At 38.7% G+C, this 144,179-nt stretch overlaps 4 protein-coding genes across 6 annotated transcripts; 1 reads left to right on the top strand and 3 right to left on the bottom strand.

Annotated features, from left to right (window-relative positions):
• Positions 1-1,845: 1,845 nt before the first annotated feature.
• On the top strand, positions 1,846-65,959 carry SMG7 (SMG7 nonsense mediated mRNA decay factor). Of its 3 annotated transcripts, XM_070940951.1 has the most exons (23): positions 1,846-2,004; positions 21,085-21,116; positions 22,186-22,303; positions 24,255-24,387; positions 26,408-26,579; positions 27,275-27,346; positions 28,571-28,721; positions 29,395-29,530; positions 31,049-31,211; positions 32,770-32,926; positions 37,775-37,845; positions 40,000-40,060; positions 40,818-40,937; positions 43,706-44,138; positions 46,041-46,185; positions 46,983-47,374; positions 48,288-48,662; positions 54,554-54,703; positions 58,199-58,279; positions 61,566-61,722; positions 62,192-62,362; positions 62,442-62,590; positions 63,666-65,959. In XM_070940951.1, exons 1-23 carry the CDS (start codon positions 1,976-1,978, stop codon positions 63,777-63,779), a joined length of 3,582 nt encoding a protein of 1,193 aa, XP_070797052.1. In that variant the 5' UTR covers positions 1,846-1,975; the 3' UTR covers positions 63,780-65,959. The 3 variants fall into 3 exon arrangements, with proteins under 3 accessions (XP_070797052.1, XP_070797053.1, XP_070797054.1); XM_070940952.1 differs by lacking the exon at positions 54,554-54,703; XM_070940953.1 differs by lacking the exons at positions 54,554-54,703; positions 58,199-58,279.
• Positions 65,960-67,012: 1,053 nt separating this feature from the next.
• On the bottom strand, positions 67,013-83,725 carry NCF2 (neutrophil cytosolic factor 2). Its single transcript, XM_070939276.1, has 15 exons — positions 83,552-83,725; positions 82,872-82,954; positions 80,835-80,943; positions 79,307-79,441; positions 77,888-77,995; positions 76,832-76,891; positions 75,615-75,658; positions 74,645-74,786; positions 71,331-71,393; positions 70,480-70,555; positions 70,101-70,120; positions 69,274-69,419; positions 69,082-69,190; positions 68,424-68,586; positions 67,013-67,146 (listed from the first exon to the last, which is right to left on the bottom strand). The coding sequence occupies exons 1-15, from the start codon at positions 83,723-83,725 to the stop codon at positions 67,043-67,045; spliced, it is 1,536 nt and encodes a 511-aa protein (XP_070795377.1). The 3' UTR covers positions 67,013-67,042.
• A 24,624-nt stretch (positions 83,726-108,349) lies between these two features.
• ARPC5 (actin related protein 2/3 complex subunit 5) lies at positions 108,350-114,704 on the bottom strand. The gene is made up of 4 exons (XM_070939277.1): positions 114,516-114,704; positions 112,064-112,135; positions 110,112-110,288; positions 108,350-108,805 (listed from the first exon to the last, which is right to left on the bottom strand). The coding sequence occupies exons 1-4, from the start codon at positions 114,657-114,659 to the stop codon at positions 108,743-108,745; spliced, it is 456 nt and encodes a 151-aa protein (XP_070795378.1). The 5' UTR covers positions 114,660-114,704; the 3' UTR covers positions 108,350-108,742.
• Positions 114,705-122,017: 7,313 nt separating this feature from the next.
• On the bottom strand, positions 122,018-123,099 carry APOBEC4 (apolipoprotein B mRNA editing enzyme catalytic polypeptide like 4). The gene is given in 2 exon segments (XM_070939278.1): positions 122,018-122,217; positions 122,220-123,099. Coding segments are annotated over 2 exon segments (1,080 nt in total).
• Between the last annotated feature and the right edge of the window lie 21,080 nt (positions 123,100-144,179).

Here is a 144,179-nt window from a genome sequence, read left to right on the forward strand (position 1 = left end):
TTGGAATTTAACAACTGGACAATGTAAATAGCTTCTCAGCTTTATTATGCCAAATATGCCAATATTGCAGCATTGGAAAGATAAATCCCTTTCACACAATGGATTGAAGACCAGATTGGACTTGCCAGTTATGAGAGGATTGCCTGAAGACATAGGCTTTATATAGACATAGTGAATATATTGAAAAATGAGAGTTGTACAAAATAGGCTAAAAAAAAAAACCAACCCACACCTCTGAAATGTTGTTTTTTAAAATAGAAACCACTGATGACAATTGAAGTAATGGAGGAAATGTCTATAGAGGAAAGATAAGAAACATTCCAAAACAAATATTTCCATTCTGAAGGATTGTTTATAAGTATCAATAACACCTGCCACAGACCAATGATTGGGAAAAAAACATTCTATGTCTTAGAGGATAAAAATCTTGTTCTTCATCGTTGTCACAGTCGTTTCTGGCTTTCTTGTTTTATATAAAAAAAGTTATATTAAAAATATTTTTACATTTAAAGCAATCTAGTTTCCCTTCAGAATTTGCTCTTGCAAATTGGGCATGTATACCACAGAGGAGGAGGGAGGGAGGGAGGAAGGAAGGAAATGCCCACCACCTTTACAATTCTCAATATATCTTTTATTACTCCCTGAATATATTTCTCTCCTTTTTTTCTTTTGTGGTGGTGGTGTGTGTGTGTGGGGGGGAGGGAGAGATAAAGGGTGCACAAAAGGACTGGGCCAGTCATCTTCTACTTTACTTTCCAAAAAAAAAAAAAAAAACCCTCATGGCACTGCTTAAGGTCTAGAGAAGCACTCTTGCCCTTGATGCAAAAGGTTGGCAATTTCTTCTGCAGCATGCCTCCTTCCACTCCCTTCATTAAAGACTTTCTTTTAAAAATAGGCAGGGGTTTTGGCAGGGATCCAAGAACCCCAAGTTTAAACAATGCAGTGTTCTACTTTTATTTCATCGGTTATTCCTGGCACTCCCAAGGAGCAACTGCCACGTGCAGGAGAAGAAAAATTCGGGTGCCAGCTGGAAAGCGACTCCAGCAAGAGTCGAGAGAAGCCGCCACGGTAATCCCGTGGCTCGAAGGTTAGTCCCACCTCTCGTCAAACGTTAACTAAATCTCGGCTCTTCCGATCGGCACCCTCAGCCTTCGGACGGGTGCGACGAGCGTCACGGCAGACTTCGAGTAGTTTTACTAAAACGAATCCCACTTATTCTGGGCGGGGTGTGCGTGTCAAAAGATGTCTCCGTGGATGTCTTCGCACAGGTTAAGACGGGCGTCAGGAGAGTGAGGGAAGGAGGGAGCTGGTGACTTTCCCGGCGGGAGTTGGGGAAGGAGCGCGCGCTAGAGGAGTCGCGACGGTTACCATGGCGATAACACACACCACACCACTGTTCATCCCCCCTCCTCCACTCGCACGCAACTCCCCGTTGCTATGACAGCAGCACCGCCAATGGAAAGTCGCATTAGAAGGCCGCCTTGCGGGCCCACGAGCTGACAAGGGAAGGGTTTCCCTGTGCACTAGAGACGGAAGTGGGTCCCTTTGAGCTTGGGCCGCGCCCGGAAGTGAGGGTGGGAAGGTAGAAAAAGGAGGCATTGACTTGAGAGGCTCGCCGGCTAGTAGTCAAGCACCTGCCCGCCTGGCTCCGCGCGAATCAGGGGAGGCGACAGCCGCCTTCAACGTGGAGGCGGGGCAGTTTGAGCGGCTCTCGCGAGAATTCCTTTCCCCCAGTCAGGAGGCGGAGAGCGGAACTGTTCCTCCTCCCCTCGCTGCTACCTCTTCCCCCTCTTCCCGCCTCCCGCCTCCTCCCTCTCCAGGAAGAGCCTGGGCCCGACACGGGAAGATGGCGGCGGCCGGAGGCGGCAGCAGCAGCGGCGGCTGCGGCTCCCAGGCTGCGGAAGGGCCCGAGCTGTAGACCCCGACGCGGGGCCGGCGTGGACTGGCGGGCAGCGAGCGGCGGCGGCGGCGGAGGATGAGCCTGCTTTGCGCTCAGTATCTCCGGTGAGGAGGATGGGGAAATCCTATTGAGGATGGGAAGCACGTTAAAGAGAGAAAGAGAGAGGGAGAAAGAGTGTGTGTGTGTGTGTGTGTGTGTGTGTGTGTGTGTGTGTGTGTTGGGGATGGGGGTGCGGAAAGATTAAACACCATTTGGGAAAGCTGGACTGGAGGAGCCGCTAACCCAGCAAAAAACCAGGAATAATCAAAACTCAGCTTTACAAGATCTGGAAGAGACTCCAGTGTGTGAGTGGGATGCTGTGCTGCTCTTTGGAAAGGAAGGTCTCCTGGTGAAGAAGATGGAGAGAGTGACAGGAGGAAGAGAAACATATGTTCTCCTATAGGCTTTTTTTTTTTAAAAAAAAAAACATCCCTCAATTCTAGCATTCATAGTATTAGTTACCTGACGCTTATTCAGCAACTGTGTGCCTGAGCATGTGTGTGTGTGTGAAAAATCTACCTTCTCCCCCCCCACCCCCAATTGGTATTTTATTTAACCTAAAGACATTACAATAATATCGGTCTGGGATTTGTCTGGTGTGTGTTCATGATTGGTTTATTTTGAGCAGCACGATTGTACCTGGAAAAGTAAGTGAATAGACTAAGGGGGTAAAATGGAACATGGATTCCTCACCATCTCATCAGCCTTTCTGTGCTCCGTACACACCTTCTGAAATAGAGTAACATTGCAAGCGATTTTAAGGCTGGGTGTAGGTGATACAAATAAAATGACATGTGTGTGCACATGCAGGAGATGATAAAGGAGGCAAAATTAGAGGGTTGTTCTACAGAGGAGGGATTGCTCTAGCGCTGTACCGAGAGGGAGATATAGTGGAAAATGTGCAGAAGGGCAGTGACGTTTCATGGCTGATGGGTGAGACAATGGTTGGCTGAGCAAATGAGAAGACTGCATGGCAGAGAGGAACAGGCTATTAGGGAACTGAAGTGAGGAGCTCTTGTTCATTTAAAGATGCAAGTGCTGCCCTAGATATACGTATGTTAATTCACTTATCTCTCAGCCTGAATTGTAGTTGCAGTAATTGAAAGCAGTCCTATAAATTCAGTTACACAGTTATGCTTTACGTTGTTAAATGGTACAAGAATTTACGTCCGGTGTAAAGTTAATCAGTAACTCCCATAAAATATTTCTGGGAGTTCTATCTTTAAGGTGCTTTATAATTAATTTCCAAATTATGATAACTTGATTATCAGTCCTCTGCAAGTCTCTTCTTCTAAGCTTGCAGTGTCAACTAATTCTAAATCAAATTATTTGTCTGGAAAGAAAAGAGATAATTCAAGTGGTTAAAGCACCAGGCTAGAAAGTGGGAGACTCTTGAGTTCTACTCCCTCCTTAGCCATGGAAGCCAGCTGGATGACCTTGGGCCAGTAAATTGTTCTCAACCCAACTTGCCTCACAGAGTTGTTGTTCTGGGGAAAATAGGCAAGTGTGTTGATATGTTTGCCACTTTGAATTATTTGTAATGGGATAGAAAATGGGATAGAAGAATACAAATAAAAAGATCCTTGTTGTTGGATGATGCCTATACTGCACATAATTTTTGGCCATAGAATATAATATGAATAAAGAAAAAACACTTCTCAATTTTAGTATGTTATATCCCAGATATTTCTATGCATTATTCTATCCTTTTAAATAAGACTAGCATAAACTATGTTTCTAGAATATTTCAATGCTATACAGTTGTATACACGTCATTGTTATTATTTACCCAGTTCATAGAATAATATAGATAGCATAGCCATGGACTTATTTTTGTTTTATCAACATACATTTAAGTTTTGCAAAAATGATTTTTAAAATTTTTTCGATGTATGGCCCAGAAGTTCATACTGACAACTGTAAACTATTAAGCTGTATGAAAATGCAAAAAAAAAAGAATAATAATTCCTATGTGTTTTAAAGCAGTGTGTCCAAATAAGGATTTAGCCAGTTTTAGGCTTTCTCAGTGAAAAACCTCCATGTGTTCTTGGATAATGGATCTTCTCCATTTTGTAAATGTATGTATGTATGTATGTATGTATGCTTGGAAGCTCTAAAGACTTGTAATTGGAGATAAATTTGGGAAACACAACACCTGATTATTTTGCGGAGGCTGTCTTACACCTCAATGATTATTCTGTATCACCTTTAGGTTCTTTAGGCTTGCTCTTTGGTGCCTTCATTTCTTTCTGCCAAAGCATAAATTTAGCTTCATGGGAGCTAAAATGTTCTACCATACTTTTACTGTATATTTTATTCTATATTTCCTTCTGCAGCTTTGAATTTGGGTATCATCACTACACCAAAGATGTTCAATTCTGTATCTCATGTTCTCCTTTTTCTATTTTCAAATGAGAGCAGGGTTTGGAAGGATAAAGTTAAATAAAACGATCCTGTAATGCCTTAAATTCAGGGTAGAGTCGGGGGGATTGGATGAAGCTGAGCGTTTACTGGCCAGATACTCTTCCTGATGCCACAGGAGTTCACAGCAGATATTTTTTCTTTGCACCCTAAGAGAGAACTATCTGCTGCTACCTAGGATTGAACTCTCAACCTTTGGAGTAGGAGGGAGAAGGTCTTCAACACTAGACCACCACTCTTGGAAGAATAAAGTTAAATAAATGTATTAAATGTAGATAAAGAAAGGTGATGCTGGTGACAAATATTTATGCTTTACCGGCATTCAATAGTTTGGCAGTTGATGGGGTGTGGTTACAATGTTAATACAAGTTTCCCACATTGAGCTAGACTGACTTCTGAATTTAAGACACTAACTGTAATTTGAAAAGTTACAGTTTTGAACTAACTTTCATTAGGATCATACTTTGTTTTTGGATCAACTCTCCCACCATCTTTATCAAATCAGGCCTTACTTAGGTTTTACCTATTCCACTAAAATGAATAACACTTGCTGGTAGCAGTGCCTCTGTAGTTGTAGACCTAGCTTCTATTTCTTCATCGAAGGTAGCAGTTTCTTTTCTTCATTTTTGTCCCAGAGAAGCTGTGACTTTTTTATCAGTTATCTTGGAGATACATCTTTAAAGATCTTTTTTGATTTTACCATTTAACTTAAAACTGTAGTTTCTTAGTTTTTTCTGATAAGTTTTTAAAATCAAAAACATCACATATAGTAGACATTATCTGCTTTTTTTCTCTCTCCAAGATTTGCTGTGAAATTGCAGAAGACTCTTCAAAACAATGTTTGAAAATATTTTGAAGGCCATGGCAATAGTTTTAGGGTAGATTCTGAAAGTATCTCTCAAAATGCCTTTGCAGTCCTACTCATGGTATCACTTTGGTTACTTTTATTGGGCATCATGGTACGTGAGATGAAAGCAGACTTTCTATAGAAAACTAGTGCCTTTTGAATTGAAATTAGAAGTGAGGAAAGAAAATGTGGATATGCGAATTCAGCTTATTATGCTCTTACACTATTAGAAAATGAAATAAATAGTTCTATATCTGTAAACGTTCTGAACAGTAATTAATGGTAGAGTGTAATGAAATTATAATTTTTTTCTCATTAACAATCCATATTTTCTGTCTTTATATTTTGCTTTACATTCTCTTTTATCAGAATAATTATGTATTTTGATTGCTCTAGATATAATAATTCTATTGTGACCATACTGATCCTCTGTAGCAGTTTCAGGTTATCTTGGATTTGTTTGTATAATCCTTTCTCAAAGCTTTGGTGTTATAACTAACTAGACAACTTGTGTTCTGTTGGGTCATTGTTTCAGTGATATTTCTTACAATATTCTTCAAAATCTTCAACTTCTAATGCGGGTGTTGGCAACGTGTGGCTCCCGAGCCCTATGTGGCTCTTTTGTCCCCCTGCTGTAGCTCCCTGTGGGCTAGCTGGCCCCGCCTCTCGCCTTTCCCTCCCAGTCACTCCTCTCATGGCCTGAGAAGGTAAGGGGGATAGCGGGGATGGAGACTCGCTCCATATTCTTGCCTCTCATCTTGCGGGCATTTCTTCAGTCTCTTCTTGGTGCTGCGCGCACCTCGGTTCCTCGAGGAGACAAGTGACTTGTTCTCTGCCCCAAGACACTGACTTGGCTCGGCCTGGCTGCAGCCAATGCTCTGCATCATAATGGGCTCCAGGAGGAGGAGGGAACGCCGTCTCCCCCATTGTGAAGCATGCTAAATTTAAGTGTGTTGTGCAAGGTGCTGCGAGAGCAGTGAGCAAGCCATAGAGGCGGCGAGAGCAGCAGCATGTGCTGCGGCTGGGCCGGGCCAGTGCTTCCAACTTGCAACTTGCTCTCGCTGCCTCCATGGCCTGCTCGCTGCTTGCAGCACACTTAAATTTAGCGCGCTTCACAATGGGAGAGAAGGCAGCTGCAGCCAGGCCGAGCCAGTGTCTTGGGGCGAAGAGCAAGTTGTGCGTCTCCCCAAGCGACTGAGGTGCATGTAGCACCAAGAAGCTCCAGAAGAAGCACCCACAAGATGAAAGGCAAGTACAGGGGTGCTTCCCTCCTGCTCTGGAATATGGAGCGAGTCTCCATCCCTGCCATCGCCCTTACTTTCTCAGGCCACATGAGAAGGGACTGGGAGGGGAGGGCAAGGGGCAGAGCCAGCCAGCCCACAAGGAGCCATAGCAGGGGGACAAAACAGTTTCATTTATCTGGGAACCTGAAATGACTCTTGATTTAAATCATATGTTAAAAAGCACCCAAAGAAGAAGAAAGAACATCAGCAAACAAAAAACAAAAAAACCCCCAATCCTCACCTGTTTTTGGAAATGGTTCAAGAGGGAACACACACACACACACACACACACACACACACACACACGGGGGGGCAAAGAGAAACAAATGAGAGAAGAGAGAGAGAGGGACACAAATGAGAGCTGGAGGGCGAGAATGAGAGGGAAAAGAGGGAAATGAGAGAGAGAAGAGAGAAAGAAAGGAAAGAAAAAGCAAGGGGGAGAGGGAGCGAGTGAAAGGGAGAGGAAAAAGAGAAAAATGAGAGGGAGGGAGAGAGAGAGAGAGAGAGAGAGACCCATTTCCCACAGAAAACACCCGGAGCCACAAAACCCGGGTGGGCGTGGCTGGGGGTGTCATGTGACTGGGTGGGAGTGATGTTGAGATGGCCACGCCCACCCAGGTTTTGTGGCTCCCAGTGCTTGCTTTTCTGTGGGAAATGGGTCCAAATGGCTCTTTGAGTGTTAAAGGTTGCAGACCCAGTAAAGGCAATGCTCTAATGCATTGCCTTTACTGGAAATGTTGGGATCCATTCTGAAACATATCTGCCTTGAAAATAGACTATACTGAACTGTATAGCACAGGCAAACATCAGCATAGGAAATGTTTTATGACATTTGTATTATATCATAGACTGTTTCATGATAAAGTTTATGTCATAAAATGTTTTATAACATTCGTGACAATTCTATAGGAGTCATGGGTCCTTGTTTTTAAATGCTTTCTGTAAATTAGCCTATTTGAGATACCTTAGTTCAAAAATTCTTGCCCTATGATGCACTACTTTGTCCAGTTAAAGATAACAGGAACAAGACTTTTAGTAATATATAGATTCTTGTAATAATAATTCCATTGTGGTCTGTTCCAGTAGAGATGTGTTATTTTTTACATATTTCCTTACTGTTCTTGTCTGAACAGTATTTGCCTTTGAAATTGATCCCACAATAAAATTTTTCTAGAGAAATACAGCTCCTGTATGGTCACAGTATTATATTGTGGGGCAAATCTATTTATAAATATTGTGATGAAAAGTAAAGGACCACTATTTTGTAATTGTAAAATCAGGGTAACCAATAATTATTGTGACCCTTAAATATTTTTCACCTCTAAGTGATAGTCCATGAAGTTGGGCAGCCAATAAATTTAAATTAATTAAACATAATAAGTGAAGTATATAAAAGATGATAAGTTATTATAGGCTGTAAAACTGATAACTAAATTATGAACCTTACTGAGTGAAGTCATGCTGATGTCTGAGTAAACATGCATAGGCTTATGATTTAGAATTGATCCCAAACTCACTTATTCTCTATATAAATTCATAATACATAAGCCACATCATATTCATATAAAGCCTAGGGTATACTTGTGATATTTCAAAATCATGAGATAAATTCTAATCTGACTAAAGTGACCTCTGATAAATAAAATGTTATCACATATTAGAGAGGTAGAAAATATATATATTTTAAATATGTGGAATGTGGGTGCAGTCATGAAATTTCAGTGTAACCTATTTCAGAGAGTTGTGATGTAAATAATTATGTTGTAGGATTATATATGTTGCCTTAAACTCCAAAGAGAAAAGGTGGGATATAAATATAATACAGTTCTTATATTTGACTTTGAAGATATGGTAGTGCAATTAGGTGTAACTTTCAATTTACTATTATGTTGATTGTGGATTGCCTTTGAGCCTGTTTGAGGGTAAAATACACAATGAATTCAGAATCTCTAATGTTTATTTAAAGTCTAGTGAATGAGATCAAAATCTTATTTAGAACAGATATTCAACATGATTTTCAAAGATTCTATTAATAGCCTGTTGGTAATTCAGATTTAAAAACTCCAGTTTATATCAAAATAGTATACTTTTTTTCCTCAACACATTTGTGGCCTCCAATGTGTTGAGTTTAGTCTCCTTCCTTCCTCCCTTCCTTCCTCCCTTCCTCCCTTCCTTCCTTCCATCCCTCCCTATCTATCTATCTATCTATCTATCTATCTATCTATCTATGAAATTTGTTTACTGCGATCTCACCATAAGGTGACCCTGGGTGGTTAATGATATTAAAAAGTATAAAACAATGCAACAGCCTTTTTTCAATAAGAATAAAACATTATAAAAATACATATTATCATCTGTAAATAAAAGATAGGGAGGAAAGGCATAGGATAAGTCGGGGGTGGGGGGGGATCTGTTATTAATCTGTCAACCACTTCCAGCATGATATTCCCCCATTGGAGCCCCACCCCAACTGGCAGACCTACGTCTTTATCCTAGTATGGAAGGTCAGGAGGGTGGGAGCCAACCACACTCTGGGGGGCAAGATATTTCAAAGGGCAAGAGTCTGATGGGACCCACTACATGGTACCTCTGATGGGACCCACTACATGGTACCTCTGCTGGTATGCCAATCCTAGTAGGATGAGACAGGGTGGATTTGATTTAAATCGAGTTGATTTAAATCACAATTTAAATCATGATTTAAATCATGATTTAAATCACTAGTAAAAAGGCTTGATTTAAATCAACTCGATTTAAATCATAATTTTTAAAGAGCAACTGTCATCTCTGCTACTCCTTTGACCCACTGTTGACTCACCGATAGTCCCAGTGTTGCAGAATATACAGCCTCATGCTACATAACTAAGCTCCATTTCATGCTGAATAAACTAAATTATTTATGTATCTTAAATAGAAAACTATCTTACGATAGATTTTTACCCCAAAAGTTTTTTATTAAAATAAATTCGATAAAAATCAAAAAAATCCGATTTAAATTAAAAAAATCCGATTTAAATAAAAAAAAATCTGATTTTTTTTATTTTTTTAAAAAAAAAATCATTGATTTTTATCCACCCTGGGATGAGATGTTCCTCAATAACACATCCATTAGATTATGAGAATTAGGCCAACCATCTTCTGAACACTAGAATTTGGAAAATTGGTACCCATAGAGGGAAAAATCATCCTGAGTTTTTCTCTTGCTGTGGTTAATCATAGCTACCATACACTGTACAGCAAACTTGGGGAGGGGGGAATCCTTAAAGTATTAATTATGCTGTGCTTAGCACAAAATTGTGGGAGGGTTTTTTAGTGATTTTTGAGATGGAAAAAAGAGCATAGGTTTGACATATTCTTAAACCAAATCCTTGCAGACACATTGTGTTTACAGTTATTCATAAACTTATTATTACATTAGGGAGGGTGTGTGTATTAGTATTTTAGCAAACAGATTTTTAAATTAATTCATTTTGACTGTATTCCACCAGTGTTTTTTTCTGGTATATCCACTATTTACTTTTACATCACAAATTGGAGATAAGCACACACTTATAGACAGCCCTTTCATGTATTGTGATAAATATTAATTCTTTGCCACGTATCATGTATCACCTACCATCCTTTACCATATACAACCAGTATGTGCAGTCATTCACTCGCTCTATTTTTTTGCCGTTTATATAAAACTTGCAGTCTTCTTTCTTATAACTATCTGGATTTTTGCAACATTAAGATCCATACTTCTTGATGCACCCTAGAATCTATCCAGATTTCTCAGCAAACTGTTCTCAACCAATAATGCGGCATTATATGCATAGAATAATACACATATATCCTTATTTTTCATCAATATAGCTTTTGGTGTGCGCAGCTTGACTCATGCGAGTGGCAGTCTGGTGCTCACACACATGCACACACAGTTCAACTGCAAGTGAAGCTGTGTACATGTGCATGTGTGCCAGCCTGCTGCTCATGTGTGTGTGCGCGCACCAGCTCACGCAAGCTGGCCCATGGCCTGGTGGCGAATAAGTCATGGCCTGGTAGTGGACCATAGCCTTGGGGTTGAGAACCCCTGGTATAGAGGCTTATTCTGAGTCACTAATAATCTGAACTATTGAGGTGTGATGGACTTCACAATTTCCTGTACAAACTGAAAGAACATTTAGAATTTTAGTGTTCCATAAGTAATATTTTGAATGTTTTATATGCTGTAATGAAAAAGTCGCTTATAGTTTGTGTGTGTGTGTGTGTGTGTGTGTGTGTTTATTAAGTTTTTAATATAAATCATCTTGAGTTTAATTTTTCCAATCTGGCAAACCATTTGAGTTGTATTATATGTAGGTAATCTACAATTAAATTCAGTCTAAGACTGATGGAAACTTAACAATTCAAGTCCTAACCAAGCACCTAAGAATTATTAAGGTAGCATCTAAGAATACAGGCAATTCTATGTAGGATGGGATATTTGTTTGATAAAGTTAGATATTAAAGACTGATAAATATTTCCAGATATTGAGGAACTCTTTTAATATCATTCAAGGGCCTCAAACACATTGGTATAACAACAAATTCCTTCTTCTATAAGCATTCAACTTCAATCTTCAAGTCCCAGTTTTTTGTAATGTTTTCAATTGTTTTTCCTCAATCCTAGCATCATGGATGCTATAGCAACATCCATGAAGCAGACTTTTACCCCCAATAACTGTTATATCAGGTGAATTATGAACAAGATGTTATGAACATCTGTAATATCAGGCATGTTATGCTTGTCCATTTGATTTTCCAAAATCTTCTCAATTTGATGATCAATTTTCTTGCATTCAAATCCAAACCTCTCAAAATTTCCAGTGAATAATTCTGGCATTCCTAGCACTTCTTGTAGTCAGTTTGTAAAATTTTGCTTTAGCCACTGGTCAATTATTTCATCCTTTTACTACAGAGGCAACATCTGCTTTTGTTTGTTACATGTTGAATTTTTGCCTTCATGCTTGTTCTTGAGCCACTAAAATAAAGCCTTCAATTTCTTTAACTCTCCTGATATTAATCAACTTCATGTGGGTTTTTAAATAAGCTTTTTCTTCTATAATCTTCAAGTATCGACCATACATTGCCATGCTTGTTCTTCCAATTAGCAAATCATTTTCAATTGTCTATTTAGCATTTACCGTATTTTTTGGACTATAAGACACACCTAACTATAAGACACACCTAAATTTAGAAGAGGAAATCAACAAAAAAAAAATTTGGGGGGCCTCTGCGCGCCCCATTTTCGGGCCTTTTTTCAGGCCGTTTTCAAGGCTTTTTTCGGACTGTTTTCGAGGCTTTTTTTGGCCCATTTTTGAGGTTTTTTTTCAGGCTGGTTTTTTTTTTTTTTTAATTTAGCCAAAAAAATCTCAAAAACGGGCTGAAAAAGCCTCAAAAACAGGGCAAAAAAAGCCTTGTTGAGTTCCTTCAGGATTTTCCTTATTGCTTTTTAAAAATGTAATCATTCAGGCCATGCTTTTCTTCCTTCATAATTTGTTTCATCTGTAAGAGTCCTCCAACACTTTCTGCTCTTCGCAAATATAGCCAATCAGTATCATTTTTGAGTGCAAAACATGGTACATTATCGTTCTTCTGATCCAAGTTATCAAGGTCTATCCAGTCAATTGTTTCTGCTGTACATCAAATAATAGGGACTACCCAGGTATATGGTATTTCCATCACTTAGCTTTGATTTCAAAATTTTACAAATTCATTTGATATGCTTAGTAGAAGTATTAGAGTATGATTCTGTAATAAATCAGAAGTATCCAAATTTCCCACATATTTGTAGCCTTTTTCTGGTGCTACTGCCTTTATTAAATCTTCATTGTTAAGCTGTATCCATCAGATTCAACTGTTTTGTCTGTCTTTATGCCAACGATATACACTTGTCAATGCCAAATCGTATTCCAATATATTTATTAATTCTTTTGTATTTTTTAAGTAAGGAATCTAGTTTGGCTTTTTTTCAAATAATCCAAATGGAGTAAATGCAAAAATTTTATTCCTTTTTGGTCAGTTCATATTCAATAATTTGTCTTGTTCAAAATGTTGTTAGTGGGGCCATAAATAACTAGGTGATACTGAGTCACCTTGGAAAATTCTACGTTTAATTTGGACTTTTTCCCAATTAGCCATTGGCTTTATTCACCCAAACTTCATCAAAGTATTCATAAATTGCTGAATGTTTCTCCCGATTCCAAAATCTATTAATCTATTTCTATGAAATAGAAGCAAATGCCCTTTATAGTCTATCTTAAGCCATAAGACCATTTCTTCTTCTTTTTTTTTTCAAATTCGTTGAAACCAATTTTGTCAATAATTGGTCCTTTATTCCTCTTGAATTCTATATTCTCAAATAGCTGTAGATTTAATTTACATTTATAAGTACTTGTATGTTATTGGCAAACAGGTTACAGGCCTGTAGTTTCGAGGCTCATTTCCCTTCTCCTTCATCTTCTGAGTTAGGAATGTCCTTTCAGCTGTTAGCCATTTTTAATTTTCTGGTGCTTCCAAACCCTATTCATCTGGTCTGCCAACCTCAAGTGTGGATTTGTCAGTTATTTTAGCCAGAATGCATGGAGCTCATCTGATATAGGAGCACTCAAGTTTTTATCCTTCTCTGATTGCTTTTGTATTATTTCCTTAGTTAATCTAATTTCTTCCACACCAAGTACTTTCACTATATTTTCAATTTGCTTGATTCATGTTGCATGCCTATTGTGACTCCAATTATTTTCCCACAAACTTTTCCAAAATTTTAGGGTCCTTCTTTGCCAGGCTTTACATTATTTGTGACCGGTCATTCCATATTTTCAAGCGTTTTGTAGAATTGATGCTGATTTGCTCTCGAGTACAAGTTCTGCTGAAATTGAATTATTTGATTGGCATATCGTTTGATTTTCTCTGCAATAGCCATGATACTTTGTTTCAATTGTTCTAGAGTCTCTGCAATTCCTTTACTGTCCAGTTTGTACTTCACAGATAGATTAGTTTTGATTTACTTATTTTTCAAGTTTTCTTGCCTCAAATTCTTTAAATTGCTCAGATCTGTGCAAATTTTCTTTATCTTCAGTTCCAATTGCATTTTTATTTAGATTTTCTTTTCTTAATAACTTCATTCCTTTGTATTTTAAATTCCAATTCTTAATGGAAATGTCCTATTACAACAAAAACAATTTTAGTTAGAAAGTGTGCTGCCACTACTCCTCTTTTACACTTATATGGGTGTTCTGCCTCAACAATGGGTTACCAGTTGATCCATCCAAACACACAAAAAACATGTTGATGATATAGGCCAGGGGTGTCAAACTCGTGGCGTCACGTTGCCGTCACGTGACGTATCATGACATTTTTTTTCTTCGTGGGGCTGGGGTGGGCGTGACCTGGGTGTGACGCATCCAACCCACGGTCCTCCAGTTTGATACCCCTGATACAGGCATAAAAATTTAAACAAGTTTATCCAGATACTAACTAGAAAAAGCGACTGCCTGCTATATTGTCTTGCATTTTTGTGGTTAAAATAAAAACCTTGAATTAAACACTAGCTGTAATGTCTCATTGTTGAATCTTAATTAAAAACAGAAATACTTTTTGTCATTCTGGTTGTTTAAAGCAAATAAATTATACATTCTCGCCCAAACAGCTCTTATAAACACCTGAAAAAGCCTGGTCGGTTAGAATGAGAGAAAACAACAATAGGAGTGTTATACATCCTCTTATTGTTTCGTGTTGTTTAGATTGAGGTGTTTTTTTTCAGATTGCCTTGAATTTGCTCTGCTCAGATTTTGGAAAGTATTGTTTGGACCTTTCACTATGTAGGCCACTTTTCTTCATATTAATATAAGGAAGATGTTCTGGCATTAGACATATATTCATAGCACTTTAATCTGTGCTTTTGTATTTTGTCAGTTGTAGGTTATTCATTGCATCTCAGTCTGATGAAGTCATTATTCAGATGGTTGTGTAGAGAGATTAGCAGAATATACAATAGGTCATGTTAAAAGAACATCAGACTTATTGAGGTTGGCTTTTAATAGGGTTCATGTCTCAAATCTGTATAGTGAGATTGGCAGAACTAGTGTCTTGAAGATTTTTATCCCTTTTCACTGAAGTGTTTTGTTTCTTCCTGAAGCACTAGTTGAAAGATCAAAGGACAGCAATTGGCCTGGCCAATTCGATTAGCTAGTTCTGTTTTTTAATGGTGTTTATGTTCTTCTACCAGCAACCCAAGATATTTGAATTAGTTAACTTGCTCTTAACTACCTAAACTTAACTACCTACCACAATTTTTGTTGAGGTAGATTGAGATCCATCAACTGTCAAAATCTTTGTTCTACCGTCAATTTTCCTACTGTATAATCAACTGTGTTGATGATATATAAGATATTAGCAATTTCTATGATATTGTACACAAATGCAGATAGTCTTTGACATACAACCAGTTGTTTAACAACCACTCAGTATTGCAGCAGCCTTGGACAGGGTGCTGTATGGCCCATAATGTACTGTAAAATGTTGTGCTGTAGTAGTCTACCATATCATTCCTTGCGGAGTCACAGGACAACATTTCAGGTACTTGGAAATCATTTTGCATTTATGACCAGTTGCAGTGTTCCATAGTCACAAGACCTTGATTTCCGATATTTTTTGCTGGTTGCCAGCAAAAAGCTTCACCCACTCGGAGAATGGATTTACTTAACAACCACCTTATTCGCTTAATGATTGCATGGTTCAGACGTACAACTGTGTGATTCATTTAACGACTGCCATAAAAAGAGTGGTAAAATCAGGTTCAATCATGTGGGTGCCTTGACATGACTGTAACAACTAATGATAGAAATTCCAGCCCCAATTGAAGATAATGGGTTTCATTGCAGTGCCTTCCAAACCTTTCTCCATAATAGCATCCGTATGACTTTGAACAGAAGGGTTGAGATCACACAGCCATACCTAATGCCAGTTCGAATCAAGAACTGAACATTAATTTTGGATATGTACACAGTTATTGGAATTGTTGTAGAATTTGTGGGTTTTCAGTTCTCTCCATAAAACTGACTAGTGTACATTGTCAAAGTTGCTTCAAAGTCAATGAGCAAGTGATTATTTATATTATTGAATTCTCTCATCCATTAGTTGTCTGATGATGAAAACCTGGTCACGTAACCTTGATTTGAGTGGAAACTAGACTACTTTCCTCTAATTAATTTTCCTATTGTTTCTGGAAATGTAGTTATTTGATTCTTATGAAGACCTTTCCAAGGACTAACAATAATTGAGGGGTCCTTGGTGCTCTCTGAGCTTGGTGATTTTCTTGTAGATGTTTCATTACCCAAATTAGATAACATCATCAGTGTTAGTTTGGGGTAATGAAATGTCTGCAAGAAAACAACCAATTCAGAGAGCACAAAGGACCCTCATTTATTTTTTTATTTTTTTTTAATTTGATTTATATGCCGCCCTTCTCCGGAGACTCAGGGCGGCTTACAATGCATTAAGCAATAGCCTTCATACTTTTGTATATTTTATACAAAGTCAGCTTATTGCCCCCATAAACTGGGTCCTCATTTCACCTACCTTAGAAAGGATGGAAGGCTGAGTCAACCTTGAGCCTTGGAGAGATTCGAACCAGCAGTAATTGCAGGCAGCTGTGTTAATAACAGAGTACTTAGACCACTGTACCATTTCAACTCTGAGCTATAAATATTCTCCTTTATTGATACTGACAATAAAACTTATGGTCCAGTTGCTTTTGAATTGCTGTCATCTTTTTTCAAAATAGATTATAATATTTCATTTCATTTTTGTGAATACCAAATTAACTATAAATGTAATCACTTAATGAAATGGTCACTAGCTCTGGGTGCCGCAGTTGTAGCTCCATCCATCTGTTCTCCCATTTTTTATTTATTTTTTTTGTTACCTTTATGCTTCTATTGTGGGCACAATGTTTCACTCCTGATTTTTTGGGGGCATTTGGATAAATAGAGTAGTGGTGACACCTGTGGCTCTTCATGGTTGTAGAGTTTTTGGAAAATTTCCTTCTATCTCTGAAGCGGTTCATTTGAAGATGAGACAAATGTTCCATCAGTTTTGTAGGCATTACTATTTGTCAATTTAATCCTTATGAAGTGCCTGAGATTGGTTAAAAAAAAAGTGTGATACTTGTATTTTGCACAGCCTCTTCCAGTTTCAGGACCATGGTATTCCAGTGGGTCTCATTTTCCACTTTGCAGAGGAATTGTCAATTGTGGCTTTAAAAAAACCCTCGCTAATGACTGGGGTAATAATGCAAGTAAATAGTTCCTATTGGAACAGAAAAGTATACCTTCCCCTTCCTGTTTTCCTATAAGAACAATCCTGTGAGGTGGGTTGGGCTGAGAGAGAGTGACAGGTGTACTGTTCTTGTTATAGTGCTAAATAAAAGTGATTGATTTCGTATGGCAAATGTGATTAAATAGGTTAGGCTTTAACTCTGGTCAGTTTCTTGTTTCAGCTTGTATTTTGGATATTCTAAAATCAGGGTGGATTTGATTTAAATCGAGTTGATTTAAATCACAATTTAAATCATGATTTAAATCACTAGTAAAAAGGCTTGATTTAAATCAACTCGATTTAAATCATAATTTTTAAAGAGCAGCTGTCATCTCTGCTACTCCTTTGACCCACTGTTGACTCACCGATAGTCCCAGCGTTGCAGAATATACAGCCTCATGCTACATAACTAAGCTCCATTTCATGCTGAATAAACTAAATTATTTATGTATCTTAAATAGAAAAGTATCTTATGATAGATTTTTACCCCAAGTTTTTTATTAAAATAAATTCGATAAAAATCAAAAAAATCCTATTTAAATCAAAAAAAAATTCTATTTAAATCAAAAAAATCTGATTTTTTTGATTTTTTTAAAAAAATCATTGATTTTTATCCACCCTGTCTAAAATAGATATTAATGAAAACAGAGACAGACAATATTACTTCTATTGAATTTCTGCTTATATATATATATATATATATATATATATATATATATATATATATATATATATATATATATATATGTTTATTTATCGATTAGCCTATAGGCCATATTAACGTACAGGTTCAAACACATATTACCAATAAAATTCTAAACAAACAATTTAAAATGAGAGAGTTATAGGATAAAATACAATAATTTGATACATAAATATATAAAATAGAATAAAATGACATAAAATTATATTTCTTTATCACCTCTTTTTTATTATATACCAGCAGAATGCCAATGTTTATGTGTGTGAATGACAGACCTCTGGGAAAGGGAATAATGTGCCTTTACTACAACTGTATTGCATCATGGAATCATGAGGATATATTCTTTTCGATCCTGTGTGTCTTATTCTTTTGGGAAATATTGGTAGTTCTTTCAAAATAATATTAATGTGGAAATAAAAGAGCTAAATAAAACAGCAGGATTTGGAAGATGTATTTTGAGACTGAAAATAGCAGCTGACAGGAAATTGGTGTGGAACTTTGATAGCAGGCCTTTAAGTTTCAGGGTTAAGTCTGTTTTTAGAGGAAAATGAACAAACATAGCATGGCGTGTGTGTGTGTTGTATTTGCACAAGGCATAGGCAGAGGAAATACAGCATATATTGAAACATTTTTTTCATAATTCTTCCAGCTAAATTATTCATGTTCTCATAAATAATTAGAAAAAATGATTATATTTGAATAAAATTACTCTTCAACATAAGCAATTAGGACTTCAGTATTTAGGATTTCTCCAATTCAAATTGCTTTATTTTTAACATTTTGGAAAGAAGTTTTTAATTTTTTAGCTGTTGAAGTAAACATGAAAAATCAAGTTTTGTATCTTAAGATTGCTTTTCTTTAAAAACAAATTATTAATATTTCTAAAGAGGATGTGGGTAGATGATTAAATTGAAAGAAACTGAAATAGGAAACAAGACAAACTCTGCACCAAGTGGAAGATCAAACAAGTTCCTGACAAACCTAGCAGGCAACTTTGTTTCCCAAAAAGTAAAGAAGGGAACAAGGGAATCAGCCATATTGGACTTAATTCTCACTAACAGAGATGAAATGATAGAAGGTGTTGAAGCTGCAGGAACCTTGGGGGGAGTGATCATGCAATATTGGAATGCAACATTATGCAAGCACAAGCAATAGAACAAAGTCAAACTAGAGTCTTGGACTTTAAGAGAGCTAATTTCAATAAACTTAGAGTTTGGGAAGGATTCAATGGATAAGAATCCTCAAGGCGAAAACAACTTGAGAAGCTTGGGAAATTTTGAAAAGTGCGATTATAAAAGCCCAGTGTAGCACAATACCAATGAAGAAGAAAAATAACAGCTCTCAAAAGAAACCAGCATGGCTGCATAAAGAAATCTCTGACGAAATTGAATGACAAAAAGGACAAGTATAAAAAATGGAAAGAGGGGCACATAACTAAGGCAGAATATCAGTCTGCAAAGATGAAGTGAGGAAAGCTAAGGCTCACAGCGATTAAAGGCTTGCTACAAAAGTAAAAAATAACCAAAAAAAGCTTCTTCCAATATCTTAAAAACAAGAAAAAAGTCAAGGAAACAATTGGTCCATTGCTGGGAGAAAGTGGCAAGAAGGTGACAAGAACAGGGAAAAAGCAGAACTACTTAACTCGTTTTTTGCATCTGCCTTTACCCAAAGGGAAAAAACAGTCCAACCTATCAAAAAGAGCACCACAAAAAAACAGATTAGGAACACAAGTTAAAATAGATATTTGTATTATCCTGTCCAGTTATGCGGAAAAAACCAACTCTCATTTTCTTAGGTTTTTGACTTTATGCAGAAGTGTAATAAGACTTTAGGTAGGAAGAGCTATTAGTTTGGCAAGTGGCTTAATGTGAAAAAACTCCACTTAATATATTGCTGATTATATATATGTGGGTAACAGATGTTCCCTAAATGAGATTTTAATGTAGGAAACTAATCCAGTAATTATTGTACTTAAATATCTTGCTACACATGTAAGTTTTAACTGGTGTATGTGTGTGTATTTTAAAGATTGCCTATTATTTGCTGTTCATACACATCATCACCATTGGCATGCTGGCTAAGTGTCAGCCCTGGAGGCCATCTTTATCTTTGGCACTTCAGGGCTTCTACACTTGGTGGATGGGCATGCTGTGGGAACTGGGAGGGGGGGTTGGATGGTGATGGGGTGAGATGTATAGCCATAACAACATTCTTTCACTGGGAGTCAAAGACATGCAGCCTGCACCTGGAGAGGCGTGGCTGGGAAACAACTCCAGTTAGGATGGTGACCTGATTGGACCATGTATTGGACATGTGGGTGCAGGGGAAGGACTTTGATTTTCCTTTGGGTGGAGAAAACTCGGGAGACTTCAGATTCAGGTTTTCCCAGATGTGCCAATATGACATCTCTAATAAAATGGAACTTTGAGGAAATGCCTGCTTCGGAGTCTTAATTTGTTGGGGGTGTTATTTGGAAACTTGACACTAAGATTTATAAATAAGCTATAGTACTCCTTCCTATAAATGCTGTTGAATTCCCCTTGTGGTAATTGTCTTCTATATAACAACTGTTTAGTACATAAATTTAAATTTTGAATTCCTAAAAATCCCAGTGTTGGACATATTCCAAATAGGTTTTAAGATAGCTTGAATATGAAAAATGATCTTGTAAAAACCAGTGAGTTGTACATAAAACTGCTACAAGTGTGCATATTTATAAATAACTTACTCCATCAGAGCTGCGCTATAGCAATTTTTTTCTTTGAACAAAGTTTTATGAAACAGTTGTCTTAGGAGTTGCATCTAAATTTACTCTCTTCTATTCTTAATAATTAGTTAAGTAAAGGAGTAAGTTGGGATGGTAGAAAGCATTTTTGAATTGGAACTGAAAAGATACTTCAAAAGAGTAATTTCAAACAATGTCAGGATCTGGACACTTAGGTTCCTCAAGAAAATGAATATTTTATGATGTTGCAGCCGTTCTGTGCAATAGCCAATTCCAATCATTTCAACAATGGCTCTAAAATGACCTAAACACATGCATGGAATAGTTTTGTCAATGTGTTATATAACAGCTACAATAAATATAAAACTTAAAGTACCAATTGAAGATGCTGAGAAGGATGGCATTTATGTGAAATAACAGTAAAATGTGTTAGTAGCTATACCTTAGAGAGATTGAAAACAAAAATATCTGCTAATCTAATGGCTTGGGTACGAATTCATATATGAATACTTAAGCTTGATTCAATCCCCAGGATCCCACTTTTTTATTCCTTTCTTCCACTGTGTGAAAAAAATATAATTTAGCAATCTGTTGTTGCTTTATATTTTGGCAGCACATCTATATATATTGCGAACTGGGTAAAAATATTATTCTTAATATATTATAATGAAGGTTAAAGCTTAGAACATGAGCTGAGATTCTATTTCAGATTGCATTTTAGATAAATTGCACAAATCCATAAGACCTGAATATTCTTGCATTTTTAATTTATTTAAAATATTGATATTTATTGATTATTTTAACGTATTGTATCTATTTTATATACAGGCAGGCAGAAGTCCTGAAGGCTGACATGACAGGTAATGTTTTCACCATCTAAATCTGCCAAATTTAGGTAATCAGGTTTCATTGAAAGTTGTTATTGTAATTCACAAACAGGTTTTAATTAATTTTCTGGTCTAGTGAGTTACTAAAATCAATAGATGTGGTTGAGGAGCCATCCTTCCTATTAGCTTTGGAGTAAGAAGATACAAAGGTATCAACCTCAAATACAGGGTGGCAGCAGGAATGAGGACAAAGGGAGGACTAGCACTACTACTCAAAGATTTTAGATACTTTGGGGTCAACTGGATCACAACTGGTCTTCAGTAGTCTTGCAGATCAGATGAAAATCTTGTTATTTCCACTAACTTCCATGTGCCACTGTTCCAAATTTCTTATTTTGAATTCTGCAAAAACAAAAGAGAAATTAACTGTGTGCAAGCTAGTTCAGAGCTAAGACAATGCTTTATTGGTCTAGAATCAATAAAACCAAGACTGTTTGTTGGAAACCCAGGGTTCCTTAAGAATTATCTTGGGGGTCCACATGACTGTTTACACTTATGCTTATAGTGAAATTGTAAAATGTTCATGCCTTTGTTTTGTTTAAAGGAGAGAAATCTATGACAAGGTATTATATAAAACTTTTATTAAAGTTTGTACCCATACAATTTTTCACATTGAGAAAGATTTTCAAGATAACAAAGTTTGAGGACCATTGGTCTAGGGCAGTAATAGCGAACCTTTTAGACATTGCATGCCCAAGCTGACATGTGCAAGCATGCATGCGCAGCAGAGACCTAAAGACCAGCTAGCCAGCAGGAGGCAGGGCATCCCAACACCGGCAGCGTGGCAAGAGGTAAGATCTTTTTCTTTTGTGAGCTTCTGTTTTGTCGCTTACAGGGAAACAGAAGCTCACGAAAGAAATGTCACGGAGATCTGACCAGGGGAGACGGCATGCGTGCCAGCAGAGAGGGCTCCGCGTGTCACCTGTGGCACGCGTGCCATAGATTTGCAATCACGGATGTAGGGGAAGTGTACATAGAGACAGATACATAAATACATACACAAACACATACACACACACAAATATATGTATGTATTTTTCAGATTCGAAGCTGGGACCAGCCGAAGCCTGGACATCTCGACAAGCTTTACAGGACTTATACCAGAAAATGTTAGTAACAGATTTGGAGTATGCATTGGATAAAAAAGTGGAACAGGATCTGTAAGTATAACTAAGTTTGGCTTATATTATTTTTTAAAAGACGCTAGTAGTCCTCACTTAACAAAGTTATGATGGCCTGGGATTTATAATCTCTACTATCACACCAACCCCACAGTCCTATGGTCGCAATTTAGGCGCCTGGCAGCTGGCTTACATTTATGACCGGTTGTAGCATCCTGTACTCATGTAAACACAATTTGTAATCTTTTTTGCCTAGTTTCTGGCAAAAAAAAAAAAAAAAAGTCCATTGAAGAACTGTGATTCACTTAATTATTACCATAAAAATTCTCATTAAATCAGGGGTAAAATGCTCCCGGTTCGGACTGGATCGCCCAATCCAGTAGCGATGGAGGCGGGTGGTTCGGAGAACCGGTAGCAAAAATCCCTGCCCCCCCCACCATTGCCCAGCTGAGCCGCGCAATCATCAGAGGCTTTTTTTAAAAAAAATTAAAAGCATTTTTTCTACCACCTCTTTGGCCGAAAAAAAAGCCTCTGATGATCGTGTGGCTCAGCTGGGATCATCAGAGGCTTAAAAAAAAAAAAGAAAGCCTCTGCCGATCAGGCAAGTCAGCTGGGATCGTCAGAGGCTTTAAAAGCATTTTTTTTACTCAGCTGAAGAGGTTATAGAAAAAATGGTTTTAAAAGTAAAAAAAAAAAAAGGTTGGCCATGCCCACTCAGTCATATTACCCCCACCACCACCAAGTCACGCCCACAGAACCGGTAGTAACAAATTTTACATTTCACCACTGCATTAAATCCAGTCCAACTTGATTTATGACTGCAATAATTTACAATCAAAATTCTGGTTCCAATTGTGGTGATAAGTCAAGGACTATATGTACAATCTCTTTTTTAACTGAACAAGTACTTGAATAAAATGGTTTGTTTAAGATCGGCATATGTGGGTCTGATTGGGGTAGATTATATGGGTTATACTGAAATATAATTTTATCTTATGTTGAACAACATCTATATATTGTATTTTACTCCAATTTCATTTTAAATTTTTTAAATAGAATTTTACTAATAATTTGTGTTAGGAATTCTGTATTTTGATATGGCCTATAAGCCAATCAATAAACTAAATTGAACTGAACTGAACAAGATGTGTGCAGACTGGAAAATTATTTTGAAAAATTGGATTTTAAATGAAACTTCTTTCCCCCACCCCTACACTGCAAGTAGTTGGTGGTAATATAGGAGAGATAATATAATAGCTATTTGGCTGATTTCAAGCACATATTGACTCCCAATTAAAAAAGAGTAAGTTTTGTCATTGAGCTTACAAACTTAAAAAAAAAAAAAAGACATTCAAGGAAAGAGGAGAAGAAAAAAAGAAAGCTGGGAAAACATTCATTCAAGCCAAAGCCTTGGGTGAATTTATATCCAATTCAACCTTGGCTGATTGGCATTTTCTGTGGGTACTAAGTATTAGCTGGCAGTTCTTGATATCCCTGTCCAGTACCTGTGTCCAGAATGCATAGCCTTTCAGTTCCAAGCATTTGCTGCATCACAAACATAGTGTTCTACTTTGCAGAGAAGAAACTCCCTGCAGCTGCTCTATCACTGAATGTTGTAGACAGCCAGGTTCATTTTCCTCCTTCCACTGGACCTTTTTCTACTGAGCAATCTGAGGTTTCTTTGGTCCAGACTGTAAAGAGAAAAAAGGGTAATACTCACTCCCAGTTCTTATTACTAGGCAGGCTTTCTGACAATCCTCATTGCCATGAATCTTTTTGGTCAGTACTGATGTTTGACATAAGTGTCAACAAGTGAAGAGAAGGGTTAGGTAGATATATGGTCATAACATGAAGATAATATTTGTGGTACTCTAGAAGCTTCATTGAAACAGCACTCCCCCTATATTCCCTTCTCCTTCAAGCAGATATCATTCAGTATATCAGCTTTTTTGTGTAAAATAGAACAATGAAAGCTGCTCCTTTTTTTTAGGTGGAATCATGCCTTTAAGAATCAGATCACAACTCTACAGGGTCAAGCAAAAAACCGAGCAAATCCAAACCGGAGTGAAGTTCAAGCAAACCTCTCTCTATTTCTAGAAGCAGCTAGTGGCTTCTATACGCAGGTGAGTCAAGGGATAGCATTATGACCATGGTATGGAAATCGTATTGTTGCTGAACAATATGAAATTTTATTTATTTAAATGTATTGGCTGCTCAATTACTGTGCACAAAACTAAAAAAGAGATAAAAACAGCTAAAGATGTTAAATCAACAGGCAGCCTGAATTAAAAGAGAGAGTTTTCATAATATATCTCTTATATTTTCTTGTTTGCTTGCACCTATGCTAATATTTATGAAATTATCTTCCCAAAAAACACCAACAATTGTCGGGATTCTGAAATAACAAAGAATTGCAAATCAATTAAAGATATACTTAGCTTTGATTTAAAAAAACATATAAGATATCAGTTATAACATTATAGAACCATTTTCTTAAGGTCACATAATAGACTCCATTATTCTTTAGTCTGAAGGAATCTGATTTTACATATTATGTTTTTACAGCTTCATACAAGAGGCTTAAATAGAGTAATAAACAATGCAGTCATTAGGCTGGTTCAAGTAATGTAGTAAACCACAATGTAATCTGTTTGAGTTGTGTAGAACCCAGCTATACATTTCAAGCTCATCTATAAAATTCTTATCTCTCTCTATTCATATTTTCAAACAGATGCAAAAAGGTTAGATAGTTTTATGAAGAAGTTCTATATATAGCAGCATGTAGGAAATCTGCCATATGTCAATCTCATAGTTCCAAGCTTGAATGTCTCCCCATGTTTTAAGTTATCAGATTTTGAGTTGTGCTTTCCTTGGTCTCAGAGTACTTTGCTATATTTTTATGATAGCTTTTTCTGTATGAGAATCAGGCTGTCACTCATCCACTCTTAAAATGTGATGTGTAAGCCATGAATGGTTTTTCTTCTTAGTGTTCCATGCTAACCAGGCCTTTATGGTTTAATTTAAAAAATTATTAAAATAAGAATGGCCAGAAATGATAAATAGATAGATAGATAGATAGATAGATAGATAGATAGATAGATAGATAGATAGATAGATAGCAAACATGATGGCTATATGTCAAGATTAGATTATGTGTCTGAAAAAAGAGTATGTATGTCTGAAATACTAATTATTAGAAAATTATAAAAAGGAGATACGAATCCTGTTTTGAAATTTTTCTTTGGTATTAATTTTGACTGATTTGGAAAAAGGAATGCTGAACTAGAATTATCTATCTATCTATTTATCTACCAAAACTAGTTTGGTATACCTGTTTCCTCGAAAATAAGACATCCTCTGATAATAAGCCCAATCGGGCTTTTGAGCGCATGGGCTAGAATAAGCTCCCCCCTGAGAATAAGCCTTCCCTGAAAATATTTAAACGCATGAGCAGCCAGTCCCCACCATTTCCTCTGGTTTCCTCCAGGTGCCCCAAAATAATAAGACCTCCCCAAAAATAGGGCCAGGCACTTTGGGGTTCAAAAAACTATAAGTCAGGGTCTTATTTTCGGGAAAACACGGTAGTATTTTTGGAAACCAATTTAGAAACCTAGGGGATCATGAATCCTGGTCCTGCTTTTGTCCTGAAGCCAACTTGGACCAATCACTCTCACCCTCGTCCCAAAGAGGAATGACAGTGGCAAACTACTTCTAAAAATCTTGTTAAGAAAATTCCAGGGATTGGTCTAAAAATCTTGCTAAGAAAATTCCAGGTAGTTGCCAGGAATCAAGATTGATACTTATTTATAGTAAAACAAATCAGACCATGGGTCTCTATTTTACCTCTTTCAGTTAATAAGAGCTCTTCAGGATCTCAAGTCTTTTATCATCCCTGTGTTATAATTTTTTTTGACCACTGAAAGCGTGAGGAAAAAAACTCACATTTTTTTTAACCAATGAGCTCAAAACTTCCAATCTTAAGAAGAAATAAAACAAGAATGGTAAAAAGATTTATTGTTCTATTAAATCTTCTTGAATAACTTCAAGACAAAGTGATTATGATGGAGAATAACAAAGAAATGTTTAACCAAGCTTCAATAGAGAATCCGAGATTTAGATATAACTGATAATTTCTAATTTCAGCTACTGCAGGAGCTGTGCACGGTATTTAATGTGGATTTGCCCTGCCGTGTGAAGTCCTCTCAGTTGGGAATTATCAGCAATAAACAGACGCACACCAGCGCCATAGTGAAGCCACAATCTAGCTCCTGCTCATATATATGCCAGCACTGCCTTGTCCACCTTGGAGACATTGGTAAGTATCAGAAGTAGGAAAAGTTCTTTTTAAAGTTTAACTTCAGAGAGCAATATATATACAAATGGTAGCATTCCAAGGAGGGATTGAAAAAGTAGACAAATCAATTTATGAAGACAGTACAAGACTGCATATTCAATAGTGTCTTGAAGATGCCACATTTAAGTGACATTGTGGCCTTGTGAAATTGCAGTACAGACAGGACATTTGGATTGTAGATTGTAGAAATCTTTAAAGTGATGGACTTGATCACCTGTGCAGTTTTGTAACTCCGGTTACTAATTAGTTTTTCAATCTCTCTTAGAAAACAAAATATTTAGACTTCCCCTCCAGCATCTAATAGAGGGACATGTCAAAGGGTAACTATGCCATGAGGATAAAGAGTGAGAACATGAACAAAAGAGTAAGAGCAGACCAAAGACAGCATTGTGTTCCTTACCGTAACCAGCCAGATTCCTTTTGCTACTCTCAAGCAGGGGAAAGTAATAATAATTCAGGTTTGGCCATGATCAATATTTGTCCTATTTTACCAATTTTGTCACAGTCAATTTGACTATGTAAAACTCAAAAACCATATATTTAGAAGGTCACAAATCTTACATGAACCGCTATGTATTATGGACAAAACAAGTTATTTTAGAAATTGGGTGTATGTAAACTAGTATTCTGTTTAAAATAAAATCATCTCTTCCCAGCTCGCTACAGAAATCAGACCAGCCAGGCTGAATCCTATTATAGGCATGCAGCTCAGCTTGTCCCCTCCAATGGTGAGTTTTGAAAGTGTAATACACATGGTTGAATAACTTCTGATAAGGCTTATTTGTATTTAGGATACCAATTTTAAGTACTTCTATTTCACAGTTATTGCAAGGAAAGAAGGAAGACAGGGCAGTCTTTTTAAGACCAATCCAATCCCTGGGCCATAGCCTGTTTGGAAACAGGCTGTGTGTGCACCTCAACTTGTGTGAGCTGTAGGCCAGCACATGTGTACATGTGCACGCAGATCAACTTGCACAAATTTAGCCGTATGTGTGCGCGCGCTGGCCCGCCACTTTGGAAATCAAGCTGTGCACACATGCGTATGCATGCCAGCCTGCTGCTTATGTGGCCAGTTCCCCTCCCCCCCCCCCAGCCAGGCCGCCAAGCCACAAAGGTTGGGGACCACTGCCTTACAGGATGCTTACTAAGCATCACACTGAAATGTTTTTTTCTATTGCAGATCTGATTGGAACAACTTTTTCATACTTACCTTGTATTTTTTAAATGTACATACCGTATTTTTCGGACTATAAGACACACTCCCCCCCCCAAAAAAAGTGGGTGGAAATGTCTGTGCGTCTTATAGAGCAAATGTTGCTGAAGCCCCACCCATCCGTTGGCCCCCACTCTTCTGCCTCTGCCTCCCAGCAATTTGCAATCAGCTGTTCCAGGCTGCGGCGATCGCTGCCTCCACACACCTCATTTTTGGCCTCCGTGCGTCCCATTTTCCTTGTGTCCCGTTCTGTGGTAATAGGTGGTGACAGCAATCCCTGCAGCCTGGAACAGCTGATCATTGGTATTTTGGAGGCCCATCCAACCACTAGTCAGCTGCTCGTGCTAAATCAGGCTGGGCTGAAGCTGACCAGGCTGTTTGCTGTTTGCTGCAAGGAGGCAAATTGCTGGGAGGCAGAGGCAGATTTTTTTTTTCTTGTTTTCCTCCCGAAAAGCTAGGTGCATCTTATAGTTTGGGGCGTCTTATAGTCTGAAAAATATGGTACTTTTTTACTTACAAAAGGAGTTATGTAAATGAATCGTTTTGCTGTAAATTGAAGTCATTCATATTTTTCAGCATTTAATTCAGAAAGTTCTTCATGTTCCCATTAGGCCGCATATCGATAGTGGTCCACAGACTGGGGATTTGGATCCTTGGTTTAGAATATAACAAGGACCTTGATTGTGTTTATAAAATAAAACTGGAACTCAGTAACAAACCTTTTATTTATCCTATTTAGGTCAGCCTTATAATCAGCTGGCTATTTTAGCATCCTCCAAAGGAGATCACCTGACCACAATTTTCTACTACTGCAGAAGCATTGCTGTGAAATTCCCTTTCCCAGCTGCTTCTACTAACCTACAAAAAGCACTTTCTAAAGCACTGGAAAGGTAAGGCTGATTGGATGTATTTCAGAAGGGAAATTATTGATGTATCATTGGATGTCTCTGTACAAATACCATTTTAGTTCAGTAACATCTGGGGATCATAAGTTCATGTGTTCAAAGTATTAACCATGTATAAGGTTTAAAGTGTGTATAGTCACATTATAGATTGTTTGTCCAAACTGCAGCATCAATATGTTCCCAAAAAAGTTGCAAGCAAATAATTTCCTTTCCCATGTCTTTTTATCCAGTATTGGTCTGATTGTAAATGAATTCCTAATTGTAAATACTGCATATAAATTAGATTATAATTTTATTTATGAGATGGAGCAGTCCTTGAATTAGTGGCTGGATGGATAAATTGATTTTCCTAACAGCTGGCTATATCAAAACTATACACGAATGCAGTCTTAAGCTTCTATTATTAACATGGGTCTTTAGTTTGTTTTGGTTAATTGGTTTTTAGTGGACGATGTGGTTTCCAAAGCAATTCTGTCTAGCTTCTGACTCTCTTACTAAACAATATTTCTCCAGATCAACCCATAATAATTCCCTTAAATAAGGTCCAGTAATAAATATGTATTTTATGCAGTAAATGTTTACAAAGTGCATATATAATATAAAAGTTTAATACGTGTGCTTCCAAGACTGAAATACAATTTTTGTCTTATAATTGCAGTCGTGATGAGGTGAAAATTCAGTGGGGAATATCTGATTTCATTAAGGCATTTATAAAATTCCATGGCCATGTATATCTGAGTAAGAATTTGGAGAAATTGAATCCTCTTCGTGAGAAATTAGAAGAGCAATTCAAGGTTAGTTTATGGAATACTCCCAGATTTTCCTGCTGAACTAACATCTATATAAAATTGATTTAATTGATTTATGGATGCAACAATTCTTGGAAGCTGCTTCTAATCCATTTAAACATGTACAGGAAGTCCTCGACTTAAAACAGTTCATTTAATGATCATTTGAAGTTACAGCGGCACTGAAAAAAGTGACTTATCACCATTTTTCACGCTTATAACCCCATGGTCACATGATTTACATTTGGATACTTGACCACTGGTTCATATTGATGATGGTTGCAGTTCCCATCACTGGGGTCATGTGGTCATCTTTTGCAACCTTCTGACAAGCAAAGTCAGTGGGGAAGCTAGATTCACTTAACAACCATGTTATTAATTTAACAACTGCAGTGATTTAACCGCAGTGATAACAAGTTCACTTAATAAATGTGGCAAGAAAAGTTAATATGGGGGCAAAACTCACTTAACAAATTTCTCACTTAGCAACATAAATTCTGGGTTCAATTGTGGTCATGAGGACTACCTTTAGTAGGAATGCTGTTTTTCTTTTCTTTATTGGCTTAAGAAAGAAGACAAGTATTATGATACCATGCATCTTACAAAAAGACAATAATAATGTGCTGTAATACCTCCAACCTTACACATCTGGCAATAAAATCATTATGTTTCCATTTGTAACTCCTACTTGAATTCCTGGGTCTTAAGCATTCATTTTGCTACTTTGTGTTTTCTGCTCTTTATACTTCAAGCAACAGGCTAATAACATGGTGACCTTAATATGGAGGAAGAGATTAAATGTATATAGATCGAGGGCGGGGGGAGAGGGACAGATAGACAGAATTGTTTTTGCAAAGAAATTTTGTTGAAAGGTTGTTTGAGTCTATCATTTGATTCTCTACCTAGACTGCTTTGTTAATTCCTATCAGTGATTCTGTGTATTCCTATCCAGCAGCAATTGATAGACAGAAGGCATTAATGCACTGGTCTTTCCAGCGATAGCATTTTCACCTACATACGTGAATTGTCATTCAGCAATAAAATAAAGAATTAAAAGAATTGAAGACCATGAAGGGGACTTAACTAAATCTGAGACAATAGCTATTTGTATATGCACAGTTTCACATGGTTCTATATACATTGCTATGCTGGAGGTAATTGAGTGTTAAATGGTCTACAGCAGTATATTAGATGCTCTGTAATAGCTGCCAGTCAGATTTTTTTTAAAAAAAATTGATTTATATGCCGCCCTTCTCCGGAGACTCAGGGCGGCTTACAATGCGTTAAGCAATAGCCTTCATACTTTTGTATATATTTATACAAAGTCAGCTTATTGCCCCCACAAACTGGGTCCTCAATTTACCTACCTTAGAAAGGATGGAAGGCTGAGTCAACCTTAAGCCTGGTGAGAGTCGAACTTACAGTAATTGCAGACAGCTGGTGTTAATCACAATGCTAATTGATTGAATAGTTTGACATAATATATTTTTGAAAGGTTGGATTATGTGTTTTTTATTATTGCAGAGGTTGCTGTTCCAAAAGACCTTCAATTCTCAACAGCTTGTCCATATTACTGTCATCAACCTGTTTCAGTTGCACCATTTACGGGACTTTAGCAATGAGACTGAACAGCATAGTTACAGTCAGGATGAACAGCTATGCTGGACACAATTACTGGCACTCTTCAGTAAGTTATACAGTTGGCAGAGTATTTTTGCACAGCTATTCACTAGATTGCTTTCTAACCAAGTGTCTTGGATTCTGGAATGAGATTATACATCTGGAGTGGGTTTACCATTGCACAGGCTGATTGTGCAGTGAGAAGAAACAGTTACTTGTGATGCTAATGCTGTTCTTGAATTGCATTACCATGCCGTGATCATATAGCTAGATGTCATAGTTACTGCTTCTAGAGGAGAAATTGTGACTCAATTGAGTTCTTATAGATTGTGAATAAATTAAGTTTTCTAAACCTTATGAGTCCTTCTTTCTGTTTAATTGTTGATTTACTCCCTGCTTTCCTGTTATACCCACATACTTCTTTTGGTATGTTGAAAGGGGAATATCTACACTTGGGAATCTGTTTTAATGTATAGGCTGTCTGTACCACATATAATCCTGACATTAAAAGTTCCCAACCTATATAATTGCCTCCTTTTTCTTTTAGCACATAGAAAGATTATAAGGCTATGGTGGAGCCACAGTTACCGTATTCACATATTACTATTTCATATTTTGCATAGATTTAAATACTAAAACAGAGATAATACAGATAGTCCTTGACTTAGAATTGGTTGCTTAATGACCATTTAAAGTTACGTTGCACTCAAAGTCATGACCTGTCTTCAAAGTTATTACTACTGTACTGCACTATCATTATTACATTTTGGGCAGTTGGCAACTACCTCACATTTACAACTGGTTGCAGCATCTTGTGGTCACTTGGAGGCACATTATGATTTTTTTGCTGTTTGCCAACAAAAAAAACACCCTTTGGATTAGCTGGATTCAGACTTATGACCAAGAGATTTGCTTAACAACAATGGTGGCTTGCTTAATGACCATCATAAAATGGTCATAAAATTGAGTCTGGTCACTTGGTGACTTGACTTAAAAACCCAATGACATACATACAATTCTGGGCTCAGTTGTGGTCTATTACCCATATATCACAGTTTGCTCTGTTGATAAGATCCTGGCTCAACTTTTGCAATCATATGATCAACTTTAGCATTTTTAAAGACTCAGTAGAGAACAAACTTTGTGAAACAAATCATTTCTTATGTTTTGTAGCAATAGCAATAACACTTAGATTAATATACCGCTTTACAGTGCTTTACAGCCCTCTCTAAGTGGTTTTCAGAGTCAGCATATTGCCCCCAACAGTTTGGGTCCTCATTTTACTCACCTCGGAAGGATGGAAGGCTAAATTTATATTAATAGTTTTATTTAAAAAATATTAGATATTATGAATATCTGTTATATACACTTTTTTCTTTTTTTCCTTTTATCCAGGTGGTGTTAATTTTTTCCTGCCTTGTTTGTAGTTTTTGTTACTTTTTGTTCCTGTTTTTTAATTTGCATTTTGTATTTTATCTTTTGAAATGAATTACAATTTCAAAAAAATATTAACAGCAATGATCAGCAAGAAATAATTATTTCTTGAATTGATAACCATTTTTATATCAGTATAGTGCTCAAAGTAATTAACCAAAAAACACACAGTATACTTTTGTTTTTCTCAGTGTCTTTTCTTGGAATTTTGTGCAAGTGCCCACTTCAGAATGATTACCAAGAAGAATCTTGGGGTTCTTATCCCCTTCCTGCACTCAAAGTCTCAATGGACTGGCTGAAACTGAGACCCAGTATTTTTCAGGAGACTGTGGTTGATGAAAGGCAATAGTAAGTCTTGTCTGCCTATATTTTACCATTCAATGAAGTAAATTTGTAATGAATAATCTAAATTTCTCCTGATACAAAAATAATGAACTTGGTTGTGGTTCAAATTTTTATTAGTTTATCAGAATATAAAATACAAGGGAAAATAAAAATAATGGGAAATTAGAGGAGGCAAAAGGGATAAAGAGAAAGGATGGGGTTGAAGAGGGAAAATAAAAAATAGCTTCCAACTCTTTTTAGCACAGTAGAAGGTAAGAACATTACAGACTAAACTGTTTTTACGTTTACACAGTAGCAGCAGGTATTGTAACATACCCATTTTTATAACAACAAATCAGCAAAACAAAATCAAATTTCATTTTTTCCCATCATAAGCACAAAATTCAGAAGGTATTTCCAAATAGGAACAAAATTAGAATATATTCTTTTCTTTAAATAAAGCAATCAATTTAAACATCTCTTCTTCTTTTTTCTTTCCTACAATGACTTTGAACTGAAAATCCCTAAACTTAATCTTGTTTTTGTTATGAATTCTCTAGTAGATAGTCAATCAAGTAAATAAAATGTGTCCTATTTGCACTCCATCTTCAGTTGCCACGTGTTTCTTCTCTAACTTTGATCACAATTTGAAAAGGAAGAAACTTTCTGAAAGTCCTACTAGCAATTCCTTGATTTGATCTCAGGTTGGAGAATGCTTCAAACTAAATTCACATAATTCTTACTCACAAATGTGTAATGATTTAATGAAAGAAATATTTTGTCACTTTTGCGCAAAAGTTTATTTTCTTTCATTTATATCCCAGTTTTCCATGTTAACAGGATTCCAAGTTTTATAAATGGAATTTCCTAGCAGTCTTCTATTCTTCTAAGGGCACTTAGCACTTAGTGCTTGAAATCTAAACTCTTCTGTCATTTGAGCTAACTGCATTTCCCCAGAGAACAAACTCCATAGTCAGAATTCCATCATTTAAAAAATTGTGGATAGTTATGCTGTCAGCTATTTCCACTTGTGAAATCAGTTATATCCATAGCTTATCTTTAAAGCATGTAGCAGTCTTAAGTATGCCTGTTTGTGTGGTAATAATGTCATCATAGCTAGATTTCAATTACCGGTATGTAGCCTCTCAAAGATATCTAGGCTGGCTGTACCTCATTACCTATTGCCAGATACTGAAATAGATAAAAATAAAGCAAATTAATAAAGATCAGGTGATAGTACTCAGTCATAGTTAGTTACCAGTTAATTCTAAAACTTGAGCTGAAGATGATGCATCCCTCTAAGTGGCATTTTGCAGTGGAGTTAAGTTTGAGATCTACATACAGCACAAATTCCATGCTTTGATTATTCAGTGAATGTTTCCTAATACATGACTCAACAATTGTAATGTTGACAGCTGGAAGCTATAATTACTTCTAAAGTAACCTCCCCTTTCCTTTGAATAAATATACTTTCTAAGTATTTAGTCTGTCAATGCTAAATGTTACAGAGAACTGGATTTGTGGAGAAAAATAACTTCAAACTAAAATAGAGAGATAATGGACGGATGGTACTGCTTTTCAAGTATAGGTTGGTTGTTTATGCCACTTCAGACACTACATTTAAAGTACTGGGATATTATATTATATTATATTATATTATATTATATTATATTATATTATATTATATTATATTATATTATATTATACTACACTACACTACACTACACTACACTACACTACACTACACTACACTACACTACACTACACTATATTATATTATTATTATATTTATTATATTATTATATTATATTTATTATATCATTTTTACTGATTTTTAATCAGTATATCATTTTGACTCTTGTTCATTTGGGTTCTCTATCTAGTTTGAAGAACTGTATGGAGAACTGATCTCATTTTAGCTCATATTTATGCAAAAATAGTCAAAATTCAAATGAGTTCACAAATGTTAAGGTACCACTGTAGATTTTCCTCAGATAAAACAAGAATGAATTCCCTTGTTGACCCATAGAAAAGTTATTTTAATTTCAAGGTCAAGAATTGACCTATTATGTATAGGAGGTCCTTGATCTCCTATACATAATCTCCTTCATCGCTTTCCTGTACGTGGAAGGAAATTCCTGGAGCCAAACCTCTTGATACTGAAACTGCTTTCAATACTAATTAAGGTTTCATTTGCAAACAGGTATCTTTTGATATAAAAATTCAATTACCTTCCAGAAGAGTCAGAAAATCTTTCTATTTTAAGATTCTTTGCTACCTACTTATGCAAGTTGGCAGTAATTGCTGTCAACTCTGTGGGAGTCTGCTTGAGACTAGAAGTAATGGTATTTCTTTTCAATTTCAGAAAAGTAGCATTTCCCCTACTCCAGATTGCGCACAAGGGCGTTTTTAGGTTTTTGACAGTGTTTCCACTTCAGTGTTACCTTTAAATGCATGAGGTTTTGTTTTTAGAACAGCTGAATAAAACAAGAGAGACAGAAATTTGCATAAGGCATTCCTTGTGTCCACTAACTAAATCCCTGATTTTTCACCAGTCACTCAGTTGCACTGCTCTGCTTTTGAATTCCCTGATATTTGGATCTTATAGTTTGAATAAGCAAGGTTTTTAAATTAGAAACTGGCTGCTTAATGTGACTTCTTGTTAACAGATATTATATTATGTTATATATTTATTATATATTTATATTTTATTATTATATTATTATATTACTATATTATATTATATTATATTATATTATATTATATTATATTATATTATATTATATTATATTATATTATATTATTTATTATATTATATTATAATTTTCCACTCAATAGTTGTTCAAATTGTTTTGCAATAGAGGAATGTAAAGCAAATATTATTATTATTATTATTATTATTATTATTATTATTATTATTATTATTATTTATATGCCGCCCTTCTCCGGAGACTCAGGGCGGCTTACAATGCGTTAAGCAATAGCCTTCATACTTTTGTATATTTTATACAAAGTCAGCTTATTGCCCCCACAAACCGGGTCCTCATTTTACCCACCTTAGAAAGGATGGAAGGCTGAGTCGACCTTGAGCCTGGTGAGAATTGAACTCTTGAACTCGCAGTAATTGCAGGCAGCTGGATGTTAAATGCTGCCTTAGTAGGAGGCATTAGCCTCCTATGCCACTCAGGCTCCCTGAGTCTGTATATATAGTCTGTAAATCCGGGAAATCTGGAATCAAAGAAGGTTATCAACAGTATGTGTTAATAGTGCATGTCTGATTGTAAATGGTAAAATAAAGACATTGGAGCATGTTTTTTTATTTTCCTGTCATGTAACAAGTTACCGCATTATTCTTTCTCCTTTCTGGGCAGACTTAAAGAGGAAAATCAAATAAGGTTTGACAGTTAAGGCATAAGTCAGAAACAAACTCTATTGTGTGACTTTTAAAAATGGCCATTTTTTATTAAGCCTGGAAGAATCCTTTGCCATTAAAAATCTAGACATATACATAGTTTTTGAATTATTTATTTTTATGTATACATCAGTTTATGCAGTCTCCACTTTCAAGGTACACCTGACATAGAACCACATATTTTAAAACAAAATCCCATGTAAACGATTATGAATATACTTAAAACAAATATCTAGCCAACAGCAAAATCTGTCAAAATGGTGGCCCAGCATTGTCCTTATCTGTCAAACATTTGCTGGAATAAAATGGCCTTCATAGCCTTCCAGAAACTAAAGGGTTGGGGACTCTGTATACCTTGGAGCATATTCTTCTTCAGAATGGGGCAGCCGCCAAGAAGTTTTACCTTTTTGTTCCACTCTCTTCACTTAACATGGAATGGGGACTCATAGCATCCACATTTGAAAAAATGCACAAGACTGGTTGAATCCAAGCAAGAGAAAAAATGGGAGCTAAAGCCATGTAAGACTAGCCTAGCCATGTTAGGTTAGTTAAAGCTAATGGAAAAAATGACATGAAAGGTAAAAGCCTCTCTGGATCATAAATGTACTACAGCACTCTGTTCCCACAAAGATGGACCAAATATTTGTGAGAAGGCTTTGGGTTAGACATGAAGTCAAGAGCTATGGATCTGAGTTTTCTAGGTCTGAATGATTGTGCCCAGTAGTGGAAAAGTCAGAGCTTCTGTCAGTATATCTTAGAAACTGACTTAAAAGAGTCTACAGAAAAGAACAACTAAGAAATTTCCCCAAATGGGATACATAGGCATCCTCCAATTCTTCATCCATTTGTGTTGTATAGAGGAAAAACCTAGTAGCTACTTCAGGATTGAAATAAAATACGATTATAAGGCATTGTTTTACGGTGGCATTAAGTAATGCCTATGTCAGGGGTCGGCAACCTTAAAGACTCAGAGAGCCACAAAGATCCTAACCGGAAGCCTCTGTTCAATTCTGGAGCCGACCAGAAGTCCGTTCCCCCACCATAGAGTCTCCTCCTAGCGCGGCATCCTTTTTCCTCTACCTGCCCTAACTGAAAGCCCTATCAATTGTGGAGCTGACCAGCAACAGGGAGCCGCAGCATAGGGATGAAAGAGCCACATGCAGCTCCAGAGCCACGGGTTGCTGACCCCTGGCCTTTGTGTTTGAACTAATGGGATAAAGTGTGACTGTGTTATTTAAATGATACTGTAGACATACCAGTTGAAAATTGTTCTGACATACAGCAAGATAGTTACTGGATTTTTCAGAAAAGGATGGGATAGAAATAATTTTTATAGATTATGTCAGAAGAGATCTGATAAGAAATGGGGCATTTGATGCAGTAAGGACAAGGTATGCAATGGAAGAGGCAATAGTGAGTGTGGAGTGTGTTATGTAAGTAAAACTCTTTTTGCTTTGCAGTGTTTGGCCTTGGCTGATTTCTCTTCTAAACAGTTTTCAGCCTCATGAAGAAGACCTCTCCTGCCCTAATGGTAAGAACATTCCCTTATGACATAGTTCAAGGAAGATAAGAGCAGAGTTAAGTCAAGAAAAATGTAGTAAGACACTGATGAACTTGTGTATAAGTTTAAGTTGAATCAAAACTATTTAGCTCATATTGACTTCATTGATTCTGAGAAGTACCTTCTAAGTACCCATGTAGATTCTATTCTATGCCCTTAGCCTGCATCATTTTATTTGCTCAAGCTGCTCTTTGGCGTCATTAATGGTACAGTTTGTTTACAGTTTTATATTTGTCCTTCAATACTATCATGACTTGTAAAAAATCATATGGATTCCAACAATCAGTCAAATGATTGGTAAGTGCAGAGAAATAAGTCCACAAGAAGGGGTCCAAATAAGACCAAAAAAAAAAAAAAAGTCAAAATCCACAGATGAAAAATAAATGATAATAGGAATATTCAGAGATGTGACAAATATAGACTTTCTCAGAATGGTTACTGAAGCTAAAGAATATTCTGTGCAATCTTAATTATGAATTTTCTTATTAATTTTGCTTTCAGGAAGAATTGCATCTGTTCTCTTTTGGATTAAAATTTTAATACATTCTAACTACAAATGGTTCTTGATTTATTACTGGCCATTTTACACCATTCAAAATTAAGATGGCCTTGGGGCAGGTGCTATACAGGCACCGTATAATGTCAGTTCGGTTCTTGGCAACTGGCTCGTCTTTACAACTGACTGCAACCTCCTGCAGGCACAAGATTGTAATTTGCAATGTTTTTTGCCAGTTTCTAGCAAAACCTGCCCTTTGGAAGAAAGGTTTTGCTTAACAATTTCGTGATTTTCTTTAACAGCTATGGTGATTAATTTAATGATCGCAGCAAAAAAATTTTTTAAAAAAATGGGCCCTGTCATATGGGTTCCTTGACTTACAACCACACCAAATTATGATATGGATCTCTGATTCCAATTGTACTTGTAAGCTGAGGACTACTTTACGACCACAACTGGGATAGGAGTATCTAGTGCTAAGTTATTTGGTTGTAAAAGTCAAGGTGATATGACTGCTTCAGTTAGCAAGGGCACTCCCCATTGTCATCATTAAACAAATTCCACCAGTTGTTAGCTAAAGGCCCACCCTAAACTATGCCATTCCAGGCTTGGTTCCTCCCAGCCCAGAGCAGTAAGGGACTCTGCTTCTTCTTCAATTTCCCCTCCCTTCCTATAATCCCCCCCCCTTCCAATCTCTGCTCTTTTGCCAGTACTGCACCCTGGCTGGCGAGGTGATAAGCAACTCTACATGGCTCTGGAACTGCTTGCCCTGTGAGAAGTCCTTGAGCCACAGGAAAAATCCCCAGGATGTCCCATCAGCATAGTGTGCAGCCTCAGTGTGGCACAAAGCCACAACTGTCCTGGGAAGCTCCAGCTGCCCATGGAAGCCCTAAAAGCATGGCATTGCAGTCGAGTAGAATGGCGTGAAGCCACAGCCCAGTTGCATGGTGCAAAGCCAGCAGTGTAGGGCAAAGCCTTAGTAACCCCATGAAGCTCCATCTGCCTCAGCCCAGCCACATTCACTGCCCTGCACTCCTAGATCTAGGTTGCCATCAACCATCCCAGTTGACCTTCACTGCCATCTAGCTCCCACTGCTGTGAGGTGTGCCCATCCTGGCCTTTGCAAGGCAGTTGCTGACCTCCTGAGGCCATCTTTCCCAGGTCTTTTGATGAATCTTCTGTGTGCAATCTGGGGGGAGGGGGAATGTTTTACGTAGCCATCATCTGCCTCACAAGGGCCATGCTAGGCATGTTTGGTCAGCACCGGGAGCAAGAAGATGGCAGTCAACTAAGGCCACAGGAACCACAGAGTACAGGGTGTATAAAAGGCGTATAAGGGGGAAATAAATAAAGGGAGAGTTGAAACATCCCTACAGTCATAAGTGTAGGCAGACTGCCAAGTACCTGAATTTTGATCATGAGAGCACTGCAATGGCTGTAACTTCAGGGACAAGTCGTCAGCCCATTCAGTACTGCTGTAACTTCACATGGTCACTGAGCATATGAATATAAATTGAGGACTACCTGTAACTTAAAAAGCACTTGATATTTATTGGATCAGATCCTTGCTTACTAATGAGAAGTAGACATGAATACAGATGTGCATATTCCTTTGTTTCATTCACTAGCCACCCCTCTTCCAGAAGAGTTTGAGCTGCAGGGATTCTTGGCTCTGAGGCCCTCATTCAGGTGAGTTATTATTATAGATAGATGAAACTCACCAGTGTTATTCAAACAGTGCTAATATCCCCTATTTTCTAAGCTCTTTGTAATTATTGCCACGCTACAAAATTCTGCACATCTTCATTATTTTCTGTAATATATTGTTAAAGAATCATTGGGATTAAAATTCGTTAAATTTCAGTTTAATTTTTCTGTATTTAAAGTTTAATCTCTTTGGAAACCTTTAGGGAAAGTGGTGTAAGGGGAAAAATGGATAATCTATTCTTGTTTTTCACTGAATAGGATTTCTGCTTTTTAATCTGATAGATCTTTTGGTCTAATACTATACAAGATAACTGTTACTGTTATAAATTAATTTCCCTGGGTAACTCTAGAGGTGTGTGGGGTGGGGGAAGCTTGGCAGATCAGAGCCTGTAAACATATGCACAGTACTTTTCTACTCTGAAATTGATTCTGCTGCTATTCACTTTTATATATGAGTGTTAAGGTGGAAAATTACTTGAAGAACAATTGCAGCAAGGATGATAAAGCTTGATACAAAATACATAAATATTGTGCAAGTATTTATCTGAAACAGAATAGTAAAACTACCTTAAAATAGGACTCTTTCTTTCCCTGTCACCTGCAAATTCTGTGTAATTTCTTTCTCGCTTAAAGGGAAACTTTAATAACTAACCAGACCACTACATGTCAGACCTGCATGTACCCCTCTTGTTCTGATTCATAATCCAAACATCCCATTTTTATTTTTGTCAACAATCAGGAACTTGGATTTCTCTAAAGGCCATCAGGGGATTACTGGAGACAAAGAAGGACAGCATCGCCGTATACGGCAACAACGCCTGATCTTCACAGGAAAGTGGATTGCTGACAATCAGCCAAGGTATCTGTATAGCTGCTAGTATCATCCTATACCTTCACCCATGATGGTTCTTTTTACCACTCAATATTGCTGTTTCATGTTTCTAATGACAGGTGTTAAAACTTGAAACGAAGGTATAATTGTGGACACTAATAATTTCATTTAACACTAAAACAAGGCAGTAATACGGGAATGGTAGATAGATACTTAAAATGTGCATAATAAGTATGGTTTTTTTCAGGGCTTGGAGAGCTTGTTTAGTAACTTAAAGCCATATATTAGTTTGATATAACAGGTAGTCATTTAATTAATGTCCCTAATTCCCATAATAATGACCAACAACTTCATTCCTAATCAAAGTAATGTCTGATAACTGCCCCACAGTAGTTTTGGCAGTTCCTTTGGCTACGAATCCTGCTTGGTCATTACATAAGGACCCAACTCGATCCGAGCTGTTCCTGGCACCGTCCCTCCCATTCCTGAGCCTTGGTCCTTCTAAGGTAGGGAACTATTTCAGTTCCCCCCTCCCCCCATCTTCCTATCTCCCTCTCATTTCTGCACTTTTGACCACCTGCTACCCACTGCCACTTCTGTCCACCATGCAGCACTGCCAGCTAGGATAGCCCTTCATGCTGCGCCTGACTGCATGCCCCTTCTGGCTGGGACAACCCTTAGTATGAAGGATCAACAAAGAAGGATCACTGAGAGACAATCCATAGTTTGAAGGCTCATCCCCACTGACGAGGGCATCCAGCAAGGCACACATTTTCCCACCTGCATACCCTAGCTCTCACCTGCAGCACTTGCTTGCCTGCCCCTGCTTCCTGGCACCTGCCTGGAGCACCTGCTGCCTCCAACTAACCTTTATTGTCATTTTGCCTCCCTCTTTTCTACTGGGCACATTATCCTGGCCACACAGGAATGTACTGTGGGAAGGTGGATATGTGCCGCTACCCTGCTGACCAAGCCAAACTTTCATGTTACACCTTTTGGCCAGACCAGAATTCCTTTCCAGCACAATTTGAGAACTATGGAACTTAAAATCCTATGCATAACTGTTTTAAGAATGACATATTGTAATTCATTGGGGAGAAACCCAGATTTAAAATCCTTCTTCAGACATGAAACTGGGTAAACATGAGCAGACAACTTTCTTTCTTATTATAATCTAATCCTTCCAGGATTCATCAGAATAAATTGGTGTGTGAGTGTAGAAGCCCAGTGAATTGAGCTTTGCAGAGGAAGTCTATAATTTTAAAAGAAGCATCCAGCCTTTTGCTTGGACAAGCACCCCTTTTTAAAAAGAAGCCGAAAATCACAGTTGTAAGTTGAGAACTGGTTGCAACTCCATTTTTTCAGCACTGTTGTAACTTTGAACAATTGCATAACAAATGGACGTTAAGTGCAGACTATCTGAAGCAACATAATTTGCAGGGCTACACACCTCTTCAGATTCGGTGGTACAAAAGTGTTTCAGTGTATGTGGAGGGGAGGAGCAAATAAATGCTTCACCTGCAACCCTAGAAAAAGGAGCCAGCTGCTTTAAGAAGTTGCAGACAGGCGCCACATTTGCATCTCCTATACGTCAAAGCATCTTTTTGACTTTGACTTTGAAACACGGCCTAACCCTAATGGTAGACTGGCTAAACAGATTGAAAGAAATTAATTGTCTTTTGGTAAATCTGATCACTGACCTAGTTTGATTGCAGCTTTGTAATAATTCAGGCTCCCAGCCCGACCACTTCACAGCTTTAAACAGGAGCTGCTGGAGACTGAATTGGAATCTTGTACACCCAAAGCATATGAATTAATGTAGTGGGGTTTACTCCTGATTGCTTTATATCAAAAATGTTTTTCTGCAATGTTTCAGTTACCTCAGCATCTAAAAGTTGTGTTGCATGCAATGCTTGGGGCCAGAGCTAGGAATAAGTAGGACTGCCCATTCTCTGTCCCCTTTCTTCCTTTTACTTTCTTAAGCTCTTTTTCTTCCAAAACAGCAGAAAGATATTTTGCTAAAGATCTGAGCTGATCACTTGCATAGGCCTTTTGAAATTAGATTGGAGATCTTGGGTATCAAAAGCTGCAAGTAGTCATTCCCTACTTAGATTAATCTCTTGGAGTTGGCGGGAGGGGCGAATGAAGTCCTTGCAGAGGGAGAATGAAAAACAATTGCTTTAGTAAATGCAAGATTATTTCTTGCATTTTAGTACTCTCATTATCTCTGTAATCAAATTCTCAAACATTAATCCCAGGTTTTAGTCAAAGTAACATAAAGGATGGTGGTGGTGTTTATTCTTAGTGAGATATTATGGCAAAGGGGGCTTTACTGTCTGTTGTAATGGCCTGCAATATACCAGTAAGCAGTAGCATTGTGCAGCATGTTCCAGTCAACTGAGCTATGATAGTGTTGTGCGATTTTCTTAGTTATACTGAACTTCAGCTGCTGGTTTGAAAGAAGCATGGTGAGTTTTTGGCTCAAATGCTACCACCCAACCAAAGAAGTTACAGAAATATATCTCAAAAAGCCTTTTAAAACGTCAGAGGAGATCAGATGATAATCCCTAACTGCTTTAAAACTTCATCAAGATTACCCATTCTCAATTGGCATAAGTAAAGGTTGCTTTCCCTTTGATCCCTTCGATGTCTATTTTACTTTGCTTTCAATTTTGTGGGCTTAAAATAAAATAAAAAACCAGAGTATTTTTTCCCCACTCAAGGTTTGTGACTTTGATTATCCTTGAAAATTTATCAGTAACATACAGTTAATTGTTTTTATTTTTTTGTTAAAGGTTGATCCAATGTGAAAATGAGGTTGGCAAACTCATGTTTTTGACAGAGATCCCAGAACTGTTATTGGAGGAACATAATGAATCCAAACAGAGTCATGTTCTGCAGGAAGCATCAGAGCCACAGTTTGTAGATGGGAGCCCAGGACTTAAGTCCGTGCTATCTACAAGTCGAAACCTGAGCAGCAGCTCTGATACAGGAGATAAGCCAATGGTGACATTCAAAGAAAACATTAAACCACGAGAAATAAACAGAGAGCAAGGCCGAAACTATCTGACCAAGGAAGTAGGAAGAGAAAGAAGAGATTATAACAAAGGAATAACAGCCAATAAAAATGATGGAAAGAAGGACATCAACAATAAAAGGAAGAATGAGATTAAGAAATGTGGCATGGACAAGAGTCAAGAAACGGGGAAGCAGAATGTAGCAGTACAGGTATGATTCTTTATATGTTATCATACTTCTGAATGTTTTCATGCTGCCACCTAATTTAGTTGCAATGTTATAAAGTTGCCTGAAGCTGCCTTTAAGCTTTTGGATGATGTAGCATAGAGAGAGACAGCTATGAGAGACAGATGCAGCTGGAGCTTCCATACCTTCACTTCACTCCCTCTTCCATACCTTCATTTTCCTTACTAGAGGATCTAATGGAATAGTGGTTTATGTTTCTCTTTTTCATTGCATATCTATGGTCTTATTTTCCTTTCCTTTCCCTCCTTTACTCTGTTAGTTCTCTTCTTGGTACCTCTCTTCCTAATTAGAGTATGTCCAGTTTACTCTTTACTTGGTAGAGTGGGACTCACTCACTTACTCATTCATTCATTCAATTGATTTGTGGCTGCCTTCTCATTCAGGAGTCCATGATGCCATACATAGCACTCCCCCTCTTAGCAACAGCCCTGTGATGTAGATAGGCTGAGAGAGAGTGACTTGCCCTAGGTCACACTTTGGAGCTTCAGACTGGACTTGAACCTCAAAACTCCCCAATGCTAGTACAACCTCTTAATGACTACATGACACTGTCATTTAATCATAGGGTTTAAATAAGCTTAATAATGCCATTATGTTTTCTGAAATTAAGCATTCTAATATTTTTCAAAGTGCAAGAGTTATTTGCTAACATTCAATGTAATATGATAACAAATGTTTACCAGTTTCTGGTAATTGAGAACTGCTCTAAGTGAATACAGGTTGGGATACAGGTTGTTCTAGCATTTTATAAAATAAATTCAGTACAAAGATCTTGATTAGATTCTTTAGTTGAATGTTCTGTATTTATATACAATTCGGTGGGGACAGATTGTACCTTTCTAAACACACTATTTTGCAATTGTTCAAATTTGCTCAGGGATTCTTCTTTTTTTTTTTTGGTTGAACTATGGTTCTTTCGAGAGCTTTCCCTTATAAGCTGTTGCTTCTAAATAAAGTATAAAGTTATCTTGCAATAGGTGTTATTTATTGTGCTTTCTTTTTCTCTAATAAATTTCAGCTTTTTTCATTACATAGGTTTATTAATGTATTCATTTTTTTGTGGAATAAGTGTGTTAGTTTGGGTGTATGCATTTTTAAGGTGCAACATATCGGTATCTTCATTTTTTCTGCAAAAAAGCCCAGCACATCTATGATATATGAATTGCTGTAACTTTGAAGTTGCAACTGAAATTGAATAAAATGAAGCTGACATCGATATAAAGAAATAAGGAGCAGGCTCTAATTTCATTAAAACCTACATCTTATACTCTTGTACCTGCAAAAGCTGTGGTAGTTTTGGAAACAGGGTTTCTAGACAGAGATATCTGGTATCATAAGTCTAGTAGCTGGATAAGTATTAAAATACTTCTAAAAAATTTCAAGTAATGTTTTTATCAATGTTTGTATTTTAATATTCCAATGTGCATTTCAGAATCCTTGGCCTAACTGCTGGGAGTTCTTACCAGCCCCTCTATTAGGTTTCTTTTGAAGCTATGACATCTAGAAAGTATGAAGCCAAAGACAGGTTTGAGCTACCTCCTCTAGTCCACTGTGGAGATAATGGCTCCCCCAAATTCCAAACATGAACTTCAGTCTGAGCTCTTTTCTGAAAAAGCTAGTAGTATTTGTTTTTAAACTTGTGAGTCAGAGGAAAATAGTACATGATCAGTCTAAAATGTTCTGAGAATTGCAAATGTGGAGCTGGCCAGGGCCAAGCCCACGTTCTTTGTTCCTGTAAAAGAAATCCCTGGAAAGAATTGATATGTCTTATACTAACTTTTTAATTATTACATTCTTAAGAAGGCATGGACAAGTGAACAAGGGCAAATGTTTAGAATTATTGCCTTTACTGACTTATCCCTTTAGGTAAAATCCCAGACTGAGTTGAGGAAGACTCCAGTATCTGAAGTCAGAAAAACACCAGTAACTCAGTCTCCAAACCAGGCCAGCAACTCCCAGTTCATCCCCATCCATCACCCAGGAGCTTTCCCTCCTCTTCCTAGCCGGCCAGGTAAAATTGCTATTTCTCTAAACTAATCTTGACTTGGTATAAACTGATGAAACAGACAATTAATGTCTTCCATATACTTACCTCTCTTAATTCAAAGGTGAAAAAGGGAAAGAATGGATGTATGTGTATATATGTGATTAAGTACTGTAAATGCATTGTTAACTAGAATGTTCACATTATTTCTAGAAAGTAGGCATAATCATTAAATATCTAATGTTACATGGTACTTACCAGGCATCAGTCTTTCCACAGTGTCTTTTTTGCCAAGATGCAGCATGAGAAGCCATCTTGCTTTTATTTCACAGTTTATATGTGTGCGTGTGTGTGTTGTACAGAGTATGTGACAAGGAAGAAAACGTACAGATCTTTTCAAACATAAAGGTAGATTTTGAAGTAGAAAACATAATAAATGCAAATCATCTCTGTACTGCTCAAATTAATTTATTTGTGTATAATGTTTTTTTTAAAGAAGCCTAAAGTCCTCTGAAAGTCACAGTGAAGCATCCCCTAGGATGTTAGAGATTTCTTAGAATTTTCCTCCATGTGCCTTACTGGCACAAACATCTTCCCACAAATATTTCTTCAGTACAGACAAATAGACTGAATTAATCCATTTCTGTAATTGAATGCTGACAGATAAGAGAGCTTTGCTTTACAAATATTCTCTTTAGCTAGTAGGATCAGAGAGGTAAAGAAAGGACCGGTCATAATCTGTCTCAGTGGTTAATCTTGAAGAGGAGTCAGGCAGTATTATCCGAGGTTTCAGTTATTAAAATGTGTGCTTTCTTTCTTTCAAGGCTTCCCACCTCCTGCCTATGTTATTCCTCCTCCTGTGGCTTTCTCTATGAGCTCAGGATATACTTTCCCAGGTGGTGTTTCTGTCCCAGGAACCTTTCTTCAGCCTGCAGCTCATTCACCTGCAGGAAATCAGGTGCAAGCTGGGAAGCAATCCCACATTCCTTACAGCCAGCAGCGGCCCTCTGGACCAGGCCCAATGAACCAGGGACCTCAACAGACTCCATCCCCTTCTCAGCAGCCCCTTGCATCCATACCAGCTCAGGCAACAACCCCGTCTGCAAGCCAGCTACAGGTCCAGGCTCTTGCCCAGCAGCAGCAGCAGCAACAGTCCCCAACAAAAGCTGTGCAGGCATTAGGGAAGAGTCCTCCACACCACTCTGGATTCCAGCAGGTGAGCCTCTGCTAACTTTGAGAGATGAGAGAGTGTTAGAGCTCCAAACCTTTATATGTTTTGTACTCAAATAAAACAAAGACTCCCACTTAGATTGCAATACTGGCCTTTCTGTAAATGTTACAATGGCAGGTACAACCACTTAAGGAGAAAAGGAATTGACAAGTCAATGGGAAAGAGACAGGTGAAATATGGTGAACAAGCTAGGAATGTAGTTGAAAGCTAAGAACAGAAGAATATCAGAATGGATATTTATTAATGATCAAGTATCTCTTTTCTAGGTGAGAAGAATCAGAATAGTTCAGATTATATTTGATAAAACCTTTCCTACTGCTTCTTCTCAAGTATGGCATGACCAGCCTTATAAATGATGAATTGGTATTATTGAATGATTAATTAAATATATTTGAAGGATTACAACTTAATATGCACTGTTCTGCTTGCAGAGCTGCAACATTGTGTCTTCATTGAAAGATGAGAAATTATTGACGGATGAATCTTAATGTCAAAATGCTAGTCTTGTAGTCTGTCTCTGCTAAAAGGTTTCTTTAGCTTTTCTCTGCTTGTGAGGTCTGAAAACTTTAATCTCAAAAGGAAACCGTAAACTTTGGAAGTTCGCTTTGTAGAATTGAATGTGCAGTTCTGCCTAATATGCTCACCATTGAACATATTTTTTTAAAAAGGTAACACAATGCACAGCGTATATGCAGAGAAGAGCAAAAGGTGTTTTTTTTGTTAGCCTATAATGCTTGAGGTATTCAACCCTGTTATTTAATTCTGAGTCAAAGCATACTTGGCATCCATATCACATTCAGTTTATGTTCTATGGTTATTTGCTGGATTCTAAAATCAATCTCTTATCCAGAGAGTCTGTATTATTGATAATGCTGAAAGCTGGCGTATTTATTCTTAGTATCCCCAGGGAGACTCCTCCAAGCAGCTCTGGAACCCCTCTCAGGTTCAAGGCCCATTGGGGAAGATCATGCCTGTGAAGCAGCCGTACTATCTTCAGGGCCAGGATCCCGTGAAACTCTTTGAACACTCCTTGCAGCCTCCCCTTCTGCAACAACAGCAGCCTCTGGAGAAGAAAATGAAGCCTTTCCCTATGGAGCCATATAACCAGAATCCCTCAGAGGTCAAGATGCCAGAATTTTACTGGGACTCCTATGGTATGGCTGATAACCGTGTTGTGATGGCACAACAACAAGCCAACCTGGACCGCAGAGGGAAACGGCAGCAAGGAGTCTTCCGCCCAGAGCAGGACCCAATGCCGAGGATGGGTTTTGAGGTAAACTAAGAGCTGACCGTAGAATATAGGCAGTAGCTTCCTTTATGCCACAAATGGACAGTTTCTGGTGACTTACCAGACTGGATGTGTAGGCCAGTCATGTCTCCCTACAGTGTTTGCTTGGCATTCATTGGATGAATCTGTGTTTCTGGCTCAATGGTTCCACAGTCCTACTGTTCTTCTAAAGAGTTAACTGGCAGAGTGTTCATGAAACCAGAATTGTTTTGTTTTAAGCTCAGGACAAAACAATCCCACTTAGAACACTTCACTGGAATATTTCAGGCATACCGTGTTTCAGTAGAGCAAACATAATGTTTCTTGTATTCTGTTCATAATAATTCCCCTGCATGAAGGCACAATACATAACAAAAACCAAACCCATCAGGATAGTTTCAGAACAATCCAATAAAATCAGCTTAGAACTCAAAATAAATATTTATATTAAAATGACCCACACAACGGTACCCTTAAAACAATGCTTTAGGATAGTGTATGTATGTAATGGTACATGGGAATTACCCATAGGTAATGAGAGAGACAATTACCATGGGTAATTGGGAGACACGGCGAAGAGACACAGTCAGATGAAAGGCAACTTAGCCCCCCGTAGAAATGTGGGTGGGTCCAGTGACTCAGAAGAGACCCTCCCTAATTTCTTGGCTGTAAAGGGACGGGGAGAAATGTATTTTCAGACATGCAAGATTCTGTTAATTTAACTTACAATAAAGTAGAATTAGTTTATCTGTCCCGTGTTTCCTGTCTGGTCTGCCTCACAGGGCTGACAATATACTAAACATCCATAATAATTTAAAATACAGGTAGTCCTCGACTTATGACAATTGAGCCCAAAATTTCTGTTGTTATGTGAGACATTTGTTAATGAGTTTTGCCCCGTTTTATTATCTTTCTTGCCACAGCCATTAAGTGAATCACTGCAGTTGATAACTGAGTCACACGGTTATTAAGTGAATCCAGCTTCCCCATTGACTTTGCTTATCAGAAGGTTGCCAAAGGGGATCACAGGATCTTGAGACACAGCAACAGTCATAAGTATGAACTACTGTGTTTCCCTGAAAATAAGACCTTATCTTATATTTTTTTGAACCCTGAAATAAGCGCCTGGCCTTATTGCCATGCGCTCAAAAGCCCAATTGGGCTTATTATCAGGGGATGTCTTATTTGGGGGGAAACAGGGTAGTTGATCACACGAGCATAGAGTCACTACAAAGGTCGTAACTATGAAAAATGGTCATAAGTCACTTTTTTCAGTGCCATTGTAACTTTAAATTGTCACTAAATGAACTGTTGCAAGTCAAGGACTATCTGGATATGTTAATCTGTATTAACCAAATGATATACAACGATCTAAAAGGCTGTGAGATTTCCACAAAGACAAAGGGAGTTGAATGGTATCCTTTAGGCAGACAACTTGGAGATTATAATCCTGGACTAATATCCAAAAGAAGGCTTTGCTCAAAGAATGTAAAGAGCAGTCAGGATTGTATTGAGAAATAAGACCAGGCAGATATTAAAAGGGTTTATGATGAAAGGATTCTAAAGAGGGGCACTAGTAGTTTGTTCTGGACTCTGGTTTATGTGCCCAAGTGAGTTTACTAATTATCAGTCAGCAAACAGGAAACATCAATAGGTTTACTTCTGCACGGGTCTATCCACAACAACAAAAATACACTTTTGTGCTGTTAGTTTGTGACTTTTCCTAAATACATGTGTTTATACATTTGGCAACACTCCTTTAAAAGTGATACATAAGTATCTAGCTGTTAACACAGTTCCCTTTTAGTTAGCAATGTTATGCAAAGAAGAGAAAGTAAAGTAACCACAAATACAAACTATTTTTTCCACTGTCCTTTGTTCTTTAAACTTCACTTACTTTTACTTTTGAGGATCTTAACCATTCTATCCAGCCACAAACTTGGTTTTTCCCTTCCTTTTGACCTATTCACTTTTCATATATTTGTTTTGTGATTCCAACCTCATTCATTCTGATTGTCACCAGACTAGTTCAATTTGCTTCCTTCTACTGGTCTTTTACTTTTGTACTCAACACTCATTAATTTGACATCCATTCAGACAACACTCACTCACACTGTGCCTACTACATTCAGTGTTGATGTTCCTGCTGACATACCCAACTCTTACTTTCATAGAAAAAAGTGGACAGAAGAAGCACCCTGAGCCATTTGGCCAATATTAATTGCTTTTGAAAGATACCTGTTGAGATGGGTAGCTATAGAAATCAAATAAATAAATACTTAGTAGCTGCCTGCTTGCATTTACGTACCTTGACGTTTCTTCGTCCATTCTCTCATCTCACATGTATTCAGTAGTCTCCATAAATCAATTTATTTGCTCTAGTTTTTTTGCCACTTAAGTATAACTTGACATTTTTCACTCTTGTTTTTCCTGTCAGATTTGAACATTTGCTATATTAACATTCAGATCTATACTCCTCAATTCTCAGCAAGCCATTAGTATTCTCTTCTAACAGCATTGCATTCTCTGCATACAAAAATACATATGTACATCCTTAACCCACATACTTCTGATGGCGCATTTCTTATACATCCATAACTATGTTAAATAACCAAGGGGATGCCACACATTTTTCTTCTTATTCCCTGTTCAGTGTTGAACCACTCTCATGAATGCTTTACTTTAATCCTACACAGCTCTTATCACATTCAGCATTCAATCTGCAACTCTACACTTGTGCCAAATGTTTCATAACTCAGACTTCTTCACTTCATGATATATGCTTTGCAAGTCAAAATGCAGAAAAGCATCTTTCTTATATTTTTTCCAGAGAAATGAACTGCAAAGCTAAACAAATAAAAGAATAAACCCTGAAAATTCAACTTTGCAGGGTTGTATGCAGTGTACAGGCACATTAAACAGCTACCTGTCTGCCTGTCCATCTGTCTTAACAACTTGCCTGAAATAGATAAACAACAGTGAAGTGATGATATAGATGTGGAGGAAGCAAGATGGTTTGCAAAGATTGTAATATATCAAGAGACAGGATGGTATAAAGTAGTTTTAGCTGTATTTTCTCCTCTTACAATTCTTTCACTTTTCCCAGCTTATGATTTTTTGCTACTTTTTTGGTAGCAATACTGTGTAATATTGAATATGCCACAAGGGAATTGTGTGATAGCTATATATATGTGTGGAAGAAAATGTTTTAACATATTGCATTGTAACCCATTAATCTAATTTCCCCATAGCAAAGATTTTACAAAATGATGACCAACTTTTCTGCCAAACAGCAGCAGCATGTGATAGACTTTCCCCTCCCTCCCCTTCATTAGGACCAGCCAATAGCTGCAGGAATGGTACTTTCCCTGTTGTCTTAGTGGCTGATGGAGAATACTTTGCCTATTTGTAGGACTAAGGAACTTCCTGCCAGTTCCAATAGTTCTGGGAGAAGACAGAACAAAAGCTTTGTTCATTGTATTGAATAGAATAATAAATCTGAGAGTTGGAAAGCAACATACTGTGGTTACCAGAATAAGGGATATTGGTCAGTACAGTGGATTAGGGAGGCTTTGCTTCATTTCCCCCTCTCCCCAGCATCTTTTGCCAGGGTGTATTAAATACAATATATAAAGAAATAATTAGCAACATCATAAGATACTGCTTGCTTGTAATGTAATGTTGTTATCCAACATATGATTTTTAAAACTTAAAATGTCACAAGAGGAGAGGAATGGATCATTATCTGGTGGCAAATTCTAAAGTCCAAATTTGACATGGATTTCTTCCAAAACTTTCCAGTTAAATCGTAATTTATTTATTCTCAAGCTTTATCACTGTAAGATTGTATAAATCAATATTTAAATAGTTGGATAGTCCCTAAATGTAGAGGAAGCAAACACAAACCTCTTTTCTGTCAGTTGTTCCTCGACTTTATCAGAGAAATTTTAAGTAGAAACCCCCAAATGAATCTAAATATGAGTTAAGATGGCACTCCAATAGTGTAGTAGATGGAAAACTCTGAAAAATAGATATAACCGGTTAAGAATTATTTTGAAAACTTTGGATAAAAGTTCATACCTACCTTATCTGCACTTCCACATTAATGATTCATTGCAGGTTAAAGTTGCTTAAAACCAAGGAAACAAGATGAGCTAATCCCCCTCCCTTTATATTTATTTATTTATTTATTTATCTATCATTATTATTTATAAATCAAATTTATAGAGCACCAAAAGCAACTCTGGATGGCATACAACAATCCGATAATAAATAAATAAATAAATAATATATACTATATATATAAACCCATATTAATAATTACCATTAAAGTGAAAAATGCAAACATGGGAGAAAGATAAAATTGGCCACCTCTAGAAAGGAGCCAGCTGAGCAAGACTCTGGGAGCCCAAGCCTGGCAACATAGCCTTGTCTTGAGGATTTATCAAAAGGGATGGAGCTAATCTAATTTCAGGGGGATATTATTGAGAACAGTGTGTGCAGGAAAATAAGGCACAAAATCACTTCTGAAAAAAGTAATTAACTGCAGCAGTCCATCAAAGTCATATTAAGACAACATTCCTAAGTATATAACTATGTTTTTCCTGAAAGAGATAGCCACACAAGCCTACAGGTGGTAGCCCTGATAAGAGATAAAGCTAATACTGTTAAATCTCCTTATTCCTATATAATATCACCTTTTTAAAAATAAAAACAAGGAGCCAATTGCTTCCTGTTAGTAGTTGCAAATATGTTAAAGGTTTATCAAGTATTTGTCCTAGGATACTGTATATTTCAGGCATGAACTACATTGGTTTTGGGAATAGGTGAAAAAGACAGATCATTTTTTATAGACAAAGGCGGAAGCTGTGATATTCAAGATCAAAGAAGGACTTTGCTTGTCTCACAAGTAGCATTCTGAAAACTTTCAACAACTTCCAGTGATTTTTTAAAAGTCCAATTTCTATGTTACAGAAGGGTTCTCAAAATATGAGTTGTATCCCTTAGGAAGTTGCAAGCAACATAGAGAGGACCACAAATATTTTAGCAGTGCATGCAAAGTAGGAATACTCTAAAACTTGTTTCAGCTTTGCCTGGGCAAGCCTATGGTGGATTTGCCTAGAAAAAACGGGTAACAAGTTTTGAGAGTGTTTCTGTTATGCATGTGGTAATCATAAGGACAGTCAAAACCTGCTCCCACTTTGAGTGCAACAAGATAAGGAAGGCAGAAGGAACAATAAAGTTAAGAGTCATTTTTATTTTTGAGAGATAGTTAAATCTTAGATCTAGTCATCTGCAAAATACATCAGTTTTATATATCATTTGTTTATTTAGCGTTATTCATGACATGGGCTGCAAAAATTCATTGATCGTTTTAGGGAATTATAGTATTGTATTATTTGAGAATTCTGCCATATTGTATACTGTATATGTCTACATCTTCCAGTTTCAATCAATAAGGTGGTATAAATATATCTTGTATTATGGGTAAAATTACTGTCTACGCCTTACAGAACTACTAAGATACTTACTTTGCACACACTTTCTAAATCAGACAGGAGGGACTACATTTTCCTCAAATGTCAATCCCGATGTTTTGTTTATCTATGCATTCAAACATGAAGGGAGGGGAAGGGATTCCTCCTAAAGCACAAAACAATGATAGAAGATTATATTATCACTGCTTTTCTCTTTTCTCCCTTGAATCTTATCTTCTTCTCCTCTTTACCTCTTTGACTAGCTTTTGCATGCTGGCTTACCTACTGTATCTTTGCATTCTCTCCCCTTTCTCCTTGCCTTGCGTCTCTTTGGGCCTTTAAACTTTTTGCTTGTCTGTTGCTGTTCTTGCTTCCTTGTCTTTCCATGCTGCATCTCACTGTGCTCCTTTCTGTCACTAGGACCCCAAGAGCTCCCCTCTGCTTCCTCCGGACCTGTTAAAGAGTTTGGCTGCCTTGGAGGAGGAGGAAGAGCTGATTTTCTCTAATCCTCCTGATCTTTACCCAGCACTGCTGGGGCCTCTCGCCTCTCTTCCTGGACGAAGCCTCTTTGTATGTATTTGACTGAATTCTGCTGCTTCTTGCTCTAATTTTGCCCTCTTTTTTGTTTGTTTGTTTGTTTTCCCTGCAAGTTCAGTTGGAGGTTTGAAATCTATATTCCTTGCTGAAATTGTCTTAATGGGGGAAATGGAGATCTTATAGGAGAAAGCAGCTTTTACACAGATGTAATGTTTTATCAGGGTTCCTCCTTTCTGGCCCAGTGCACAATGTATTTGTAAATACTGGAAAGGGGGGCCATTCTGAATCATACCCTACCCAATTTGGTTTTCTACAAAAATGGGTCACCTTGACTTTCCCAAGTTTATTCAATCGGGGGGGGGGGGGGGGAATGAAAGTGTGCTAGCCACTACAACCTACTAAAGGTGTTATTCTACATGATCGCATTATTGCTCCAGAATTCTTATTCAAGCACAGTGTAAGAAAGCTGCAATCTTACATGATCCAAATTCTGGTTCCTTCTTGGCTTGCGGGGAACTTTCTAGTTAAGTTTTCCATCTGTGTAGTAGAAAAGTGAATATACTTTTACATTCTGTAATGTGAATAAAATAGACATTAAGAGACTAGAACCATGAACTTAAGACCTAGCAAGCACTTCTCAGCCATTTAATTAATTTTAATGAAATGAGACATTTTACTTTAAAGAAGTGTAGAAAATAAACTACTGTCAGCATGTGGCCCATTGAGCTCCTTTTTTAAAGGCTACCCAAGCTGTTTTGACATTTATCAGGCAGAGAAATACAGTCCTTCAAGTAAGATTGAGATGAAAAATATTCATATTTGTTAATATAATCAGTAAGGACTGGTTTAGGCCATGTCAGGGTTTCATGCAAATTTCATTAGTCAACCAGATGTGGAACATGAAAATAGCAGCTTTCCCTCTTATCATTCCCAGCTTTTGCAGATATAAAGTATTGTTCTCTAGTATTGGAAAAGGAGTAACCCTTGATAGATTCATCTTTCAAACATCTAATTTGAGGCTATCATAGATTAATATAAAGGTCATATGTATTTCACACTGTGACATTTATGTACCTGTATCCTTCCTGGGGTCGTGAGTGCAGAAAAGTCCTTAATTAAGGAGATATTATGTATTTACCACAAAAGGTAGAGAAATCCTGTGTCTTCATACATGTGAAAATCCAAAGCCTTTCTAATAAAATTCTATTTTCTAATTAAAATGCTACCATTAAGAAAGAGAGATTCTATTGTCATAAAATCACTAGGATTTCTTTCTTCCAGTTAATTATATATTTACCTAGGATGCTTGATGGGAAGGTAAGAAAAGTGAAGACCTGTAAATTTTAGATCCTAGAGGTTAAATTTCTATATGGTCATTTCACATATATACATATGAAATATACCTTTATTTATATACTATAGCTCCCATGTGGAATTGGCTAAAAACTACTTCCCTTAAAATGGCCCAACTACATGGAACTGTTTATGTCAACATCAGTGATGCGTGGTTAGAAGAACAGTTGCAAAGAGAACTCAAGAGCACCAGTCTCTTACACAAAGCATAGTTAATAAGAAGTATTGTACTTCAGCTTTGTAGGGTCTTGATTATCTTGTATAAATTTATTTTCAATGATAGGTCTTTAGAAACGTCGCTGTTTCTCAGAAACAGTTCCTACTTTGTAAACACAGTAACTGGGCATATTTATTGAATGGAAGGTTATTAAAGATCTAAATATTTAGATATATGTCTTGGATTCATTGACAAATGAAGGAATTCCTTTCATTATCATGGTTCCATGGGAGCCTCCTTGCTGAATGGAAGAATAGGAATGGGAAGGAAGAGATGCCCTTTCTTGTTTTCCTTTGCAAATCCCAATAATTTACTATGTTACAAAATCTTCCAGAATTCCAGAATAGATTCTTTTTGCTATAGGAGGCTGTAAAGAGAAGGGAATTGGTTAAAATTTCAGGAAAGTCATCGAGTTTATGGATTGAGCTTGCTAATTTTGTGTGTGTGTGTTAATTTTTAAGTTCAATCAAAGAAAATGCTTGATTTGTATTAAAACATAGTAGGATTATGCATACATAATCCTTCTGGGATTTTTATTCCAGTGAAATTGTGAAAGAGGTTGGCCTTCAGTTATCAGACGTAAAAAAATCCCCATTTTTTTTTACCTTAGCACAATATTTTTCCCTTCATATAATTTTGAGTTGATTTTTATGTAACTTCTGACAGTTACCCTTAAACTATCTTTCCAGTTTCATAAAGCAATTTATAGTAATTATCCTCCGTAAACCCAAAATGTTTTCATTTTCTGAAGAAAGAGATAAAAAAAGAGAATATGAAATCTTTAGAGAAAACACATGAAATTTATTAGTCATTGACTAGTAATTCTTTGGACTGTATGCTACTCTTGCTCATCTCCCCAGTATCATTTGAGATTAATGATTTGAATGATGCAGCTGGCATTGATTGCATCCCTTCCAATCAAATCCTTATGACATATCAGGTCAGGGCCTCCATTATAAGAGAGTTGAAGGTATGTGGCTTTTTATCTGCAGATATGTGTCCAATTGACATCAGTTAATGCCAAAATATGATATCCTGAGCTCATCTGATTGCCTTTTTTAAAAAATTGCTTTAAATTTAATTTCTCACCAACCAATCAGAAATTTTCAATCCCCCCAAGATTATGCAAATTGAGCAGTTTGCATAATTGTTATACAATGTTGTGCAATTTATTCTGATTTTCTTTTCACAGAGAAAGCCAGCAACTCTATAGGATTGCTCTCATACTTCCATGCTTTCCTCTGGAGATAAATTATATAGGACCTTGTTTCTGCTGTATGAAAATGGAGTTTCTAATGAAACTGTAGTCTTCATTCAAATGATATTCCTCTTTTTTTTCTACACTCAAGAACAGGCTTGCAAAGCAGATATAGCTCTGCATATTAGTCAGTTTTAATTATTTTAATCAGATTGTATTTAACGCAATATCATTTTGGCTAATGTTAATCTATTAATTGCATTAACAAGTTATTTGCAACATCAGTATTTCTTTAAAAAAATAAAACCCTAAATACTACTAGGTTTGTGGTTATGGAAATACTAATTCAGATATTAAGCCTTCATATTTGAGCAGAAACTGGTTAGTTTGCTTACGTTATACATTCATACCTAATAAATAGTTTGATGAACTGCAATTTTATGGCTCTTCAACAACATGAGGTGTTAAAGCCTATTGTTTTAGTATGAAATTTCCCAAATGAATTGCCATTTTTTGAGTTACATATGCAACTGACTGCACTGTTTGCTGTCATTTGCAATTTTATCAAATTATTCATGTTTATTTTAAGCGCCTCTTTCATATAGTAAAAGAAGTAATACAATACAAGGATCTTTAATATGATTCTTGTTCTCATGCATGCTATATGAACCCCAAGGACACTTTCCACTCTGTTATTTTTATATTAGCTGACTTGTAAGTCAATAACAAGCTTTATTACTCTCTTTCCCTTATCCTGAAGAAATCACTGTTGGAGAAACCATCAGATCTGATGTCACAGTCACCATCTTTCCTATCGCTCACAGGCTTCTCTCTTAATCAGGTAACTAATAACTTTCTCATTTTTCTTTCTGGACAGCTTTGTCACTTTATTAGGCGTGTGTGTTGCTTTGAAGAAATAGCTTATCAGAGCATTGAACAAAGCACCATGTCCAAGCTGCTTTGAAAGCAATAGAGATCCTCTTGCTTCTAAGATCAGGAGCTGGGATAGCCAGTGCCAGAGAGATGCATTCAGGCAGCACGATTGGTTCCCTTCTTCAGGATGCATTGCCCACGATCTTTACTCAGGCAGGTGGCAAGTAATACCTAGGCTGATTCTACGCCTATATGCTGGAAGGCATCCAGATTGGCTGGCTGGCTTCAACAATTACCATACAGTTGTCTAATAGACAATGCAGCAAAGTTAGCTAATCTGGAGTCTCTTCAATAAGTGGCCTTCCAGGCTGGCTTCCTGCTATGGACAATCCTGCGGTCCTTACTAAAGCTACCCAGGTTGAAAGACCTTGAGAGCAGGCACAGGTAGCTACAGGCTGGTTGAGTTCAGCCAGTGCTATGGGAATGGACCTATAGAGTATGTGTGTATGTTTATGTGTACTTGTTGATGCCACTTATCCTAGAACCTTCTCTTGTGTTACTTAGCTATTTATTTATTTATTTATTTATTTATTTATTTATTTATTTATTTATTTATACATACATACATACATACATACATACATACATACATACTTGAATTTATATGCTGGAAGGCTTATACTTCCTAACAATAAACATTTTTTTAAAAAAAGAAAAATATTACAGCATGCATTTAAACTAAATCTGTATGTCCCGTGAGCAATTGCCTATAATTAAGTAGCAACTTTACCCCAAAGGCTCTGGAATGTGATCAAAAGAGCCATCATAGCCTCATGGGGTAGGCCATTCCAGAGCAGAGGGGCTACTGCAAACAACTTCGCCCTGGAGACTCTTTATATTTTCTCATGGGTAGGAATTCTTATCCTTCTTCTCAATCAAGCAGAGGAACCTCTCTGCATCAGATGGCCCCGCAGATAACAAGGACATGAGCCATAAATTATTGCTAATTGTTTAAGGTGATAGCAGTTAACTCCATTGGTCTGAACCATTTTGGATGGAAGGGAAAACTCATGTTGGAATATTCCTCTGTACAATATATTAATACCATAAGGTGCAAGTAATTTTAGGCTGTAACTTTCCTTGTAACACGGTAGTTCTCTCTGACTGGGGTTTCATGGTATATTCATGGCGTATACATAACACAAAACATTTTATCCTGGCAAATTGTATGTCCTATGTAGTGACCAGACTCCTAAAACAGTTTGAAGGTGCCCTGCCAATACAAACCTATGTAAGAACTAGGCACAATGCCATGTATATTTTGAGGCATGATAGTGGTGTGTTCAGTTGCCAGATCTAAACAATTCAATACAATATGTGTTGTCAGTCAAACAGAACTAAATATATACTATCCTAGCACATTTCATTCTGCTTGCTTGCTTACTTACTGATACCAAAAGGAACTGACTGTTTCCCTCACAGTTTTAATATATGTTATGAATAAATATTTACACATTGATTGTGTGGCATTTGTTTTGCGATCTGATTTTTTTAGTTTTGACCTAATATAGAGTAGTACAGTTACACGGTTCTATTTTTTACTTTTTTATTTTTCATTTAAGAGCCAAGAATAGTGCATAGCAGTAAAAGCAGTATTCCTTCTTATAGCTACCATGTTTCCCCGAAAATAAGACCCTGTCTTATATTTTTTTGAACCCCGAAATAAGCGCTTGGCTTTATTTTCAGGGAGGCCTTATTATTTTGGGGCGCGTGGAGCTCCACTTGCCGTCTTACCTGATTTCCAGCTCTGCGTTTAAATATTTTCGGGGAGGGCTTATTTTCGGGGGGTGGGGGAGACTTATTTTAGCACATGTGCTCAAAAGTCCTATTGGGCTTATTATCAGGGGATGTCTTATTTTCGGGGAAACGGGGTGGGTTATATCTAATCTCTCTTATCATATCATTTAAAATAGATAAATGTAATATGCAAAAAGACCTTTGGGTTTTAATATTAATTACTGTCATTCTTAAGATAAATGGTTTTGGACACCTTTACTATGAACTCTAGCAATCTGAAGTAAACCTTCTATACTTCAGAAATATTGGATAAAGGCAACATTGACATACCCCACTAATACTACTGTACTGTACTCATGTATCCCAACGATGCCCTTGAAGTGATGTCCCAGTGCCTGGAGGCCGTGCGGATCTGGATGGGGAGTAACAGGCTTCGACTCAACCCTTCCAAGACCGAGTGGCTGTGGCTTCCGGCGTCCTGATATAGCCAGCTGGTGCCATCGCTGGCTATTGGGGGCGAGTTATTGGCCCCCACGGACAGGGCTCGCAACTTGGGCGTCCTCCTGGATGCACGGCTGTCTTTAGAAGAGCATATGACGGCCGTGGCCAGGGGGGCTTTTTATCAGGTCCGCCTGATTCGCCAGTTGCGTCCCTTTCTGAATCGGGATTCCGTATGCACAGTCACTCAGGCACTCGTCACTTCCCGCCTGGACTACTGCAATGCTCTCTACATGGGGCTCCCCTTGAGGAGTACCCGGAGGCTCCAACTGGTGCAGAATGCGGCCACGCGGGAGATTATGGGACCGAGGGGTCGCTCCTATGTGATACCTCTCCTGCGTGAGCTGCATTGGCTTCCAGTGGTCTTCCGGGTGCGCTTCAAGGTGTTGGTTACCACCTTTAAAGAGCTCCATGGCATAGGACCTGGGTATTTGCGGGACTGCCTTCTGCCACCGATAGCCTCCCACCGACCAGTACGCTCCCACATAGAGGGACTCCTCAGGGTGCCGTCAGCCAGGCAATGTCGGCTGGCGACCCCCAGGGGGAGGGCCTTCTCTGTGGCAGCTCCCGCCCTCTGGAACGATTTGCCCCCGGAGATAAGAAGGATATCAGATCTCTGGGTCTTTTGCCGTGCCCTGAAAACTTTTCTTTTCCATCAAGCAGGGCTGGCGTGACTCCCCCCCCTTTTCTTTTCTTTTTTAGTTTTTTAGTTGTTTGGCTTTTAATCTGTCAATGGGTTTTAATTCGAATTGTTTTAAATTTGGGCCAAAGTATATAATTCTTTTAATAATTTTAAATTTTGTATTGTTATATGTTTTAGTTCTGGCTGTGCACCGCCCTGAGTCCACTAGGAGAAGGGCGGTATACAAATAAAATAAAATAAATGAATAAATAAATGTATTGAATTGGTCTGGTGTGATCCCTTTCTTATCCCTGTGCTCTTTCTTTCAATTTTATAGGAAAGATATCCAAACAGCATGTTCAATGAAGTTTATGGGAAAAACCTCAATGCCAGCACAAAAGCCGAGGTTACACCATCAGTAGCTCACCAGGAGACTTCACTTTATTCTCTTTTTGAAGGTACTCCATGGTCTCCATCTCTTCCAGCCAGCTCAGGTGAGGCTCCAACATTCCCTTCATCACCTATAGCATACAGCCTGAGGATAACGTGTGTACCACTTGCTCAGCAACTCCCTTCCATCACTATTGTAGGAACATCATAAAACATCAAGTTTCCTTTGAATTGTTCAGCAAATATAATACTACTACTTTTCCTTTCAATGTCTGCACACACCTGCTTGTTATATTTCTACATCTGTCTGTATATATGTATATGAGCTCTGTGTGTGTAAGTAAGAGAAAGAGAGAGAGAGAAGTGAAAACCCATTTGCAATCTTTGTGATATTCTTAGAACAAAGAAAACTTAGTAACTATAATGCTCACAAAGTCCAAAACCATGTATGTTTTTGTTTATTAATGAATAAAAATGAGTAAAAATCTTACATTAATAAAACCAAAATAATACATAAAACTAAAGGCGTTAAATCAGGAGATCACCAAATTGATTTTTTTCTAAATTTCATAGATCATTCAACACCAGCCAGCCAGTCTCCTCACTCCTCCAACCCAAGCAGCTTGCCAAGCTCTCCTCCAACTCACAACCATAATTCGGTTCCATTTTCCAACTTTGGGCCCATTGGGACTCCAGACAACAGGGATAGAAGGATAACAGATCGGTGGAAGACAGATAAACCAGGTGAGTAGACGGGTCTTAGCATCAATTTAATTTCAGTGGTTTTCAGGGACATTTACCTGTTACTCTTGCTCTCGTTCAGCAATGGGAGGCTTTGGCCTGGACTATCTCCCAGCAACATCATCCTCTTCAGAGAGTAGCTGGCATCCAACCAGCACCCACAGTGGTCCCTGGTCAGCCCATGGCCCATCCATAGAGGATTCATCAGCTGTGCTTATGGAAAGTCTGAAGGTGGGCTGCGTATTGATTCTGTCCTTTTTTGTCATGTTATGAATTAGATAAGAGATTCGGCAAAATTCTGAAATAATAATGATGTGTCCTTTGATATTTTTCTGATTCTTGCTATTTGGCAATGATATTGTGAACCATTTGTCTGTGACGTATGTACAATTAAGATGTATCTATAGGTAGCAATAGCAATAGCCATTTAGACTTATATATTGCTTCACAGTGCTTTACAACCCTCTCTAAGTGGTTTACAGAGTCAGCATATGTTGCCCCCAACAATTTGGGTCCTCATTTTACCCACCTCGGAAGGATGGAAGGCTGAGTCAACCTTGAGCCTGGTGAGATTTGAACTGCCAAATTGCAGGCAGCCGGCAGGCAGCAGAAGTAACCTGCACTTCTGCACTCTAACCACTGCGCCACCATGGCTCCTTTAGGTAGTCCTTTAGTTACAGCCACAGTTATGACCGCAACTTCCATCGCTAAGCAGCGTGTTTGTTTAGCGAGTCACCCCATGACCGTGCTTGATTTCATAACCTTTTGTTGCTGTAATTCTTCAGCAAATCAGGCTTCCCCCATTGACTTTGCTTGTCAGAAGCCAGCTGGGAAGGTCTCAAATGGTGATCACATGGACCCAGCATGCTGCAACTGTCATAAATACATGCCAGTGGCCAAGTGTTTGAATTGTGACCGTGGGGATGCCGCTATGGTCGTAAGTGCGAATAAGCCATAACTCACTTTTTCCAGCACAGTCATAAATTCTAATGGTTGTGAAACAGGTGGTCATAAGTTGAGGACTACCTTATAAGAGTACCTTCAAGTACCCAACATGTTTATTGCATTTATCATTTGTATATGGATCAGCTGTGGTGGCAAAGCATTTAAATTCTTATGGATGTATTTTACAGTGCTTCAAAGGTAGGTTCAGCCATACTATACCAGGAAGAACAGCAAGTCAGAGACAGAAAAAGCTAGAGAAGTTAAGTGAGGAAATAAGCAGTGCCTTGAGATGTTTTTAGTATGCTCATTTTATGCATCAGATTCCAACTTCATCTTCTGGGATGTTTGTTTCTTTGCTTAGTCTATCTGGTCCAGTTCTATGATGCATCCTGGACCTTCTGCTCTGGAGCAACTGTTGATGCAGCAGAAGCAAAAGCAGCAACGTGGGCAAGGTGCCATGAATCCACCACACTGAGAACAAAAGAGCTGGCAACCTTTGCAATCGAAAGCTCCATACATCATGGCATGTTGGGTTTACAGGACTGTCCCACACAGTTCTGTGCGCGTGGCAGCCTCTCTTCTGTTCCTTGATGTCAGGAGGGTGTAAGTGCTCCACCAACCCACTGAGTATGCACGAAAATGAATGCAGTGCAATGGAAAACCAACACCAGGAACTCTCCCATCCCACCAGGGCCTTCTGGAGGGAGAGAGGGACTGCTGTTTATCTTCACGGTAACCTGATATCACCGCCTCTCACCTTCTCCATCGTGCATGTGCCCAGCCATGTGGGAAAATAAAAAGATGGGAAAGAAGAGCAGATGGGAGAAGCCACTGAGAACTTCTCGATCCTCTTCCTCAGTATTGGGGAACCTAATAGGAATCTATTACCTATAGCTTTGCTGACTGAGAATGTAGTTGAAATTTATTCCTCAACGTCTAAATTTCGAATTATTACTGTCTCAGTAGTAAGATCACACTGAATTCTTCCATACACAAATGTGCTTTGTAGTCAGTGTGTAGCACCCCTCGAGTCACTGGTCCAGCCAGCCAGAGTTGGGTAAGTGGTAAATTGACGGGAAGGGCGAGTGTCTGGTCTCCTGGGTTAGGTAAGGCGTTTCACGAAGGAGAATTTGGTCCCTCCGGCGTCATTTCCACCTCTTCTTCAAAGGTTGAGTCTGGACGATTGTGAATGGGTTAAGGATTCCAGCAGTACTAAAGTGCAGTGGCCACTGCCAGCCCTCAGTTCAGGGAAGCACACTGCTGCTCTGGGGTTTTTAAGTTAAATGGTTCAGATTCCTGTACATTTTATGATAGCGTAGTGACCAGTCTGATGAAATGGCAAAGCTGGCCTGTGCATTCACAGCCTGACTCCTTTATGTAGGTAGGTAGAAGCTTTCTGTGTTTTTCTTTTTTTCTCCCCCCTCCCCCCCCCCCACCTCCCAGCCCCCTTTTCTAGTCTCCCCCAAACCCTGCTTGGTTGCTTGTAGTTCTGTTCTTCATATGCAGCATCCCACCAAATTCTAGCAGGATAACAGGGGGAGCAAAGGAATTAGACAGGACAATATAGGCAGTCTCCCCTGCCAGTAAGTATATGTCCACAGGATCACGCACACGTGTAATCGCAGAGTTCCAGTTTCAGAATGGAAGTTCAAGGCAACAAGATCCCTATGAGGGGACCCATGCAGAGAAGCCGTCAGTCCCACTGGCTCCTATAAGGATGCAGAAAGGGAAAAAGTTGAACTTGATATTTATTGAGCAGAAGGAAGGCTGCAACTCTTCTTGCATAGGAAACAAGGACATTTCTTTCTTTCCCCCCCCCCCTTACCTTTTTTATTTTTATTTTTTATTTTTGTTTCCCCGGGTACCTATGGAAACAGTCTAAATGTTTTAAACTGTTGCAAATGCAGGAGTATGTATGTGTACGTGTATCAGTTCAGGATCTGTGAGCCACAAAAAACAGCTGCAGAGCAAAGCACATCCGGGGTCCACAAGTGACACTGGAGTCGGGGAACAGCCCCATATAGACTATATATAAAAAAAGAAGCTGAATGAGGTAATGCTCTCTCTAGGATAGGAATTGAACTCCCTGTGCAAGCAGTGTTGCTGCTCTGGGTTATATTGCTTAAAAAAACTTTCTTTAGAAAACTTTTAAAAAAACTAAACCCTCATGGATGAAGTTCTTGCCCTAGTTGTGCTTCTTTGGCCCCTGCCCCCCTCCCAAGCCGGCTTCTGTCCCTTTTCCCAAGTTTGCGTATTTGAGCTGTGCACCCCAGCAGCTGCAACATTCCAGTGTTTGAACAGCCACTGATTCTTGCACTCTAGACAACCTAACCAGATTCATGATTTCACACTCTCCACTGTGCCAGAATCCCAACCCATAGGTTCCCATTTCTGCATGAGAAATCTGGTGTTTGGAATGTTCTCTCTCTCTCTCTTTTTTTTTCTGAATCTTTAAGGCAGGGCTCCCTTCCCCATCCACCCTTTACACACATGCCCTGCCGTGGCTAGAACCTCAAGGGAAGAGGGGAAACCCCCCACCCAGCAGAGAAAACTGGTTTGTGTCGTAAGCTTCTTTTGTGTTTTTGTCTGTCTGTGCGAGACCTGCAGCTGCTGAACTCAGCTTTGCCTTTAATTAAACCATGTTCTCTACAGCCAGTCTCGTGTAGTAACATTTTCTTTAACCAATTATTTCTTGTTAATGAAACTCCATTGATTTCTTTGTGGCAGAGGATATCTCTATTAACAAGTAGAAGGGATTTATAGAGTGATGCACACGGCAAGTGAAGTTGAATATGACAAAGCACGGTAAACAAGGTTGCATCTTCTACACCAAGAAAAAAGCAATTTGCAAGCTATGTTGTATCATTTCAATTACTGAGTGTGACAGAAAAGTTGGCAATGTTTGAGAGAGACACATGCATAGTGCTAAATGGATTTCTAGAGTTAGATAGCCAAAGTTTGACAGATTAAACTCTTTGGAACTGTCCTACAGGTAAGTTCTTTTATTAAAGAGTTGGTTTTTGTGTTAATAGTAGTTGGGAAAAAACCATACTAGTTGTGTTTTATATAGAAAATAACAAAACTACACCTTTTGAAGAAGTACTGGCAGAAATCAAACACTTGAACATTGTGCTGCTTTTCAACAACCTTTCAGTTAATTTTTTATTGCAGTAAAACACTATACAGAAGCAATTGAGTTAATTAATGAATTATTATCTCTTGCTAGAGATGGAATTACCTTCAGATTATGCTTTTCTGTCATTCCAGCCTCTCATCTAAGATTCAGAGATTCAATCTTAGTTTTGCACATATGCCTTTGAAAGTTTCTGCAGTAGAAATTAAAGCAGCTGTAGCTTCTGCCCAATTTTTCTTCACGGCCCATTATTTGCTTCTGCTATGCAGTACTTAACATTATTTGCCCTAACAAGATTGCAAAATATTTTGAGATCTGAAAGATACATTTGGACATGATAACTCTACTGACAGCAAAGAAGGTTGCCAGAGATGGAAACTAAAATACTGCTATTAAACATGAATCCAGTTGTAAATAGCTGGCACTTTAGGTAAGGTGTAATAAAGGAAAGTTATAAATGATAAGCATTTAAGCAGAATACACTGAACCACAATAATAGCGAGAAAAAAATAAGGGCTTCAATTAATAAAGCCAACCTTCAATATAATGAATGACTTGCTTTGAAAAAAATTAATGATTTTCTCAGTTCTTTGTGGGCTGTCAACTTATCGTTCAGAGTTATTTTCCAGATTTTGGCTGTGTTCAATGAATGCTTTGGGGAAAATGCCCACTTTCCCATTGCACGTGCCTTCCAACCACTCTTCATTCACTGTAAGAGAAAATAAGATTGAATCTTAAGCAGCATTGATTAAGGTTGAATGGGGAAATGAAATTGAAAGATGGGTGCCTCGTGGAGAATTCTGCAAAAAGCTATGTGAGAAGTCTTTGGGATTTGGTAATGTTATAAATGGCTTAGTTATGGAACCCTCAGTAATTGAACTGCTTGAAGTTTTCTGTGGGGGAGAATATGGCTATTAAAGGATGGAAGTATGAGTTTTAAGATTACGATCAGAAGTTAGAAGCCTAATTTGCTAAATACTGTATTTGGTAAAAATATGAATGCATTTGGTGGTAGAGTGAGTGGTTTGACTGCAAAATGCAGGTGAATTGGGAAATGGGGGGGGGGAGGAATATAAATTCTCCAATAGAAGCATACAGTTGTGGGATTACAAAACATTTGATACCAGGGCTGTGCAGTGCTTTGTATTGAAAGGGGGGGAAATGATTTGGAACACGTGAAGGTGCTCACGTTGTACCTATTTGCATTTTCTTAAGCAGCTGCATCTTTCCCTGGGGTTCCACACTTGCCTAATGCAGATGTAATTACCATCCTGGAAAAAATTGTGTTTGGTTTTAGTGGTCATAGATTTATGTTATTTGTGTACCCCAGTGTGTTTCAGGGCATCTTTTTGCTTTCCAATACAAAATTTAAGGTATACTCGGTATGATTTTGAGCCAAGAAGCTGTAGGCTTCTCAGTTGCCATGCTACTGTCTAGATATCCTGTCCATCCCTTTTAATAGCACTGAGCATAAACTTCCCATTGCCACTGATGTATGTAAGGGAGATGAAGAGGAGGTTGAAAAAGGCAACAGAAGTGAGGAAATGCAAGATGCCCAAAGCCAATATTTCAAGGCAATTAACACTGAGGAAGAGAACTGGTTGGAAAATGGACCCGTAAAGATGGTAAGTCATAAGAAAAGAGATCAATACCACAGCACTGTATTTATTTTCCAAGAAAGAAGAGCTGTGAATCTGAGTTCCTGAAAGAACTTTTGTACACGCTGCTAAAACTTGGAAACTTTCATCACGCTAGTATGATCTACCATCACTTAATTAACACATTTCGAATGAAATTCATTGAACTTGCAAAAAAATACGGATTGAAATTGAAGTAAATGTGTACACTTCAGCTTCCTGTAGGTGGAGCTATTTAGTTCATATAATTATTGCTAAAATGAAAAATTGGATTTAAGGTTTAAGATGGAGGAACCAGAAGGAGAAAGATAATGTCTGAAATGACTTTTAAGTTTAAGATAAAATTTACCTTCGGCCAGAACAACAATTGTGTCCCCTTTCTGAAACTCCAGATCTTCTGCCTGAGTGGCTTCGTAAGTATAACGTGCTATAACTCGATTTGATTCAGTCTCTGTTAGTATTTTCTGCTGTGCTTCCTCACCGTTTTCCATTCTTAAATTATCTTTGCTTATCTAATGTGAGAAAAAAAATGCCTTTAAGTATCTCTCGATGCTTTCATAATTAGCAGTTTGATTTTTCTTTTAAAAAGTACCTTCATTATAGCTGCTTGAATTGCTGTTACTTATGCACGTGTGTATATTAAGATTTTCAAAAAACAAAATACAAAATTTACCAGAAAAAATGGAAAATAAGTAATTAATAGAAGCCCTATTTAGCTATCTTAAATGATACAGCATTCTTCCAGATGTACCTTTCAAATTGGTAAATGCTAAACATCTACTCCTATTCCTAAACATCTTACATTGCTGGGATAGGGGTGGGGGGAGAGAAGAATTATAAATGCCATTTCAGAATAATAATGGCAGCATTTTTCACTAACAGTTAAAAGGTTTTTGTGTGGTTTAGATGCAATTTTCAGAGATTAGAGATTCATCTAAATTTTAAAAAAATATTCTCAGTGGTGCTTCCCAACAAGGTATGTTGCTTTCTAATCTAGTCTGTTTTACCTCATTTGTGGTGCACCACAATGCCAAGCAGTTGCCCTTTGCATGGTTCCATAAGGTTGTCATTCCGTCTTCATTCAGGATCTGATCCTTGCCATCTATTGTCTGGTAGCTAAGCAACAGAAGACTTGGTGAGGTCCAAAAAGGCTTCATCCCACTCATTAGGAGCAAAGTGCTGCTGAATGGTCTTCTTACCTCAGTGTTGTGTGTTCAGGAGGGAGTTCCAGTTTCTTACACACCTTCTCTAAAAGGCTGCTGTAAGACAAGTTGGGACTCACAAGCAGGGCTATTGTGAATTTGTAATGCACTTTGATGATATAAGGTGTTGGAGATGCATCAAACTGTAAGAGAAAACACAAGACCCTGATCAGTTCATGATTTCAGTGCATGAAAAGACATGCTAAAACTTTGCTGTGTACTTCAGGCATTACAGTGGTTAAAACTGGTGAAAATAGCGGGTACAGCTGTGGTGCTGTGACCAATATTTTTTAATTCTGCTTTTTGAACAGAATTAAAATTAAAGGTATACAGAGGCAGCAGTATATTCTTTATTTTTTTATTTGCATGCTGTCAATTTCAAATACTTATTGTCAGTGCACAACATATGTACAATGAGATTGGTTGAGCTCCCTCAGTGCACCCACCCCCCAACACAATACGACTCACAGTCCAATAAATATTTGTTGAATGGTTTGTTAAAACATCAAAAAATGTGTTATAATGGTCGAAAATATTTCAAGTTCCAAGGACCAAACTCCAGACTGGACACAGCCTACAATACTGCATTCTAACCAGTGCACTACCAGGGCTGTAAAATGGTTATATTGAGTAAAGAGTTAATATTTTTGTGAGAGGCAAAATTTGAGATGACAGCCCTGTTTATACAGTATATTATTTTTAAATATTTGTGTAAGATGCTGGGTCCTTGCTGGAAGTAGGAACTCCATTATCTCTTTAATTAACAGCAATTAATATTACAGTTTTGCCTGTCCAAAAGCTCACAATGAAAGGAAATCATATACCTTCAATTCTCCTCTGTGACCTGCAGAAAACAGAACAATTGTTACATAAAAAAATATTTCTTAAAAAATAACACAAAGTCCTCAGACTATGCATTTGCTTGATTTAAATCATGATTTGTTAAATGATTCCTATGGTCTCTTCATAAATTGGTATTCATAAATATGGTATAACATGAAACTGAAAATTATAATGCTTAAGAGAGTTTATTATCATTAATCAGAAATGCAGTTAATATTTCCTTCTCATAATTTGTAAAGACAGAGAATTTAGACAGAGTAACTCCGGCTTTAGCTTTGTTGGGATAGGAATAGATTTGCAGGTAGCTTTTGTAATAGCCCGAAACGTTAGGATTATTTGCTGTATGTGATTTTTACTCACTTGAAGGAAGATTGGGGAATTCTGGAGCAGCAATGCTTGGTGGAGCTGGGATATCCATATCTTTATTGTTTTCTTCCTGGAGAGAATGGAAATAGCTCGTCAGAGTCCTAAGGGTAGTATATGCAGTGACTGAACTATTTTAAGTTACAACACAAAACAGGTAAGGTGGTCTCTGCTTATTGGGAGTAGTAGTAGTCCAGGCTTGGATTTAGCACATACATCTCCATTAAAAAAAAGATGCACTCCTTGAAGAGAGCATTGTCTCTATCTGATGTGAACCTTTGCCATTTTTTCCCCTGGCAAATCTTTCTAGAAGTTGTCATGAACTCTACTGGGCTTGGAAAGAAATTCCATGGATAAGACATGTCAGCATATGGCAGATTAATAGGTCTTATCAGGGAGGAGGAGGAGGCTTGAACATTACTTTTTTTCCAATCTTAATTTTGTATCTAAGAAATGAAAATAGCTTCATAACTCTCCAGGCTACCATGAGCTAACCAATTGATTTATTGATGATAAATCAATAGGTAACTAGTTAAAAAAACTTACTTGAATAAATTTTAACTCTTAATAAACCTGGAATGATTAGTGTGTGTTTTCCTAAAGAAGCCCAACTGAAGGAATCAGGGAAATTCAAACTTCTCTCCAAATCACAACCTTGTGAGAAATCTAATTGTGTACTGACTTCCCATTTCCAGTATCATTTTACTGTTTAAGAGGTAGTTCAACACAGAAATCCTAAATAATATGGAAGGGAAGCATGGAGATACTATGCAGCTTCATTTTTTGGTAGGCATATCCAATCCATTTTCTTACATGTAATTCTTACCAACAAAATCACTGGCTCTCACCTGGAATATAGGCTGGTTCTGTAGTTCCATTGGCTGTAAGTAGTTACAAGGCACAATCCCTTTCTACACAGAAGTCAAAGCAAGAATTTTTAACATGTTAGAATGCATCCAGATTTTTATGAGAATGAAAAAAATAACAATTATTTCTAATCTCTGTATGACAGTACTTTTATTTAGCTGGTACCTTCTTTTTCTGAGCCATCTAGTTCCTCTACATCAGGGTGTCAAACTCGCAGCTTGTGGGCCAGATGCGTCATGTGCTGGCCACCTCCACCCCCTTTTTAGCAAAGGGGGAAAAAACTGATACATCACATGACGACAACATGATGAATTTGACACCTCTGCTCTCCATGAAAAACTGAAAGTTCAAAATCACAAAACAAGTTCCTTACATTCACGTATGGGTTCCACTTATCTTTCACTTGTGTTTGATCACCAATGTCAGAAAGAATTTTACTACCCCGCATGGTTATGGTTATGGTTATGGTGTACAATGTAGAAAAAACCAAATTCTAATTGTTTTTAATATCAACTTAGGTATAAACAAACAAAAAAAAAACCCTGACTACTTTAACTTGATAATCTTGTCTCTTAGAGGCATGTTTCCTTTGCAAAGGGACTTGGAGCATAATTAGAGAAGCAAAGTTATTGCCCTAAAGAGATATGTATTGCTTTTAGGTAAAGATAGTAATTCCAGGCCACAGGACATCCTGAATCAAAAAACAGAGCTTGAACTTGTTAGGAGATCAACAGAAATCTTCAGCAAAGCAAGGGAAGGGGTCATCATGTAATATTAGATGTCCCTATGAAAGTTTTGAAGCCAAGTTGCTAAGCAGTAAGTGAACTGACCTACAGCAAAATGACTATAGGTGGTGCTGCTATGAAGGCACCAGTGCAGCATTTGTGTGACTGGATGTTGAATTTCTCAAGAGTGAGTTCCTATTGAAATACTATATTGGTTTGTGTATGTGTGTATGTACGTACGTATGTATGTATGTATGTATTAGGTTTATATGGCAAATTTATATGGCTGCCTATGGTACACTCAATAATTCTAGGGTGCTTACAACAAAACATACAAAACAGCAAAACAAACAATTGTATCTCCCTTACAAAAGTTGACACTTCCTTACCATGGTGCTATAACATCTCATCTACTTTATATCCACTGACTCATCTCCATCATGGCCCATGGCTTCAGTGAAGAGCCGGGTGTTCATGGTCTTCCAGAAAGCTAAAAGATATCTAAGCTAAACTACCGGTATTAGGTGGGAGTCTGTTCCAAAGGCCGGAGCAGCTATGGGGAAGGCATGATTCAGAGGAACCACTGAATGACTATTTATGGGAAGGGGCTTGGAGCATGCCCACCTTGGCTGACCTGGTGATGGACAAATGCCCTTAAGGAGAGATGGTTCGGCAACTAACCTAGCCTACTGTTATTTAGATCTTTAATCAGATTGTACCCAAAAAGAGATTAGGAGCCAGTACAGCTCATACAACTGCGGTGTGGCATGGGAAACTGCAGGGTGCCAGAACTGAATACGTCACTGAATTTTGGACCATTCATAGTTTCCAAGAGGTCTTCAATGGCAGCCCCATGTAGAGCCCATTGCAGTAGCCCAATCAGGAAATGATTTAAGGTGTGAGTTACTGTGTGACCAAAGGCTTCCCAGTTCAGGAATAGGCAAAGCTGGGACACACAATGAGTTTGTGCAAAGAGCCCCTTTGCCACAGCTGACACTTGCTCCTTGAGCAAGAGTAACAAATCCAAAGGGACCCTCAAATTGTATGACAATTCTGTCTGGAGAAGTATTATCTGATCAAAGTCAAAGATGATAACTTACGAAACTAGGGACAGAGGAGAGGGGGTGGCAAACCACTCCACCTTGCTAGGGTGGGTCACATTTCATCCTCCTTATTCAGGCTCTCACAACTTCCAGGAACTGGGTAAAAATCACCTGCCTAGCATGGAGCAGAGTTGCTTAGCTCAGTATCATCCTAATACTGATGATACCATGCTACCAAATGACTCACTTAGTGGTTTCATGTAGGTGTTAAATCGTGATTAGAGACCCAGCCCTGAGGCTCCCGATACAGACCTCCCTCTTTCCCCCAGCAAGCACTGATTGCAACTGGCCACAGAGGAAGGAAGAGAAGCACTATGAGAGACACTTCAGTCTGACCTAAGCATAGTACATAAAATTATCTGCCACAATGTCCTACCTGTCAATGACTACTTGAGCTTCAACCACAACAATAGATGAGCAAATAATAGATACAAACTCAAGGTAAACTGCTCCAAACTCGATTGCAGAAAATATGGCTTAATTAACAGAGTTGTTAATGTCTGGAATGCACTACCTGACTCTGTAGTTTCTTCCCCAAACCCCCAAAACTTTAACCTTAAACTGTCTACTGTTGACCTCACCCCATTCCTAAGAGGTCTGTAAGGGGCGTGCATAAGTGCACCAGCATGCCTACGGTCCCTGTCCTAATATTCCTTTTTACTTACTCTATTCATGTATTCAAATTATACTTTTACTTGTTATCTTATATATGCTTGACAAAATAAATAAATAAAATAAATAAAACGGTGCCTCCACTCTCAATTCTAAAATTTTAAAGGGACGCCATCCCTTTCCCAAGCCCTTCAAAGATCATAAATACAAGTAATGCTGTCTTGGTACTATAACCCAGCCTGAACTACAACTGAAAAGGGTCTAGATAACCTGCTTTGTCTAAGGCCATCCAAAGCAGGATTCCTACCACAGTTTCAACAGTCTTCCCCAAGAAGATAAAGTTGGAAACTGAACAAAAGTTATCCAATGCTCTCCAATATCCAATATCATTGGATCCAAGGATGGCTTCCTGAGAATGGAGTGAAACATTACCACCTCCTTCACAGACAGACAGAGACGAAGATATGCTTTTCCAAATCTCTGATCCTTCTAACCGTAACCCTAACTAGTGGTGGGTTGCTACCGGTTCGCCCCAGATTGGGCGAACCAGTGGTGGTGGCAGGAGGCTCCGCCCACCTGTCTGGATGCTTCTGCGCATGCACAGAAGCGTTGCTGGCAGGGGAATTCTGATAGTTGAAGTCCTCCAGGCTTAAAGTTGCCAAGGTTGGAGAACCCTGGTCTAAACCACACCATATTTTGAAAATTGTTTGTCCATAATATTAGTTTCACAGTCAGATAATCTGGCCCAAGACAAATGTCTCGTGCGTTTTGAAAAATCCATGTCAGACAAACTCAATTATTTCACACACTTTCTGTAGCCCATTTGTAAATTACAGCTTTAAAGACTTGTATTACCTTTCCATTAAACACAACAGTGGCCCAGTTGTCTCTCTCCTTTCTCAAAACAAAAACAATGTTTCCAGGAACAACTTGAAGCTCTTCTGAAGTTTCAGGAATAAATTCATACAAGACTCTGTGAGGTTTTCCTTGCAGTGCCCTACATAAGTAAGCAAGAGTATACAGTATTAGATCATCCACTGATTCCTTTTCTTTATATTCCAATTTCCTGGGGGTGGGGGTGGGGGATCAACCAGAAGAAGAGAAATGGGACTTATAGACAAGGATTTGGTCATCAATAGCATTTCATTCAGTGCATAATATTTCCCATAATGGCAAAGAGTGGGAGCATTATGAGGAAAAGAACTCAAATAGATCATTCTGCATTTTACAATATCTGCACATTTATGTGTTTGGAATGTTTTTTCTGTTTTATTTAGAAAATGATGCTCTTGCCTATTATAACAAGCTTTTATCTTACATTAATTAGATATAGCCAGGGGTGAAATCCAGCAGGTTCTGACAGGTTCTGGAGAACCAGTAGCGGAAATTTTGAGTAGCTCGGAGAACTGGTAGTGGAAATTTTGAGTAGTTCGGAAAACCAGCAAATACCACCTCTAGCTGGCCCCAGAGTGGGGTGGGAATGGAGATTTTGCAATATCCTTCCTCCAGGAGTGGGGAGGGAATGGGGCTTTTGCAGTATCCTTCCCCTGGAGTGGGGTGGGAATGGAGATTTTGCAGTAACCTTCCCCTGCCACGCCCACCAAGCCATGCCCACCAAGCCACACCATGCCCACTAAGCCACGCCTACAGAACCGGTAGTAAAAAAATGTGGATTTCACCACTGGATATAGCTAATGATATATACATGTTGTGTATCTACATGAATTCTGAATTTATTGTAACTATTCTTTATGTAGTCTTGGGAGAGATTGGCTGAAAGAATAATTAATGGATGTTAATATTCTCTGGACGTTATTGATCTTACCTGAGGACTTCTGGTGTTTTGGGTCTGGGAGGTGGATCTGATGTCTGTAAGCACAGCATAGATATTAGCTTATTCCTATCCATCAATAGAAGACATTCAATCTTTTCTAATAGAAAGCCTGAGTTCACTTGGACTGAAGAGGAAGTAGTTTTCTTTTTCCTTCCCACATCCCATCTAGGAAGCAAATTGGTAACTGTTTTTGTTTTTCAAGTATAGGGAAAAGGTAACCCATATTTATAAAGGTAAGATCCCCCTGGCCAGTGATGTCCAATTCTAGGGGGCAGTGCTCATCTCTGTTTCCTAGCCGAGGGAGCCAACATTGTCTGAAGATAATTCCTTGGTCATGTGGCCGGCATGACTATACACCAAGGTGCATGGAACACTGTTACCTTCCCATTGAAGTGGTACCTATTTATCTACTTGCATTTGCCATGCTTTTGAATTGCTAGATTGGCAGGTGTTGGGGCAAGAACAGGAGCTCACCCTGTCATGCGGTACTTGAATTTCGAACTGCCAACTTTTCGGTTGATAAGCCAACATGCTAGCTGCTAGGCCACTGTGTCCCCTTAACCCATTTTTAGTTTCTGAAATAGAAAACTACATGGAAAGGATTCTAATCTCCCAGCTCCTTTTTAAAAAATACTCCATATAAAAATCAATGTCTTGGGCAATTAAATATGTTGGTAAATATGTATTTGTTACCAAAAAGTTTATTTTAAACTTCCATCTTATGATGTCGATAACAAAATATTTCTGTTGCCTCTTGCACAGGATGGAGTACCCTTTGCCCTGGATGCTTACAGGTTTTGAAACTTCTTGTGTTCTACTAACAATGAAAACAATTATTCAATTTAATTAAAGTGAATTTTATATGGCTAAAATGAAAAGGTCAAAGTGTTAATTATTGCAAATGATGCTGTCATAGTCAGACAGGGTTCTAGAAGGTCCACTCTAAACCTCACTTCTTTAAAATTAGAGGCATCTTGATAAGTGACATCACTTCAATTTACTTCGTCTTGTGAAATAATTTACATTTTCAGCAGTTGGACGTAATAGCAGATAAGACTTTGAAAGTGTGATGGCTAGAACAGCAAAAGGCAAATCGAGGCAGATCATATTCTGAGACTATGGCTGCAAATCCAAGGAGGAAACTAAACCATGATTCATGATCAAAACAGGAGAACATGGGCCTAAGCAAAATAGTGATCCTGTCTTACCTGGGGCTGAAGAGGAGCAAAACCTGAAAAGTCATCATTGTCAATCACAGATGCCACAACCTAGAATGGGAAGCAAGGCTCGTTTTTAAATACTGGCTTAGAATACTAGGGGTACAATTATAAGGGAAGTTCCACCATATGCATGGAGGGACAATGAAGGATTGATTCCATAGTATACTAGTGGGATGTTTAATATTTTCAGCAGAAATTGAATACAATAATTCAGATGGATTTAATACAAGAATTGCAAGAATAGTCTTGAAAACTACTGATGTTCAGGGCAAAAGTGAAGAATTAGAAATTTTCATTTATATTTTAATTTTTTTTTAAAAAAAAAAAGGTTATTCATTACTAGATGGATGGTGGAACATTGCCTTGTCTGCAAATCTTTGCAGACAAGGTCTTGATGATAAAATGGTACATTTCAATGAACTCTTCAATGAACAAATTAATCTTTCATGTGGTACAGAGTTAAACATAAGCATCTTTCTCTAAATTTGACTGCATGTTTACTATTTATATTCAATGATTTACAGAGTCAAAATAAAATAATGGCATTTGAAAATGACATTTGCATTTTTTTTCACTTAGGGGACTGTAGAAACATATAATTCGATCAGGGTACCATATAAATGTAATAGCAACTCTTGTCTGCAAGTGTTTTATTATTCCTTTTACTTGGCTTTTGTTTACACTTTAAATTGTGTACTTTATTTGCAATCCTAATCTTTACCCTAACCACGAAAGGAAATTATCATTGATTCCAGGCACCTTCTCTTTCCACTTAATTCTTCAATCTGTTTGCTTTATGTATTTATTTATAAATATTAATATCCGTTTTTGACCAGCAGATGAGAATGATAAACTTTGTGCTACACAAAGTATCACTTTCTGCTATTAGATTTAAAAATGTTAGTGGTGCAATGGTAATTGAGGACAGTGATTTCCAATCAGCTGGCAGAACTATTATAATATGATCTGAATAGCTTTTCTAGAAAAACACCAGGAACAAAATTATCTGAATAATTCTATATTTGTGGAAGATTAAATTCTCACCGTGGCTTTCCCTAAATAATCTTTCTTCTCCAGCTGTGCCACTTGCTTTTCATTTGGTCGAAATAACTTTCCTTCAGGGATCACTATGGGTTCAAACAATCTTTGCTTCTGCACATATCAAAAACAAAAATAAAGAACAAAAATCAGCCAGTTTCCTTGACCCAATGAGTGAAAATATAGTTTCTTCCAACATCTTTTATTCCATGCTTTTTATAATAAATCGGGTAAGGAGAATCTGCAGTGCACCACCTAAATTTCATAATGAGATGGCAAAGACAGAAGTGAAGAGAAGGCCAAAGAATCCAGCAAGGCAGAGACTTTGGCCATCTTTGGGTCTGGATCTGCCAACCAGATTTCTGATCCATCTACCATCACCAGTGGTGGGGAGCAGGAAGGATAAAACATCAAAATAATGATTGCAATACCATGATGAAAGACCCGCTTCTTTTGTATTGCATCAATGTACAAAAGGTCATGGTTGCCAGGGCCACCATCTTGATTTTTTAAAATTCTCCCTGCAGATATCACTGTCATTAGTACACACCCCTAAGAGGTTACTCTTGATAGAATGTGATTTCCCACAAAAAAACGATTCTGCCATCTTGCTCCAAATTCTTAATTGAGAACCTCATAACAGGCTGCTCTTCAATCTCCTCCTCCTCCTCCTCCACCTCTCTCAGAGAGAGAGAACTTTTTTTACTCAGATGGCTGAATTCATGTTTAATATAATCATAGAATCCCAGAATAGAGAGAGAAATTGTAAATACAGAAACAATGATGTGTTCAGAACATGGGAAAGAACCACGACCTGGACATTAAGCATCTACATATTTTAATGTTTTATATTAAACATCTGGCCATCTAGACATTTTTCTCGTTTAAGTTGAAAGAACAACTTCCTTATTCTTAGTAACAAAGTCTCTTAATTAGACTGTGGAGTAAATTGGGTCCTAAAAACTATACCACTGCTGAGATTCCTTGTGTTAAATCTAGAGAGAATCCCGCTTTCTTTTTAAAATAAGCTTGACGGTATTGAATTCTAGCGACCAGAGGCAGTGAAACTGAAGTCTCCTTCTAAACACTAAAGATTGCATGGCAAAAAAAAAAGCACTTTTGGCTGCTCAGCTCTTGATAGGACTCTTTATTAGACTCCCCAGAGCAAAGAGTTGGAGTCAAAGCAAGAGAACATTTCGTTTTCTACATAGTCTATTCAAGCTGCTGCTCCTCAGTGCCAAGTTTTGAAGAGACATTTCTCATCTTTTGTTAGAGTTTTAATCCTTTGTGCAGGTAAGTTTCTGTACATCTGTAATAAAGACCCCCTTCATGCCGATACCAAATTTGCAACTATGCGGGCAGCAGCCCACATGCATAACAGTATTCAAGGGGTGGAATTCATGTACCCTTTCTCCATTTTCTTACCAAGATGGATTCCATAGCTTTATCTATCTTGTTGTGCCTGGAGCCCATCCTCTGTTTTATTGCTCTTGACAAATGCTCCTCAGCCTTTTTCCAGTCTTTCAGCTTAGCGTAGGCAAGAGCAATGTTGTATAATAGCTGCAAGTAAAAAGTAAGGATATCAGAAATATGCCTGGACCTAATTCTAATTATTTAAAAGTCTCATGAATTTGGAGTACCAGGATAAGATAATATAGCTTTTCCCAATTTATGCTTTCCACAGGCACTGGATTACAGTGCAGCCTTGAATTCTGGGAATTGTAGTTCAATACCAAATGAGGGAAAGGTGAACTGTATTGTCCATCCCAGTCGTGTTAAAACAGGTGTTCTTCTGTTCCTCTTCACCCCAATTTGCAGCCCTTCTTTTGAGGTTATTTCAGATCTCTTCCCTAGTTTTTCTCTTTCTATGTGCTTTTCTGCCTCCATCTTTCTGGAGGGCACCTGATATCATCTATCAGGATGATAGATTTTGTAAACTGCCCGGAGTCACCAATGTGTGAGTTGGGCAGCTATATAAATTTGTTTAATAAATAAAATAACTAGTAAATAGATAGTGCAGATCTGCAGCAAACAGACACCCCCCCCCACAAATTAAATGGTGATTGTGGGTTCAACTTGCTCCATTAGCTTACCTATTTCACAAAACTGTTGTAAGAGCAAATTTTATTTATTTATCATATGCATCTACAGAGATCATGCAATCACTGATACACAAATATAAGTTTAAATAAAGCATCAAGTAGCAGCAATTAAATTGCAACAGTAAGAGCAAATGGAGCAATTATGTATGTCAATTTGAGTTCATTGAAATAAATCAATTAGAGCTGGAAGCGACCTTGGAGGTCTTCTATGATGAACTTCAAATACAAAAGGGAACCATAAACACAGTAATGATTGAAATGTGTAATTAAAGCATGTGAAATATTTGAAGTGTCCAGTTATACCTCTTTGGAAATATTCTCTGCCTGTCTGATTTTTAGATTTTTTTAAAAATGACTTTGGCATGCTAGAAAGCGAATTGTGAACTAGTGATTGCATCTCCACCAGACTGCTTCTGTCCTCCTTCCACCTCCTTCTGACACCAAAAACATGCTTAGACAGAAGGTGGTTTCCAGTTTTCCTTGAAAGTTTGGCTCCTACTCAGAAAAAAAGAAAGCTGAGGTAAAATTCTGGAGGGGTTGAGACGACAGTCCTGAGATAAGCCTCCACCCGTTCCTTACTATTTTGCCATATACCAAATGGAGATTTTCGGCAACCATTTTATGAATAAGCAAATCTTCTCCTGTTGCATTTATTTAATGAGAATACATACAGTATGTCCTCAAAAATTCAAATCGCTAATAGTTCCCCAAAACATGGTTTCTCCCTGATATAACGGAGAACAGTATTATGCATTGAACTGAATCCTCGTCCAATACTCCATTCCTGAAAGAGCTATCTTGAATTTAAACATCAATCTTGTTAGTAGGCTGCAATTTCCAAAAAGACTTACCTCACAAGCAAGCAACTTAAACTGCAGGCCTAGAATCTTGTATTCTATAAGGTCATTCCCCCGTAGTTGAGCCAAAGCCTCTTTTAAGTCAGTAATAGCTAATTCATAACTTAAAGCAAAAGCAAAAGAAAAAAAAGAATGGTTAATATGTGATCCTGGAACAAGGGAAATGTGAAAATGCCAGATTTCCTCAAGCTGATGCCCTCCAGGTAGACATGTTGGCTGGGCATTACAGGCATAATAATCTAACATATCTAAGAGGTAGCAGCGTTGGAAAAGACTGAGAGCTGGATTGGCAATCCAATCAGTCCCCAAAGTCCAACTGAGAAATAAATTTCAGAGGAAGACTAAAACTACTTTTATTGGGACTGGCTATAAAAACAGAATCTTATATATCTGATTGGGCTGCACTTCTGCTTACAGTTCAGTGAATTAGAGTCATCTCCCTCAGTCATTTTCAAATGTTATCTCATTCTGGATTTTAAAAATGATTCAGCCCCTTTCGCCAAGGCAATGTGTCTTGCATAATATTTCCATCCAAATTACCCGAAACGAGCCTCCATTCATTCACAAGAGTCTACAGAACATTGATTTCCCTTAATAGCATCCCAATATTGATTCCTTTTTATTAGCAAGCTTCCTGTATTAAAAGGAGAAATGCTCTGCATTTTAAACACGATAATTTTACATGATGGTGGCTTGTGGTTCATCAATGTTATTTAAAAACCAGCAACTTGATCTGTATGCTGCTGGATACTAAATGCTACAGAATCTGATCAAAGAAATTTTATTATTTGGGTTCAATATTACCCTATTTACAGGGCATGGATTTAAATTGTTTTACACTGGTGTAATTGTGTGTGTGTGTGTACACACATATGGACACAATTACACTATTATAAAACAATATAAATACAACTCCTATAAATATGGTCATATTATTTACATAGATTTCTCTTCCTCACAACTATTTTTACATAGACTTTTCTTCCTCAGAACTATTTATAGAACAGATTCTATCTGAGCATATCTGTTTTAGGGATTGTAGCAAGCATCTTTAAGGACAGACTGAGGCCCTATCCATTTTTTCCTCTCTGCTAGAGGAGAAATAGCATAATTCAGGGACCTGTCCTATAGTCCTTGAGCTTGCCTGCTGCTTTCACTGACAAAAAGTAAAAGCTGATAATGAAGGGTGACCAGAGATTCAACTATCTGTGTGGCTAGCATGGGAGGAAATTGCTGACTTGGTTATTTTCTCTCCGTGGAAACAAAATATCTTCAGCTGATCCTGCTCAAGCCACCCACAGAAAGTGGCAGAGAACTATTTGCAGGAAGGGGATACAGCGAAACCTCATGAAAATAAGGATTGTTATCCTCCTTCTGGGCAACTGTGAAAAACCAGATATTGGATGAAGATGGGCCTTGGCCAGAACCAGCTAGATTTTAAAATGATATTATTTTTAAAAACCCAACAAGTTTTTAGTTCCCACAAATAGGAAGATAAGTTGGATGTGTCTAAGTCAGAGTCCAACTCCCAGAATTCCCCAACCAGCAGGCAGGTGAAGTCCACACACCTCAAGCTGCCCAGGTTGAGAAACTCCGGTTTAAGCAATATCCATTAATGTATCTGCTGACTGAATTTTTTGTAACTAAATTACTGTAATAAACAAATGCATTTCTTCTTCTTTGTACCCTTGTTTCTATCTCTTGCATCCTTCCCTTGTGAATTGCTAGGTCCTCCAATTGTTAGGTCTTAAACTTTTTGTATGTAATTTTTTTCACTAATGGGAAATAACTACAGTAAGTGCCATGTGATTATCAATATATTTTTAGTGGCAAGAGGGAAAATTCCACTGTCTACTTTTTCTTTTTACTGATATGTAATTCCAAGTCCTCTTTTCATTTTAAAACTAAAAATGAATTTGCATGCCCAAATCACACAAAGGTTGAGCAAGCAGAAAATGGCAGAACTGATTACTGTAATAAACTAGCTAATAGTCCATCATTTTTGGAAGATACTATAATGTTCTAGCTCACTTTTCCATCTGATAAGCCACAGCTCCTCGCTGAAAATAGGCCACCGCTAAGTGCTTGTCATGGTCTGTGCTTCTGATAAAGGCCTGGAGGAAACAAACATAATACATGGACATAATTGCTGTCATGTAAGTGCATCTATAACATCTATTATATGCTTTTAGCTTATGATTTCTGGATTGCAAGTTTATGATCAACATATTTACGAGGCCACCAACAAGTTTTGTCATATATTTAGTTCAGGCTTGCGCCACACAATGTATAAATTCATCATTTGGAATCCTCTTAGACTTGGTTGCCCAACAAAGATTCACCTAACTTCATTTTTTAAAAAATGTTTACAAATAATGGAAAAAGGGTTGATAGATAACTGGCAGTTCTTATTACTGGGCTGCCAACTTATTATTTTACGAGACTGGTTATTATTTATTTTTAAAGTGATCAGTTATGCAACCAGTATCGGGAGTGGCAAAGTTAGTGCTTTCCAACTTCTGGAAGACAATATTCACAATTTTCTGAGTTTTCTTTTTATTCCCCTCTCCCTTGGATTACCAGATTTCATCTGACATCCACTAAAAGAAGGACAGTATTTTTGAAAACAAGTTGGTAATTTTATCTGATGGGTGGCCAAGATTGGTTTGTTCAATCACTGACAATAACAACTTTAAAATCCAGCCACTCACCTTTTGTGCCTCTTCCAAATTCCTCATGATCAGGTGGACGCAGCCAATGTTAAAGCAGATTTTGGAAGAAGGATTCTGAACAGACATGAAGGCTTCAAGAGCTGCCGCCCAGTCCTTGCGATCGGCAGCAGATACACCTTCACTCCAAAGCCGGATGGTCTCTACAAGTGACATGGCAAGACAGAAATCCTGAGGCAATTCAGGAACAGCCTTGAATTGATCACACTTCTCCCCTTCACTCCTCACTTGTTCAGTCTTTTTCAGATTCAACCGGAACAGTCACTTTGCTTCCAGTTTTGATATTTTTTCAGAAAGCTTTACATGTCGCAAACGTAACAGGAAGTGTCTTCAGTCCTCACTGAAGTAGCAATTGCAGCAGGCAAGCTCTCAGGGGGAAGTAAAATCACTGAAAATGATTCAAGTGAAACTGTTTTCTAAACAGAGGATTCTTTGTCTAATTGTTTCGAAAAAGACTCTATATCTGTAGGCAACACCCCTTTATCAAGGTACAGTTATTTCTTCCTTTAAAAAAAAACTGGCTTAGCAGAATTGTTCGTTTTCTGGATAACATTAAATCTGTGGTTGTTGATTTTGAAAATGGATGGACAAGACATTTTAAAAATTGCCTGCTGGAAAATAACTGTTAAGATTAGAAAGTTGCATTGACTGACCGACTATATCTTGATTCTGTCCTAGTTGTTAGTTTATTTTAATAATTAAAGTAAAAAGGTAAAGGTTTCCCCTGTCCACTCATGTGTGACTCTAGGGGACAGTGCCCATCTCTGTTTTTTATCCAAGAGAGCCAGCATTGTCCAAAGACACTTCCCTGGTCAAGTGGCCAGCATGACTATATGCCCATGATGTCGAACCTAGGGCACGCCTGCCACAGGTGGCATGCAGAGCCATGTCTGTGGGCACATGAGATTTTGTCCTAGCTCAGCTCCAGCATGCATGCACACGCTGGCCAGCTGATTTTTGGCTGGCTCCATCCATGCCACCCCTCCCCTCCCAGGAGTCTCCACGCAGCCCGTTTTGGATGCCAGGTAAGTACAGGGCTCACACGGAGGCTCTGGGAGGGTGTTTTCAGCCTCCGGAGGGCCTCCAGGGGATGGGGGAGGCCATTTTCACCCTCCCCAGGCTCCAAGAAAGCCTTTGGAGCCTGGACAGGGTGAAAAACGGGCCTACCGGGCCCACCGGTAATCTTTTTACCGTTGTGTGCCAAAAGCGAGGGAAGCGCGGGGGGTTGCGTGCACATGCATGGGGGGGGGAAGGTGGGCCCCAGAGGGCATTGAATTATGGATGTGGGCACATGTGCACATGACCCCACCACACTCCCCCCCATTTTTGGCATGCAAGGGCAAAAAGGTTAGCCATTATTGCTATATGCTGTGGAGCATGGAGCATTGTTACCTTCCCACCAAAGTGGTACCTATTTATCTACTTGCATTTGCATGCTTTCAAGCTCCTAGGTTGGCAGAAGCTGGGTGGGGAACAGGAGCTCCCCTATCATACAGTGCTTGCATCTCAAATTGCTGACCTTCTAGTCGACAAGCCCAACATCTTAACCAATAGGCCATCAATCCCCCCCGCCTCCATTTTAATAATTACTTCCTAGTAAATAGAATTCCTTAATTGTTATTGGTTTTCCCCTGGAAGGTAAAGGACCATAAGTGGCTTCCTCTAATCCTTAGCAGTGAGGTCATCATGAATCTCTTTTGTAATGGGCAGATGGGTGTATTTCTTTTTTTTAAAAAAACAAGAAAAATTTAGTCAAGGATGGAGAATGGAGAATGATAAAATTATGTTGGGGAAAATGTGGATTCCTCCACAACAGGCTAGATTTAAAAATAGGCTGTGGATCTGATAAGATTAAAAAAAATTATTGCTCAGTCATGGACAGGCTACTGAAATACTGCCATTTCAGCAATCTGGTAAGGTATACTGCATATTTTTGAAAGCATTTGTTCTATTCTTTGTCTGGAAAGGCTCCAAGAGCTATAGACTTACTCATCTGTAAGAATGACTTACAGATCAATTAAAGATGAGACAGTCCTTCCCTTTAGATTTTCACAAACAGGCAAATGGAGACAATTATATTAAAAAAACCCATGCACTATTCTTACATTCAGGAAATCCATACACAATAATGAGTATTTAGGTGGAAAGAAGTCCCATGTTGTGCTGGATTTATTATTTCCATCATGCCAAAAAGAATCGTGTCTGAGCCCTTCCTAGTTCTTCTTCTAACTAGAACCATTTGCTGTTCAGCTCCAGCAAGAAAAAGCATTAAAAGCAGGAATATATACCATTGATGGTCTCACATATTCAATATTTGGCTACAATTTTTGGGAATAATATTATGTAGTATCACTTTGGAGCAAATTGTTCTATAAATCTTCTATTTTATGAACACCCTTGAAAAGTGTCCGGAGACTACAGTTGGTCCAGAACGCAGCCGTGCGAGCTGTCGTGGTGCACCTAGGTACACCCACATTACACCTTTCATTCATTTTTTCATTTTATTTGATTTATATACTGCCCTACTCCGGAAGGACTCAGGGCGTTGAACAGCCACAAGATAAAACACATAAATACAAAATTTAAAAGCAAAGTAAAACCGAATTAAACAATTTGGCCCAAAACAGATTTAAAACACCCCAATAATTTGTACTACCAAGAGCCTTGGTAGTACAGTGGTCTAAAGCACCCGTTATTAAGACCAGCTGCCTGCAATTACTGCAGGTTCGAATCTCGCCAGGCTCAAGGTTGACTCAGCCTTCCATCCTTTCTAAGGTAGGTAAATTGAGGACCCAGTTGTGGCGGCAATAAGCTGACTTTGTATAAATATACAAAAGGATGAAGGCTATTGCTTCCCCCCCCCACCTATTCTTCACAGTCAAAACTCTACAAAATAGCCATGCAGATAATTCTCGACTTACGACCACAACTAAGCCCAGCAAAGGCTGTAGTTGTATGTAGATTCAGCTAATACCGTGTTTCCCCCAAAATAAGACCCTGTCTTATATTTTTTTGAACCCTGAAATAAGTGCTTGGCCCTATAGCCACGCGCTCAAAAGCCCGATTGGGCTTATTATCAGAGGATGTCTTATTTGGGGGGAAATAGGGTACTACCCATCAAATTTACCTATACAAATTCATGTAGAACTTTGCAAATGTTCTGCCCCACTACAGACCCCAAAGAACGCAGCACACACAAAGACTGTACAAACCTTAATTTACTAAATAAATCAGTTTTTTACAACAACGGCTGTTAATTAACTGCATTAACAGCCACCAAGAATTCAAAGAATAATACTGAAAGCTTACTGTGGTTGGCAGAATGCCCAGAAGCAATTTGCAGGAAGCTGATAAGATAAGCAAGACAAGACACGAAGGTATGTGAACGAAGTTGTTCCCTGCAAATTGCTTCAGTCGGTGTTCCTCCTTAAATAGGCTAAGGGAGTAGCCAATTAGTCCCAAGCCTTACTCTCAAGGAAACCTCCTCCTGAGGAGCCACTCCTGCCTTTTGACAGCTCTGCTCGCCCGTGCATCGAGAAGAGGCTCCTCCTCTTCGTCCTCTTCACTTAAGGGAGCTTCTGGAGGTTCTGAAGGCCCTGGCTGAATCCCCGCCTCTGGCACCACATCTTCTCCAGCCTCCTCATTGTCTGACTTGAGTGCCAGCTGCACAGGCTGTTGCCGCAGCACTACACCAGCCTCCTCGCTGTCGGAATCAGCTACTAGCTGCACAGGCCACTGACGGGCCACAACAGCGAAGCATAACTACTAGAACACCATTGGCATTGACAAAATTACATCAGTAAATTGCAAAATTCTTGGAACTGCTTACATCCAGTGACAATACAGGTAATCCTCAACATAGAACAACCATTGAGTCCAAAATTTATATTGCTAGGTGAGAAATGTGTTAAGTGAGCTTTGCCCCATTTTATGGCTTTTCTTGCCACATTTGTTAAGTGAATCACTGCAGTTGTTAAATTAGTAACACAGTTGTTAAGAGAATCTGGCTTCCCCATTGACATTGCTTGTCAGAAGGTCACAAAAAGGAGTCACATGACCTTGGGATACTGCCAAGTATTTATGCAACCGTCATAAATATGAGTCAGTTGTCAAGCATCCGAATGTAAATCATGTGACCATGAAGATGCTGCAACGGCCATAAGTGTGAGAAATGGTCATAAATCACTTTGTTCAGTGCCGTTGTAACTTTGAATGGTCACTAAGTGAACTGTTGTAAGTCGAGAACTACCTGTACCTTTAACATGATGAAACATTTGCCCATGTCCTTGAGAAGAACTTGATAGATGGATAAGAATGCCAATCCAGTCTAAACATCTGGCTAATTTTATCACCAACCATAATAATTCTGTGATGATATCTTTAACACCATGAATCAATATCTGCCCATCCCAGATGCTTGGGAAGGACTCAATAAGTAGATAAAAATGTCAGATCCAGTCTAAACATCTGGCTGACTGTGCCACCAATAATAATAATAATAATAGTCCTTGGGAAGGGCTCAATAGTTGGATAAAAATGCCAAATCCAGACTAAATACCTGGATGATTGTGCAATTAACCATAAATAAGCCAGACATGACTGTAGAAAAAATAAGTATGGATAACTGACCTTAGAAGGTGAGACAGAATATACAGAATTTCAAATAAAGATAGAGTGAATGTGCAAAAAGAAAGTAATAGTAGTGCCAATAGTGGAAGATGCATTTGGTGCCATACCAAAATATCTGAAAAAGCATTTGAATCAGGGGTGAAATGCTCCCGGTTTGGACCGGATCGCCCGATCTGGTAGCGATGGCGGCGGGTGGTTCAGAGAACCAGTAGCAAAAATCCCTGCGCGGCCCCCTCCCCACATGCCCAGCTGAGCCGCGCGATCACCAGAGGCTGTTTTTTTTACTTTTAAAAGCATTTTAAAATGCTTTTAAAAGTAAAAAAAGAAGTCTCTGATGATTGCACGGCTCAGCTGGGATAGTCAGAGGCTTTTAAAAGCATTTTTTTCTGCAACCTCTTCGGCCAAGAAGGTTGTAGAAAAAAAATGCCTTTAAAAGCCTCTGACGATCCCAGCTGAGTTGCCTGATCGTCAGAGGTTTTTAAAAGCATTTTTTACAACCTCTTTGGCCGAAGAGGTTGCAGAAAAAAATGCTTTTAAAAGTAAAAAAAAAAAAAGTTGGCCACCCCCACCCAGTCACATTACCCCCTCCCCCACCAAGCCACGCCCACAGAACTGGTAGTAACAAATTTTACATTTCACCACTGATTTGAATGCTATAGGAATGGGCAAAATCTCAACTCATCAATTACAAAAAGTTGCATTATCTAGAATAGCACATATGATGATGAGATCTTTAGCCATCCTAAATCTTTAGGAAGGAACCAATAATTAAAGTACCAAATCCAATCAGAACTAGCTGATGGTGATAACGACAATACTTGTATGCCGTCCTGAGTCTTTGGAGAGGGACGGCATACAAATTGAATTAATAAATAAATAAATAAATACTTCCATCTTCCTTTTCTCTCTCTCTCTAAAGTAAGGCTAGTCCTACTAGGAGAATGAATATTCCTGTTTTAAAAACAGCAATTTTTGGAAGACACCATAAACTGAACATATTATTTCATGGATGGTTCAAGGGTGGGCAAATCCTTAACCATCGTTCTTTCACCTTACTTTTCAAGAAAAAAAGATGGTAACCTCTTGCCCACAAGGCAGATACATCCTTACGACCCCTCACACACATACCCAAAAAATCAGAAGTTCTTTATTTAGAAAAATTGGTTCTGTATAGTGATGTCTTTCTCCGCAATGGAGAAGATGAAGAATTATGACTCATCACATTCTCCTGAACAGAGACAAATGCTCTTTTATCTGTACAGAGAAAACTTTAAAAATGAAGCAACGCTTTCTTCCTTCCTTCCTCTTTCTGAGTTATGCAGGGACACAGGGTAAAGCTTTCAGCTAAAGTAAGGAACTTTGGCTTAAAGTACGGACAACTCCAGTGTATAGAAAGCCATTTTTTCCTGTGATGCAAAGCATTTTTTTTTCTTCACTAAGATGTGTAATGCATCATTACCTCCCCCAGCAAGATGCAATTTCTCATGTGTTCTGTCAGTGTCTCATTATAAACAGTCAGTTCTGAATCTATCTAGCAAATGAGTCACAAGCTTTCTTCTCCAAGATTGCTACAGAAGCTTTGAGCAACTCAAAGGGAACTGCAGGTTTGCAAACTCATGTGGCTGTTGAAAATGCAACACCGAGTATGAATGGAGCAACTGAAGGAAGAGGGGGACTAAAGGAAAATCATATGAATATGACCTTTGCTTCACAGAGCTCTGCTGTCATCTGTATGATACAAGAAAACCAATATACGGATGGATAGTCCTCAAATTATGACCAGTCACTTAGTGACCATTCAAAGTTACAAGGCCCACCTTAAAAGTAATTACAACTCAATTCCAGTGGTTGGGCCTATGCACCATAGTCATGTGACCACATTTCAGGTGCTCAGCAATTGGTTTGCATTTATATTCATTTGCTGCATCCTTCAGTTAATGACTGTGTTTTATGATTTTGCTGAAACCTGGAGTTTGCTTTCAATTTTTGGCAAAAATGCCCCTTAGCAAGTGAGCATTAAGGATCCTAGCATCCCACTGTAATGAGGAACACCTAATTATCAACTATGATAAATCCAAAGTTTTACTATATCATATCATCAGTTTTCCAACAAATGACAAAGGCACAAGTGAAAAACTGATTCCTGGGAAACAGAGCAAATCAAATGGTTTAAATCTTGGATATCGTTATTTCAGGCTTTTGGGAAATTAACAGTCCAAGTAAATTATGTCACTTCTACTGTCCAAAAGAGTACACTAGCAATAACTAAATTTTATAGGCAACGGGGTTAATAACATTCCAGTGGCAATCCAATACTTTCTGGCTAAAACAGTTGCCCAACTATTATATGGATGCCATACTTGGGCCATACAAAAACCTAAGGACTTAGGAAATCATTTTCTTAGGGCTTATTTAGCACCCTAAATTGCACCCCTAATGTAGTCTTGAGGTTTGAAGTGAGTGTGCCAAGCATTAACGGTCAGGCCTGGACCAGGATGCTAATCTCAGGACTCAGAATCATTTTTGACACTACTGACCTGATACCTCTGCTGTCATTAGACAGCTACCAATCTCACTGGCACCGTACCTATGGAAAGAGTTTTGCAGTCTTGGCCTCTCTCCTGAATATTTAAGCCAGTTAACTTGGGAGAAGCCAAATCAATAGCATAGAAAGAATTAGGGGCATTGATTGCCAAAATATTATCACTATTATTCCTGAATTCTATTGCCAAATGTCAGAGAGCTGTAAACTCTCTTCTGTGGGATATCTATACAATCTAATTCTAAGTAAATATAGATGGGCCTTTTCCAGAGTCCACTTTGACGGACTGCATTGCTGGCAGGAAGCTTTGGTGGGATTCCTTATAGACAGTGACTTTGCCCATGTGGATCCAGGGAGATAGATCCTCTTGACCATATCTTCATATGGTGTCCTTTTTATGATGCCCCAGGAAGTGCTCTGATTGCCCCGGTCACCTTTACATTTTATATATAATAGTTTATGTTCCTTATTTCTTAACCGCCCATCTCCCTCAGAGAGGAGCTCCGATCATACTGATATTCATACTGATAAATTGTCTATTATTTTTTTAAGAGATGCTAATTCTATACTCACATACCAGGTAGCCAAATATCTTTGTAAGGTCATGCAACCGATTTGTTGTGGAATGGAAGGACTAAAAAACATTCCCAGGTCAGTCAGAGACAGCTTTATTGCGCAAGGTTCAGAGCCAGATTTGTACCTGAAGCTTTGAACAAAGAAAGAACTCTGATACGATGGTTTTTATACATTTCTAAGACAAAGGATTCAGTGAGATCATACATTTTCCATATATGGTTAATCATGAGATCATACATCTGATTTTCCTTATATGGTTACATACACTGAATAATAAGTTCATCTAATTACTTAAAGCATTAATCTTAGTTTACAAAATTATCTTAGCTGCACAACTTTTCTTAAGTACTCGGAGTTGCTAATGGGAGAGTTACTACTGTCCTTGGGTAAATTTATTGGATTAAGTAACTCTTTGTAACATATAGGTCTTTGTGTCATTCACAGTGAGGTCACTCAGATGTTTTTCCATATGGCAGTCCTTTCCATGACATCTAGGTCTCAGAAGATATATTACCACTTAAAGGGATTTAACTGTTTGTTAATGTAATTTCCAACAAGCAATTTCCTCTCTTATAATAATGTGAATAGATAGGGTCTCTCAGAGTTCATGTATCCAAGCACGTCTTCCCCTTATAATAATGTGAATAGAGAGGGTCCCACAGAGCCCATATATCTGACTCTGTATGATTCCTATTTTATTCACATTATTTCTTTTATCTACATTATTCTTTATTTGCTATATTTACCTCATTTCCCCCCTGTGGAAGTTTTTCCATGCATAAACTTCCATTACTTCCTACACAACACTCTATGTCCCTTAATACACAAAGCCAACATATAATATCCTACAACATATGACTAATCTAGACAAGAGATAGGTATTTCTTGATCTTCACCCTATTAATCCTTGGAGGTACTCCCTCCATTCTTTTCCCAGACCCCATTTCGACATATGTGTCTGTTTCAGAAACTTCTTTCTTCAAGAAAGCGCTCTGTCAAAACTAATTCCTTCGCAGTCTGTATCTCTTTCACTGCTCTGATAGATAGCTGTTTCAGCAGAGGGATTGCACAAGGAATAAAAGCTAGGCCTGCCACAGCCATATCAACAAGAATAACATTTGTTTAATCCAGCCGGATCCAGGCAACCAAGAAAACCACCTGTCAGTTGTTTGTAACCTCTGACTTATCTTGGATGCCCTATCCTGCAAATCCTTGGCAACTTCTCTGACCACACCTGATTTATTCATATAGAAACAAACATCTTCTCATACCTCCTCTCTCTGCGGCCAGGAGGTCTAAGGCACATCGATTTTGTAGGACCACTGCTGCCAATGACTCTATCTGGTCTTGGACTTCCACCAGGGTTCCAGCAATTTGGTTCAGGCTTTCTTCTGATAATTGCTGAAACTGTATTACTGAGTGTGTTACCCCACCTACACCTGTTCCCACTGCAGTTCCTATCCCCATGATTACTAATAGTGGGACTAGGATTGGTACCCGTTTTTGAACATGTCCCATGAGAGGAACAGGGATGGTATGTTCTCCACTGACAACACCTATTTTAGGAAAAAGGTGTACTAGTGTGCATGTTCCAGTCCAATTTGTTGGTAAACATAAATACACATCTTTTCCACAGAAAAAGAAAACTCCCTTTTCCCCTACACACACGCCTATGTTCATGGAGAAAGCATGGGTTCGATGGTTCTTTTCATTAGTCCAGACTCCCAAAGTCCCTGCTATAAACATTCCGGCAAGCGGCTGTAATGGGACTTCTAATGAAGGGTCCTTTTGCTTATCTCTGAGGATTGGACCTTCAAAAAGATACCGGGAGGTAGTAACCCAGGGGGAAAGAAGTCACATAAACCTGTGTTGGACCTAATGGAGAGCCAGATAGTGAAGCGAGGGGGCTGGAACAGACTAGTGCACCTTTCCTTGGATACCTTCCAGGACCTCTTCCATCCTCCCCATTTTGTGATGATGGCAGTTGGTGGTGATGAGAAAGTGAGTGGTGTGCAGAAGGAAAAAGATCTTTGGTTAGTTTTACATCCCTAAGGTTCATTCTAGGACCAAGGTACACTTCTGATGGACATTGTTCTTTTGTCAGGGATCCTATAGGCCTACCAGGTTTCTGATGTCTCTTTACACACAGGGAAGGTGACCCTATGATTTAACAAGGTTTCGACCCAATTCCAGTATCCCTGATATGCAATCTCCTCTTTTCAATTGTTGTAGGGGCCCGTTCTCCTTTTCTATTCCCCCCTGTACCGGGATTGTTAAACTCTTAACCTTAGGACTAGGAGTTGGTTTAGGAATAAGGTACCCACTCCAGCTTCTGATGCCACGTTGTTGGTGGGAGTGGACTTGACCCAAAGTGTTCCCATTCAGTGTCATGATGCTGCTAGGTCCCCTGGGATTCTTGACATCTTTAATTCCTTCTATAGGGGGATTTCTTGGACACTGATGCAACATTGGGAACTACTGTTCAAGATAGTATCACTCACTAGACCTTTCGGCTAATAGTACCCAAAGCCATAAATAAATCATAGTGACCTAATTCCCACACCCACAAGGCCTTAAGAGCGCAAGACCCGTAGTTTACAAATTCACCATGTCAGGAAGAGGGTTAGGGATATGTGGAACTTGGGGGTAGGGCAATATCAATTGTATTAAAACAATACCAACAGAAGGGCTAAAGTAGCTGTTGCCCAGAGTCCCCACACCCAATCTTCCTCAACCATGAGTGTTTTTAATAAGTGCTTACTGGATACTATCACTGTTAATGGGTTTTACATTACAATTTACAATCGTGGAATGTTGTCTTTCTCCGTTTCAAGCTTTGGTCGTGCGCAGGGAACCAGCTTCCGGGGTGGTTCGACAAGGCTGACGATCACCACCGTGCATAGAGAGTCCATTGCCAGTAGGACTCAGCAGGGTGTATTCTTCTTGAACTTCCACGCCAATGGCCTGTCAGGTTTTTTTTTATTATTATTACCTGGTATGTGACTGGATCACTCTGGTCTGCAGGCTTCAGTCTCATCCAGTGGATCCAGGATCTTCCTTCTAAGGTCTTAAAAGCACAATTACAAAACCAATACATCTGGGAGAGCGCGCAAAGGAATCTGAGCAGTTGTAGTCCTCTTCAGTTGGGAAACAGCATAGGCAACCACTCAATCCTAAGAAAGAAAAAAATACAAAAATAGTCCAGATGATGAAGAACGTTATTCCCACTGGTTACTGCCCACCAGTCCCTTGGATCCTTTGGATCATCAACTTCAATGGATCTCCTTGGTGAGATTCCACCTTCCATTCCTTTGGGGCTGGCACGGGCCCTTTCACTTGGGGTTTAACTTCCTTCCAGCTCCGGATCAACATCCAATCATCGTGGTGGAATTTATGAAACTTCAAAGGTGGTGTTTGGGCTAATAGTCCTTGTTTCCTAAAAACTTTAAAATATCTGGACCGTTTATACACATATGTTTCAATACTTTGTCTCTGGTTTCCAGGGAATCAATGCATATGCTTCCTGTAGTGAAAACTACTCCAAACAACAGTTCATATGATGATAATCTTTCTAGGTTGGGTATAATAAAACTCTTGACACCACTGTTGCTGTAGCATTACTGCAGAGAAAAGCTTCAACCCACCCTGTGAGGTGGTCCATTATGACCAATAAATATTTTACTCTCCCCACTTTTGGTAATTCTGTAAAATCCACATGAATACATTGAAATGGTCTTAAAGCTGGTGGTCTCCCACCCATCTGTTGTTTCTGGACAGCTTGTTCATTCACCTTTTTACAAATCAAACATTTGTTTATAATTGATGTTACTAAAGGATATATCCCAATACAACCATAGCTTTTTAAAAGTTCATCTACAATAGCTTGAATTCCCCAATGACTCTACCCATATTTTGCCAAATGAATGCACTATCCCAAATGCATATAGCATACAGCATCCCCCCCCCTTTTTTTTATGTGCCGCCCTTCTCCGGAGACTCGGGATTACAATGCGTTAAGCAATAGCCTTCATAAAGTCATCTTATTGCCCCCCACAAACTGGGTCCTCAATTCACCTACCTTAGAAAGGATGGAAGGCTGAGTCAACCTTGAACCTGGTGAGATTCGAATTGACAGTAATTGCAGACAGCTGGTGTTAATATTACAATGCATTTGTCTACTGAGCTATCCAGGCTCCCTGTCCATAGAGCTTACTTTAATGAATACCATTCCAAGGTTTGAGCAGACCAATTTCGAGGCAATTTGTCTCCAGGGGGTGTCCCTCCAAATCAGGTCTTATTTTTGTATGTAAACCAATTACTTGAACACCATAATGTTCTAATCCAAGGTGATCCATTGATCTGGTGTTGGCTAAGAACTGTGCTTGATTCAAATTGTGATCTGTAGTTAAAAGCAAGTCTGTCTGCTGCATCAAAATTGTTTCATTTTTGTTTAGAATCTTGAATCAGGTAACGACCGCTGAAGGATGTTTCTGAGTTGATGTGGGGTGCTTACAATAAGGGCTCCCCCAAAGGTCAATTTCCTACTTTCTGAGCCAACACCCCTTGTGCAATTCAATTTTCTATGATTACAAAGAGACCGAATGGCTTTTCCAAATTTGGTAAACTTAATACAGGAGCCTTGGTTAAAGCTTGTTTCAAATTTTCAAGGCTTCCTCTTTCATGTCCCTCCCATTTCAAACTCCAAGGTCCAAATTCAATTAATTTTGCATAGAATTATCTTAATTCTTCCTTGTTTATAGATAGAGGCGGAGACGCCACCCCTCCTTTCTATCAGGAGTGATTTTTTACTACTCCTGTCAGGGAAAAAAAAGTCTTTCTCTTTAAGGATTGCTGAAAGGCAGAGCTTTCCCTTCCTGAATTCAAAACTCCTGGAATCAGTTTATTGTTCCTAGTAAGGCAAGCAAGAAACAAACACATCTTTTATTCTTCTCTTGTTGTGGAAAATAAGGCGGCCGTCTCAGCCTTCTTAATGGCCCATTGGTAAAGGTGGGGGCTGAACTCTGCCTGAGTTTCTGCTTATTTTCTTTAGGGGAATTTCCCTGCTCTTTTAATATTGAGCTTCTCAAATCTTCCAACACTCCCTTCACTGATTAAGTGTATTCAAATGCTTTGTTCATTTAATCTGATCTCTGTCAACAAAAAACACCACTTCTTTTCTGCTTCTTACCACTTCCACATTTCTTTCTTCCAACCTCCATAACTTTCCAAAAACACATCACATACCTTGTCCCTTCCATCAATTCTACTTTCTCTAACTCCTTCTTCTTACAAAACATTCAATTCTCCTACCGCTGTCAGCACAAGTCTGTGCAGACCAACTTACCTAAATGTCTTCTCTTACCTGATACCACTTTCTTTTCCCATCTATAAAAAATTAACCCTTTCTCCGCACCAATATCTGATCGTCCTTCTAAATCTCCTTGTAAACTGAACTGTATTCAAACAAAAACAAGCATACTCTCGAGGCAGAATCTAACATTTTAGACAAAAATGCCACTGACTCTCTCTTACTACATATTGTAATTTCTAACTCATCTCTGTAACAATTCCTAAAAGGGCAGTAATTTGTGCTGCTAGCAAAAAAACAAACAAACAACAATGCTATATGATGGAGCACCTAAGCATTCAAAATGCACACAGACATAAGGACATTAAAATAAAACAAACAATCTAAATGAGGTACTTTAGATCAATGCTCTGAAATATATTTGGATCAAACTTTAGCTTCAATTCTCTGCCTTTAGTAAAATGCAAGTCAGATTTAAAAAACTCTTTCAAAATCATTTCTTTTATATAGGTTTAAGTAAGCGTTTTAAACCTCAAAAATTTCCAGAAAAAAATAAAATCAAAATTGTATTCAGAGCAGAAAAGCTTTCATATGCAAATTAAAGAGACCAGCAGCAAAACCGCATTAGCCGGTCACACACTTCCCCCTCCTTCTCTGCTCTTTCAGCAGAGAGAGATGCTGTCCGCTGAAAAACCCCTGCTTCTCTCCTCCAAAGGAAGGGGGGGGAGAGGGAAAAAACGTTTTACAGCAGGCAACCAAGCCTTACTTCCCTGCTTCATTCAGCATTCTTCCAACAAAGCAACACGTTCTGCATTTCTCTCTAACCTCCATAATTCACAGACATTTCCCACAAATTATATGAAGGGGAATTAAAGTGCATTCAGAGCAACTTTTACACTCAACACACATTCGCGCTGCAATCAAACTGCTTGCGTACACCAATCTCACACGCAAAAATCTCACTTCATGCAAACCAATCATTACAATTATTCAAGCACAAGTTTACTTAATTTGCTGGCCAGCCAAACATATCACAATCAATTCAATTCCATTCAATTTTACACACTATCATTATATATATATATATATATATATATATATATATATATATATATATATATATATATATATATATATATATATTTTTAACAGAAATCACACCAAATTGATCAAGTCAAATTATCTGACTCTTCCCATTTAGACAGGCTTTACCTCTTTACTGCCTGCTAAACCCCAGGTGGGAAGAACAGTAAACAATGTCTTCTTTATTCTTAGTTCTTTCAGAGTTCTCTGGCTTTTTAAGAACGGCAATTTATCAGAAAATTTATAACACTGCAATTAGTTCTTTTCTCTTACCACACATAAGATCACACATTTTTTTAAAAAAACTTTTATTGCATAAGGTTTTCTTTCTCCCCTTTCTTTAGTTTTCATCAAACAGACCCTAGCAAACTCTGCCTGATACTTGAGTAATTAAGGGGGTCTCTCTTTTAGTCTTCCACTGATCAATACTATTACCACCCATTCTAACAACACTCCCCTGGTTCACGATGCTGGACGTTCCGACAGTCGTCTATGAGAACCACAGAGGTTTAACCACCCGCACAATCCCCCACAATACTTAATTCCTTAATTCCAATACTTAAATATTTAATTCCAGAGACTTCAGGATGCCACATGGTCTCCTAGGGGGGTGATCAGCCTCCCTCTTCCACCCCTTAATGGGTGTGTACCTCTAAACAGAGAGACTTTAACTCTCTGATTTATACTTACCTGTTTTCTTTTCCTTTTTCTTTCTTTCTTTCTTTTCTTTATGTTAAGGTCTCTGTGTCTGGCTAACCTTTAAGGATCCTTGACTAGCCTGTTTCGCCAGCAGGTTTACGGCACCTCCTCACCGAAAGGTTCCGTGGACTTCAAAGGAGTCCTAATGGCCGGCCAGTGGATTTTCCTTGGGGAGGCGTTGGTTCCGCTGGGGCAGGCTGTCTGGCAGAACAAAAGTTTTTTGTTCCTTAGTCCCATCTGCCAGGGTGCCATAAATGTTCTGGAATGGAAGGACTAAAAAACATTCCCAGGTCAGTCAGAGACAGCTTTATTGCGCAAGGTTCAGAGCCAGATTTGTATCTGAAGCTTTGAACAAAGAAAGAACTCTGATATGATGGTTTTTATACATTTCTAAGACAAAGGATTCAGAGAGATCATACATTTTCCATATATGGTTAATCATGAGATCATACATCCGATTTTCCTTATATGGTTACATACACTGGATAATAAGTTCATCTAATTATTTAAAACATTAATCTTAGTTTACAAAATTATCTTAGCTGCACAACTTTTCTTAAGTACTCGGAGTTGCTAATGGGAGAGTTACTACTGTCCTTGGGTAAATTTATTGGATTAAGTAACTCTTTGTAACATATAGGTCTTTGTGTCATTCACAGTGAGGTCACTCAGATGTTTTTCCATATGGCAGTCCTTTCCGTGACATCTAGGTCTCAGAAGATATATTACCACTTAAAGGGGTTTAACTGTTTGTTAATGTAATTTCCAACAAGCACTTTCCTCTCTTATAATAATGTGAATAGAAAGGGTCTCTCAGAGTTCATGTATCCAAGCATGTCTTCCCCTTATAATAATGTGAATAGAGAGGGTCCCCCAGAGCCCATATATCTGACTCTGTATGATTCCTATTTTATTCACATTATTTCTTTTATCTACATTATTCTTTATTTGCTATATTTACCTCAGATTGCACATGGTGTGTTTTTGTCTTATTGTTTTCTTCCCCACCCACCCCCGATAATGAATTCCTATGCCAAATCTTTTCCTATCGTAAAGGCTGATCAAAGTCCATAATAAAAATATTTGACTTGATTTAAAAGTTGCAATACTAGAAAACAGCTGTTATGCTGTAAAATGAAACTTTAGACCAAACATCAGCAATACAGGTAATCCTCAACTTATGGCCACAACATAGCCTAAAATTTATGCTGCTAAGTGAGACATTTGTTAAGTGAGTTTTGCCCCATTTTGTGACCTTTCTTGCCAACGTTGTTAGCAAATCACTGCAGTTATTAAATTAGTAACCCAGTTGTTAAATGAATGTGGCTTCCCCATTGATTTTGCTTGTCAGAAGACTGCAAAAGATGATCACATGACCTTGGGACATTGTAATCGTCATAAATATGAGCCAGTTGACAAGCTGGCTCTGAATTTTAATCACATGACCATGTGGATGCTGCAAAGGTCGTAAGTATGAAAAATGGTCACAAGTCACTTTTTCAGTGTCATTTTAATGGTTTTTTAGTAACTTTTAATAGTTAGTAAATGAATGGTTGTAAGTCAAGGACTACCAGTATTGTCTGAAAGCTACCTGTAGAAACACAAGCAGCATATATTTATTTTCATGCTTCTTCATTGGATTCCAATTTACTTCTATGCCCAATTCAAGATTTAAAGATTTTAATATTTAAAGCTCTACATAGTTTGGCACTCATGTACCTCTGTGATCATCTCTCCCATCTAGAATCAGCCTATGCAGATTCATCCCAGGAAGAGTTCTTGAGGGCCTCTACTGCCCAAGGAGACTCAACGTAGCCCTTTCTTACTGTTGGCCCCATGCTATGGAATATCCTCGCCCCTGAATCACAGGGCAACCCCATCTTATTTGTCTTTGACGAAGCTGTGAAAACCACCCTATTCAAGCAGAGTTTCAATGTGAGTGGTGGATTGGGCTATTTTGTAATTTCTTGTGGTATCTATGGTGGAGTGATTTATGGATTATTGTAATGGTCTGTGAGCATAAACTTGGGATATTGGAGGAAGAACCACAGTCTAGACAACCGTCGGAAAAGAGGAATCTGAATCTAAATAAGGGATGGAGATGGAGGAAGCATCTCAGAAAAGAACCATCCTAATTCTTCAGACTTGCAAATTTCTGTTACTGTATAACCTTATAAGAAAAGTACTGTTAGTATTCATGGTTCTGGTTTCCTGTCTGCATTATCTCAAGGCACTAACATCAATCTGGTTGAAATACAGTGGTGTTGAAATGTTGTAATAAATACATATATACATACACGTGTTGTCAGTTCACATTAAAAATTTTATCAACATCTTCTAGTCATAATCTGGAGCACATAAATGATATTGCTTTGGCATCAGAGGTTCCAATTAGCTATTACGGTAAATAATACTGCTGGATATTTAACTTTAATATTAAAGTTAAAACCAGTGGTAGTTTATCCATACAACAGTAGGGAAGTTAGACAACAAATCTAACCGCTCTTTAAAAAATCCAAAATTCGAAGTTTATTATATGTTAAAACAAATATTAAAACTGAAAGCTTGCTTGTAACGTTATGCTTTTTGTCTAACCAGGCACTTTCCATATCCTTGCATATCTTTATCCTTGCATATTTTATTGGCTGTTATATGTAAAATTGTATTCACACAATTTGGATGTTGTTCATCTTTCTGCTTTCCCATGAAGAAAAAAAAAATCCATGGATAACAAGTGTAGTATAGAGCGACAAGATCTTGTCTGTTCTGAAAAAAGCAGCATGGAATAGAAATAACTGTTTGATATTTACAGACCTTATGAAACTGTGCATATGCAGTTACTTTTTCTTGTCAGAAAGAAAATGTAGATTTTCTCAGATAAATGTATTTTCTATTGACTAAGAAAAGGTGAAAACCTTATCTTTTTATAAAGCTATTTCACATTTGTAAGGCATTTATGTTAATTTGTTGGTGGTAAAGATATATAGAGTTGTGACATTTTCCAATAGCTATTTCAACCCAGCAACTTTATTGGGTAGGCCAATAATGGCTAACCTTTTCTGGACCAAGTGGCCAAAGCATGCGTGTGTGAATGCACACGTGCGTGCCCAAACCCCCAAAATGCAATGTGCGCACAGCCCTATGCATGTGCCCCACCCACTGTGCATGCGCACGTGTTCCCCCGCAGCACCCCACCCCCATGCATGCGCAGCAGAGACCCGAACACCAGTTGGCCAATGGGAGGCGCACATGCATGCACAGTAGAGCTGAACTGGGGTGATGGCTCTTATGCCATCAGAAAGGGTGCTGGGTGCCACCTCTGGCATGCGTGCCATCACAGGGGAGGCCATTCCCCATGGGGTAGGCCATTTCCCATAAGTGCTGCGGTGGTGCAGTGGTTAGAATGCAGTGCTGCAGACTACTTCTGCTAACTGCTGGCTGCCTGCAATTTGGCAGATCGAATCTCACCAGGCTCAAGGTTGACTCAGCCTTCCATCCTTCCGAGGTGGGTAAAACAAGGACCCAGATTGTTGGGAGCAATATGCTCTCTGTAAACCACTTAGAGAGGGTTGTAAAGCACTGTGAAGTTTAAGTGCTATTGCTATCTCATCCTCTGTCACCCGCTTCTCCTTTTGTCTTCAGTCGTTTCCAACATCAGGGTCTTTTCCAGTGAGTCCTCTTTTCTCATTTGGTGGCCAAAGTATTTTTACATACATTGTTACTACCGTATTTACAGTATGTTTTAATCATGTAGTTTCACCGACTTACTTGTATCTCAGCTAGATTATTTCCAAGTCTAACCTGTGGTCCAGTGTATGCACATCACTTAGAATGATTGTATTTTACATTAATTTAGGGATCAACCTACCAATTTGTCATTGCTGCCAAATCCCCTCCCAAAGTTGCACTGATGTTGTAATTTTTAATGTGTAAGAAGAAAAAAGTTGTTAACACATGGGAAATAATTGTATGAACAGTACTAATTACATTTAATTTAAATGTAAATTAAATGTAGTTTGTGATAGCTTCATCCACCTTTGGGAATGAAAGGCAAAATGCAGTCTCCCACCTGGCAAATGAGGCATATTAAACACAATGAAGCCTAATCAGTCTTTCAAATTATAACTTCTAGTTCACCAAGTATTTTAAGCCAATGGATGTGTCCTATTTGCATGCCAGAATAATACATCCATATTACATCCAATTTGTTATCTGCCATGATTTACTGTATACATTCTGCATATTCTCCTTCAAAGCAGTAATAAAAAACCACCAGAATTTCATAGTGGTACTTTTCTCATACAGACCGCTATTAAATCTTGTCATTTCTCAGAGCTGCTGAAAAGTGCTTTGTGAAGATTAGAGGGGCAGTTGCCCAGGGATGTATAAAACTTGTTTGAATTCTGTAGAAGAAAGAAGCATCTATTAACAAGTCAGGATGTAACAGTTAAAAGCTGCCCAGACTTCAACTTACAAGTGTTCCTGACAATAAAAATCATTACAACTTAAGAAATAATTCTGTGACAAGGCGTTCCATAGTTTAGGGGCACCATAGAAGGGACAAACTGTTAAAAGAAAAATGTATCTGTAGCATTTTTTAAAAAACTCAATTCAAAATTCTGAGAAACAGGATATGTTCAATTTGATTAAATCTTATTTTGTAAAGCAATAGAACAGTAATCTTAGGGGCTTTTTTCTCACTACATGAAGCTGTATAACTGCAGCATGGTATCCATGGGAATCAATATTCTTCAGGATACTTTGACTAATGCCTATCTGGCTCTATGTTCTACTTCTGTTTGACAATTTGATTTAAACATTTTTAATGGGAATCTAGCATAGTGCAAAGCATTAGCATCCATCCTTATTTTTAGTTCCTAAAATACAACCAGACCCCACAAATGCCTTAAATGCATTATTAGAAAATAAAGAATAGTTAAGTGGTGCAGCCTAATACTTTCTTTTGATATTGCACCACAAGGGAATTCTGATAAAGTTCTGAAGTTTGCAGACAATATAACGATTTTAGGCCTCATTTGAGACGCTGATGAGTCTGCATATAGATGGGAGGTTAAACAAAAACTGGCCCTATAGTACATACATTATTTGCCTGTACATACATTATTTGTTTCCTAGTACAATCTGATAGCTTATTAGTAACCTTGACTATCACTAAGTGTTGTATCTTTTTATTCTTGATGAATGTATTTTATTCTCCTTATGTATACTGAGAGCGTATACACCAAAGACAAATTCCTTGTGTGTCCAATCACACTTGGCCAATAAAGAATTCAATTCTATTCTACATAACAATCTGGAGCTGACCATACTTAAAACTGTTGAGGAGAGTGGATTTTAGGAGCCCTTCTATTTTACTGCCTCTTACTATATTCGACAGCACAGTAACAGAGTTTTTCCGTTGTATAATATCCCAGGACTTGAAATAGATGCTCAACATTAGAACCTTAATTAAAAAGAATGCATACAACAAAGAATGTTCTTCCTGCAGGAAGTTCAGACTGCCCCAGGATCTGTTTTACAGAGGAATTATTCAGTCTGTTATTTGTACTTCTATAACTGTTTGGTTAGATACAGGTACAGACTCCAGCAGTTAAGATTGTGGAAACAATTGCAACCAGCCTGTCTTCCATAGATCTGTACATTGTTCGAGTCAGGAGAGCTGAGTAAATATCCACAGACCCCTCACATCTTGGACATAAACTGTTTTAACTCCTTCCCTCAGGACAGTGCTATAGGGCAGGGGTCTCCAACCTGGGCCACTTTAAGCCTGGCGGACTTCAACTCCCAGAATTCCCCAACCAGCAAAACTGAAGTCCACCAGGCTTAAAGTAGCTCAGATTGGAGACCTCTGGGTCACCAACCTTTCGGACCTCAGGGACCACTAAATTCATAATTTTAAATGCCGCAGACCACTAATATGATCTGCCTAATGACCGGCTGTGTGGGCATGGCAAGGTGGTCATGTGACTGGGCGGACGTGGTCAACTCAATGTCACTCACGTCGAGGGGCACCTTGCCAGCCCCTACTTGCTACTCCTCGCCTGCCCGCCTGGGCTCTTTAGGGCCCCAACAGGAAGCAGTTTTTGGAGCTAAGCAGCCACCACAAGAAAGAGTTGGCAAAACAGCTGGCTCAGTTAAAATTGGATATGACCGAGAAGGAGACTTAGCAGAAGCACCTCACTGAGGACTACGAGCATAAGCTTTCCAAAGAGGGAAGACCTGCGGGAGTGCAAGGCCAGGTACTGGTGCCTGGAGGCTCAGCGGGCTGAGATGGTCAGCCAGTTCCAGGCCATGATGCAGTCCCACTGGAACAAGGTCCTCCGGCTCTTCGCCAGCAGCAACACTTCCCCCCAGCCTTCGTCCAAAGCCCCGCACCAGGAGGCTGAAGCAGACCCCAAGTCGGAATTTCTGCCCCCCTCCGACCCACACAAAAAGACCCTGAAGGGGGAGACTCTCTGCAGCAGCATAAACATTCATTGTACGTATCCAGCCCAGGGGCCGTAGTTTGAGGACCCCTGATTTAGTGCAATATAAAAAATGCAAATAATTTTTCTAGAGACCACCAAAATTTTCTCATGGACCACCAGTGATCCACGGACCACCTGTTGGTGACCACTGCTATAGAGCATTGTATGCCAAAATTAGACACCAGGACAGTTTTTTCCCTTTATGCCATCACTCTCACTGTCTGTTAACCCATGGAGTGTGGCTGTGGTATTGTTTATCTTTCTTGTCTTCTTTATTCCCCCTTTTATCGGATTATTCTGTTGCTTTGCATGTACACAGAATATTTTTGTACCAAATTCCTTGTGAGTCTAATCACATTGGCCAAATAAAGTATTCTATTCAATTCAATAATGTGTCAATTACTCAGAAAAAGGAGAAAGATAAACTAGTAGTGAGACCCCTTTAGATGTACATGGACTGATATACGTACATGGACTGATATATGTACATGGACTGATATATGACTGGCTGTGAGAAAACCACCTTTTGTGGTTAACACTTTGCAAGACCTTAATTGACTTTCCTTGAAAGTTCATTGAATAGAGCTTTGCAGCAATCTGTATTCAAGCAGCAATATCTGATCTGCAGGGTATGTGAGCAGGCACCAAGCATACAGTCAGGTCCAGAAATATTGGGACATCGACACAATTCTAACATCTTTGGCTCTATACACAACCACAATGGAGTTTGGATGAAACAAACACAATGTGCTTTAACTGCAGACTGTCAGCTTTAATTTGAGGGTATGTACATCCAACTCAGGTGAACGGTGTAGGACTTACAGCAGTTTGCATATGTGCCTCCCACTTGTTAAGGGACCAAAAGTAATGGGACAGAATAATAATCATAAATCAAACTTTCCCTTCTTAATACTTGGTTGCAAATCCTTTGCAGTCAATCACAGCCTGAAGTCTGGAATGCATAGACATCTCCAGACGCTGGGTTTCATCCCTGGTGATGCTCTGCCAGGCCTCTACTGCAACTGTCTTCAGTTCCTGCTTGTTCTTGGGGCATTTTCCCTTCAGTTTTGTCTTCAGCAAGTGAAATGCATGCTCAATGGGATTCAGGTCAGGTGATTGACTTGGCCATTGCATAACATTCCACTTCTGTCCCTTCAAAAAGTCTTTGGTTGCTTTTGCAGTATGCTTTGGGTCATTGTCCATCTGCACTATGAAGTGCCGTCCAATGAGTTCTGCAGCATTTGGCTGAATGTGAGCAGATAATATTGCCCAAAACACTTCAGAATTCATCCTGCTGCTTTTGTCAGCAGTCACATCATCAATAAATACAAGAGAACCAGTTCCATTGGCAGCCATACATGCCCACGCCATGACACTACCACCACCATGCTTCACTGATGAGGTGGTATGCTTAGGATCATGAGCAGTTCCTTTCCTTCTCCATACTCTTCTCTTCCCATCACTCAGGTACAAGTTGATCTTGGTCTCATCTGTCCATAGGATCTTGTTCCAGAACTGTGAAGGCTTTGTTAGATGTTGTTTGGCAAACTCTAATCTGGCCTTCCTGTTTTTGAAGCTCACCAATGGTTTACATCTTGTGGTGAACCCTCTGTATTCACTCTGGTGAAGTCTTCTCTTGATTGTTGACTTTGACACACATACACCTATCTCCTGGAGAGTGTTCTTGATCTGGCCAACTGTTGTGAAGGGTGTTTTCTTCACCAGGGAAAGAATTCTTCAGTCATCCACCACACTTGTTTTCCATGGTCTCCCAGGTCTTTTGGTGTTGCTGAGCTCACCGGTGCAGTCCTTCTTTTTGAGAATGTTTCAAACAGTTGTTTTGGCCATGCCTAATGTTCTTGCTATCTCTCTGATGGGTTTGTTTTGTTTCTTCAGCCTAATGATGGCTTGCTTCACTGGTAGTGACAGCTCTTTGGATCTCATCTTGAGAGTTGACAGCAACAGATTCCAAATGCAAATAGCATACTTGAAATGAACTCTGGGCCTTTTATCTGCATATTGTAATTGGGGTAATGAGGGAATATCACACACCTGGCCATGGAACAGCTGAGAAGCCAACTGTCCCATTACTTTTGGTCCCTTAACAAGTGGGAGGCACATATACAAACTGCTGTAAGTCCTACACTGTTCACCTGAGTTGGATGTACATACCCTCAAATTAAAGCTGACAGTCTGCAGTTAACGCACATTGTGTTTGTTTCATTCCAACTCCATTGTGGTGATGTATAGAGCCAAAGATGTTAGAATTGTGTCGATGTCCAAATATTTCTGGACCTGACTGTATGTGGGGAACATTTTAAAACACTGGCATTTTTTGACTCTGCAGCTCCTGCACAGTCTCTGGAAGGATGCATGTTAAGGTGTCCCTTATAAGTGCCAGATACTGGCAACACACACTGAATCATATTTTGCTCTCTGAATCTGGATTACTGCACGTTCCTATCACTTATTAGTCTTTCATGACTCTTATTGCTCTCTTTTCATTACTCTTTCTCTAAGTATACATTAGTAACAGGCAAGAAAACCACACTTTGAAAATTAATATTTAACAGTGACCATTTTATTATTTTTCATTTTACAAAAAAAGCAAGATATAAAAATGAGCAAAATCTTCCTAATTCCATTAAATGTAAATGGAATATATTAGCGATCTTTGCTCCAAAGTCACATTCAAGCTGCTTTCATTCTGGAATGCTCTACATCTTTTAGGAAACTCATGCCTTACTGTGTTATAGGTGATTTTTTTTTTCTCCCTGATCGACATCATCTTATTTAATACAACTTGGAATATGACCATAATAAGAGCAAAATTCAAGATCCTCTAGGTCACAGTACCTGAATACTGATCAAGGAATGTCTGCATTTTCAGATAAAACTATACATTAAATTGCTAGGGGGACAATATCAACTTAGCATCCCTGTGTGACATTTCTCTCATTGCTCCAGTATAACGTATAGAATCTGTGGTCCCACATTCTGGTATCATGAGTAATTTTTATGTTAATTGCACATTTTATGAGTTATGTACACAGGAAAACAGTTATCAGAGAGTGGTGCAAGAGGTAACTGGAAGTTAGAAATTAAGGGAAAATGTCATCCCAAAGAAAAGTTCTTTGGCAGCAGCCCCAGTCAAATGCAGTGTGTAGTTTTGCACTAATCCTTCTTTACACATATTACATTATCAAGAGGCAACTGTTAAACTGAATTCCCTCAAATGATCTCTGTTCCTTTCCTTAAATAATTCATTGCAACAGCAAGCGATTGTAATGAATTCATTACAAATGGTTGCATTCAATTGTTATAAAAACATTTACACAACAATGCACAAACCTTTCCATAGACCTTTGCTAGGTGGCATAACTTTTACCGTTTGATTAAAAAAAAAAAAAGCAAGGTCCTGCTTCCCTCCCCACCCCACCCCAATTTTAAAAAGCAATCCTGCGACAGATTACATGGAATGCTGCCTGACTAGCTAAGGAGTTTAAAATATTGATGTCAATCCCCGCTCAGAAAAATCTATCTGAAGAGGGAAAGGCAGTGTCTTGTCATGATTTTCTGAAAATGTAGCTCCAATGCAAAAATTTGCATTTGTTATTAAAATCTTCTGTAGGTATCTTCTTAAAAACAAATTTTCATTTTTTTTTTTTACATTTATCCAACATTTCACAAAAAGTTTGATATGTCTATTAAGCCACAGATTATGAAAAAGCAAAAAGGCAAGCCAAGAGAGACAGATGCTACCCACAGGGCAGTGATGGCAATTGGTTTTTTTGGTCTTGTACCCAGCATTTCCCACACCCATGGCAGAAGGGGATTTTTCGCTGGATTTAAACTGTTTTCCTGGCAGTTAAGACCCGGACAATGGAACCTACACCTCCAGCAGCAAGAGCCTGCAAAACAGAAAAACAACCATACACACAGAGTAAACTTAATTATGGATGTTTATGAAATTTTTAATACAAAGAGGTTTAGAAAATTAGAAATACCAGCATTCCACACAAGAAACCTAGTATCATGGGGGTGGGGAAGAGAGATGGCTACACAAACAGCTTTACAATACAAATCACTGGCAGAATCGTGTCTGCTTTGTTTATATTTGCAGCTAAATCTCTTGCTGTAATGTACACTTAGTTCACTGTATAAATTGCTAATTGGACATATGCCAGCAATATTTAAAGAGCACAGAACTTGCTCAATGGCATAATCGAAAAGTTTCTTCTACTTTCTTTAGATAGCAGTTCCTGTCACTTTTATTCAAATCATTCTTAATGTCCTACCAATGAATATGATACTTTTTAACAACTGGGGGAAGCATTTCCATTCTCCTTGAATTCCCCCCCTCCTTCATTTTCTAAAAGCTGAACATTAATTATCTGTAATAAATGTACATTATTTTACATTTCTTTTCATTGGTAATCTAGGACTGTTCTTGATCGGACATTATTTTCCAACCTATGTATAATTTTATTTTTTACAGCTCTCCAACTCTTACATACATTTTCTTTTTGAAGTTCTGGGCACCGGTTTTTTTAGTTCTTTTATGTGACTTTTCCAGCTGTTTCCTATGTGAGGTTGGAAATGAGGTTTTCATCTCTTTGTTGGTTGTTTTTTTCTAAGTCCTCACATTATAAGACATTGTCATGTCTTAGTTCTGTTACTTCAGATTTCCCTAAAGCGTGTGTGTGTGTGTGTGCCAGTGGTGAAATCCCAATTTTTTTACTACCGGTTCTGTGGGCATGGCTTAGTGGGCGTGGCAGGGGAAGGATAGTGCAAAATCTCCATTCCCACCCCACTCTGGGGCCGGCCAGAGGTGGTATTTTCTGGTTCTCCAAACCACTCAAAATTTCCACTATCGGTTCTCCAGAACCTGTCAGAACCAGCTAGATTTCACCCCTGGTGTGTGTATGTGTGTGTGCGCGCACACACACACACACACACACTTTAGAGAAATCTGAAGTAACAGAACTATGATATGACAATGTCTTATAATGTGAGGACTTAGAAACAAAACAGCAAACAATGAGTGAAAACCCCATTTCCAATCTCACATATTCAAATTCCGTTTATCCAATGTTGAGCAGAAGTGTTTCTGAATATGAAGAAGCTGAAAATGTATACTACACTTACCAATTCAAGAAAGTAGTTTAGGAAGCTCATTAATAAGAATAAAGAAATCTGTCATCTGTGTTAACGTACCTTTTCATGCCACTGCAGCAAGACAGCGCTGCTGTTGTCAGAGGGACTCTCAAAACCTTTGTAGATATATTTCATTAATAGATCAACTCCATTTTTATCCAAAGATTGCACAGCTTTTTCAATATCATTGGCTTTGAAAGAGATGAGCACTTTCAGGACAATGCTCTCTGCACGATCCTGGAGACAGAAAGAAAGAGTCATACAGAAGACACCAAAAGCTAAAACTGACTCTGTCTGGAGATGTAGATTACAAACCAGTACACATTTATTTGAAATTAAGATACACTGAGCTCAAATACAGGAATGCATTAAGATATACTATTAATGTTTATCCTAAAATGTCAAATATATTCAATAAGCAGCAAGCAAAAAATATGGCTTATTGATGCAGAAATAACTAATATTTAGGAATCATTCAAGAACATATATTGCTAGACTTCTGATTATGACTTGTGGATGGCAGAAAAAGAAATAAAGGCATCCCATGGTATATTGAACAACAACTCAAATTAGACCATTGCAATAATCTAATATTAAAAAATAAGATTAATATTCTCTTTCTTTCAAGCAACACTTCTTTGTACTAGGTGTTACTTTTGTGTTAGATATCATTATTTAATTCTATGTACTAATTTCATTTTTAGTGCCGTTCTGGTTGAATATGTCCTTGAATCTGTCATTTGCTCTGATTTAGGAGTATGACTTATAAGTCTCACTGAAATCAATAATGCAGACTTTCACTAAGTACATATAGGATTGCAGTATGAAATCTCATGTTCGTAGATTGCATATAGGCCAGAAAGGCCCTTCCTTCTTTAAGATGGGCCTTGCAGCAAGAATTGGAAAGCAGTTATTCCCTACTTCTTGAGAAGAAAAGGCAATGAATAGTGCAATAACATTTATATTTCCAATGGAAATATATGGAAGGATATATTTATCATGCAATACCTTCACTGCACTTAGCTATGGCACTTATATTTTTAATGTGCTATTATTATACATTATTTATAATGCTAAAAACGTTCACATCCCCACTGAAAGTATTGTCAGCAACATCACCCTTTCTTGTGTAATTCTAGGAAAATGACACATTCAATTCAAAATTCACATTACTGTCATTTATATCAGCAAGATTACGATCCTTCCATATATAGTATCAACTCAGAAAGCTGAGTTATTTTTAAATGAAGCAAAACAAGCTTAGATTAACTTAAAGAATACAGAATTTAAAGCTGTTTAAATTTATTTTATTTAAATATATTTAAATTTAATAAAGATATTTAAAGATTAAAAATACAGACCCTCAACACACAATTAAGAAACAGACAAACGAGAAATGTTATCTGTTCTCTGCTCATGCTAAAATATTTTTTTAAATGGTCATGTTACATTAAGTCAGATTCAAGTAAGACTTACTTAATACAGGTGGTCCACTTACGATCATTTTTAGCAACCATTTAAAGTTACAACGGTGCCGAAAAAAGTGACTTACAACTGCGACAGCATCCTATAGTCACGTAACTGTGATCTGCGTATTCAGCAACCATTGTGAATTTACAAAAGTTGCAAGCATCCCATGATCGCCATTCCCAACCTTCCCAGCCAGCTTCTAACAAGCAAAGTCAATGGGGAAGCTGGAAAGGAAGATTGCAACCTCAAGATGCTGTTGCAAGATGTCTCATTAATGTAAAAGGTCATATAATCGGCTGTGGTCATGTGATGCTTCACTTAATAATCATACTGTTTAACAACTAATTTTCTAGTTCCTATTGGGCTTTTAAATCAAGAATTTAATTACATCTGCTTGTTATTCTGTTTCTTCTTAAAATTAAGGCTACAAAACCACAAGTAAACCATGTTTACTTTAGATGCTTTATGGAAAATATTCTGAACTGCAGAATTGATTTACCAATGGCTATTTTTGTAGTTTAAAAAATATCCAGTTACCATACCTTTACAGCTTGACTCTTTGTGTTAATTGGAGGATTCTTCAGAGCTGCCTGTAGGGCTGCCATCATGTTTCCTGTGAAGAGCAGTTAAGGCAAACTTGCCAGTTTTTAGAATCAATGTTATTACTAATAATGTATCACATTTCAAGTATTAGAAGTGCTTCAGACATATTAACTGGAATTTTTGTAAAAGCCATGTAAGGTGAGTGATTACAAGAGTTTTCTAGAAAATGTAAATCCTGTTCCAATTCTTGCACAAATTATATTAATTTCCTAAAAAAATATCATTTCACACTAAAGTCAAGCCAATATTACTTGTCAGCAATCATGAATTGCATTTTCCTTTATTGGAAAGACAGAAGATAAATATAACAAATTATCTTATATTTATTATTAAAAACCTCAAGAAACAAGAATTTGTTATAGAAAAGCAGCTTGCCAAATGCTTTTTTGTGAATTTGTGGCTTTCGGTTCAAATCTCAAGTTGATATATTTTGAAAAATGCCCCACTGTCCATTCTAAAAGTAGCATTAATTTACCATCATATCTTTAGGCAAGTATCTCTGAACAATTAAACAATCAACAGTATATTACTGAGATGTCAAAACTAATTTTGGCAGCTTATCAGTTTGCAACTGAAAATCCACAGTGCAACAAGATCCATAGATCTGAACCAGCAAATACCACTGAACTGCAACTCAGCTATTAAACCATGAAACAACAGGAATACATTTTTCCAATACCTTTTGTTGCCTAGACTTACAAAACCATGTAATATGTACAAAGATAAGAATAGTTATTAGTATGATTAAAAACTAAACTTAATAAGCAAAGAAAATAACTGTGAACAAGAGATACAAAATATGAGAACCATACTTTTCAAATAACATATCAGTGGGTTCTATTCCTATAACTTCTCTTATAGAATTAAGCAGCACTGTAAATGTAACTGTTTCTATAAAAAGAAAACCCGTGCAGAAGCCATATACTTCCTTTTCTGAGAAGAGGAAATGGGGAGACTATAATCAGGACTCCTCTCAATTTCATTACCTTGAAATCTATTAAATGTGTGCAAAAGTAAACTCCAAGAAAAATCCAAATGTAATAATTTGAAATCAGATTTGAAAATTCATGTCATATTAAGCAATTATTTTTTTCTCAAGCAGTAGGGAAGCTTATTAGAAAATGAAAAGCAAAATTTCACACAAATATTTAGACAAACATCTACATTATTTAAAAATGGCAATACTTCCAAATAACAGCATGATTTCTCATTTTAAGAAGTCAAGAATCAGGAATTACTTTACTTCAGTATTTCTTGGCGGAGATATTAGAAACAACACACATCTAATTTGAATTACTGCAACCTTATTTACACTAAACCTGTAGTTAAAATTGGATGCTGTAGTAGCATAAAACACAGTAACAGCTTTTTTGATTTTATAACCATAACTTTCTTTCTTCTTTGAAAAACCTATGATGATGAACCAAAACATTTACAGGCGACTGAAGTTGGGTTAAATAACGAATTGCTCTAACCCAGACGCAGCATCTCCAGAGCAATAATAGGATTATTATTATAGGAGCCTTGGTAGTACAGTGGTTTAATGCACCCTGTAATTAACACAGCTGCCTGCAATTTCTGCAGGTTCGAATCTCACCAGGCTCAAGGTTGACTCAGCTTTCCATCCTTTCTAAGGTAGGTGAAATGAGGACCCAGTTTGTGGGGGCAATAAGCTGACTTTGTATAAAATATACAAAAGAATGAAGGCTATTGCTTAACGCATTGTAAGCCACCCTGAGTCTCCGGAGAAGGGCGGCATATAAATCAAATAAAAAAAAAAAAATAGGCAGAGTATCCAAAAGATTTTGCAATTCCCAAGCTACTAACGCGTATGCACCAAGACACATTCCTTGTGTGTCCAATCACACTTGGCCAATAAAAAATTCGATTCTATTTTATTCTAATCCCAAGTAAAAATAGCGTACTGTTTAAGTACCCTCTAAATTAAAAGCTCCAAGCAGCGATCCTTGCTCTGCTAATTCATAGGCCCCGTTCACATTGCAATTTAGATGGGGCGAGGCAAGGAGTGAACGAACTTTTCAAGTCCGTTTTGAGAGTTTGGACTTCAGGAGCAAAATCGAAATTAATTGAATAAGGAACTCTTTAGAAAAAAACAACCCAACGATCATAGTGACACTACTGGGACGACCTCAATCAGGCTGCAAAAATCCGGACGGTCCCTGGAGTGCAGCGAAGACCCATTTCTGCGCTTCTTTGCTGCTCTCTAGAGATCGTGCACACGGGTCGGTAGATGTGGTCGCCGTAACTCAGGACGCTACTGCCCATGCTGGGGGTGGGATCTGCACTCGCAGTCCGTGATCACCCTCTTTCTCCTTCGGACCCCACCGAGAATGACGTGCCCCGCCTGCCCGCCCAGGCAGCAGAAGGATATTGCCTTAGGCACGAGTCCACCTCGCCCTCGTCCGGCCCCACCTGCCCATCCCCGCCGTCCTCCTCATCCACGAACTTGTTCTCGTCGTACTCGTCCACATCGACGCGGCGGAAGCGCGCGGAGGAGACCGTGTGCTTCGCCATCGCCGCCTCCACCTCCGTCCGGCAAAGAAGCGGCACCAGCACCCTCCCAACCCAAAGCGGAAGAAGGAAGTAGCGGAACCGCGGAGCCGGTAACGCGCATGCGCAACGCCCGCCTGGGCCATTCTCGCCTTGTACGGCAAGCGGAGAACGCAACTTAAAGAGGGTTGGCTGGGGTTTTTTTTTTTTTTTTTGGCTGCCTTATTGGTTACTCCATTTTTTGCTTCGTTTACTATTTTTTTTTATTTTTCCTCGTTAGGGTAGCAGTTGCGCACGCGCAGTACCGCTTTGGGTTATGGGTGACCAGTACTGGGCGCGCCTTGAGAGCCATTTCAACCCCACCCTGATAGGGTCCCCGTGGCTCAGGCGCAGAACTCTTGGGCGAGGTCGCGGGCGCGCGTGTCTTCGTACAGTGGCGCGATGGGGGGCAAGGTCGTTCGGTTTCCATAGAAACTGGGTCCGAGGGTGGGGAACGGTTCACGTCCGCCGTGGTTAAATGAATTAGAATTGTAGCTGAGCGATGTTCCTGTCGGTGAACATTTTTGACATTGTCAACATTTTTGACATTGAAGAAATGTCAAAAAAAAAAAAGAGAGAGAGAGAGAGAGAGAGAGAGAAACCTTCCCCTCCCTCACTTCTGATGAAATTTGAAGTGAGTGGTCCAGCTACAGGGCCTGCTATAAAGAGAGATTTTTTAGATAGTCAGATATGATCGCTCTTCAATGCAAACCTCAGATTATAATTACTGGAATATCCCCCCCCCCCCAAGAAAAATATTCGTAAAGAACTATAGCTCTTCATATTGCTAGGGTTCACATGCTGCCTATGTTAGTTATAGTTCAGTGAAAGATGGTGAAAATCTAATTTTATTATAAGGACAACAGAAAGCTGCCACAATTGTAATAGGAAAACAGCCTCCTTGAATGATGGAAGTTCACAGCATGTCTTATTTCTTTTGCAACAGCATCCTTTCATGTTGTACATCCTATGGGAGGAAGAAGTTACCTTATAATCCACCCACCCCATTATTTGTCAAATGTATACAGCTGCCTCTCACAGATGGGTAATTATCAATACTGGTTACAAAAATTAAAATATTAATTTTTTTTAAAAAGCTGTTATACTGTCGTACAAATGAAAAACAAATACTACAGTCCTCAATTTACATCATTTGTTTAGCAGCCGTTTGAAGTTATAATGGCACTGAAAAAAGTGACTTGCAACTAGTCCTTACACTTCTAATCGTTGCGACATCCCAATTGTCACATGTTCAGAATTCAGGCACTTGGCAACCAACATATATTTACAATGGCTGCAGCATCCCAGGATTATGGGTTTGCCATTTGCGACCTTCCTAGCTGCCTTCCGAGAAGCAAAGTCAATGGCATAAGTCAGATTCGCTTAACAACTGCATTATTCATTTAACAACTGCAGTGTGATTAGCTTAACCTTGGAAAAAAGTTCACAAAATAGGGCATGACTCAACTGCCTTTCTTAGCAATGGAAATTCTGGTACCAATTATGTTTGTATGTCGAGGACTACCTGTATTCTGGGAACTGGGGACTCTTCCTTCAGTAAAGCCTGGGCTGTATCTGAGGGAAGCAGCAGATCTTTGCTCGCCACAAAAGTTTTTCTTGGCATAGATGAACTTCTTGGCCACATATTTTCTAAACATCTAGTGACCTGTATCCTAGGAAGCTGGGGAACAAGCCAGTTTTTCCACAACAGTCTTCAATAAAATCATTGAAGTCATCCAAACTCTGCAGGAGGTAATTCACCAATGTTCAGTGTGGGGAAAATCCTAAAGAAATACTGTTGAATCTCTTAAGCAATAATAATAGGCGTTTTCATATATTTTTCATGGTTGGCCATCTTAGTTCAATGGCAGAGGGTCCTGATGAAATGTTTCCACACTACATTTTGTTATTGCTATTAAAAATGTACATATGTATGTCTTTTTCATCAAATCATTCTGGTTTTAATCTGCCATTTAAAAAAGAATAGCAAAATACATAGTGATTTAAGGCGATAACAAATGAATTAAATTTAATTGAACATATAAATAAATTGGGGATGTGGGATTTTGTATGATTTAAGAGCAGAGACATTCCCTCTATTTAAATTACTGGTTCATCTCTTCCTAAATTAAGATAATGTGACTGATTTAGCAAATTAAAAATATTGTAACATCTTAAAAAGATAATTTTCCTCCAACTGTTTGTTAAGAGTAGAGGTTTTTATGTACTGAATTAAACTAAACCAAACCAAACATAAATTGGCCTATTTTCTAAAGTTCAATGCATTTATAAAAAGACACTAAGACGAGCATGATTGCTAGCTTCACTGAGATTTTATTTAATCCATTTCTCAGTTGCCTTTCATTATGATCAAGATTAGTTCACAGCACAACAATGGAACAGTCTACAAGAGCAAAGAATAACTTATAAAAAATACTTTAAAAGAAAAGAGGTTAAGCTATCATGCTTTAATTCATCTGGTTTGTGGCTCAGTCTCATGGAACTTCATGGGCTTTTCTGCTGCTTGCAGAGCAGCCATCTCTTGTTGCCAAAATTTGTTTCACGTAGGACCTTCCTCTCATTTTGTTTATTTCTGATCTAGAATGTTTGTATGGATTTCAGTTTTAGAGGAACTTTCACAAGCTATTTTATATGTTAACACTGATTAACAGAAGCTAGAAAGCCATTTTACTGTAGCATTCTTTATCACCCAAAATGCATTTTGAAAAATAATTACACGAGTTTATGTAGGAATATGCCATGCATAAGGTGACCAGACGTCCCGCTTTTGGCGGGACAGTCCCGCTTTTGGCGGGACAGTCCCGCTTTTGAGCAATTTGTCCCGCGTCCCGCGGCGTTTTAAAAAAGTCCCGATTTTTCATTCTACCTCCTGAGTCCCGGCTGCCTCCTGAGTCCCAGCTGATGGCTAGAGGGAAAAAACCTGTTTAAACTCTTGCTGCGGGGCTTCAAAGGGCCGCCCTACGTTGATTAGCTCGGCTTCCCCCTCTCAGCTGATTTGCGCAGGGCTCTGCTCTTGCTAAATTGCTCAGCAGTTTTTTTTTTCTCTTTGTGCAAACCAAGCTCAAAACGAAACTGAAAGTAAAACAGGCTGTTGGCTTTGCTGTTTGCTTGCAACGTTGGAAAATTAGGCAGCAGATTTATTTTCCTTTTCCTCACCAAAAAAGGTAGGTGCAAACAATGGGAAATTATTTAGGGCAAAAGGGGAGAGTTCAAGATTTTAAAACACAAAAGAAAAAAAAGCTCTTTTTAACTAGGGAATTGTAATAATTGAGATACTATTAATTGTATACTGTGTTGAAAGCAGAAATGGTTAAGTTGTGGTTTGGAGGAATATATGGGGGAAATTATTTGGTTTATTATTATTGGTAAGTATAATTAATTGATTTGTAAGAAATTGGATTGCATGGAAATAATTGGAATATTCATGTTCATATTGATTAATATACAAAAAAGATAGTTATATAACTAATTGATTTATATTAAAATGTTGAATTTGTATTAAACAACTATATTACATAATTACATAATTAACCAATGTGAGGATGGATATAAAAATAGATGACAATGGGAAGGGGCATAATATAGAATAGAAGGGAAAAATTGAATTTGATTAAGATTAGAGATGAGGATGAAGGGTAATATTGTTTTTTTAAAAAAATAGATGAGGAATAAATATGGCAAAAAGGAAATATAGAAATTGTAAATTTAATTGAAATGACTAAACACTGTTTAAATTTTTTTTTTTAATTTTTGATTTATATGCCGCCCTTCTCTGGAGACTCAGGGCGGCTTACAATGCGCTATGCAATAGCCTTCATACTTTTGTATATTTATACAAAGTCAGCTTATTGCCCCCACAAACTGGGTCCTCAATTTACCTACCTTAGAAAGGATGGAAGGCTGAATCAACCTTGAGCCTGGTGAGATTCGAACCTGCAATAATTGCAGGCAGCTGGTTTTAATAACAGGGTGCTTTAGACCACTGTACTACCAAGGCTCTACCAAAATTTGGGAACCAGCCAAATATTCTGTTCAAAGAAAATACATTGTATGTTTGTATGTGTGTTTCTAATTATTGCTATTTATTTATATTTGTTCTCTTATTCTTTAAAGTTTAACAATTCATTCTTTATCTTAATATCTTTATATTTGTTTGGGGTTGGCTTTCTTCCCTTTCATCTTTTTTATTGTACAGCAATCTTTCTCCTCAAACCTACCACCTCTGTCTTTTCTTTCCTTCTTACTTTCTCTTCCCCCCCGCTTCTTCTCCTCCCTAGTTCCTCTTCCGTTCTCCTTCTCCTCCTCTCTTCCTCCCTCTCTTACCCTCACTCCTACTCTAATCTCCCTTCCGTTCCTTCATCCCTCTCTTGGTGTATCCTTTTATGCATATGGACTACTCAGAGGGCTGAAAAAGTTATTTTTGACTGGTCCTCGCATTTTTGACCAGTCCTCGAATTTACGACTGTCCTCACATTTTACGTTTTTGCCCTATCTTGTCACCATGGTGAAGAGAAGCAGTTGTGAAATGAGTGACATGGTTGTTAAGAATGCTGCACGGGCATAAATGTGAGGATGGTCATAAGTGTGAGGACCAGTCAAAAGTGTGAGGACCTGTCAGAAATGACTTTCCAGCCCTCTTAGTAGTCCCTATACACATAGCCATGGCCACCCGGTCACATGACCAGCTAGCCACGCCCACCCAGTCACATGGCCTCCAAGCCACGCCCACACAATAAGCCACACCCACAATGGTGTCCCTCTTATCAATGTTAAAATCTGTTCACCTTACCCTATACACATAGCCATGGCCACCCGGTCACATGACCAGCTAGCCACGCCCACCCAGTCACATGACCAGCTAGCCACGCCCACAAAATAAGCCACGCCCACAATGTCCCTCTTTACCAATGTTAAAATCTGGTCACCTTAGCCATGCACAATGTTTTTTTCCACAAAGATGTTCAGTTTTGAATTGTTTATTTATTGCAGTCCATGACCAGAAAACAAAAAGCAATAGAAAAAATTATTACCCAGTTCATAATCAATTATAGCAGTACAACAAAGATGGCAAATTTACAACACACATAAAAAAAAAACACTTGAGCCATACTACCGTATTTTCCGGCGTATAAGACGACTGGGCGTATAAGACGACCCCCAACTTTTCCTGTTAAAATATAGGGTTTGGGCTATACTCGCCATATAAGACTACCCCTCTTCCAATGCACACCAAATAAAAATTAAAAAACATCAACTGGCTCACCTACAATGTAAAAGCAGCTGTGCTAGACCCAAAATGGCCCCTGCAACAAGCAGGAACCTCACACAGCCACAAAAAGCCCCCAAAAAAACTTTCACACTCTACACACACACAACACAACTGGCTCACCCACAATGTAAAAGCAGCTGTGCTAGACCCAAAATGGCCCCTGCAACAAGCAGGAACCTCACACAGCCACAAAAAGCCCCCCCAAAAACTTTCACATTCTACACACACACAACACAACACAACTGGCTCACCCACAATGTAAAAGCAGCTGTGCTAGACCCAAAATGGCCCCTGCAACAAGCAGGAACCTCACACAGCCACAAAAAGCCCCCCAAAAAACTTTCACACTCTACACACACACAACACAACTGGCTCACCCACAATGTAAAAGCAGCTGTGCTAGACCCAAATGGGCCCTGCAACAAGCAGGAACCTCACACAGCCACAAAAAGTCCAAAAAACCAACTTTCACACTTTACACACACAAAATTCCACATACAGCTTTGTGAGATTTTGTGTGTTTGTGTAGTTAGAGTGAAACACTACAGAAACACACTAAATCTCAGAAAGCTGCACAAATATTATTTTATTTTATTTTTATTTTTATATGAAAGCTAAATTTAAAACGTCCTAAACTTTAAATGGCTAGGTCTAAAAAAGAACAACTAAAAAAACCCCAATTGACTATTTTTTTAAAGCTCCCAAAGGGGAAAAAAACTTACCCAATAGAACAGGGGTCTCTAACCTTGGCAACTTTAAGACTTGTAGACTTCAACTCCCAGAATTCCTCAGCCAGCTTTGCTTTGCTGGCTGAGGAATTCTGGGAGTTGAAGTCCACAACTCCCTGCTTGCTTGATTGCTGATTGCTGATGGAATAGATTCAGGCAAGCGAAGCAAGGCAAGCGTTGGGACTAGCAGCTGAGGTAAGCAAGCTGGAGGGGGAAAACTTTTTATCTTTTACATGGCTCTGGCCATCCCAGCTGAGTTGCAGGGAACTCAGCTGGGATGGGATCGACCGTCAGAGCCATGGTTCTGGCGATCCCAGCTGAGTTGCAGGGAACTCAGCTGGGATCGTCAGAGCTGGGATCGTCAGAGTAAAAGGGAAAAGACTTTTTTCCTTTTACATGGTTTCTGGCGATCCCAGCTGAGTTGCAGGGAACTCAGCTGGGATCGTCAGAGCTGGGATCGACCGTCAGAGCTGGGACCGTCAGAGCCATGGTTCTGGCAATCCCAGCTGAGTTGCAGGGAACTCAGCTGGGATCGTCAGAGCTGGGATCGCCAGAGCCATTTAAGGCTCGTTAGAGCCTTTCGGGCTGGTCTGCCTGGTTACAGGAGAACGACACCCGGCGTATAAGACGACCCCCGACTTTTGAGAAGATTTTCATGTGTTAAAAAGTCGTCTTATACGCCGGAAAAATACGGTATTTTTTCTTGTCTTAACTCCTTTTTTTGAGAGTTGCCCTCACCTCAGCTATATTTTTGTCCTAATTCTGCCCATTTTATTTTAATGCATCCATCAACGTAACATCAAATGGTATCTTTGGCCTGAAAGAAATTTTCTATTGAAATTGAAAACAGAAGGTTACTGTCTAAGTGGTGACAGCCGCCTGAACCAAAAGTAAAGATTTTTCCATGCAGAATTCTCATAGGCAAACTTAATTGAAAGTAAGAATGTTACAAGATTGAACCATATTAACTCTTCTTTTTAGAATAAAAATAAATATTTGTACATTAGGAACTTCTGATTCATTTTTTCATAGCTTCGTTGTGGTATGGCAAAGTTGATTTCTCAGATTTGGGAGGGGGGACAAGGGATCTATACTCTGATTTTAGGTAAATAGTCACTTAAAAATTCTTATCAGTTTGAGAAACAACCTTCATAGTTGCCCGTTGCTTTGCTGCTGTTACTGTAAATGAATCTGGTGGAAAAACCAAAGCTTGCTTTGCCATCTTCTCTTCAGCTGCTGGCAGTTGATACTCCATGTCTTTTTTCCAATATACAAATTACATATGGGGGGAAATGTTCTTCTCCATACTCAACTCACTGCTGTATCTATTCCTTCCTATGAATTGCCCAGTCTTTCACTCCCAATTTTTTCTTTCTATAGCCTTCAAGCTCTGCAAATTTGTTGTTTGAAAGTTGTTCAGTAATGATTTCTCCCCTGTGAAGTGATCTTTCCTTTGGTATTAATTTGCTTAATGACTCATTTAGCATGTTTACATGTCTGACAATGTTTCTAGGTTTCTTGTATTAATAGGAGGTGTGAAATGAAATGGTGGCATTCCCATTGGAGGCAATCTGCTACTTGTCACTTCTGCTGGGTAGTTTGAAGTGGATAAGTAATAGTTTTGCAAACTTGGTGCAGCACTTGAAGTTCCATAAATTGGCTGAGACAAGGTGTTAACAAAAGGCAATTTCATTCCTGTTATACTGCGAATTTGTGTTGCGGTTTTTTTATCAGCCAGGGTTCTTATAGGCAAAATGGGGTGGTAGAATCTTGCTTGTGGCATAGAACTCACAAAATTAGAGAGTAGGGAATGCCAAAGTCCACCACAGAGGGGATTCAGTGTCACCTGAGGCCACATGCTAGCAAGGCTCTGCAAGGCTTCACAATTCCAGGTGGACACGGGGAAATCCTCCTCTGTGTGATACAGCTGTGAGAAATAAATGCAGAGTGTGATGTCTTGATGCTTCATTAAAAAACTATAAATTTTGCTTATGCACCCATGCTCTGCCTCATTACAAGGAGAATAATTTGAATAAAGAATTATATATGCAATGTTCCCCCAATTGTGTACAACTGAGTCTAGATAACCATCCATTTCAAATAGCATTGATTCTGGATGGATGTTGTATTCTTCACAGTTTGTAACTTGGCCCTTTTGAATTAATTTACCTGATACATGTCTCAACTCATAAAAGAGAAGGTGTTTATTTTGGTAATCTGTTGGCCCATATGGGAATCCAAAAGCCTTTTGAAATTCTGTGTAGGGAACTCGTGCTGCTTCCCCTGTTTGTATATGATAAGGACATTTAGTACAGTTTTGGCTCATTGTTAGCCAGTAATATGGTTTCACTATTGTACCTCTTTGTGCTAGGTATTCTTGGCAAAATGGTATTGTTTCTAGGTCCATTACGTGTGAGAACCTTGAAAGCTGACAGTCCTGAAATACAGAAAAGAAATCTCTGAGTAGTTATTTCCCTGTTATAGAAGTTTTGAAATTAAAATCACGTCTGCATTACAAATTCAACCCAAACAAATATTGAACTCTATATGAGAAGAAACTAAGAACAGTTTCTGTTTTTATATTAATGAAGGGGTTGTTAGAGAACCCTAGACTCTTTATGTAATTGACCATTTCCATGGAAGCTAAGAAATATAAATTACTATATTTTGTATTTTAACATATATCCTGGAGCTGCAAAGCATTTCACATTTGTTTACAAAACATTGTGACAAAAGCATAGCAGCCACTTGCAAGTCTTTAAATCAGCTGTGTACTTGTACAGCATAGTACACCTGTCCAAATATATCTATCCCAATAAAACTCCAAAAACGTCACGTTGAATTTTATCAGCCTATCCCGGCTATAATGTTATTATTTAAAATGGTTAGATTTTGTGAGACTGTTATGTCAATAGAAAAGGAAGGATTTTTTCCCAATATTTTCACCAGCTGTGGCCTTTAAGAAGCATTTATATTCTTTGTAGTGTAGTAGAGTGTGTGTGTGTTTCTGCTCCCTCCTTGTATTGCACCTTTGGATATACATGCAAACTGGAAAGCACAGGATGGATTACATATTGTGGAGTCCTTGGTGCTCTCTGAGCTTGTTTTTTTGCAGATATTTTATTACCAACTAGGCATGCAGTGAGGAGGAGGTTGTGGGGTTTTTTAGTCAAATTTTCATTTTGTATTTTAAAAGGGTCTGGGAGGGGGGAGGTGTTTTTAAGGGGACCCGGGAAGGGGGGAGGGGGTTGTAGAGATGGACTGGGGGGGTCCATATAGCTACTGTGCGGGGTGGTGGGTTGGTTGGGCGCAGCGGAGGAGACGAGAAGGGTAACCTAACCGGGGCTCCGGGTGGCGAAAAAAAGGGCAATTCCATCAATGTGATAAGTGGGAGGGGCAGGTATGGCGGACGCAGGGGGCCACATCAAGTGTCGGGGGTGCGCATGCGCTGTCTTCGAGCGATTGCACACTCCGGCCCCCAATGCGCAACTCGTGTCCTGGGCTGCGCAGAGTTTCAGGCCCAGGGTCCACGGCTGATGTTGTGTAATGCCAGGTCGGTGGTTAATAAAGCCCCCCTCATTTGTGATCTTATTTCGGAGGGGGGTGCGGACCTGGCAGGTATTACGGAGACCTGGTTGGGCCAAGAGGGGGGGTCCCCCTCGTCGAAATGTGCCCGCCAGGTTTCCGTGCATTTCATCAGCCAAGGGCCCAGGGGAGGGGTGGGGGAGTGGCAGTGATTATTAGGGAAAGTCTTTGTCCGAGGGAGACCACTGTTCCTCAGATAGCCGGATGTGAGTCCCTTTGTGTGAAGTGGGGCCGTGGGGTGCAGATGGGTTTGCTGGCCACGTACCTGGCTCCCTGCCACGTGGCAGTGACCCTGCCCGAGCTACTCGACGTCATTGCCGGGGTGGTGGTTGATACCCCCAGACTTATTGTCATGGGGGATTTCAACCTTCCATCTGCGGGTGAGGCGTCAGAGGTGGCTCGGGAGTTCATGGCTTCCATGACGGCCATGGACCTGACCCAGGTAGTTCAAGGCCCCACTCACATAGGGGGACACACTCTGGACTTGATTTTTATCTCTGGTCAGTGGTTGAATGATCTTGGTAGAGGGGATCTAGACATCAAACCCTTGTCATGGACAGATCATTCGCTCCTCCACCTGGACTTTCCTACTGCTTTCCCCCACCGCAGGGAGACGGAACCGACCAGATGGTTCCGTCCCAGGCGCCTGATGGACCCCGAAAGGTTCCTGACGGAGCTTGGGCCGTTTCCTGAGACTCTGACACACGACTCGACTGAAGAGCTGGTGGCCGCCTGGGAAAGGGCGGCCGCTGGAGCTTTGGACCGCGTCGTGCCTTTGCGGCCTCTGACCCAATGCCGAACTCAATTGGCTCCTTGGTTCTCTGAGGAGCTGAGAGAGATGAAGCGTCGGAAAAGACGCCTAGAGAGCATTTGGAGGACTAGTCAATCCGATTCCGACCGGACACAGGTGAGGTCTTATATCAAGACCTACCTAGTGGCGATAAAAGTGGCAAAATCTAATCATTTTTCCGCTCTTATCGCATCTGCAGAGAACCGCCCAGCCGCCCTGTTTAGGGTGACCCACTCCCTTCTTCGGGGGGGAGTGCGGGAAGATCCCTTGCAGGGTCGTGCTGAGGATTTTGTGCAATTCCTGCACGATAAAGTCGCTCGGATTCGGGAAGGCTTGGACTCCGATTGGATGAGTCCACGGGAGGAGACGAGGGCAGGTCTTGAGAATGTTATCTGGGAGGAGTTTGATCCTGTGGCTCCCGAGGATGTGGACAGGGTTCTGGGTAAGATTAGTGCCGCCACGTGTTTATTGGACCCGTGTCCCTCCTGGTTGGTACTGGCCTCCCGGGAGGTTACACGAGGCTGGCTCCAGGGGATTATAACTGCTTCTTTGAGCGAGGGTGCCTTTCCTGCCGCCTTGAAAGAGGCGGTAGTGAGGCCCCTCCTCAAGAAGCCTTCCCTGGACCCGGCTGAATTAGCCAACTATCGTCCGGTCTCCAACCTTCGTTTTGTGGCGAAGGTTGTTGAGAGCGTGGTGGCACGACAGCTTCCCCGACACCTGGATGAAGCTATCTATCTGGACCCGTGCCAGTCGGGCTTCAGGCAGGGGCACAGCACAGAAACGGCATTGGTCACGTTGGTGGATGATCTCTGGAGGGCTCGGGACAGGGGTTGTTCCTCTGTCCTAGTCCTATTAGACCTCTCAGCGGCTTTTGATACCATCGACCATGGTATCATGCTGCGGCGGTTGAGGGGGTTGGGAATAGGGGGCACCGTTCTGCGGTGGTTCTCCTCCTTCCTCTCCGACCGCTCGCAGTTTGTGTTGGCAGGGGGACAGAGGTCGACCTCGAGGCATCTCGCATGGGGAGTGCCGCAAGGGTCGGTCCTCTCGCCCCTCCTGTTCAACATTTATGTGAAGCCGCTGGGTGAGATCATCCGTGGTTTTGGGGTGAAGTGTCACCTGTACGCTGACGACACTCAGCTGTACATCTCCACCCCAGACCACCCCAACGATGCCCTTGATGTGATGTCTTGCTGCCTGGAGGCCGTGCGGGTCTGGATGGGGAGGAACAGGCTCAGACTCAACCCTTCCAAGACCGAGTGGCTGTGGCTCCCGGCGTCCCAATATAGTCAGCAGGTGCCATCGCTGACTATTGGGGGTGAATCTTTGCCCCCCACAGAGAGGGCTCGCAATCTGGGTGTCCTCCTGGACGCACGGCTGTCTTTAGAAGAACATATGACGGCCGTGGCCAGGAGGGCCTTTTATCAGGTCCGCCTGATTCGCCAGTTGCAGCCCTTTCTGGATCGGGACACCCTGCGCACAGTCACTCATGCCCTTGTTACCTCCCGGTTGGACTACTGTAATGCTCTCTACATGGGGCTCCCCTTGAAGAGCACTCGGAGGCTCCAACTGGTCCAGAATGCGGCCCGCGCGGGTGGTCATGGGTGCAACCCGTTGCGCCCACGTGACACCCCTCCTGCGCGAGCTGCACTGGCTCCCAGTGGTCTTCCGGGTGCGATTCAAGGTGTTGGTTACCACCTTTAAAGCGCTCCATGGCATAGGACCCAGGTACCTTCGAGACCGTCTTCTGCCACCAATAGCCTCCCACAGGCCAGTTCGCTCCCACAGAGAGGGTCTCCTCAGGGTGCCATCGGCCAAGTCATGTCGGCTGGCGACACCCAGGGGGAGGGCCTTCTCTGTGGGAGCCCCAGCCCTGTGGAATGAACTGCCCCCGGAAATTCGTAAGATTTCTGACCTCCGGGTATTTCGCTGCGCACTCAAGACCCTATTGTTCCACCAGGCTGGGTTAGCAATATAATTTTAAATTGGATGTTTTAAATTTTTGGGGTTTTAAATTAAGCCAAATTTATTTAATATTTTTAAATTATTTTAAATTGATGTTTATTCTGTTTTTAATTAGGCTGTACACCGCCCTGAGTCCTTCGGGAGAAGGGCGGTATAGAAATAAAATTATTATTATTATTATTATTATTATTATTATTATTATTATTATTATTATTATTATTATTATTATTATTATTATTAAATCATCACTGCTAGTCTCGAGTGTGGGGTTTTCTCCCTGTTTATATACAGCAGATTGCCCTAGCAGTATTGTTAGGGATGTGATTTTTCTTTCTGGTGGTTCCTTGATTATGATATTGGTTCCTGCTTGATAGTTTGTCTGGTGTTAATCCCTGCTTATCTGGATATTGGTTGCTGGAGAGGATATGTTCAAGTCTTGTTTCCTTCTTAGTTTTTTAGCTTAGTCTTTTTGAATAGTGTGTAAATGTGGTTTATTTCTATGTGACTATTGGTGGCTGACAAACTATTCTGGAATCTTCCAGGAATTCCCTAGCATTTTTGTATTTAGTTTGGTCTAGAACACCCACAGTTTCCAAGCTGAAACTATAATTTGTCCTTGTGTTGTGAGATTAAGAATGTTTTAAATTATGTTTTATGACTGCTATTTGGTGGTCATGGATGCGTTCTACTAGTCTTCTGCCTGTCTATCATGCATGGTAGCTTAACGTTATAGTCTTTATACTGTATAGTATAAGCAACTGGGTCTTTTAGCTTATTTAAGATGTTTTGGAGGGATTTATTTGATTTGCTATGGTGATACTATGTAATAATGGTATGTAGGAAAGATCCTGGGACATAGGGCAAAGAGCTAGGGAACAATCAGATAGAGAGAACATAGCCCACAGCTAGATAGTGGATGGGGCAAGATCTCAAAAGGGACAGTCCCTAGTTTCTTGAACTGTAAAGGAGATGGCGAGAGATTTTGGATTTACAAGGTTTTGTTAATGTAGGTTTACAATAGAATTAGCTTATCTAGTCAGATTTCCTGTCTGGTCAATTTACTAAGGCTGACATGCTGTATGGTTGTAATACATTGTTGTCAGCATAGCGCTAACAAGTCTCCAGATAATAGGTTAAGATTTCCATCTCCACCTCAACCCACAGAAGATATATAAAACAGTGTATCATCAGAAATGTATCAGTGTATCATCTCCCATTTATTGATGAGTATATTACAGTGAAGGCTCTTTAATGCCTTTGATCCTGTTCCTATTCCTTGATACAGAAGAGATGTTGCTAACTATTTGCATTAGAAGCTGGGGGAATTCCAAAACCAGCAACAATGTCCAGGAGCTCAAGAATAGATCCTGCTAGGCAGCAGTATGGTCAGCACATAAGCAAGATCCAAAGCTTGCCCCTGGTGCCCAACTTCTCACACACAGGCATTCACAGTCTATCACTCCAGGAATAGAGATCATAGTTATAGGTAATTTTTCTCATACAACTATTTCTATATCCCCAGAATCAAGGCTGTTGAAGAATCCAAGTCTCCTGGATCCAGAATTGAGACATCTTGTCTAGAAGAGGAATCCAACATCAAATTTTTGGTTGCCTTTTTCCTATCACTGCTAGACCTACATTTTCTGCAAGATACATTTATTGAAACTGCCTAAATTTGGCGCGGTGTGTGGTGTGGTGTGGGGGATGGTGATTTCCTCATCTAGATCACCCCCCATCTCCTTTTTATACAGTAATTACAGAAGCACTTTCAACCTAAATAAATTTGCTGAAAACAAACACAAGACATTTTGGTACCAATTAAGAAATACAATCTTTATCAAAAAGACATTTTATAATTTTTTGAGATACTTTGCCATTTAGATATTCTCTGAAGAATAAGAAAGAAAGGAACTCTACTTTCAGTGCCCAAAATTTTACTTTTTGTTTTGTTTTCAACCCATTAAGGGTTTGGGATAGCATGCTGCTCTTTTATATATGATGCTGCTTCTGGAATTATTTATGCTATTTTCTCAGCAACATTTCGGGCTCCATTAAGACATCCCCGGACTTCCTTATTCTCTCAAATATACAGTATATTTATTAGAGTATGATGGTGGGAAAGGAACTGCGACCTCTCTGCCCCACCTAGACTTCTGTAGTAACTCACTATGTAATATATCCCACCACTTGACTGTAACATCAAATTCTTGATAAGTTGCATTTGTATGTTTTTCATTTGGTGGAAAAATATTGGAAATTTACAACTTTTCCTCCATGGACAGTTAAATTGAGCAGATAAAAGCTGGCAAAAAAATTAAGTAGTCCCTTCTTCCACCTCTGAATCCAATTAAATGGGAAGTTACCTTCTCTCCCACATACATTATTGTAACTATTTGAAAGATTTTTTTAACCCTGAACTCACTTGTATTCTTAAAGAGTACAGAATGATATTATTTAAAAAAGATAAAATGTATATAATAAAATCAAAGCTTGCTTCCGAGAAATAAGATATGCTTTGTTGTTCAGAAACTAAGGAGAGCCAATTATATATGTAATATTGAGCTTTACTTACCGTCAAAATTTCTTGAGGCCAGAATAGCAGTAACAGTTAATCTCAGCCACAGCCTTACTTGAATTACTGAATCCTATTTTCAGTGTCCTGAGAAAGAGAAAGAATACCTTTCTGACTACTTATTTCAGAAGACCTTAACTTGTTTCTAATAAATTTTCTTATAGCTTGACAACTTACATGTGCAGTGAATAAATGTGTTGTATTGACAATTTCAAGTGCTAGGTTACCTAGATAGAAACAGAAGGGTTGTTCTTGTTTTTTGCCTGAAAGACTTGCTAGATCAGTTCCTGTGCCTGTTAGAAACTTGATCACTGTTGCCAAATGTATTCAGTAACATCAGTTTACATGAAGAATCACAACTTGGTGGAGCAGGGCATGCATCGAATCATACTGTGTATGTGGATCTTATGGAACCCTATAGTTTATTGAGTGGCTGAAAGAGATAAGGAGACATAAGAGACGCGTAGAGCGGTGATGGAGGAAGACAGAGCAAGACTGACACCCAGTACTACCTTATGCCAATACTTGTATTAGGCTTAGCTTGTGGCAATAAAGTGGTGAAATAAAATTACTTTGCCTTATTATATTGCAGGTAGTTAACCAGCAGCTCTTTTTTGATGGAAAACTAGGATGGAAAAGCAACCTTTTCCATCCTAGTTAAGAAGGAGCAAGGATACCCTTGCAGGATTGCTGTGAGAAATATTCTTGGCATCTGTCAGATGAAGCGGCTCAACTTTGCTTGGACATGGATTCTGGCTGGGGAGAGATGATGGATACACATCTGAACCTTTGTTAATCTGGGAGGAGTTTGAGCCAGTTGCTCTTGAAAAAGTGGTCCTTGAGGCTGTGAACTTGTTCAGAACTTTGTTCTGGATCGATGACCCTCTTGGCTGGTTGGGAGTTGGTTGGGTTCAAGCTGTGATTAATGCCTCTTCATGGAAAGGGTTGGTACTAACTGCCCTGAAGGAAGCTTTAGTGTCCCACTCACCCTTCTCAAGAGGCCATCCTTGGACCACAGTATTGGACAATTTTTATCTAGTGAAATTTCCATTTTGTGAAAGTTCCATCTTTCCATTTTTTAATACTTATCCTTTTTGTCTTTCATTTTATCAGAGTGTTCTTTATGTAGCCATGCTGCTTTCTTCTTGGATTTCTTATTTTTCTTTTTCAGTAGCATTGTGGTGGACTGGGCTTTTATAACCACAGTTTTCAGAGTTCTCCAAGTTTCTTGAGTTGTTTTCCATTTTAAGATTTTCATCCATGGAATCCTTCTCTCTAAGTTTGTTGAATTCAACTCTTTTACAGGCTAAGAAACTGCAGGTAGTCCTTGACTTACAACAGTTCATTTAGTGATCATTTGAAGTTACAACAGCATTGAAAGAAGTGACTTATGATAATTTTCCTTACTTATGACAGTTGCAGCATCCCCATGGTCACGTGATTTACCTTTGGATGCTTGACAGCTGGTTTATATTTATGATGGTTGCAGAATCCTGGGGTCATGTGATAACCTTTTATGACCTTCTGTCTAGCAAAATCAATGTGGAAGCCAGATTCACTTAACAACTATGTTACTAATTTAACAAGTTCAGCAATTCACTTAACAAATGTGGCAAGAAAAGTTGTAAAATGGGGCAAAACTCACTTAACAAATTTATCACTTAACAACATAAATTTTGGGCTCAGTTGTGGTCATATGTTGAGGGCTACCTGTAGTTTGATTTTGTTCTTTTGCTTGTGTCTGTATTATATTGAATTCTATTGAATGAGGAATGGGAGCAATCATAAAATTCTCTGACAGGCCTTTGGAGACCATTTTTGTCAAGTTTTAAAGACAGGAAATTTGGGAGGGGGGAATCTTGTTTTTGTCCCAAATTATTTCCATATCAATTCTTAACACAACCCCAAACTTCAACAAATAACAATTTCAGGCAGTTGGGAACCTGCATGTGAGACATGGACAGCCTAACAATGGAGTGTTGAAACTTTTGAAACCAGATGGGTTCAGTTTTCATACACCAGTCAAACACATCACGTCATGGCTCACCACCATACATAAATCCAGCCTGTATATTGTTTTTCAACATTCTCTTGGCTCTTGCCAATTACCTACTTTCAGCTTAATGTATTTTACAGGATTATTGCAAGGGAGCCATATAGATTATCTTAGAGTTCTTTGGTATATGGATTGGATTAAAATGTCTGCAAAATATTACACATTACTGAAATAAGATAGTACTGAAATATGACAGCATTCCTATTTTCAGAACAAGTGATAAACTATATAAATACCAGGAAATTTCGCTATTTTAATTCAATCCATCATTAAAGCCTTCAGAGCAGCATAATTGAGAAATATGCCTACAAAACAATCTTCTGACCATCCAGTGAAATGATATGACTGGGTATAAATTTTCCAAGCCGAATCTGTATATAATTTGTTACTAAAAAGCCTCCACATTTAATATAGAAATAACTTCCTCTGCAGTCCCAAAGGTGCTTTTTTTCTAGCGGCAACTTGACTTTCTGATTTTTCTTTGAAGATGTTTCACTTCTCATTCAAGAAGCTTCTTCAGCTCTGGGCAGATGGTGGGAAAAAATAGCACCTTTGGGACAACCATGACCTGGATGACTGAGAATCTCAATAGACATCCTCTGCAGCTTCTTAGAAAGATCGGTTTACACTTACCGTATATACTCGAGTATAGGCCAACCCGAATATAAGCCGAGGCACCTAATTTTACCACAAAAAATTGGGAAACTTATTGACTCGAGTATAAGCCAGATAGGGGTTAATAAGAAAATAAAATATAGCAGAATAAGTACTGTAAATAAACGTACTGTATATCCAAGACCAGAGATATACCAGTACTTGTATTCAGCAATGTTTGGGCGGAGCAAGGGTGAGTGACCAAGCACAGATAAGACTGTAAAGGCTACGTCATTGGTCACAGTCCTGGAGAAGAGCGGGAGAAGAAGAGCGGCCACATCCGACATTCATCTGACAAGGATGCGGTGCGCCCCAGGTACCAGCACACAGAAGCAAGGAGGTTCTTGTCCAGTATGACACGGACAACACAGAGGCTGCCGGCGTGCAGGAGAAAAGAAGAGCGGTGATATCAGCAGTTATCGGACCACCCACAGAGGCTGCAGGCGCCCGCAGATGAACAGAGAGACCGGAGAACACCCGTACTGCACCGGAGAACAGGTAAGTGGGGCCCTCACTCGAGTATAAGCCAAGGGGGGCTTTTTCAGCATAAAAAATGTGCAGAAAAACTTGGCTTATACATGAGTATATACGGTAAATAATATACAAGTAATCCTCGCTTAACAACCATTTAAAAATTATGATGGCACTGAACGAAGCAACTTACAACCCATGCCCAAACTTATGACCAGCATTGGGTAGAGCCTCTCTGGCAACAGCATTTTTGCTGGCAAAAAGGTTGGGTGAAAACGATCCCTCATTATGGGACTTTTTAACCAGTCTGTTTGAGAGCAAAAGTACTGTCTGACGATTTGAGTTTTTTCTCAGCATTGTAGTTCCCTTCTGTGTAGAGAGGGGGCGTTGCCTTCCCCCTTCAGCAGGCAGGGTTTTTTTTATTCAAAAGATTAAAATACAAAATACAAAAGAAAACAGACAAAACTAGACCAAAAATACTTTTAAAATGTGAATTTAAAAAATAAATTTATAAGCTTCTACATCTATTTGCAACCCAATTGATCTGTCATACATTACATATATGAAAAAAAATAATTAACAGGTTAAATAACAGTGAAATTAGTTCAAAGCTCACTGTCAACAGTCTGTTTTTGTAATTTACTCATAGAAAGTGTACACAGATTCTTATTTACCACAAATCACTCTGATCATTATCTGTGATCAGTCTAGGATCAAATACTCTCCTTTGGTTCTTAATAATTAAACCTTTCAGCAGGCAGTTTTCTCTCTGTCCACTTAATGACCTGCATGGTTGCTTAATGATTATGCCTCGGAAAGCCAGGACGCTGTCATAACGTCCAGTCAGGGCATGTGGTGATCAGCTTAATGACTGCTTCGATTTAAGACTTAAATTCTGGGCTGAATTGTGTATTGATTACGTGCCATCAAATTGATGTTAACTAATAGTGATGACATAAAGGGATTTTTTCCCCCTTCAGGATGATCTGTCTCCAAGATGGTCCTTTTGGTTTTCTAATGGTATACCCTTTGCCACTGTAATCAAGTCTATCTGTCTTGGTTGTCCTCTTTTACTCTTTCCTTCCACTTTACTTAGCAGTATCACCTTCTCTAGAGAGCTAGGCATATTAGCACTGGGTTTACACTAATCTATCCCTTTAGCACCTCATCCTAAGCAATAAAATATATGAAATGCGGAGCAAACAGGGAATGTATCTGCAGCAGGAAACAGTCCCCAATCCATTTTAGCCAACCAGACTAACAGACATTGATGCCCTTTTGTACGGAAGTGATGCCCACACTCATTTGTGGTACAGTCTCATTCAAGCCATCCTCCAGCAACAGAATGAGGTCTTGACCCCCAAAGTCCCCAGAGCACTCTTATTCACACATTAACTCTCCCCAAACTGTCACTAGGCAGCAGATTACCAGGAGGCACATGATGGAAAGAGCTTCCCACTGGGTAAGTGCCCTCTTTGCTACTGTGATTCTCATTAAAGGATAATGTTAAAGACAGCACACAGTGGCAATATGTATTCTTTTACTTATTTTGAAATGTGATAAGCCAGCCCTGGAGTATTTGTGGACACCCTGCCTGTTTTGCCCAGTGATGCTCTAGACATCTGTTCAAAGTTCTGCCCTTGTGGGCAATGTCAAGAGGCCCCACTTTTACAGACCAACGGCCCTTCAAATGATGTCATTAAGACCCTAATGACACCCTCCTCCCCAATTAAAGCCAGAAAATCTCAACTTTCATTGCAGCTGCAACAGCCGTAGAAAGTCTCTGAGGGTTAGGGCTAGATTAAGAAGATAGAAACATCCACTTATTGATGACAGTCAGGGTTATGTTTCTTCAGGCAGATATTACAAGCAACCTGAAGGGCTTGAGCATTTAATGGTGACATCAGTAAAATTATATTGCTTTTATTTAAATATAGAAATACAGAACTTTGATTTATCTGCCTCAGCGAAGCATTCCATTGTACCATGGGGAAACTCATTCAGGTTTGCTCATAATATTAGTGCTGGGGAAACATATTTCTAAGGAAAGAGAAATCGGATTTTTAATAAGTTGACCAAGATAAAAGAATTCTTAGTTCTTTTGTTTAAAAAGTTGGGTGCCAGTTTCTCTTGAGAAATAATCTTCTTTGATGTTGATTAGCCCAATCCTAGCCTAGAATGAGACAGAGAAAATAGAGAATTTGCTTTTCATTTATTAATATTTTGACATTTATTATATTTCATTTTGTTAGATTAGATTCCACCTTTTGTTCCAGTGATCAAAGCACATAGGTATTGAGCCCACTGTCTATTACCAGAAAATGAAAATATTCTAATAATACTACATGGATGCATGTATTTGTAGCAAACATCAATGCTATCCTCTCCAATGTATACTATATACACAAAACTAATTGCAAGAAAGAATTTCTATAAATAAGCAAGCAGTTTTGGGTGGCAGAGAAAAACTGGAAACTGAATACGGTGTGCACTGCCCTCATATCTCTATGTTCAAGAACTGATCTTAAAATGTTCTTGAATGCCTCTTTGTTGGAGATGTTTTTGGAGCTGATTTTAATAGATTTGTAATTTTATCTATACTGTTTTTTTATGACTACCTTAAGGAAGTGTCATATTTTCCTTTTATTTTATTTTCAATAAAATTGATTTGAATTATGGATTGTGCTCTGTGTGTAATTTCTAAAGGGAAAGGAGGTTGATTTCCCTAGTCATCTGTATATTACTAAAACTCATTATCATGACCTTTTAAGTGGACAAAACAGTGCATTATAGGGCAAGAATTTTTGAATCAGAGTATTTCAAATGGGCTAATTTATAGAAAGTGTCCAAAATCCAAAACCCATGACTCCTGAGGGAATGAAATCTGGGAATATTGTGGCTGCTTCAGTGTTACTGGCTGCTGCTGTGCTCCTGCTACAATCACGTGATCTTCATTTTTGACAATCTGTGACAATTTTCTGTTTAGATAAAGAAATATATCTGAAATAATGACCCAATGAGGTATAGGTTGTCTAGTAAGTTCTAAAAGTTGCAGGGCCAGGAGGCTGCAGAGATTATGACATGATAATTTTGTTTATGCATTTAAAAGATTTGTGTGGCCACCCATCTTAATTAATTTTGGGGGCTCACAACAACAAGAATAACTGTAAGACAATCATCACTACAGATACAAGGGAAAACTGAAAACAAAACTTTGAAAATACAGCCTAAAATTTTAAATTCAGTATGTCAAGGAATTAAGACAGTATGAATTCTGATCTCTTGATGAAGGGATGGAAAATTTGCAGGCTGCTTGTGGATCCTTTTCTATTAGGATCAAGCCATCATTACTTTTTAATCAAGTATCTTTTTATGGGTCAGTAAGGGATTTTTTTTCTGTCACTGGTGTGCAGATATAGTGCCTTAGATATTTTTCTACATTTTCAAATTAAATATTGGACATACCTCAGCTGCTCTATATTTAGCCTCTATGACTGCAGTTGAAACACATCAGTGAGGAACTGCAGTAGATGCTCACTCCTTTGACATTGTTACTGTGGTAGAAAACATTAAGAAACCTTTGGCGTGTCAGCATTCTCCTTGGCTATTTTCATCATGGCGTTCTTTGGAAGAAAGCTGACCAACTGACAAGCTCCATTTTATACACAATTTATATCTTTTATTGTGCCCTGAATTGCTTGTCAAAATGGTCACCAATTGCACTGCTATTTAAACGATGCATTTTGCATTTTCTAGTTTACTTTATAAAAAAAAAGTACGTTGTGCTCAATAGTTTTCTAAATTTGTCTGAAATGAGCTACAGGATATTTTATTGGGCTTTTTTATTAAAATATACAAGGGGGTGTTATTTGAAAAAAGAATGTGGTTTTGTTGGAATGATAAGTGATTTGCTACATGGTTTGATATTGTCCTACTTCCAAGCCCAGTGTGATAATTGTACAGAGCAAAGACAGGAGAGAAGTTTGCAATGCCTGGATCTATAATGGCATGTTCTAGTGATGTCCTTAAAGCTCTCTGAGCTGGGTTGTTTTCTTGCAGAAGTTTCATTAGCCAACTAGATCAGCGGTCACCACTGGTGGTCCGCGAGAAAATTTTGGTGGTCTGCAGAAAAATTATTTGCATTTTTTTATATTGCACTAAATCAGGGGTCCTCAAACTACAGCTCCTGGGCTGGATACATGCAATGAATGTTTGTGTTGCTGCAGAGAGTCTCCCCCTTTGGGGTCTTTTTGTGTTGGGCAGAGGGGGGCAGAAATTCTAACTTGGGGTCTGCTTCAGCCTCCTGGTGCGGGGCTTTGGGCAAAGGCTGGAGGGAAGAGCCATTAGTGGCGAAGAGCCAGAGGACCTTGTTCTGACTGACCATCTCAGCCTGCTGAGCCTCCAGGCACCAGTACCTGGCCTTGCACTCCCACAGGTGTTCCCTCTGCTTGGAAAGCCTATGATCATAGTCCTCAGTGAGGTGCTTCTGCTGAGCCTCCTTCTCAGTCAGATCCAATTTGAACTGAGCTGTTTTGCCAACTCTTTCTCGTGGTAGCTGCTTAGCTCCAACAACTGCTTCCTGTTGGGGCCCTAAGGAGCCTGGGCAGGTAGGCAAGGAGTGGCTGGGAGAGGAGGAGTGAATTTCGGGGAGCTCTACTCTCACCCACCGGCTCTCCTCTCCTTCTTTTCCCTAAGGGGAGGTTTTTCAGCCGCCAGACAGCCGATTTGCGCTGTCAAAGCGGCTTTTACGAAGTCATGGGGCTGGCGGTCTAAGGAGACCGTCCACGAAGCCTGCAGTGCCAACTGGAAGTCATGTTATTTAGAAAGGCTTCTTAGATTCTTTCTGATTTAATTTAGTATTTCCATGTTGATTTATCAATAACAGTTATTTCACAGTGGCTTACAAAAACAAAAAAGCATAAAGAAGATGCATGCCATTTTAGTCAATATGCTACATTTTATTGACATAATTACAGACGATGACATATTTTTTAAAAAAATAATTTAAAATTAATGAGAAATAAGAGTTTCTATAATATTGCATTTCGAATGAAAGTATGTAACATCTATGAAAAAGCTGTAAAAAGAGTTTATGTATATAAATGTTGTGTTTATGTTTCGTTTTAATGTGTTTACAATAAAAAATTAAAAAAGAAAGAAAGTATGTAACATCTCTCTTGCACTGAACAGAATAACAGAGTTGGAAGGGACCTTGGAGGTCTTCTAGTCCAACCCCCTGCTCAAGAAGGACATTCTATACTATTTCAGACAAACGGTTGTCCAATCTCTTCTTAAAAACCTCCAGTGTTGGAGCATTCACAACTTCTGGAGGCAAGTTGTTCCACTGATTAATTGTCCTAACTGTCAGGAATTTCTCCTTAGTTCTAAATTGATTCTCTCCTTGATTAGTTTCTATCTGTTGCTTCTTGTCTTACCCTCAGGTGCTTTGAAGAATAGGTTGACACACACACACACCCTCTTCTATGTGGCAGCCTCAGATCCTGGTAACTATGCCTATAACCATAATTTTTCTTGGCAAAAAGTTTGTCTTTTGTCTTTTCTTGGAATTTCTTTGGGATTTTTTAATGATCTCTGATTTCTAACCTGGTTAACTTTTCTAAGAAGAACCAAAGTCACCCAGGTGTTGCCACCTGCTGCATTAAAGATGTTTTAAAATAAAAGAATAAATGATATTAATATTTTAAAGATTTCCCCAAAAGTGGTGCATAGATACATTGAAATTTGAAGTGGGTTCCATCAACGTACTGAATGTATTCAATGAATTCACTTCTGATATAACATACAAGACAGGTTAATAAATGAGTACAGTAGTCTTCGAATTACAACCATTCATTTAGTGACCCTTCAAAATTACAAAGGCACTGAAAAAAGTGATTTGTGACTGGGGGAAAAGTGAAGTGTGACTGATTTTCACACTTATGACCATTGTAGCATCCCCATGGTCACATGATCAAAATTTGAGCGCTTGGTAACTGGCATATAATTATGACAGTTGTGTTCTGCCCCAGCCACAAAGAACACAGCACACACAAAGTCCATACAAACCTTAGCTTACTAATTAAGGACTACTAATGAGCTTTCTTAGTAGTTGTTCAAACACAAGTACAGTTTAAATCAGTCTTTTCTGAACAAGGGCTGTTACTTTAACTTCATTAACAGCCGACAAGAGTCCAAGGAATAATAACTCAATTCTGAGGCCCAGTCTTTCAGATAACCGTAAGTTTACTGTGGTTGGCAGAATGCCCAGAAGCAATTTGCAGGAAAAATGACAAGAGAGAAGCAAGAGCTGATCAGACGTTTCTGGAGTCAATACACGAAGGAATATGAACGAAGTTGTTTTCTGCAAATTGCCTCAGTCGTCGTCATTCCTTAAATAGGCTAGGGGAGTAGCCAATTAGCCCCAAGCCTTACTCTCAAGGAGACCTCCTCCTGAGGAGCCATTCCTGCCTTCTGGCAGCTCTGCACACCCGTGCATTGAGAAGAGGCTCCTCCTCTTCTTCCTCTTCACTTATGGGAACTTCTGGAAGTTCTGAAGGCCCTGGCTGAATCCCCGCCTCTGGCACCAAATCTTCTCCAGCCTCCTCATTGTCTGACTCGGGTGCCAGCTGCATAGGCTGCTGGCAAATCACCACACCAGCCTCCTCGCTGTCAGAATCAGCTGCCAGCTGTGCAGACCACTGGCAGGCCACAACAAGTTGCACTGTCCTTGGGTCATGTAATCATCATTTGTGACTCCAACAAGCAAAGTCAAGGGGGGAAGCCAAATTCACTTCAATTTTTCTGGATAGGAAGACAGTTCAGATGACCAAGGATCTGACCAGTTAAAGTGTGACCATCCCATATTAACCTTATTGCAGTACTACAGTAATAAAATATAGCAAACCATGACTACAGCTAGATGGCCTTTTTGTGGAAAGAGACAGGTAGGTTTATTTTGAGGAGCAAGACTTGTAACAGGCAAAATGCTAAAAGTAAAAACAGAAAACAGACAATCAATACTGTGGTAAAACGAAGAAAAACCGATGAGCTCTGGATTTTTACATTTTTATTTATTTTATTTCTATCCCACCTGTATTGGTTTTATAAATAACTTAAGACAGCAAACATACCTAGTACTCCTTTATAGCTCTGCAGTATAAAACAGACATAGAAATCTGAAGAATAATTCCTGAGAGAATATAGAGAAGAAAACCAAGGGTCAGAATATATGTTTTGCAATGTGAAACAATATAGAATCATCCTCATGTTGTAATGGAGTAATATCCCTATATCCATTGTTTTTATTTAATCGATCTGATTCTTTATTTTTATGAGACTTATCTTCTCTACCTTTGCACTTGTTGTTATCTTATGGTTTAGTGTCAGTATTTCCAAACATAACTCAATTGACCCAATATTAACATTTGATATATAATTTTAAAAGGAAATGTTTAAATTTCTTGAATTGTTCTAGGTAATCTTATATATCTTGCTTTTAAAAAAACACAGAAGAAAAGGCATTGGGAAAAAGTACAGTTTTTGCAGTCTTTTAATGGGCTTTAACATTTTGAGTTAATAGTACATTTTAATGCTTCCCGCCTCCCCTAAATTGTGCATTTGATGTATCATGGGATTTAAATTGTTTCTCATTTGCTGCTGTTCATGATGAAATGGATTAAATTGGAAGATGTTTTTGATAAATTCTGTTTCAGAAATTTATTCTTCCCAGTTCTTAATGGAAACTTGTACCCATTTTCAACGCCATCTGTTCAGCTGACCCAAATAACAGCTCAACTTTCATTTCTGTTTCCAGGCACCATGATCAATTGTATCATCTTACTTTCAGTCAGCTTTCTATCAATTTGCCTTTAGGCAATGTGTGCATAAACTAAAATGGTTACCATGAACATTTTTTCTTTTTTTTAAATATAGAAAACATTATTGGATTATCCATGAATACAGAACTTGCACAGAGGTCTAAGACTATTACTGTATAAGACTGGAGATGCACTTATGATTTGATGAAGAATTACTGCAGGGAAAACTGAGATTTATGACCAGCCTGTTTACTTTTTGCCAAAGGTTAAGTTGTAGACTTTAGATGACATTGGTGTTGGCTGTGGCAAGGTATACCTTTGTATTATTATGCTTGGTAAGCCACCTCTTCCCCTTCCTGAAATGGCTGAATTTGGTTATCATAATCGAAAGTTTACTTTTATCATACCTTGCTTGATCATTGTAATGTCCTCCATGCAAAGCCACCAATGAAAGGGCAGCTAATATTACAGGATACTGAATTTGTATGATACCTGTACTGATTTTTTTTTAAAATTAGCACAAATTTAAAGTGTTGGCATTGATGTTTAAAAGGCTTAGAGAACACCCACACACATTCTCATAGTCACAATGCCAAGATGAGCTGCTTATAATTTTTTAAAACCTTGTCTGCACAACAGTCTCCAATCTGTTGCTATCCAGCCGCTGAGGCAGGCTGAAGCCAGATTAAACAGATCCACCAGTAAACTATGTTTCTCCCTGGAAAATGGAACAAGCCCTTCTCTAGATGAACATAGGTGGTGTTCCTCAGTTAGACAACTGAGATGCTGGAGATGCTGGATGTTTAGAAATGCTGGATGAGGAAATGTACGTACAAAATGTGTTACGAAAATGATATATTTTTAAAAGAACTATTTCAGTGAGGATAATTCAGAAGCACGTCTGGCATTTTTAAGATGTCTAATTGCTATATATGAATTTTTTTTTACTGGGTTGGCTCTAAATTTCTCATTGGCTGTAAGTACTTTAGATGATTCACAGAAGCATTTTCAAAGGCAGCTCAGCATACTTTGTGGATGTCTGCTCTCTATCTGTGTTTGATCCGTGGTGAAAAAATTGACAGATGTGTACATGGACAGAAAGAGAATTAGCAAGAATGTCTCCACAGCTGCATTGCTATGATAGGCAACAGTTGGGAAAAGCAAACAGCCAGGAAGTGCCTCTTAAATGTTTAATCTCTTGCTCAACCAATGCTTTCTCAGCATTATGGACAGAATACTGAGGTATCGCAGTCACCAGAAGGATTTTGGAAATAATGCATTTGCAGTGCTTTCAAATATTTCCTTACTTTTTTAAAACAATGTAAACTTAATTTAGGACTAATGCTGCAGTTTGCTGCTTCAAAGTGTGGGAAACAGCACTCTTGATTGTAGCAGCTGAGTTACAGGGATTGCAAGTGGATTAAGGAAGAAGATTAGCTAGGTAGCTCTGATTTAATGGGATGGTGAATATGCCTCTAAGAACATAATAAATAAATGGAGTTCATTTTCTATGAACCTAGTTATTATTAGCTATGTCAGACATTCCCACCAGACATTAAACTGTTGAGTTGTTATTATCTTGAATATTTCATGTACTAGACAAGAACAAAGTGGGGGGGGGGGACATCACATGCATCACATAAGAAGGGAGTCTAATAGCTTGCCTCAACCAGAGTATCATGATTTCAGATCCAGATCTCCTGTGGTAAAAAATTAACCATTAAGCATGTGCTTATTTGCCATCGAGGGAAGTTTTTTTCCCTCTAGCTATCATGCCCCTAACTCTTTCACGACCACATTCAATTTTTCTTGAATTTGTTTTATCATTGTCCTTTCCTGCTGTGTTCAACTTTAATAGCATTGAATAAAAATATTTTCTTTGGCTTGGTGAATGGCTAAAGTTTAAAACCTGGGTTTGATCGTGTCATTCAGACATCACATTTATCTCCATTTCATGGCATCAGAGTTTTAATTCTGCTGTGGGTCACCATGGTTGGATTGTGTTTAGGGCACTTGCAGGCCTTAATCTGTCCCTATGTGTATTCAGTGCAATCATGTTTAAAATGCTGAATCCACCAGGGTCATTCAATCGTGCTTTCTTTACACACGATTTAAAAATACAGTTTTGGAAAATGTATTTCTAGTCAAAGGAGGACTATTTGCAGGATCTCTTCTCCCTAAGGCAGGCAGGAAAATTACAGCCCCCAGGTCACATAAAGGCCTTTGCTTGTCTCTGTCTGGCTCATGTAAATTCAATCAGAAATTGGAAATAAAATGTAAATAAGCTCACAAAAGGGGACAAGAGAAGAAGCTGAATTGGGACTGGCTCTGCGCAGTTGCCATGTGCTCCTTCAGTCAGCTGGCAATTGTGGAAGGCAAGGAGAGAAAGTGCTTTTCTACACCTGTGCAATGCTCAATCTTCTCCTGGAGCAGCCTGAGGAGATGATGGTGGCAGTCATTGCATGAGGGGACCTGCGCTCGGCCACCCAGCGCTGTCTTGGTTGAAGGCCCCTTAAGAAGATTAATTGCTCACTCCTGCCCTAAATACATCCTACCAAATCAGATAAGGTAGGCATATTTCTAGTCCCTTCCCTTAAATGTTGCCATCTTTGGAAATAATAAGATTCTTCAGATTGGCAAACAAAATGTAACTTTTCTGTATCCTCTGAAGTTCAGCAAGCTTCCATCCTTTTAGCCTACTGTAAGACTTTAACACTGACTTTCCTCTCAAGCATTGAGAGAAGATTACATGCACCCCTGGAACTGATGGACACCAGGTTTTTGTTGTTTTTAATGTTTTAATTGGCTGAGTTTTATAGTTTTAAATTGATTGTGTATGTTTTTAAATTTTCAATTGGAACGTACTCTAAGTGCTATAAGCAAGCTGAAATCCTGCCACTAGTGGGACATTTATGAAGACAATCTCAGCTGGATGTTGAATCTAAAGCAGTGAATTCTCTTTGGAAAAAGGAGAGACCATTAAAATAACCCACATACATTACAGAAATCCAATCCTTCTGATTAGAGTTCAAAAGCACTAAAGTATGGTTTTGGGGTCACTTTAGAGTTGGATGGATGGGGAGTCAATGAGTATAATCTAAATTCATACTTACAATGCACCCTTTTAAGGACAGAAAGCTTGAATATCTCATTTTGTAATTGCTTTTTTGATTGTATTTTTATTGCTTTCGAAATAGTAAGATTCTTCAGATTGACAACGTTTTAAATATGATTGGAAAAATATTATTTTTAGGATTACAGCAAAAGGGTGTTCCAAAATGTTGAGGGTGGAAAGTTAGAAAAAGACTAAGGATCCAGAGGGATTTGGAATAAAAGTTGGAAATTCATTATAAAATCCTTTCCGTGGGAAACTATGGACATTTACATTCTTGGGGGTGGGGGGGTTCAAGGTTTGACACTAGAGAGCACCAGTAACAAAATAATGGATTCATTGGGAGATAAGTGTGAAAAAATTATTCAGAAGATTTCTGCTATTATTGAACGATAAGATGATTTTGTGGAAGAGAAACAAGCTTCCCTGGACAAGAATTAAAAGCCACGTTTTAAATGATAGATT

The sequence above is a fragment of the Pituophis catenifer genome, unplaced genomic scaffold (genome assembly GCF_029215685.1).
Source record: "Pituophis catenifer annectens isolate HBS135680 unplaced genomic scaffold, rPitCat1.0.hap2 SCAF_3, whole genome shotgun sequence".
Classification (NCBI taxonomy): Eukaryota; Metazoa; Chordata; class Lepidosauria; order Squamata; family Colubridae; genus Pituophis; species Pituophis catenifer.

Bases quoted from the DNA above. Each gene is read 5' to 3' on its own strand.
- SMG7 (XM_070940951.1), top strand. From the start codon at position 1,976: ATGAGCCTGCTTTGCGCTCAGTATCTCCG. The intron at 32,927-37,774 runs GTAAGTCTTGTC...TTTGCTTTGCAG, and splicing joins GTGGTTGATGAAAGGCAATA to TGTTTGGCCTTGGCTGATTT. The intron at 44,139-46,040 runs GTATGATTCTTT...TTATCCCTTTAG, and splicing joins AGCAGAATGTAGCAGTACAG to GTAAAATCCCAGACTGAGTT.
- NCF2 (XM_070939276.1), bottom strand. From the start codon at position 83,725: ATGTCACTTGTAGAGACCATCCGGCTTTGGAGTGAAGGTGTATCTGCT. The intron at 77,996-79,306 runs GTAAGAAAATGG...TGATATGTGCAG, and splicing joins AAGCTATGGAATCCATCTTG to AAGCAAAGATTGTTTGAACC. The intron at 69,420-70,100 runs GTATATGATTTC...TTTCTCTTACAG, and splicing joins GTCACAGAGGAGAATTGAAG to TTTGATGCATCTCCAACACC.
- ARPC5 (XM_070939277.1), bottom strand. From the start codon at position 114,659: ATGGCGAAGCACACGGTCTCCTCCGCGCGCTTCCGCCGCGTCGATGTG. The intron at 112,136-114,515 runs TATCCTTCTGCT...CTGCTCTTCACA, and splicing joins TGGACTCGTGCCTAAGGCAA to GGAAACATGATGGCAGCCCT. The intron at 108,806-110,111 runs GTACGTTAACAC...TCTGTTTTGCAG, and splicing joins TGCTGCAGTGGCATGAAAAG to GCTCTTGCTGCTGGAGGTGT.